Source organism: Cygnus atratus, chromosome 1 (assembly GCF_013377495.2).
Source record: "Cygnus atratus isolate AKBS03 ecotype Queensland, Australia chromosome 1, CAtr_DNAZoo_HiC_assembly, whole genome shotgun sequence".
Taxonomy (NCBI): Eukaryota; Metazoa; Chordata; class Aves; order Anseriformes; family Anatidae; genus Cygnus; species Cygnus atratus.
This window is the reverse complement of record NC_066362.1, coordinates 85,764,617-85,905,020: the sequence shown is the minus strand read 5'-3', so window position 1 is coordinate 85,905,020 and position 140,404 is coordinate 85,764,617. Positions and strand designations below refer to the sequence as shown.

The 140,404-nt window shown below is 50.7% G+C and overlaps 2 protein-coding genes across 3 annotated transcripts; one reads left to right on the top strand and one right to left on the bottom strand.

Moving 5' to 3' along the window:
- The first annotated feature begins 32,746 nt into the window (after nucleotides 1-32,746).
- On the top strand, nucleotides 32,747-119,156 carry IGSF3 (immunoglobulin superfamily member 3). 2 transcript variants are annotated; one of them, XM_035540626.2, is made up of 10 exons: nucleotides 32,747-32,958; nucleotides 57,794-58,171; nucleotides 86,603-87,013; nucleotides 88,089-88,478; nucleotides 90,183-90,584; nucleotides 95,180-95,584; nucleotides 110,042-110,452; nucleotides 112,034-112,441; nucleotides 115,032-115,457; nucleotides 116,181-119,156. In XM_035540626.2, the coding sequence occupies exons 1-10, from the start codon at nucleotides 32,904-32,906 to the stop codon at nucleotides 116,429-116,431; spliced, it is 3,537 nt and encodes a 1,178-aa protein (XP_035396519.1). In that variant the 5' UTR covers nucleotides 32,747-32,903; the 3' UTR covers nucleotides 116,432-119,156. The 2 variants fall into 2 exon arrangements, with proteins under 2 accessions (XP_035396519.1, XP_035396520.1); XM_035540627.2 differs by lacking the exon at nucleotides 90,183-90,584 and having other exon boundaries at nucleotides 32,829-32,958.
- Nucleotides 119,157-119,509: 353 nt separating this feature from the next.
- On the bottom strand, nucleotides 119,510-129,501 carry ADPRH (ADP-ribosylarginine hydrolase). The gene is made up of 4 exons (XM_035540351.2): nucleotides 129,033-129,501; nucleotides 127,836-128,182; nucleotides 121,500-121,860; nucleotides 119,510-120,788 (listed from the first exon to the last, which is right to left on the bottom strand). The coding sequence occupies exons 1-4, from the start codon at nucleotides 129,086-129,088 to the stop codon at nucleotides 120,401-120,403; spliced, it is 1,152 nt and encodes a 383-aa protein (XP_035396244.1). The 5' UTR covers nucleotides 129,089-129,501; the 3' UTR covers nucleotides 119,510-120,400.
- Nucleotides 129,502-140,404: the final 10,903 nt, after the last annotated feature.

Below are 140,404 nucleotides of genomic sequence, written 5' to 3'. Positions count from 1 at the left end.
ATGGTATGGAATAAGGCGTGGATATCTGTCCTGGTTTCAGGTAGGACAGAGTTAATTTTCCTCCTAGTAGCTGGCAGGGTGCTATGTTTTGGATTAGGATGAGAAGAGCGCTGATAACATGCTGATGTTTTAATTGTTGTAGAGCAGTGCTTACACCAAGCCAAGGACTTTTCAGCTTCTCGCTCTGTCCTGCTAGCGAGCAGGCTAGGGATGCAGCAGGAGCTGGGAGGGGACAGACCCAGGACAGCTGACCCAAACTGGCCAAAGGGGTATTCCATACCATCTGACGTCATGCTGAACAATATATAGGGGTGGCTAGCCGGGGTGGGGGGGCCGGCTGCTCGGGGATAGGCTGGGCATCGGTCAACGGGTGGTGAGCAATTGCATTGTGCATCACTTATTTCGTACACAGTATTACTATTAATACTATTATTATTATTATTATTATTGTTGTTGTTGTTATTCTTTTCCCTGTCTTAATAAACTGTCTTTATCTCAACTCACAGACTTCACTTTCCCGTTTCTCTCCCCCATCCCGGAGAGGGAGGGGGGAGGGTGAGCGAACGGCTGTGTGGTGTTTGGCTGCCAGCCGGGCTAAACCACAACAGACTGTCTTCAGCCAGGGAGTGTACCTGATACTTGATCCTGGGCAGCCCCCACGGAGAACTGGACACATGGCAGATTGTCCTCAACATCCTCCATCTCCAAAGGTAGTTGAACGTGTAACCAGCTCTCTAATACCCCTACTCCTGCTGGTGCATGCAAGCATGAACCTGGGCTCTGGAGAGCACTCAGTGCTATCAGGAGGCGTTTGCTCATCCCCAGACCAAACCTCAGGCTGCAGCCTGATGCACCCAACCAACTATCTCTTCTCTGAGAAGATCAGCAACACCACGCGCTTCCCTGGCCCAGAATGGGACTAGGTGAGAGCTTGCTTTGGGGGGCTCCTGGGGTGCAGATGGGCTCCTGGCTACTGGCTGTGGGACAGGTGATGCTCTGGGGTCTGTGCCCTCTTCTCTGCATCGCCATCAGCCTCACTGCAACTACACAACTTACTCAGCATAAGTCAGCTGGTAATCACTTCCAGTGATAAATAGTAAGAGACAGGAGTTCGTCACAAACAAATGAGCCTCAACTAACCTCATTTCCTTTTTTTGACAGAATAACAAGCTTAGAGGATAAATTCTCCCCTGCCAGAATTTTTCTCCGCTGCCAGCCACCTCAGCAATTAGCAAAGCCCCATCCTTCCTCATTGCTAACTTCCAGGCTGCTTGAGGCAGAGGTGGGTTCAGACCACCCTGCTTGAGTTTTGGATTCAGTCCCACAAGCTTTTTTCCCTGCGGCCTGGTGTAGACATTCCCTATCCTCCCACTGTATTCTCTGGAGATGCTCGAGATGCATCCAGATGCCTCTCCTGGCTGGTCAGCACCCCACTGGGCTCCCACACTATGCATCAGTTTCTCTTGTACCTGTTGCTGGGCTGGCTGGGCAAACTCAACCCAAAGCGTGAAATCTCTTGGATGTCTTTCCAGGCACGGTAGGATAAGGTGTGGATGCTGAGCTGCGTGGCCATGCTTGGGAGGGGACTGCCTGACCCTCGCTTGGGGCAGGCTGCAGCAAAGGAGGAGGCCAGGCATGTGTGCCCCTTGTGTGGGTGGCAATGAGCTGCTGTCTTCCTTGTGGCACCTCAGTGATGCTTCTGCAAGGATGCTCCATCCACAGCTGTGGCCCCAGCTTTTGGCCACGTCTCCTTCCAAGGAAGCAGCCCAAAGTCCTTCCAACCCTCCCTAGGAGCAGTGTCTTCTGAGGGCCTCCCAAACAGCCAGGGCTGCCTGGGCAGGCTTAAGGCCAAAAAAGCTGGTGAGAATAGAGCCCAGCTCACTGATGGCACAAGGAGCTCTGCACCCTCAGTCACGGTTTTGTGCCTGATGTCCTCAGCTGCAGCCAGACCGAAGCAGAGCAGCAGCCAAGGTGGGTTTTGGCAGGGCAGGGGTAGGCAGTTTGCGCTACAGGTTCACGTTTCCATTCCTGGGAGCAGACTGAAGCAAGAACAAGCACAGGAAAGTCCCTTGTAGCCAGCTAAAACTGCAAAATGCTGTCTCAGCAGGGGAAGCTGCTTGTGTTCCAATGAGAAGCCTGGGAGAGCTCTGAGGCAACACAGGGACAGGACAGCATGGAGCTTGTGTCCATCCAAAACCCTACAGCAGACCTGGCACCTGCCAAGCCATCAGGCCCAGCTGGTAAGTCAGCAGGAAGGAGGCTTTTTCTTCTGAAACCTTCCAGGGTATCCGAAGCAACTGCTCCTGGGGATCCCGGCAGTTCTCGTAAGTAAATTAGCAAGAAACAATGTGCCTCAGGATCTTCATTACCCCCCAACCTAAAAACACCCAAACCCTAAAGTCCCTTTACACAGTATGTTTGCTCAAACTGGAGCAGCTCCTTTTAGGTGAAAGCACTATATAAGAGGACATGTTTCAATAATTTTAAAGTACTTTTCTTCACTCGGTGTTGCATAGTGTTCTCCCTGATCACAGCGGCGTGCAGCGTTAAATTGATCCCTTTCCCAATTTCTTCCAATTGGTTAAGGGTTCAGAGAGTGAAATAACAGCACTTGAGACGGAGCAAAACTCTGCTGCCGTTAGGTTTTGTTACAAAGCCGGATTTGCCCAGGGCCTGTTCTGAGGCTTTGTTAGGGTGCGCAGCCTGGGCCTCAGTCCAAGTAGTGCTGGCAGGCCCCAAATCCTCCCTGCCCTACAAAGGCATGCATTTCTGAGGAATCACTTGCCATGAAGTAGTCCCTGCGTGCAAAGAAAATCGCTTGCCGTTTTGATGTAGGCTGACCGACTGCCTGCTTTGGGACTTGCACGGTCTGTCTGTCTTTTTTCCAGAAGTGCTGAACATGTATAATTCCCACTGACTCCTTTGTGGGCAAGCTGTGGCTTTGACAGGTTTGTTCTACAGTTTGGGGGATTTTTATCACATGTAATGACATCTGAAAAAAATGGCAGAATAAAATACAGCTCAGCCTTGCCCCTGCCTGCAGATTAGCATTTTCATCGCGATCCCGACGTGCTGGCTGAGCGGTGTCAGTGTCTTTCCTGGCAAGAAACAACCGATTGAGTGCAGCTCTGATGCAGGACCGGATCAATCTGCCCCTGTAGTTTGTGGTCGCTCTGAAGTTTTGGACTTGTCCTGAATACAGAATTCAAAACAAAGCCTGAGAGACTGAAAACCTGCACGGACTGAGAATAAGGCTTGCATTGAGCCCTGCCAAGCGATAAGGCAGCTCCCCCTGGCTCTGAGAAGTGAACTTTCCTCACCCAGTGGTGGGCAGGTGTGACAGGAGGATGCTGCCTTGTGAAAAGACTCAGTCCTGCAGGTCTGGGTTCAGGGAGGCTCTCACAAAGCACTGCATGGGCTTTATCCCGCAGTTTACCAGTGGGAGGGGAGGCAAATCAACAGCTTGCTCAAGAAAATGTTGCAGTTCAGCACGTTGGTTATCGAATGTGTAAGGAAAAGATGTCAGGTCCACTGCTTGGTTGTGGGTATCAGCACTTTGCATATCTCAGCACAGATTCTGGTTCCACAGGCACAATCTGGTTTTCCTAAAGCTTCTTCCTGCTGTGTGTTTGCCTCAGGCTTAGATGGCTCACCAGGGCTTTGGATTGCAAAAATCAGATCGGATGCTCCTATCTTTGTTTTCAACAACAGGGACAAACTTTGCCCTTCGCAGTGCCTGCAGGGCAGCAAGTAATGAATGTTTATGGGAATATGGGTTATCTCTGATACTAACCTGCCTGACCTTGCTGGGGAGAATCCCTTCTGCCCTTGCTCGACAGGAGGGAGCCTCCATCTCTGCTGCTGTGAGTCACCTGCCTTCAAGGCCTTCCATGTAAGAGGGCATGGGAAGGTGGTGCAGGTGGGGGTGGCTCTTCCCTGCCTGCCTGCTCTCAGATGTGCTCCTTGTGTTGCTCAAATGAATGCTGCCCCTCTCCCAGCTCCTGCCATGCTGTCCCTTCTCCAGCAAAGACCCTCTTTTCACCCCTGCAAGCAGGGATCTCGAGGCTTCTGGGCACGGGCTCTTCTCCTTGGGTCTGAGGGACTGGTGACGGCCCAGCTTCTGCCTCCGTATTTACTGGGTGTGCCAAGAGCTGTTCCTGCAGGAGGAGCAGGAAAAGCCACAGGTGACGGGCATGGGAAGGATCAAAGCACTTGCTGGGAAAAGAGGAATCCGGGGGGTACTTCCTATTCATCTCTCAAGGCAGGGCTGCTAACCCAGCACCTTTGCTATCTCTTTCTCTTCCATCTTCTGTGCTGATCGATACCTTTATGTTCACAGGAGGGGTCCTTCAAAGTATCTCCACATCTTCAGAGTCACTCAGGAGATTCCCACGGATGGAGAGGGGACTGCACCTGAAGCCTGGTTTCTTGTTCTGAGCTGCTCAAGATCTCCCTGCTGGCAGAGAAGGTAGGGACTGGTTTCACAGACTGCATGTGGTCAATTAAATCCCGGGATGCAGTGGGAAACGTAGGATTCCCTTCACGTGCATTGCTTTCCCTGCCCACCTCCACAGGATAACGTCACACTGCACCAGTAGCTCTGGCAAGATCCGTGACAGTGGGCAACAGAGCTGGTGACCTCTCCCATGAAGTCTCATCCACTGGGCTATCACAAAGAAGTTAATCAGATAATCAGAGCTGACACATGAACAAAATATTACCCTCCAAAAATCCTTCTCTTGTCATCTTCCTGCATATCTCAGTGCTGCCTGTGCACGGCAGCCTGTGTGGCTGAGTACACTTCTGGTGTGGTTCGTCCTCCTCTATTCTTCTTGTTTAGCCTTTCCTTATTGAATCTGATTGACTCTGAGGCCATTGATTATAAATAAGATCTTGGGGGTAGGTCTGATGGGTTTTGCTCAGTTTTTTTACACAGCAGGTTTTGAGTTCTGGTTGGGAGCCATTGAGCACTGCTGTTATATTAAATGATGGTCAGTGATAGGAATGCAGTGGCCACTTAATACCCCAAATTACTCCTTGTAAGTGGGCAGGGTCTGGCTTTTGTCCAAATCTCCATGCTCCTGGCAGAATGATTCATTGCCTTGCTCTGGCAAATGTATTTTCATCTGTTAGTTTAAATCTGACTTCAAGTATTCTGTGTATTTCTTACAGCTGAGGAATTTCCTGCCCTTTATCTGCCTGTTTTCTTCCAATCTAGGCTAAAATCAATACACTTAAATAAATAAAACCACCGGGCTTGTGAGTACCTCCTGCTGTGTCAGTGGCAGAAGTTAAACTGAGTGACCAAAGATTAGTTAAGCCATTTTCTTCTCCTTTAAGTAAACTTACTGTTGTTGAGGCACGCCAGACTTGCCTGGGAGATGGCATTTCTCTGCTTGACCACGACAGGGACAGTTTGCCAGGCAGCAGATCTGAGGCAGTGGCAGCTGCCTCTGTGGAGCAGGGTCCCTGTGCCACCCCTAGCCCTTAGGGTTTGGTTTGGGCAAGGCTTTCTGGTGCAGATGCCTTCCCCTGCTTACATGACTGGGACCACTGCTCTGGGATGACTTTGGCAGTGGCACAGACAGGGCTGGAAGTGGTGTCTGAGAGGTGGACAGCCTGAATCTTGTTAGAGTTCTCCCATTCCTCTGACCTCTACCTCCCCCAGCTCAAGGCATTTAGTAACCTACGTGAAATTACTCTCAGAGGAAGGAGTTGCTATAGTTTTTTCTGGGAGTAGAACAAACTGAGTTTCTGAATTCCGGTTACTTGGAAAAAGGGAAGACTTTTTGTGCCAACTTTCTCTTCCCTTAACAGGATGCTGAAATTGAGCTGGTTGGCAGGACATCCCCATCATGGAGCTCAAGAGGATGGAGGCCATGAGGGCAGTCTCAGCCTTAAAGCACTTCCCAGGTGCTGCTTTTGCTTCTGCTCTTCCCTGGTAGGCATGCTTCTCGGGTCTGCTTCTTCTGAGAGGGTTATACAGTGCACGGCAGAGGCTGCTTCCCACGGCTGCTGTCTGTGCTGCAGTGCGGGAAGAGGGCAGGAGCATCCTCTGAGAGGATTTGTGCATAGCCCTTTCTTCTGGGGCTGGGAAAATGGTGAGGGTGGTGTGACCTTGAGGTCTTCTACTGCCTCCCACATGCCAGGAGTTACCTCCCCCCACATTGCACTCATTTTGAGAAGGCAAGAAATGAGGGAGCTTAGTCTTGTGAGGGAAGAGCTGTTCCGTGACACCATATCCCCCTTTCCCTCCCTTGTTGCCCAGCCGGCTCTGGTTGCAATCCCTTCAGCAGGATCAAGTGGGATGTGTTACAAGCCAGTGGTTCAGTACCGTCAGGGGAATGAAAGCACAACGCCTTGCCTCTCTCTTCTTGCCAATAACTGCAGGGTCCCAGAGATGGAAGTGACACAGTGCAGGAGCAAGAAGGAAGCCACATGGCAGTTGTGGTCTTGCAGTTCCATGCCTGGAGGTGACCGTGATCTCCAGAGCTGCTGTCCCGCTGAGCTGGGGTGCCCTTAGCTGCCCAGGATGCTGACAGCACCGTGTAGGCAGTCCTGTTGTTTTTGGCAGGCCTGTTCCGGGAGCTCCCCTGAAGGTGAGTAAGGATATCACGAGCTGTGCCCCGAGCTGGGGATGCAGCCGAGTGGAAAGGAAACCGGCTCTGTTTACACACAGATACCTGTGCAGCCAGCAGTGTTAGTGAGAGAAAACAGAAAAGGACATGACAGTTACATTGGGTTTTCATTAAATATTAAATGGACTGAAGTTTTTCTGGAGTGTGCCCAGGCTGCTGTCTGTCTGGCAGCAAGGAGAAGCCAAGTGGGTGAACCTGGGTCCAGAGGTGCAACACTGCCTGCTCAGGAGCCGCGGCACCAGGGACCTTCCACGAGCTGTCCCATCACTGCTTTGGCCAGAAGAGAAGAGTTAACCCTCATAAGCATCTCAGAGGGAGAGGGAGGAGGGAGAGAGCTGATTAATCCAACCAGAGTCTGGCTGGCCCTGATTGCAGGAAGCAGGCACCTCCCTGCTTGCTGCTCGTGCACCCCTTTCTGCCAGCTTTAGCCCAGAGGACATCCTCCACCCACCTCTGGCCACACAGATGCTGGTGGGATGGCAGGGTGAGGGCAGGAGCTGCTTCCTCCATAAGCTTAGCGAGGCAGTGAGAGGAATCTTCAAACGGGGCTGGAGTTAATAAGTTAAAATACTGAGCCTTAATCCCCTGCCGCTAAATCGGAATGTAATTCATCTTATAACCGCGGCCCAATCCATGTGAATTACAATCACTTTAAATACAGCTGGGGCCAGCCTGGGTTTAACATCCTCCCGAGACATCCTGGAAGCAGAAAGTGGGGCAAGCAGTGCAGTGGGTGCCCCTGCCACCCAAGGGAGCCACGGCACGGCAGGCAGGGGTCCCGCTGCCTCTCCGGGACCCCTGGGGACAGGCACCCCTAGGTGAAACCCTGGGTAAGGGCAGGAGGATGTGAGTGTGCCTCGGGTGCAAGCTTATCTGCCAGGGAAAGGGGGGTGGAGGCTGCTGGCAAACCCACGGTGCTTTTATCTTTAATTTAGGATGTTTATCTCAAGAGATTCTTCGAGCTTTAAAACAAACGTAAGGAGATCTGTGTGTGTCTGGTGGCATCTGGCCTCTGAAAGCAGGCATGCACGGTCCTGGTGGCAGGGTTGGTGATGAGGGCTCTGCCTCTGCCTCCTTCCTCCCAGTTTAACCCATGTCGGGACGAACCTTGCTCTCCTTCTGCCTGCCCCAAGGAACCAGTAGAGCAAAGGGCTCTTCTCCCAGCTTCAACCAGCAGCGGGCACCTGCAAGCGGTCCCGGGGTGCCCAGGAAGATCTCTTACTGCAGCTAGCTGTCACTGTTACATTATTCAGTCCCGGCTTTCGCAGCTTTATTGCTCAGCCCCAGTGGGGAAGGAACAAATGCTCATTGTCTCCTCATGCCACCCCAGACTGGGAAAGCGGAGGTCTGGGAGCCTGCATGGGAGTAGCTGAGGTCTTCTGCCACCACTGAGCCACAAACCTTCCTGGGAAGCCTTGGGCAGTGTCAAATGCTCCACAGAAATTGAGGGTCTTGCTGGCTGCTTTTCCAAGTGTTGAGCTGGAAAGTCCCTGTGGGAATGAAGCTTTACTTTTGTGGGCTGCTAGGCGTAGACAGAGTTCAAGGAGTCCGAGTTACTAGATTGGTGGGGAGAGGTCAGAAAATAAGATCCTATTCCCAGACCTGTGCCTATTCTTGGACATTGTTAGGAAGATGCTGACAGTTATTTCATGTCACTCTATTTTTTGTGGTTTCCTTGAATTTCATCTTCCTATGGTGAATGGCTAGTGCTGTTGTGTTAATACAAAGCCAAAAAGAGAAATCAGTAATTTCTCAAAGCCTGGCATGCAAAGTGCCTGGTGTACTGGGCTGGACAGCTCGTGAGTTTTCTGTGGGTGTGATGGGGGAATGGAAGTGAGCTGGGTTCTCAGGTGCTTTCCCAAACCCCTGATAGCCAGTTTTCTACATTTAAATACAGTTTACTTTGCAGCACTGGTAGAGCTGAGAGGAGGACAGATGTAGGGAAATGCAGGTCTAAGACAAGCTGCCTCCCAGGCTCTGGGATTCTGGGCTCTGGGGCAGAAACACTAGTGAGATCAGCCCCAGCCCTGGGCTAGAAGGTCATCTTCCCAGCTCCTCAGACAAGCTGTCTGTATGGTCTATGACCATGCTGCTCTTGGCTCCTTACAGGAACATATGATCAGCGGGTGGACCTCTCGCCAGGCAGCTGGGTTGGTGTGGCCCCACAGCTGTTCCTCTGACACCCTCCCTGTGTCCACCGAGACTTCCATGCGCATCACAGCTTTGTCCCCTCTCAGCGGCAGGACGGGCGTTCACCAGACCTAGACCTTCCCAGCTAAAGTCATCGAAATGTTTTGAATTTTTTTGTGGTTTACAAACACACTGTTTGTTTCCCTGGTGCTTGCAGAGTGCTGTGAGCAGTGCTCCTCCCTTTTGCTGGTCTGACTGCTCTCATGTGCCATGCAAGAAAGGGTGTCAGAGGGAAGGAGATGCTCACCTGAGCAAGGCCAGGATGGTGCTGCCTTGTGTCACACCGCTTGCCACCAGGGCTGCCCACCCCTGAGCACTGCATGCCTGCAGGGTCTCATCTCTCTAGGGGTGAGCTGCCAAACGTGCTTTGAAACAGGGGTGGTCCCAGTACCTCATGCTGTGTGAAGAAACCTTGCTGCTGCTTGAACTGGTTGTGTTTCTTGGCTTTGGCTCGTGCCGTTCCCGTTTTTACACCAGTCCCATGGGCAGGGCAGGGGGCAGGACACAGCCCCAGATGGCAGGCTGATCTGTGCAGCCATCTGCTGTCATCGTGCTGTGTGACAGCTGAGGGCAGGGGGATGCCACCTCCGTGCTGGTACAACTGGCTGCTGTGCCGGGGTCCACAGCAAGTAGATGGAGCATCCCCCACCTCGGGCACAGAAACCTACCCCTACTGACAGTGGCCAAAGGGCAGGCGTCTCGTTGGTTTGTTTTTTAATATATTGCTTTGCTCTATTGCTTGCTTTAAAGTCTCTCCTTGCATGTTTCCTCTCTGGATGAATGTTAAAGGATGGTCTCCACCACGAGCCCCACCAGCAGCAGGGCTCACAGGCAGACACCAGGCAGGCTCGTGTTAGAGAGCTCCTGGTAGGGCATCCCCACTGGAAAGTGGGAAATTATCCCATGTGCTGCAATGCACAAGTGGGTAATGACAAAATGAGGCTTTCAAGTGGTTCTCACGGAATTACAACATCTGTTCCGTCCTTCGTGCAGGCTGCGATATGGGGAAGACTGAGGAATGTCATGGGAGATGCTGACCCCAGCTGCGGTTTCCTGTGTGCTGGCAGAGCCACAGAAGCCACCACAAATGCTCCAGGAGGTCATCCTATGAGAGCATTAGGTCAGAGACAGCAGGACCTCTGCTTGCTCATCCCCTCCCCCTCCAGCGGAGTGACTGGAGCGGAGGGCAATGCCAGGGCAGGCTGAACTCCTGCTCTTGCCTTCCCCACAGGCGACCTCAGGACCAGAGCACCAGCCATCCCACTGGTCCCTGCTGACACCAAGACATAGGTAGCTGGCTTAGCTCTCCTCGGCTCCGGACGTACCTCTCCTAGCTCTGTCACTGCTCAGCGGCGAGATGCCGTTTGAGAATAACAAATAACCAAAATGCTTTGTCAGCATGAAAGCCCATCATGCCAGCATCGGCTGTGTTTGAAATACAGAAGCAGGGCTGTTTTTGCTGAGGAACTCCCCCAGAGACAAGCAGCTCCTGCATTATTAACAGCGGTGCTGATGAATCCCTGGTAATGAGACGCGCTCGCTCAGCCAGCCAGCGAAGTGGCCGTGGCCCTGCCTCTCGCAGCCCACGTTGCAGTGCTATGTTTGAGAGCAAGAGATGACTGCTCTGGGGAGCAATTGGCAATGCTTTGCTGTAAGATTTGGCTACTTTCCATAAAATTTGCTAACGCCCTGCCAGGCTTGAGCTAGGTAGGCATGGAAATCCCGCTTTTGTTCTCTGATGGATGTGAAAAGGGAAATACAAGGCTGCTTTCCCAATGATACAGACTTGTGATTAAAGAAAAAGACCTGTTCCTTGGCTTGTGCTCTGCTCTGCTCCAGAGAGCAATGTGGGCTGTGCCCTCTAGTCTGCTTCGTAATGGCTCAACAGATTTTGCTGTTAGGAAAATCTTTGTCCAATTTCTTTAACTCAATTTCATCTCGCTCCATTTATCAATTCTCCTTTTGGTTTCTGGATGCAATTACTTTCCCACTGTGGCCATTATACCTCCTAGGATACTTGTAGAATAGGATCTTATGTACCCTCAGCTGACATTGGGCCAGGAAAGACATCTCAAACTCTTTCAGCTTTTGCTAAGTCAAACCTCCTCTGAGCTTTCCCAGCAGGATAATACTTTTATGACAATATAGTGCAAGGGATTAGCAGCATATGTGGTTGCAGAAAGACTGGTCTTCCTCTAGTGCATAATATCATGCCTCTGTAGTGCGACACATCATTGCTTGTTGTGCTAATGCATTTTCAAGCAGTGTAATTCCCCCAGCAGTTCTGCAGAGCTACTTTGTGCTGCAGACGCCCTGGTGCTTTGCAGATGTCACATATGATGTCAGACTTCTGATGTCATTGCTGCATGCAGAATGACTGTTAACCTCAGACATGTTCATGCTACAGATTTCCATCTGTTGTGGAGTTTCCCTGGTATGAACAGCATCGATCTCAAGTACTCCTCTGTGCAAGCAGAGGAAAAAGCAAATGTTGCAAGAGCTAAGAGGGCTGGTTAACATGATATAGGAATAATTGGAGTAATTTTTTTCTTTTAAAGCAGAACTTCTTGTGGATCTTGTGAGTAATCTGTGTAGTGAATGCATAGTCAGGGCAAAGGAGAGAGGGCACAAAAGCTCCCGATAAGGAACTTGCTCCTGAAAATGGCTGACAGTGAAAAGGCTGAAGTTACCTCTCCTGTACTTTCAATTTTTAGGTGTGTGACAAGCAATTCAGGAACAAGGGATTCCAAGATGCCTTTGGGCTCTGATTTTGGCAGTAGAGTTCTACAGATGTCCCTCCGAGCTCACATAAAAGACCAAGAAACCCTGACAAGACATTGGAGCAGATCTTGGAGATGCCTACAGCACTGGGAATCAAACCCAGTGGCACTTAGGACTGAAACAGTGAGAGGCGAGAGGGTTTGCTTTGGCATCAAGGAAGGCAGAGCTGAATCTTCAGAAGGGGTCGCAGAAAAAGCAATGCACCAAGCGGGCCACAGCAAAAGTCTTATCTGCGTGTAAAGTGGTGCAGCCTCAGGTAAAACATTACTAGTGTAGGGCTTGAATAGATCAGAAGTGTAATAACTTAAAGCAAAGACTGAGTCACTCTTGCTCAGACTGCAAGAACAGCACGAAGCTCTGCCTGCTCCCACCATACCAAGCACCTGCTGCCTGTGCATGTCCCCAGAGCCCCCATGCCAGGCAGAGACAGCATCCTTGCTGTGCTGGGGGCACAGGGACCAGTCTGTGATGCACTGAGAAGGAGCTGGGAGCTTTCTGAGCTAGCATGGGAAGGGTGGGAGAGCGTTCCCTCTCCAGCACAGACCACCTCTCCTCATTGCTTGCAGGCTTCATGCCTGCAGTGTCAGTCAAGGCTACAAGTTGAAAATCCTCTGCGGAACAGAAATATCCTTGCTAATTGGTGGCAGCAAGTTACGCTATCTAAATTTTGCAAAACCTGCCGCTTACGCATTAATCATCCTGAAAGAGGGATAGGTTAAAGCAGGATGAGACCTGCCACTGATCCCTCTAGCACCTCGCCAGATGCCTCCTCCAGCACCCTGGCTCTCTAATCGCTGTTCCCCTCGTGCTGTGGTCATCTTGCCAGTTTTTTGTCCGTGTGACACGGCTTCCTGAAAAGCCCCACTAAACTCCTCCTAAAAGGAGAGTTTCACCGTGGGCACAGGGCGGGAGGAGATCTGCCATCTCTTCCCAGCTCAGCTGCTGACCACCTGGGGCACGGCCTTCCCCTCCAACATGCAGTTTTGTTCAACTGCACCTCCTGCAAAACTCCCCCAGAGCTGGGCCGCGGCCTGGTCCCTCCGTCGTCTCCCCTTGCGTTGGCCATGTCCCCGCCGCGGCCGAGGACGGCCAGCCTGCCAAAGCGAGCCTCGGAGTGACGGCGCCGGGCCCCTGTTTTCAATTAACGTTACTATTTCTGAAGGGAATATCTGCGGCGCAGGGAGGTAACCCATGGCAACCATCTGCTAAACTGCAATTCACGCTGCCTGGGCTTATCGGGGAGGTGGGGCGCGGGCGAGATGGGGGCTGGGGGCGACGCGGGGGGGAACCTCCCAGATCTTGGCAAAACGGCCTCCTGTCCTTGTCCCCCTCCAGCACGGTGCTCTCTCTCCCCTCCGAGTCCCACACCACTGGATAATTTATGGGCGAGCAGCTCACCGTCATCGCTTTGTTTGCAGCTTGCCTCTAAATATAGCCCTGCTCCGGGGGATGCAGGCGAGCACCCGCCCGACTGTCTGCCCGCAGCTCCGGCTGGCCAGAGAGGGGTCTGTCCTGTGTGGAGAGGGGCTGGCGGGCAGAAGAGGCCACGAGGGGTTTCACATGCTAAAACGAAGTGCCCTCGTCCTTAGCCCCTGCTGCAGATGCCCTTGGGCCGGGTGTCGCCGGCTGTGACTTTGGCCGGGGCTAACGCATCACACGTGGAGCCCAGCTTGGGTGCTGAAGTGCTGACGGGGCAGTATAATAAGTAGCGAGCAGAAATAAGAAGCTACTTATGTTTTAAACATAACATTAATTAATAAAGAAAAGGGTATGGTGTAGATACTAAAAGCCCTCATACACCGAGGAGAAAAATCTCTTTCCCTTATGATTTAGAAGCTGCCAGAGCGTGGTTCCCTGGCCCTGAATGACAGCATCCCTGTGTCGGATTTGGGGAGAAGACTGCTCTGCAGTCACGCAGAGACCAGCCCTGCCCCACTGCAGGAGGAGAGCTCTCAGAAAATAGATAGCGTAAGGATAAAAGGAAAAGGTCGTTTTCAGACCACACCACTCCATCACATCAACGTTAATTCATGTTAGTCTGTTACTTTGGATGTAACTGAATGCCATGAAAAATGACTGAGATTCCCTGGCCCAACCTGGCAGTGCACTTCAGCAAAGCTATCTAATAGGTTTATTATAGTTTATTGAGCAGCCGTTAGCAAGGAGTAGATCAGAACAACTGCCCAGATGCTAAATGGCCTTAGGAGTGATGGCATTTTTGGAAGAATTATTGTGGCAGGGTGGGTAACTCGGTGTCTAGGGCCCCATGCTACCTCCATCCCTGTCAGAAGAAATAATGGCCAAATTTCCTTCTGAGCCTCATGGCCCATTGGACTAATGCGTAGGGGCCAGTCTGTACGGCACGTAGAGTACCTTCAGCTCCCCCCGTGTGGACGATCCCTTGCAGTTACTTTTTATGAGCAAGGCATTCTCAGCACCAGAAGCCATGCTCCTGCCTCTCCTGCTGCACCCCAAAGGAAATTCCCTTCTCCCCATGTAGAAAGGAACGCTCCCAGGCACCAGCCCTTGCAGGGATATGCAAAGTTGTGTCCCGGCTGTCAGGAATGCCACAATTAGCACTAGTGGGGAGAGACTTGGAAAACATTTTGCTTTCCCTGAAGAATGACCTCTGTTCCCTGCAACAGAAAAAGTGACTTGCAAATCTGTTTTGCAGAGCGACCACACTTTATTACTAGGCAGAGTTAATAGCAAGGTTATTTTACTATTAAAGAAAAAAAAAAAAAAAGAAAAAAAGTTAAGCATCAGATTGCAATGTTTGGAAACAAGGTTAAGGAGAGAGAAGACAGCAGAAGGCTCCATCAACATCTGCCTGCAAGCTTAACTCCATCCTGCCCACCAGATCCAGCTTTCATCTATTCAGCACACAAGCTGGGGGTGGATTCTAGCATACCCTCTCCCTGAGAGAGCGAGTTTTCAAGTACCTACCCCTCCTTTCCTTACAGTCCATTATTTATGTTCCTATCTTTTCAGGAGAGCTGTAGAGTGAACGGTATCACTGGGGATTTCACAGGTACTCATTTATTTTATGCTAATTTAGGGGCTCTCCTTACAGAGTGGTGTTGCTTTCAGCCACCCAGCATTTGTGAGACTACTTGTGGAGTACTTTCAAGCTTACTTGAAAATAGACAGTTCTGATGAGAAAGGGGACTGTGCACTGCTGTTCTCCAGCCTTTGCTTCCATCCTTCTTCAAAGTCAGTCAGGTGAATGGCACTTAGAAGCTTCCATTGCATCATTTTCCACATTACTCAGTGTATGAGTTCTTCAGCATCCTACAGCCGTCTTTCTGTTGGATTTGCTATTCCTCAGCAGAATTACTTGCAATGTGCTCTCTTACCTGATTTCATACATAAGGACCCCGTGCTTTTTTCTTGTTACAGCCCCACTTCCCATTCCCCATAATTTATGCACTGCTTCTGACACCCACAACTCAAGTTACCCTACAGAGCTCCCACAGAGACTGCACAGGACATACTAATGATGACTCTGGCTGACTCAAACCCTGGCACAGGACCATCTCCCCCTCTTGTAAGGTTATAAGAAACAGAGATTTCCTTCACCTTCCAGTGAAGAGCTAGCCTTCAGTACCAGCCTGGAGTGAGCTTTAAACTCATGGTCCCCCTCTGCAGCTGCCTCCGCAGAAGCTCTCTCTAGCGTTGTCCCACCTTTCCCTCCCCTCTCAGGTCCCATTTGTCTCCCAGCCTTTTTACAATTCACAGCCCACACACCACAGCTCCCAGACACCCCACATTATATCTGATATATCAGATATAAAGGTGGCCCCTAACAATGTGCAATGCCACTGTGATGTTCAATAGGACCACATAATGTTCAACTTCAATGGGAGAAAGACTCATGTTGATTCAGAGGGAGGAAATAATGTTGGCACAACACCAACCTGGATCATTCACCAGCTGAACACTTGCGCAATTGGGAGATTGCTCCCTACCTCTCCCAGTAGCAAGGATGCAGTGTGCATGTGCTATGCAGGAGGCTCCCCTTCTGCCTCAAAAAATTTCCACTTGAAATACTCCAAGGTATGCACTAGGACAAACTCAGAGGATGGTAGCAGCATATACAGAGCTGTATAAAAATCCCAGGTAATGAACTGGCAGCGCAAACTCAAATGAGATTTGTGCTCAGCGATGTTTCTAGGGAGTGCTGCTTCTGCTCTTTGCGGAACCAGGGGTGCCAGTGAGGGGTGTGACTGAAGTAGGAATTGTTGTTTGGTGGGCTCAGTCTTTGTGAGTTATTTTGGGGAAGTAAGAGAAGAAATCAAATATGACCATACTCTTTCCTTATATAATAATTAATGTCACTCGAGTGATCTGTTGATAGCACAGGGCCTGATGACTTCTGGTGCAACTCTGTGGTAACGATTAAATTCAAGGCCTTCCAGCCCTCATGTTTGCAGCAAATGGCCTCTTTTCCCTCATTCCAATCCTTTTTTTTTTTTCCTCTTGGTAAGCAGAGGAATCCCCTTTTCACCCTGTTTTAATTACAGGAGCCACGTGACCCTCTCCTGGAGCAGCTGCCATACAACCGAAATACATACACCAGGCCAGTGGGCTCACAGAAAATATGTAAGTAGGTTACACGGGGCCGGGGGTTACACGGGGGTGGGGGAGACCATTAAACACAGCAGGACCCACTTAACTGAGTACCTGTTAGAGGAGCAGAAAGTGGTGGAGGATGAATGATGGGGCGGCTCTCCTCCCTCCAGCAAGCCCCAGTGAGACTCAAGGCGGGTGGAGAGGGAGGCTGGAAGAGGAGTTTGATGTGTGCTGAAGCTGGTGCTACTATTGATTGCTTCCCAAATAAATAAATCAGAGAACTCAAATATGCCCCTGCAGCCATCGCTCTGGGCTGGTAGCTGGAAGGCGCATGCAGCTATTGTGTTCTCCGCTGCTGGTGGAAAGCCTTCGTTCTGCTCTGGGAAAGCACGGAGCAGCTCGGCCCTAGCCCCGTCCCTTCTGCCTGCAGAGGGATGCCAAGCCTGGATGGCTCCCCCAGCCCTCAAAATGGTGGGGGAGGACACCCGTCCACATGCTGCTCCTGCAGGAGTGTCCTCAGAACAGGGGACAGCAGCAGCAAGGTAGGAACAACGTGTGGGTTTGGGATCTACTCTCCTCTGTGAAGGCTTTCAGGGAGCGCAGGCAGATTGAGTCTTTCCTCCCAAAATACATTTAAATTCTAAGTTATTAAGGGTGGTGTTCTGACATGGCCCTAGATAAATTAAGGACTGCCTTATCTTTTGGAGAGAAGTCCCTCTAGCCATCTGGAGAGCACCTCTGGCATTTGATTAGCCAGGGAGTCATTTCTTGCCTCAACCAGGGGTAAAACTGCACTTGGTTATGTTACAGTATGAGGGCTTTTCACCAACCCCTGTATTTATATAATCTTTCTGCTGACAAATACACCCAAATCAAACATCTAAATAGGATTAAAGTAGGCAGTTTATTACCGGCTCTTGAGGAGGAGCAGGAATTATGGTAATCAGCCATAACAGTGAAGTTGGGGTGTATGACCCCTACAACTTATCCTTGAAAAATACTATACAAATAGCTTCTGAATCAGTAAAGAGTGATTTCATATTCACTGAATAATAGAGAAAAGCGCAAACGAAAATAGCCAGATCTGAATATCAATGTATTTTGGGTTCTTTCTTGGTGAGAGGAAGACGAGCATAATCACAAGCGAAATAAGTGCCAGGCCATATTTAACCCTCTCAGCAGTCCATCAAGTAGAAACATAAATTGTTCAAGTTTTCCAAAAATAGAAAATCGTCTTGCCACAGTAAACAATGCCTGCTGTTCAGTTTGGGGTCCACCTCCCCTTTTGCAAGAGAAATATTCAGTGATGTTTCTTGCCCTTTGACGGGATTTAGCTGCAAATCCCAGTTAACCCTGTGCAAAAGCTGCCTACACTGCTCCTGATTTCCAGAAAGGAAAGTCGGACGATGCACGCCCCACACCTGGGTTGCGTCTGAATGTGATGATCCTGTAAAATTTTGTTCTGGGGAATGCAGTGCACAAGGGCATGGTAACAGGCATAATTTTTCCTCTCCAGGTGGCTAATTTAAATTAATCCTATGGAGTTAGTGACTAAAAACAGTCCTTACCTCCTGGTGGCTACCAGCAGCCTGTTTGAAAAGGGTTGATGAGTCCCAGTGGTGTTCTTGATGGGCAGTGTCTCCATCTTTTAAAATCATCCTTACAGGCAGGTGATTACTTCCCTTATTGGCACTTTCACCTATGGAAATGAGAACTGAACGGGCTGGTTGATCATTTTGCACAGTAATTTATGCTTGTAGTCCAATATAGCTCATATTGAGGATCTATTCCTCTCTTATAATTGGAGCAAATTCCATCTCTAGAAGCTCTTCTTCCAAGAGAGGATGAATTATCTAAGCCGTCACCTGTCTGGCACCATTCAGCTGCTATTTTTCTGACATGTTCATGTCAGTAGAAGGCTTTCCAACCTCACAGAGATACTGGGAGATTTCATTTATACAATACTGTGAGATTGTCTGATCAAAGGCATACAAGTGGAAATCATTACTGTTATTTTCAGGCGTGTCTTTAATCATAGATTCTCCCTATTCATCGCAATCATTGCAATTGTAACTTGGAAGTAGGTTCCCTCACCACCTGGCCACTCGGTGCTCTTCTAATCTCTGACTCTTGCCTATACACTGAGATCCCTCCTGCATCCCTCTTCCACCTCTCCGCAATGCAGACACGTTCACTAAAATTTGCTACAATAGCTTCAACTTACATGGATTTGTTTCTGTAAACCAACATGATATTGAACTTTCTGCATCCTGAATCTCTCCCGCTAGGAAATGAGAATAATACGTGGTGCTGTCTGTGCAGGGACCATTCACGATGCTTGACAACCTTGCTGAAATGACTGAATTACATTCCTATCAGCAAAAAATCTGAAATGAGTTACAGCTATTTATGAAAGGAAAGGGAGGAATTTGCACATCTTACTACAGAAAGGAATAAGCTTATTAATGCCCCGTCTTTTTGACAATTTACATCTATTTTGTCTAATCACGCACAGAATCCCAGTGCTGTGGAAGCCTCAGGCCAGAAAAATTGAGGTGTCCGCTTTCTGTTTGTTTCTATGGGACTTGGGCACCTAACACTGTGATAGAGATGGTCTGTAGCATCTCCCCAAACCAACGCACATGAACTTTTTTCCTCCTGTCTTTTACCTGTAAAGACTTTGGGAAGTGTGGTGGGGGAGAGTGGTGGGAAGAAGGGTGGAACACCTCCAGAAAGGCCTACGTGATGGAGGACATCTAATCTACTCTGTAAGGTTTCTTCTGAGGGTCCTAGATCCACTAGGGCCACGGAAGTTCATCTTCTGCACTCCTGGGTTGTGTTTCAGAGGCTGGGTCTTTCATTGCCAAAAGGTTAAAAGCTGGATGGGGTGGTTTTGCTCAGTAACTCAGGTCAATCCAGCTTGAAGATGGCAGTGGAAATCTGGTTTGGTTCTGACCGTAGTGATCTGGGGTGCTGGAAACCATGAGAGTGCCAAAAAACTTTGGTATTAGAGACTGCCTCCAGTGACAGAAAACCTCATGCAGGCATTGACTCTGTTTCCATGTGTTCGTCCCTTTTCTTAAGCATCCTGTGTAGCAGCTGTTGCTACTTTTATAAAGGCTGAGGTGTTTCTCAAGTCCCATGCCAGGGAATAAACGTCTTGGAAGGACAGGAATGGGATGTGGAGCCTTCCCATCTTAAATCACAAATTCTAGTCTGGACCCAGGTCATCTGAAAGTTGTCATCACCTAGAATTTCAATCTGCTTATATTTGCCCTGCATGATTAAATATTCATGCCAGGATATTCTGCCATGCATGATGAGAATATGCAATGTAACCTCACTGGAAGGACTGTGCTGCAGATGTACCAATGTGCTGCCGCTTGCTGAAATGAATTCTGCTTTTGTCAGTTCTCTAGCTTTCCCTTGATGGACTTCAGTCTTGTCTCAGATCATCCCATGTGATCATCCCATTCCAGAGACTGATTTTTTTTTTTTTTTTTTTTTTACATATACAAACACAGAAAACCATCCTCATCTTGCCCAATGAGGCCAAGGGCACAACAGACCACGGTAAATAGCCTCCTCACTCCTAGAGATGTGTGATCTATCTGAGCACCAAGAGACTGCTGGGCAGCAAGCCCTTTGCTACAGATCATAGTAGAGCAACAACTAGCTGATGGCTAATTTCCTTGGGGCTGGCATCCTGGTGCTTTGAACAGCCTGAACTTCACTTAAAAAAAAAATTATAGTGATTAAGTAAACACAGCTATAATGGAAATCTTTACTCTGCATATTACAAACCAAAATGGCCATGAAGGGAGCAATTATGAAATCTCAGGACTGTGGTGAGGGGAGGAATCATTTGAGCTGTGCTGTTGTTTGTTTTTGTTCATCATTTATTTCCCCTGGGAAACTTGACTCTGAAGCAGTCTCTGCTGCGTTGAAAGATTCTTTACGTTTTCGTTAACCCAGTTTTCCATTCAGTCTTGAGCAAGATGGGAGGAAAGATACGGGTTTTACAGGAAGTCACAAGGCATGATAGATTACCTTGGGGAAGGATTCCTAGATCCAGTTTCCAATTCCCATTATAAGCCCACAACACGAGTTGTGCATTGATCGCGCTCTCTCTCTGTTAGTCTTCAGCGACATGACTGATTTTACAAAGATTTGAGAGAGTGGTGAAGATAATGCAGGAGTGGCAATGTTTAAGCTGCACTAATGGGAACTGTAATGATGGTTCAGAGACAGTGGACTTCTTCCCTTTCTGGAGATATATGATTGCTCCTAGTGGGTCTTTGGGACTTGCTCGATTCAGGCAAATGATAGCGTAAAGCAGCACCAGGCTTTCAGCTTCAGCTGATTTTTGCTGATGTTTGTTCAGGACCAGAGGGAAATTAGCTGGTAGACTGGCTCTTAGTAGAAAATTGACTGAGAAATGGAGAACACAGCAGAGAAACAGTTGGTGAATGATGGGATGAATGGTAATTCCCAGGTAGTCATAACAAAAAGATTGATGCGGTCCAAAAACCTAATATACTTCCTAAATGTATATAATAATGCAAGTTCAGGAGCTGCTTCGAGGGCAGGAGCCAACTTGGAGGCCTTTTCCTTGACTGAACAGGCTTAACCAAAGAAAGAGGATCTAGCATTTCCTTGTGAGCCCTGCTAAAGCTACAGAGCTTGGTGCTAGAACCAAGTGGTGTGCAGACGTGATAGCAAAGCAAAGCAACAGGCCAACAAGTCATGATTGTTCAAGACCTTCAGATGAGGACAAACGTTTCTGTTAGAGGCTTAGTGTGCTCCATGAGTGGAGAGCAACCCAGAGAGATGTGAAAGAAGGGAACAGAAATGTTAGCAGTTCTTATTACATGGCTATGAATTAGGTAAGGAAGAAAACTGCCCTGTTAACCACCAAAATGTTCCCCCAGCTCCATGGTGAGCCGGGCCTAGAGAGATGCTGTGTGAAAGAGAGGGCAGATTTTCTCCTTCCCAGGTGGAACACAGTCAGTTCAGGTACAAGGTGTCAGAGCTGAGCTACTGGCTGCCAAGGTGGTCTGAAACAGTGTCAGAGCAGGCAGTGTATGGGGAAGAAGGGACCTAATTTGGAGGAAAAGGGACTGAGGGCTGAAGGAAGGGACTGAGTTTGGAGGGATAGGAATAACTATGGCAGGGATTTGACAGTGGGCTGTTGCTGTTGCTGGGGCAAACCAAACCAACACAGGGGACCCTCAGCACATCCACACAAAAGGAATTGTTATTCCTCCTATTCCAGGGTGATTATCAAACACATACCCGCAGGTTGGTCTGAAACCACCTTCCTTGTTCATCCTCACTTCTTCCAGAAGCCAATTAAGTCCTTCCTGAAGAGATACTCCATGAAACAGAGGCTTTTCTGAGACTCGTAATGGTTGTCACCCCAGCGCTAATCGTAATGAATCACGCTCGGGCTCCTGTTGTGCTCATATTTTCAAAGAGATGTTGGTTCTTGATCCGTTCATTAATATTAATTAGCAAGGAGTCATGTTTCATTTCCCACTTATGTGTCCAAGCTGCATCATTCTTGTGCACCCTGTACTAAAGGACCAGATGCCGTTTATGGCTGGCACAAAATAATTAGCTAATAGTTAAAGAATACGTATCTCAAGTTAGTTAAATATTTATGCCAGACTTTTTCCATTTTGGCTTCCAGCCCTCATCTGGGGGTTGCAATGCAATTTAGGGAGGATATGAAAAAGTTTTCACAGTTGTATGCAGCAAGCTTTAATTATACATTCTCCATATGGATGCAAATGTTTGATGTTATACAGATGTTGGCAATGAATTGACCACCAGGTATCAGGGTAGAAATAGCAGACTTCAGCAAGCATATCAAAATCTAATTCCCTTGTTGTCACTGGATGCTGCATAATGCATCAGTCACTCTTTTGCTTCTGATCCAGCCTCTTTTGCTCAGTCAGAGATCTCTGCTGCAAAATATTTTTAGGCAAATGAATAAAAAAAGTGGCCAGGGCTGGAGAGAGGGCATGTGTGGCTTGGATGTAACTTGACGTCACATCCTGCATCTTCCCTGGAGCTGAGTTCTAGCAGTGGGAGAGGTGTCTGCCTTTGAGTCCTCAGATTTTGCCTGTAATAGCCACGCAGGGTGCCCTAGATCATTTGCTTCATCTCCTGGGAGCCCTCTCGTGCAGCCCTGCACTGTACCATGCAGGATGTGGGGCTGTGAGCCTCCAGCACCCTGTACCGTGAAGGTGCTACCAGGAGGAGCAAGGACATCCAGTGCTCCTCCGACCTGCACAGGAGCTGGGGCTCCCTGCGCTGTGCCAAGCAGGGGAGAATATTTCCCCTCCTGATGCTCAGCATCACATGGAGATGTGCCTGTGTGCGCAGCTCCCGGCGCGCATCCTGCCCAAGGGGTGCAGAAGGAAGCTGAGGGTAGGGGCGGTGGAGGGCTGTCAGCTGGATTTCTGCTCGAGGGTACGCACAGAATGTCTGCTCTGCTTAATACCTTACAGGTGAACAGTAATCCTTTAAGGGGTCCTGCTAAAGGCTGATTTTTGCTGACCTTCCACTCCTACCTGTGTCGAGAGAGTTTGCTTTCTCCTGCTCAGAAGCTCAGAACACCCAAATTATCCACAATGTCTTGAGCAGATAATTACACTGAGCCAATCAGCGTTGATAACCTGGGCGCTTTCACCTTACTGTGCTCTTTGATAGTCCCTCATCCAGCCTCGATGGGGACACAGTTCTGCTGAGCCTTCATTTTCTGGAGCAGGTTTGGGCAGGGAAATGGTGGTGGTGGTGGAGAGAAGGGGTAGTGTTGGCTAATGTCTATGTTAGAAATAATACCAGGTGAAAAAGTGCTTGTGATCAGCTCTCACGGGAGTATCACACCCTCTAAGCAGGTAAGATGGGATGGCTGTCTTGTGAACTGCATCTGGGGCATGGGAAGGAGCAGCGACCCACACCTTTTCTAGTTAGCCTGCAAGCTCCTCCCTTCGAGCTTGCCCGGTTTCACAAGTAAGCAGAAATGGGCTTACTCACTTGGGAGATGAAAAAAACTTCTAAGAAATATGTGGGTGCTATAGTAGATAGTGTTATGCTTCACTAAACAGAGCCCTTCCCTTTGAGTCAGCCTGTGCTTTGGCGATCCAGCCTTTACAGGCAGATTTTTTTTTTCTTTGGACTAAATTATGAAAACCGTGAAGGATTTCTCAAGGTTCCAGTTAAATTGCAGTTTTTGCCATTCCAATCTGCTGTTCTATCTCTGCAGGCAAAAACAACTGCATTTTCCCTGCCACCCCTTCTGTGCTGTGAAATAGCTGTCATGTTCTACCCCAGAGTCAGCTGCATTGTTGCGGGGGAAGAAATGTTTTTTCTGTCCATGCACGAAAGTGAATAGATAAATCTCTTGAGATGAAGAGGCAGTTATTTTGTCCTGTAGAGTGGGAAGTGGATGGAGGAAACAGAAGCCTACAGTGAGCTACAGCTCAAGAATCAGTGCAAGATATTTATTCCTTGCAGAGGCAAAGGAGAGCAGTCCCACCGTTTTTCTTCTCCTAGGTCGGGAGCACAGGAGTGACACTGGAGTAACACGGTTCTTCCCTCCTGAGAGATGGCTGTAATGACAGAGGTTTTAACTTATTGTATTTAATAAGGAGGGGAGAGACAATAAAGCAACAAAATGAAACTTCTGCCCACAACATAGCAGGAAGGGGAAAGAGGTTAAAGTCCAAGTGCCAAGTCTGAAAAGTGGAAATCGGTAGTGCACTGGTTACAAAGCACTTCTGCATGGGGCTGGCTCTAGACATGAAGGATGCTTTCTTTCTGTGGTTACCTATACTTACTCCTATTAAAGTTTGTTGTGGTTTTTTGTTTGATTTTTTTAAAGAGCTCTGCCCTCCACATTCCAATGCAGAACTGCTGGCACTAGGACAGAGGACACTGAAGTAATCGTGGGCTCAGGAGCTTAACACCCTGCAGGGCTGAGTTCTTCAGGGCTTTGAATATGTCCAAGAAAGGGTTCTTGTGCACTCAGCGGGGTTAGCCACGCTGCCCATGGCACAGGGGTCCTGGTTCTCACCTTGCTGGAGGCCTGTGCAAGTTTCTGCTTTCTGTGATCCATGCTCAAGGGCAGAAGCGTTGGTTTGCAGCCCCGGGATAATAATGAAAAGTTAGCAGGAGGGTTTCATGAGGGTTCGTGCTTTCCCTTCTCTTCCAGGGATTGTCTTCTCCTTTCTTTCTTAAGCTGGAAAGAAGAAAGCATGGAGGGCCAAAGAAAAGGAGGTGATTGAGCGGCTCTGTAGAAAAAGTTCCTCAGTAAAAGAAAAATCCTCTCTCGCAGTCTGGTGAGAATAACACGTGGCGCTCTAGTTACGGGGGGCACGGGTGAAGGGAGCTAGTGAGGATGCCAGAAAAAGAGTGCAGCAGGCGTCACTGCATGGTGGTGATCTACTTTTAAGTGATACCAGAAAAACCTATTAAATATATAACCTCAGCGCCCAGAAAAATGTGTTAAGAGGTTTATTCGTGTAGGAAAAGCTTCATCTTATAAATATAGATAAGGGCTTCTTTTTTTCCTCCTTCTTCTTTTGGATTTCCTATACAGAAAATGCATTTGGACTGTAATTTCCCTTCTGGGAAGCTCTACCTAGTTATGCTGCTTGCTGTCTGGCAGGACTGCTAGGTCTGTGCTGCAAATGGGATAGCTTGGCGTGATGAGTCCTTCTTAACGCTGATCCCACTGCGCCCTGCCCCAAGCCCCATCCTGCAAAACCTTGTGTTTGTGCTGCCCTGTGAGAGGGATGGTGGTTTCCCTAAGCAGTTTAGGACCATTGTGTGCTGAAGGTGAGGCATCGCTGCTGATCCTTTCGGGCCATACCTCCTGTGGGGCTGCTGCTGACCGACCTGCGAGGGAGGGGAAGATGCAGAAAATAGAGAGGTTGGTCCTGCTTTATTTATTTTTCCTTCTCTCTCTCAGCACAGACGCTTTCTTTTCAGGCCCTGCGGGGCACCTTAGGTGGAAATGCTGCCATGGAGATTAAATAAACCTGCGGTCCTTCAGGTTACCCCCTTCCTTGCTCAACAGCTGTCTTGCCTCTGAGTGGGTAGAACAGGAGCTGCCTCCGCTCCCCAGCCTCATCTACCAACCAAAGTCCAACCACTGTCTTTATGCTGATCACAAATCAGACTCATTTTTGCATACATCCTCTTCAGTCCAAACTAAAACATAATTCTGTTTCTTTGTTTCGTTACAGATGGCTGTCAGAAGCTCACGCTCAGCAGTACTAACACCAGCCTGTTCTTGCTCCCAGTCCTCCCCACCAGTGCCTCTCATGGTATCTATCCCTGCCCCACATCACCTGGCCTGCACTCGGGGCCTTGCTGTCTTCCCACCCGCACCATCTTGTCTTGTGTCACGCTGCTGATGTGCAGTCTTCCCTAGCCATCCACACATTCATACGGATGCTAGACCATCTCATAACAGCCAGCGCCCTATCCGTGGGCCTCGGAAGGGAATTAATGCTCTGAAGGCACTCTTCATAACCATGCTGGGCTCGGTTATCCCCCTCTGCTTGGCTTTTTGGCTCTTCCTTTGCTTCTCCCTCGTTTGCCTTGTGTTTTCACACCCTCAGAGCTCCTCAGCTGTTCTTGTGCTGCCCTTTCACAAACAACTTAGAAAGCATGGAGGCCTGTGCTGACCTTCCCTTCCTAGTTCTTCATACAAACATTGTTGTTTTGTACTTGCACAACCATTCCTGCCAGCGAGGAGACTTCCGTGGATACCCACGGTACTCTGTTGTCATCCCTTTTCACATTTCTCCGAAGTTCTTGTCATGTGTGGCCACGAGGAAGTAAACAAAATAACTGCAAACGTAGAACTCCAGTGGCTTAATCACAATGACTGACATTGCCTCGTGGCTTCTTTATGCTCCTCTACATGCAGCTGCTATTGCTCTCCTTGCCACTCAGTAACTGTGAATCAGGGCACTTCCTCTTCCCTTCTCCACCCCACCTACATGGGGGCCCTCGTCCATGCTTGTCGCTCCTAGGGACTATGACAGCTTCCAAAATCACCCCACTGCCCAGAGACACAGTGACTCACGTCCTGCTGGTACGGGTAGGCTTCCTACAATGAATGTGAAGGACCGTCCTATCCGTGTGAGTTGTGAAATAGCCTGGTGATGGCATGTTTGCGTTATAACACCGTTGTGCTTGACTGCTGAAGTGGGAATGGAGTTATCTTCTGATTGCATTGCAAAACTCCTGCCTTGCTCCTTCCCAGGCTCTGTTTCTGGTCTGTGACACATTTGCAAATGTCCCATTTTGGTGTGACTCTTCCAGAGTGCTTTGAGTATTTTTTTCCTGATTGCTTTCTGCCTCAGAAGTAAAATGATGATACCAGACTTGACCTCCGAAGTGAGGTCTGTCTCTGCGCTCATGCAGCCCGGTCCGAGTGCTAGTGCAGTGACTGGCAGCTCCTCCTCTGTTGGCAGGGACACTTGCCAAAAAGCTGTGACGTGCTCCAGTGAGCACTACTTTTTCCTGTTGGGGTTGAAAACAAGGCAAAGAGGGGTGTACTAGTTAACTTTTTATCCTAAGACAAGTCTGCAGGAAAGACACTTGCTGTGGACAGCAAATCCACCTGGCAGTATGCATCCTGTAGATCTGCTGCCACTTCTCCCAGCTTCACTGGGACAGGTGGTGACAGTAAAGAGGAGGGGGAGAGAAGTATTCCTGCCTCTTCAGAAAGGGCTCTTGACTCCATTTGGTTCTGGGGTGTAGGCTTGCTTTTTTACCCACAGGCTTGCCCGCTGAGGGAGAAGGATTGAACCACAAAGCTTTGTGACCCTGAGGTAAGCTGAGACCAAAGCTAAAGTAGAGGTCCTCCCCACCTCCAAAAGCAATCACTGACCTGTGAACCTACATACCTCCTGTTCGATCTCCACAGCCACTACACCCACAGCAGTCTGCTCAGGCCCATGTCCTGGCGGCCTGTGAAGATCTCCAAGGAGGAAGACCCCACAACCTCTCTGGGCAGCCAGTGCCAGTGCTCAGTTACCTGCAGGGTAAGGAGTTGCTTCTGATGTTCAGCTGGCACCTCACGTTCCAGTTTGTAACTGGCCCCGGTGCTCTAGGTGTGGCCTCACCAGTGCTGGTCGGAGGGGAAGCTTCACCTCCCTCCACCTGCTGGCAGCGCTGCTCCAAATGCAGCCAGGATGCCATCAGAGCCTCCTTTGCAGCAAGGGCACGCTGCTGGCTCCTGTTCACCTCGGTGTCTGCCAGGACACCCAGGACCTTTTATTTTTAAAGAGAACGATCTGGTGGAGGGGATGAACTGGGGAGCAAGTCTTGAAATTTAACATTCAGGGTCCAGGCAGAAGGTGACTCCTGGGCTTTCATTCCTGTTCTCATGAATATTTTAGGTTTTATATAGTGATTCTTGTATGTAAAGTGCAAAACAATCTTGTGAGTAAGGGAATGGTGTCCTGGACTTCTCCCTCCTAGATGATTCCCAAATCATTTGGTTATGACATAAAGGTGACCAACGCCCACAGCAAAATGCAAACAGAGTCGCTGCTATCTTCCAAAATCTGCTGTCAGGCCAATATTGAGAGAGGTATGAATTATGTATTGGCCTCAATCACAGAAATGAAGGTGTGGACTCTGAAGTCTAATGATTACATACTTCATCCAGAGTAACAATCAAAGTGCTTATCATAGCTAACTGGATGAAAGAAATGTTTCAGGATAAATGACAGTAGCAGAGAGACTGCTTTTTTTTTTTTCTGTACAGTTGCCCAGGACCGTTTAGAAAGAATTCAGACACACCCAAAGAGTCCCACAGTGTTAGATCCAGCCAGGAAATTGATTTTCTTTCTTCAAAATGATTCTGTGGAAAAACGTGAAGTGCAACCAGGAGTTCAAAGTCTTGTGGGATAAGAGGCTAAAAGTCTGTTTGGCAAAGGAGATTTTTTTTTTTTTACTAATGAAAAATCCATTTTTTTCTGGTTACTGCTGAGAAAAGTTGATGATGGAAATGCCTATTTGCCCATTTCTCTCTGTTGCTTTTCTTCCCAGTGAAAATAAGAAAACAAAGAGGAACTGCTGCTCCACCAGTTACCACAAGGCTTGAATCCAACCTTTTACTCACCTGTCTCATCGTGGCACACACGCAAATCATGGGGAAATCTGAATTAACCAGCAAAACATCACAAACCCGGGACTTGAGCTTGGCTTTAGGAGGTAGGATTAGAAAGCTGTTGGGCAGTCACCTTGCCCGTGGACTTCATCTTCAGCAAACATCTTTTAGTCTGCACGTGTTCCAAGCCAGTAGTGTCATATTTTTCTTCCCAGACAGATCCTAACCTCAGGCAGAGCACAACTTCATATGTGGGGACATTTAGGAAAGAATTGGCATACTCTTCTGTCAAGCAACAGTTAAAATCTGCGAAGGGATTAGCTGCCATACACTCTGGTGCTTGCTGACAGATGTCTTGAAAATCTGGAAACACGTCGATCTATCTTTGCATAGTGTTTTTGTTTTTGCTTCCCTCTCTTTCTCTCTCTCCTCATCCCTCTGCCCAGGGTACAAGTGGGAATTCCCTTCACCAGCAGCCTGGGAACTGCCTCAGTGCCATCCACGGAGCAGTATGCTGGTCCCAGGGGGCAATCTCAGCTGCGCTAGACCCAGATACTCAGCCTGGCTGCAGTTGCCAGCTTTCCTGCGATGGCATCACTGCTGCTTTGTACCAGGGCAGTTAGGGTTTTATCTCTGTTCCAACTACAACCTCTCAGATCGTTTTAAAGGAGCTTAAATGTTGGCCATTAAATATAAATATCTTCTTTTCCTCTGGGTGAAACCAGTGTTCAAATCTTTGCAGTGTAAATAAGGGCTGGAGAAAATGTTTTCGGAATTGTTTCGGCTCAACTAAGTGGCCATGGCCACTCGTCCCCTCCATGCCCCTGAGCTGTAGGTGTGTCTCCTCTCCCCTTCAGCAATGTGGCAGAGGAGGTTTGACTGGATCATGACATCCCCCATGCACATCTTCAGGCCGGAGGACCCTGATTTCTGTGGATTTTCTTGCATGGTCTTGGACAAATCACATAGGATGTTGTTAAAAAGTGTTTGTTTTTTTTTTTTTTTCTGGATGGTTTGATTTCTGATTGCTCAATCTGCAGCTCTGAGGTAGCTTCTAAGAGGAGACAGATGTGTGTGCAGGCACGACCTTCTCTGAGTGATGCTCTTTTAAACCATCCATCTCTGCTCGGAGGCAGTCCTTCACAGTGGGTCAATCCTGCAGCTGTAGTTTAACCTCCACTTCCTCTCTTTCCCTACATCTGCTTTCTTTCTGTGCAGGCAGGAGATCACTCCTCCTGACTTGAGGAGGAATGGGGAGCCTCCTGCCACACCAAAAGCAAGTCTGGGGCCTGGCTTGAGCCCAGTCCCCTGACTGCTGTGCTCTGTTGCCACTACCCATGAGGGCTGCCGCACACTGGGCGAGCAGAGCACGCGGAGTCAGGGTGTGGATGTCCCTTTGCTTCCCCAGGGCAAAAGATACAACTCCCCGTCACAGCTGCTGCATTACGACAGCTCCTGGCAGTTCAGAGGAAATCCACCCTCATTTCCCTGTCCGCACAGCAGCCACCCATCTCACTAGGGCTGCGGACGCCTGCTGCTGGTGCTAGAAGAGGCAGGGTGGGTGAGCACGCTGCCTGTGCTCGCCCTGCTCAGGCAAGGGAAGGGGAAGTAGGCCCGAGCAGCCGGCCGGCAGTGCCGAGTAAGAAGAAAGCCGTCAGTGTGGGTAATAGCCTAACACTGTGGTAGCAGCCTAACGCCTGCATCAGCAGCAGTGCCCGAGTCACACCCGCCTGCCCGCGGCTATTGCAGCACCCCTCTGCCAGAGAGCAAGCACATGGCGAGGCCTCAACGCCCGGCCGCTTCGGGGGACGGCGCTCCTCAATGGCCCGATTGTGCTGGGAGCACGAGGCAGCCCAGGCCTGCCTTCCCGAGAGCTTCCCCGTGGCCACCACGTGGTTGAAAGGCACGTCTGTCAGACAACCGTCTCGTTCCTCCTCCTTCGGGCACAGGAACAAACCCAGGGACGGATGGACGGATGTCCCCAGGGAGTAGGATCCCCACCAGCAGCCAGAAATGCCTGGCCAAACCTGAGCGCTGACTCGGTTTTCCCACTGACACAGGCTTGGGGAGGATGTTTTCCTCCAAAGTCAGGGAGTGTTTGTAAAGTCCTCTGAGGAGGAGTGCTCTGGCGAGCGCTAAGTTATTTTTATTATTGGGGTCAGGCGGGAGAACAAGCACAAAGGTGATGAGGCTTTTGAAACACAGGTTCCCATTAATAGTCTTTAGCACACGCAGTTCTTGTTATAATCTAATTTGACTGGAATTGGATTAATCTTATAATGCTATAATGTCATTTCCATGGTCTTTTTATATTTTTATTGTTACTGTGCATTAATGCAATACTCTGCAAGAGCTCTTTGAAGAGGATGTGAATGTTCAGTGAATCTCCGATAACATTTTTGCAGGGCATTTCTGTGCTCCTGCTAGGCTCGTATGTTGTGCAGTCACATGTACTGTAAAAAGTAAGAACGCACCCAAATTCACCTCAAATTGTCTTGCAACAGGCTCTGCTGGTGAAAGCAATGCATTCAGAGCCAGGAAAGCAGGGCTCTGCTCCCGGCTTTTCCCTGAACTGCTCTGGGAGCTCACCTGAATCGTGCTAGTGTTTCCAGCCTGAGATGGAAATAATTTGTCCAGACAGGAACAGAGTGGGTCCCTGATCTATATCCCTTGCCATCTAGAAAACCTTTGTGGTATCAGCAAGCTTTAATGTTTCCTTTTCATTCAGTGTATCCTGAGCAAATGTTTTTTTCCCGTCCTGTGCCCTGTATTTCTTAGTTCGCTTCTTTTTTTCTTTTTTTTTTCCTTGTTGCTATTATTTATTTCTCTAGTTATACATCATTTGAAGCATTAAAGATCTTTACCCTGCATTCAGTTAGAAATGCTGAAGGTTTTCTTCAAATTAGCCCCCCAGCGCTTGCTCTAAATACTCGTGGGCTTGTTCATGGGGCCTTGTAATAGGAGACTGCACGCGAACAATGTTAAGCAAGCTCAGTGATATCACACTGCGTGACGTTTCAGCCCCAAAATCACCTAAGAGAGAAGGCAAATAGACTGGTGTTTTCCATCAACTCTTATCATCACCTCTGTTCTTTTTCCAAGTCTCACTTGAAGGCAGTCTAGATGTAATTAAAGCTTAAGGGCCAATGCGTGAGCTTCATTTTCAGCGCAAAGACATCGCTAACCCTTTCTCTTCCACTCTTCCCCAGTCATTCTGCTCTCCGGCTCCTCCGTTCTCAGAGCATGATAAAGCTGCAAATTAAACCTCCCACTCCGAAAATGTCACAGCTTAACGTTATTAGCCTGCAGAAACAGAATTTGCTGGGTCACTAGGTGGTAGCTACCACTGGATCTGCCACAGCCACCGCTCCGGGAAACGAGTCCGTATGGCAGTACAGACAGCTTCTGAGTCCTGCATGCGCAGCTTCTTGGGACTTGGCAGGTCTTACCAGGAGGCTTGGGGCTGCCTTGGCGTGGCACAGGCGGGTTGGGTTCCTGCATTTGCAGCACCCAGGCCTGATCTGGGACCCTGTGCATAGGCAGAAGGGTCTCCTGCACAGGGTCTGTGTGGGATCAGAGCGCCAGGAGGGTACCTGCTGTGCTATTCGTGTCACTCTTTATCTCTCGTCTTACTTCTACGAGCAACTGAGCAAACAGGGGCTTCGCTCATAAGGATGTTCGAGCATCTGTGCCCTTGAGAAGGGCGTCCTTCATCTCCAGTTCACAAACAAGACCCCTGGTCCCTCGTGTTGCCGTACTGAGCATTTCAGCGCTCCCTGGGTGCACTTTCCGTGCTCTCCGGGCGCTGACGTCCGGCGGCAGTATCCCACCGCCGGCGGGAGCAGCCCTCCCGGAGCGCCGGCACCCGGGGGGGGCGTTGGGGACCCTTCCCAGCTCGCAGCCCCCGAGGACCCCCTTCCCCTAAAAACAAAGAAACCCGCTTTACCCTTTACAACCTCGGCTTCACCCCCGCCCCACACCGGGGCGGGTTAACCCTTCCCGAGCGCCTACCCCTACCCGCACCCCGACCCCGCGTGCCCCCTGCCCGCCCCTCGGGGGGCTGCCCCGGCCCGGGGGGGGGGTCCCGCCGCCCTCGCCCTCCGCCGGGGGGAGCGGGGCGGGCCGGGGCGGGCCGGGGGAGGAGTTTGGCGGCGGGGAGGAAGCGCCGGGCACCCCGCGGCGGCGGCGGCAGCGCCGGGCGGGCGGGCAGGTGAGGGCGGCCCCGCTGGTTTTTGGAACTTTGCGGCCGCGGGGCTGTCCTTTCACCCCCTCATCTCCCGGTATTATCGTTATTATTTTTATATATTTGTATTTTTTTTAAGCTCTGCGCTGCCGAGGCGATCTCCCCCCATCCTCCTGCCTCCTTCCCCGGGGAGAGGAGGGGAGAAAAAGGAGGAGGAGGAGGAGGAGGAGGAGGAGAGGGGGGAGGCTCGGCGGCCGCCCCGCTGCGGGGGCGATGCCCCCGCCCGCCTTGGCGCCTCCCCGTGCCGGCCCCGCCGCCTTCCCTTTGTGCCGCCGGGCCCGGCCCGACGCCCGCCCCGGCAGCGGCGGGACCTAGAGGCACCCGGAGCCCCGCAGCCATGCCGACCCCGCCGCCGCACCTGGCCCCGCCGCTGCTGCTCCTCCTCTGCCTCGGTAAGTGCCGGCGGGACCCCCGGGGGTCCCCCCCTACCCCGCCCCGGGGCTGGGGACGCGGCTCCGGCGAGGCGGAGGGAGGAGGGGAGGAAGATGTCTGCGGGGGGGGGGCGAGGGTTTCGCCTCCCCTGGCAGCCCCAGGGGCGGCCGGAGCCGGGTGCCCCCTTTTGGGGCGAGGGGCAGGGCTGGGGGACACGGGGGGCAGCATGGGGCGCAGGGGCCGAGCCCTTCTCCCGGCTCTGGTGGGGTAAGGGGGAGACCCTTGGAGAAGGCGGCCCCCGCGGTCTGAAACGCGGCTGGGCTGCTCTGTGCCGCCTCTCCAAACTCCTCCGGTAGTTCCTCCGTCCCTGCCTGCCCGCGTCGGGTGCCCTGTGCCGATACATCTTGTGCCCCAAACCCCGTAAGCGCCGGGGTTTGTCCCATCCCGCGAGTGCCCGCACGCCGCTCTGCGAAGTCCTTTGGGATCCCGCTGCTGGAGGAGAGGCGCCGTAGCGGTGCGAGATCCCCTCCTGCAAATTTGGGAACGGCAGAACAGGAGACAATTAAAAGGCTGCTTTTTTGCAGCAGCCTGCGAGCCTGGCTTAGCCCTGATGAGTCAATAGGAGCGGTTGTAGAAAATACAGCACAGCACCCTCACGCTGTTGTTGCCTATGTATATACGGAGCCACCTTGGAGTTGTTGTGGTTTGCCTTTTCGTTGGTAAGATTTTCTGCTCGCACTAATGCTGTGGAAGCAGTGGCGAGGCTGGCGGTCTTCCTGCCTTAGGAATTGTCACGTACCTGCTCTGCCGATTTGGAAACTACATCTTAAGTCACAGCCATGCTCCCATGTCTCTAATCTGTTTGTGCACGCTTGCATGTGGCTTTTCATGCCGCCTGCCTTTCTTTAGGAAAGAGAAAGAGAGACAACTCTTTGAAATGGTTTTGGAGAGGGTTCAAACTTCCCCTAACCAGTAGCTTTCTCCTTTGGGTTCCCTGACAGAAACCATCTTAAAGCTAAGTTTATCCAGGGTGCCTCTGCCCCGCTGCTACGGGCAGCCTGCTGTAGCCCACAAGATGGGTGTAGATGAGCAGCGTTCGCTTGCTGCCTTGCCTTTGCACGCCGGATCTCCCCAGCTGAGGAGCAATAACACCCTTCTTCTGGGTTAAGTGCTCCTAATATGGAGCGAGCAGCCCGTCGCCCTGAAGTGCGCCCGGCCGATGCGGCCGCGTAGCAGCAGAGGGCATTGCCTTGCCGAAGGCTTCCTGAGGAGGTGCACAAGTGGGACCAAGGCGCCTGTGTAAGGCACCCCATGGTGGTTCTGAGCCATCTCTGGGTGCTTTTCACTGGTTTTAACAAGGCCAGGGATGCGCGACTCAAAGCCTGGAGTTGCATTGAAGTGGTTTGAGGTTGCTGTGTGTGAAGCTGAGACGTTGTTGACTTACTGGGGGAGAGGCTGGGAGTAAAAAGCCTTGCTTCGTAGCATGAATCTCGGAGTGGGTAGAAAAGGACTAGCTTTCCAAACAAGTACAGTTAATGCTAGAATGTAAGGATAAGACACTGTGGGCTGAGTGTACAGGAGAAGAAATACAACTCGATTTTTCCTTACCGTTTTGCAAACTCATCAGAATTACCGAAGGAGGAGTCGCGGTTATGCAAAGAACCGGCGGATGATTTAATGCAACGTATCAAGCATTAACTAGCTAACGGAATCCAAGTAACTGGAAACCTGGGGTTTGAAAACCCACATCTGGCATGTGGGTGTAACATTTGTAGATCTCCGCTGTTTTTTCCCCCTCTCGCTGCAGTGTTTGTTACAGGGTTCTTTAAACAAGTGGCACTTCATCACAGCAAGTACAAAATGGGAAAATAGAGCAAGTGCTGTAAATAATCCTCATGCAGCGAGAAGACCATTAATACTTGTGCCAGCCAGTGCTAATCCTATGTGTAGTTGCAAGATTTACCTTTTTTTTTTTTTTTTGTGGGGATGCGAAGTCTGATACTACTCATATTTATGGTGTAATATATAGGAAACACAATAGGCTTCTGGGGAATGCTGAATTCATTCACGTTGGTGACTGGTTTATGAATAGTTCTGTCTTTGAGTCTCCTGCAGTATCCAGAATGCCACCTGTGAATGCAATTTACAGCTCTTTGTGTTCAAACATTGCATATGTATATATGTACATAGACTCATTACCCTCTTCCTCTCTCTATTCATGCATAGTAATTGGTGATTTATTTGCAATTCCTGGAGGGGAGTACAGCCTACGGAAGGTCTTGAAACTGCGGATCACTTGTAAATGGCATGTTGGAGTGAAATAATGATGCAGGGGCGACTCCCGGAGAGACGGGGGATGATCTTACAGGCCTGGCTGCCAGCGGAGCTTGCCTGGTGGGGAAGGGGTGCTGGCTGGGGAGCTGCCGAGTGCTGCCAAAGCGCTCTGTTATTGCTCTCTCCTGCGTTGCTGCTGCTGATGGAGAAAACGGCAGAGTGGGTGTTTGCACACGCGGGCTTTGGGGTTGTTTGTTTACCAAAGCTAGCAGCCCAGGAGCGTCGCGGGAGCCTCATCTGCTCCAGGATGCATTGTTAGCATCGGTGGCCAAGATCGTGCTTGCTCCATCTGTGTCTGCCCAAAGTGCTCTGCTGTGAGCTTCCTTTTGCAAGCCGATTGCAGCGCTGTCACCCCGTGTTCACTGCCCCTAGGTCACTGGGTGCGTGCTGCAGGACCCAGACCGTGTTTCTTTTGGGGATGAGCTGCGGGATGTCACGCAGTCAGGCTGAGGCTGTGCGGCGGAGGCTGCCTTGCCATGCCCGCCCCAGCCGTCTCTGCTGGGCTGGCAGGCTCCACTCATGCACATCCCCAAGTGTAATTCTTCCCGTCCCCAAATGGGATTCCGCGGGGGGAGGCTCCCTCCCTTCAGTCTTGGTCGGGCTGCGTGACATCCTGAGGCTCCAGCAAACCCTGTTTATTTACACAGGAGGTTTTGGTTTATGCGAATTGTTGTCTTCTAGTTGACCTTCCGTCAAGTTAGATTACTTTATTAAAGCGGTTTTTATTGTAAATCGAATGTGTACTTGGAACCAGACCCATTATGTAAAGTGAAAGGCAGAATAAACAGACACGCAGACTTTGCAGGGGGAGAGCTCGCATTAGGTTTGGGAAGGAGAGTGCTTCACTGTTGGAGACTTAACAAATATTTAGGACCAGGAAAGTGGTTTTTCTGGTGTGTTTTTTCTTGTTCTCTCTTCCATCCTTCCTGTTGTCTCAGTCTTCTTTTGTACCCCTACAAAGTCAATCACACTCCAGCCGTTGTCGCAAAGGTTATACAGACTATTATGAAGCCAGAGGTGTTTTAGGTGGTTTAACTCAGATGAATCAGAGTGCTGTAAGCTGGAAGCATGCTCCTCACTGTGTGACAGATAGCAATCTTCAGACCCTGCCCAGAAACTTACTAGGCTGGGAAAACTGCCTGAAAGAAAGGGGAAAGCTTTTAAAGCACAATTGAGTTTTCTTCTTGTTGCTAGGGTTCTTCTGCTCGTGATGCGACTTGTCCGCTCGTACCAAGGATGTTCAGGCCCTCCAGCCAGTGTCTGGAAAACTGCAGCATTATGATTTGCCTCTGGCTTTTGAGTTACTAAATACTCCTTAATGATAACCTGCTAAATTTGTCTCAACACCATTTTTGTATTGCCGTCTATTTTCTATTCCTATGAAATACTCTTAAGGAATGGTTCTCTGGTTAAATGTCTGGTGACATTCAGCATCTGTTTCCTATCAGCTATGCAGAGGCTCAAGTCGATGCCTCTCTAGACAATGTGGGGTTTGAGTAAATTGCAGGGCAAAGAAGTTAAGTCTGCAGCTGCCTGCTATGGGCCTAGGGCAGCTGCCCTGCATTTATGTCGTTGCCAGCTCTAACCTGTTGCTCACCCTGTCTCCATCAGTGTATTGAGAGCATGTTTCCAGTGATGCATGTTAGCAAGCTTTTTGTCATTAGGAGGTTTAAGTAGAAAATGGCAAGGAGACAAGAGGAAATCTTGCCTTTCTAGCTGCTGCTAAAGTCGCATTTCAATAATCTGAGAGTAATTGAACACGAGCACAAAACCAAGCCATCTCAGTTAAAGGATGGGAAGCTTTTCTCGAAAAGGGAGAGGCTTTGCCACTCAGGACTTCAGTTTCTGCTGCACAGCGCTTGCACAAGTGCTTAAAAGCAGCACTGCTCCTGTGGCTCTGTCTTTCTGATTTCTGTCTGTTGCTGGTGCCTGGTTGGTGTTTGCAGGTCCAGCTCCTGCTCTTGCTGGGTGTCAGGTCTGCAGGGAAGGAAGAGACAGCTCTCAGTTATGCACGGGAGCGGGGAAAAGATGGGCAGTGGGAAAGCATTGGGAGGGGAAGTGAGGTGATGAACCCAGCTGCTTAGGTAGATGAGAGAAGGCTCTGGAGGCAGGATCTTGCTGAGTGCTGGGCCTTTAACCACCACGCCCACAGCTTTCAAAGCCTGAAAGACTCCTGAGTGCAAGAGAACTGTATGTAGATAGTGAGGTCTGTCTGCACCCTCTTGTCCCAGGGCAGTACTTAACTCCACCCTCAGCCAGCTTCTCTCCTGCCAAGCTATTGCTTCCATTTGGGACTTGAAAATATTCATAGCATTTCACCTCTCTCTCCTAGTCCTGGCAGCAGCTTGACTTCACTGGTCAGGAAGCACTGTGGCTGCTGCTGAGGAGGTTCCTGTGCAGCTTCTGGCCACGAAGCTGGCCCTGTCAAGACAGCAGAAACCGGCCAGATCTGGAGTGTGTGTTGCAGAGCACCATGCAGGGCAGCTGTGCAACCATGAGCAACATCAGCATTACTCTAAAACCGCCTGTTTGGTCGGTTTGGCGCCCTGGGTTTTGTTTTTCTGGCCCTTGCAAAATGGCTTGTCAGGGGCTGACGTGGTTGGAGGTGATTTTGATGCATGGCTGTGGCGGCGCTGCCAAGTGGTGTATTCTGTGGTTTGTTTGGTTTTTGTTTTTGACTAGTTCAAAAGTGGAGATAAGCAGATAGCTTCCCTTCCCAGCAAACACGTTCCCGTCTTTGTGATTAAAGGGGAGTCGTGGGGAGTGGGTGCTGCATCTGGCTGTTCTGGGGAGTTTGTTTCCTTGTTGGTTGGTTCAACCCCACCTGCGTCCCTGATCTCTCTGCCTACGGCACACTGTCACTTTTATGGGTTTTGGCCTTTGTATGGAGGCTGATAAGCTCGTTAGAGGCAGCAGGAACAGAGGTGAGGTAGACGCGTTGTTCTGTGGACTCTGCAGAGCTGAATGTCTGGTGTGTGAGCGTGAGGAGCTCGGCATTGAGGAGGGTGCTGAGCAAAATGGGCGGTTTTTGAGGCCTGTAGAGAAATGGATACTGCAGAGTGTGATGCTGAGACCCCCAAAAGCAAAAGGTTTTCTGTTTGCCTCTCAGGGAAAGAAGGGCTCTGATCTCTCATGAGATTGTGAGTATGGAGATTTGGCTGCTTGGGTAAAGTGAGGCCTTACTTCTTGGATAACTCCTGTTGCCTCCATTCGGCATCGTCAGTAGTGACGTAGGAACCTGCCCAGGCTGCTCCAAATTTCTCTGAAGGTGGAGCTGGACTATGAATAAGAGCCACAGGAGAAGGCAGAAGGCTGTTGCCAGAAGTCATCCAGAAGCTCTTTACTCGAGAAAGCTGTGCTGCTGGAGTCTGGCACTTATTAACTCAAGTTACCCAGTACCTACGATCTTGCCAACGGGCTGTGGCTGGCTGTGAGCCCGAAATTACCAACCCGGGTGTCAGGCCTTGTTGGTTCTTTCTTGCGAGCTTGAAATAGGAGCTCCCAACAAGCCTGTGTGCCAGCCCTTCTCCTAGTCATGTTTCTTCGTACGGCTTTGTAAAGTGTTCGTGGTAATTATAGTACTTACTAATATTTATTCCCTTCTAAGCAATTATCTGAATGCGTTTATCTCCGGTGTGCTTTCAGAGTGCTCTGCCTCCTCTTGCCATATCATTTCATCTCCCCAGCTCAGCGTGTGCTGCTCCCTCCCTTCTCCTCCTGTCAGGTCCTCAGCCCCCTCCGCCTCCTGAGCTTTTGCCTCGGCTCCTGCCAGCCTCCTTCCTCTGCTGTCTGATCCCGCTGCACAGGAGGGACAGAGATTGCTGCTGAGCCACCTGCTTGGGTGATAAATCTCTTTGTGATGAGGGCACGGGCACCGTGAGGCGCCATACTGTGCCACCACCCAGCTTTCTGCTGGCTGCTTGTGGCCTGCAGACGGTGCCTGGAGGGTTTCACCCTTACGGTGCCAGGCTGCTTGTGATCTGCAGTGCAACCAGAGGAAAGGCACTCCGCCTCTGTGCCCCGCTCCTTGAAATAGAGAGGGTGACTGAAAAGGTGTCCTAGGGGTTGTGGGGGGAAAGCACAGTGTTACGGCCAAGGCCTTGCTTGCTGCTGTTAACCAAGCAGGCCACCTTTTGCTAATGCTCCACACATTGTGAGCAATGCGTGGAAGAGATTGTTATTCCCCGATGGATTTTACCATCGGTGTTAGGGGCAGAGGAGAATGGATGTTTACCCTGAGCTCTACGCTCGCCTTGCGCAGAGGGGACTGGTGTACCCCAGGTGTACCCTGCATCTGCACCAGCTGTCGCAGCACCGCGGTTGATCTGTGGGTCACCGGCACGTGTAGAGCTGCTATGTCTAATCAGTCCCGTGCCACGAGCTAGTCAGTACTTAAATCTAATCCAGAGTGTGTAGCTTTCAAATGCTTTAAGTCAACAAGCCCTCGCTCCTCTTTGCTGTGAGGCCATGGGTTTGCATTGGCTTGGGTGCTCTCAGGGAGCTTGGTAGGGGACCTTGCTGCACTGTACCCACATGGGAAGGACAGGGCTTCCAGGAGCAATTACTCAGATTTGTGCCTGTCTGAAAGCGGAGGTGTGGTGGGAGGGAGGCTGCTTTCCTCCTGGGGGAAGTTAATGTGCGGCCATGCCATCTGAGGCCACGCTGAGCTACAGCAGGCGAGGACTGGGGGAGCCGTGCCTCGGAGAGGTGTGTGGCCTCTCAGAGGCCTGCGCGTACCGTCCTGCATCTCCTGGCTCTCATCTGGATGGAAAAAAAAAACGGGTGGTCCAGGCTGTCCCCATCTTTTGGCTGGCTTGTTTTGAGGGAGGATGTAGGGAAGAGAGGGGTGAGTGTGAGGGAAGATTCATTGTGCCTCAAACACCTAATAGCTGTGCTAGCAGGCCCACTGGGATACGTCACTAAAAGCATCCTAATGATCTTGATGTAATGGGTTGGAGCCTTAGAAACCCTCATGCTGGGAACGGCAGCCCAGGGTTTGGCATGTGGCTGCTGGAGGAGGAGAGCTGGGTTCCTAGCAGGCTCTTCAGAGCACCAGGAGGTACCTGTCCATGAGAAGGAGCTGGAGGAGAGCCATGTACGGGGCTTTGCCATGACATGGGGATGACCTGGGAGATGCAGCCAAGCACCAGCTACTACTGTTACCTCAGAGGTGCTGACTACCAGTGAGTGCAGCTGTGTGGAGGCCAGCAAAGTCCCTGAAGAGACTTAATCTGAGGGAAGGATAATTGTCTTTAGGGAGACATCTGGGTGTTGATGGAAGAGAGGGGCAGAAGAGCACTGCCTGTGAGCTTGGATGCTGCAGAGCGTGTGGAGGGAGAGGTGCTGGGAGCTGCAGCTCCTACCCCAGCAGCAGGAGCTCTGCTGCTCATGCTTCCTCCAACCACAGCTGTTCCTCAGGTGGCAAAATCTCATCTCCTGCTCTGGGCACTGGCCTGGAAAAGAGGTAGACTGTTTCTTGACTGTAAGAATGCTGGAAGTGAGACTTCACTAATGAAAAGAGTCTGTTGGTCCTGGAAGCCATCAGCAGAGCCATGAAGGCCCACTGGATCTGCAGGGATGGTGAGGAAGGGGTAGAAGCTAAGCTGGGAGACAGCAGCACTCAAGTTTTCCAATGGATGGTCTTGTGTAAAAGAAATGCATGTATGTGACCGTAGAAGTGCTGTGTTAGGTGCTCTATAGTTACAGGAGTGATGAGCACTGGTTTCTACATTGTTCTCGGTACATGGATGTGAGTCTTGAGTGTGGGTAGGGTGCAGAGAGGCTTCTGGGGGAGCATGCTGGCGCGTTAAACAGCGAGAGGCCAAAAATAAATTATCAAAAGAAAGAATTGAGAAATTAACAAACCTAAACGGATGTCTGTAGCTCTAAGAAAAGGGTGTTGTATTTGAAAGTATATTTTTGAAAATCCATTTGCTTAGTCATCTTACAGATAACTTCGCTATTTTTACCTTCTTTGCTTTGATGACACTTCTGTCTATATAATGTATTTAGCATCTGCATTCTCTTCTCATGTACAGGCAAAATTATTTGCTAATTTTGAGTTGGCTTTGTACAATTGCTGTATCTCCTGGCTGTGAAGTAAGTGAAAAAATGTTCTTAAACCTATTTTAAAGGAGCATAGTTGGTATTATTTGTAGAATTATAGCACCATAGATTGGTTTGGGTTGGAAGGGACCTTAAAGACCATGTAATTCCATCCCTACTGCCACGGGCAGGGATGCCTCCCACTAGACTGGGTTGCACAAAGCCCCATCCAACCTGGCTTTAAACATTCCCAGGGATGGGGCATCCACAACTTCTCTGGGCAAGATTTCCCTTTATTTAACCCATCTCCTTTGTCTGCAATCAGATTTGAATAGTGTATGTATTTCTGTGCCATGTTACATATAATAAAGACAGTGCACTCAGCTCCCCCAACAGAAAAATAGGGATGTTTGGGTTAAGCACAGTAATCTACTGGGGAATGAATGCAAGATCAAGGGCATTTGCAGATTTTTTTCTGTCTTTTGCAGGGGCTGTGGCATTGCTAGCAGGTTGCTCGCAAATGGTGGCTTAGATTACTGCTCTTGCAGGCAGCAACGTTTGCATCTTGCCATTCCTATTTGATCTGCAAGCAATGCTGAGAGCTGTATACTTGAATTCAGATTTTCAGAGTAGCAGTCTGCAGTCATTAGGGCAGTGCTTAGACCCCAGAGGCTTGTTCTGTGTTTTCATCCTGTTTCAGTAACTGTGTCTCTTGTTATCTTGTTCCTGAATATTTTCTCTTGTAAGAGAAGACTGTTTGTTGCAGCTGTTAAACCTCAAATGTCTTGAATTTCCCTTAGGGAAGAGGAGGAAGAGTTCCTGAGGTTTCTGCATAAGAAGACTGCAGAAACACCTACGTGTGTTATCCTAAGTATACAGCCAGGAGGTGTTATTGGTGCTGTCCTAAGCAACGGATGAATTCTGGCTAGTTCAGCCTGTGATTCTTCTCTCTTGCTGTGCTGAAGAGGTTTAGGGAGGTAGTTAAAGTTTCTTTTTCTCTTTGGCATGTAGTAGCACTGGATGCCTCTGGTTGCTGTTGTCAGAGCAGTGCAGCTAGGAGGTGTCAAAGGAAATTATGGATGTTTGTTTGGTCTCCTGGCTGGATATAATAATGAGTATTTTAGTGAAATGTGCATTGAATAAACATTGGGTAAATCTCCTAGGACAAGCGCTGCTGGTGTCTGGAACTGTGCTTGTCTCTTATGGCAGAATTTTACGAAAAATCATCTGTTAAGAAGAGCTTTGTGCCATGCGTTTGGTTTCCGTTGATTCAGTGATTTGTAATGTTCCTTCTTATGTTTCCTCTTAAACCAACCGACTTTAGCAGAGGGTTATCTGGGTAAAAATTTTGTATGCCTATACTGCTGTCAGTGTTGGTTCTTTCTCCCCCGTCGATGGTACCAGCAGTTCATCTGGGCTCAGGCATGACCCGTTGCTGTGCTGATGCATTCGTGTCATCCTGGCCTGATGGAGCCTGTCAGCCCAGCCTGTTGTGGCTGGAGATGGTTTGGGTCTCGTTTACACCGCTTTGCTGGGCAGAAGCATGGGAGTGGGTCCTTCCTCAGCAGAGGGGGTCAGCAGACCTGGAGCAGGTGGAAATCTCCATTCATGTGATCACTGCTTTGTGCAGTCACTGATAATTTTTTTTTGAACTTCTTGCAGTCCTTCTCGCCTTTTCAGTGCTTCTCTTCATGCTCGGATATGCTCAGTAGCACTGCATAACTGGTGGCATTGTCTTTGCTTCACTGCACAGCTCACTCCAGCTTCCCTCCTGCCTGCTCTGGTGGCTTCTGGTCTTCCTCCAGGTGGGAAGGAAGGAGTGTTTTAATGGTATGGTAAAAGTTAGTGTGTTAAAACAAATAAAAACACAATAAACCAAGCTCCCACCCCCCATCTCCATGGTAGTGGAGGTCTCTGTGTCACCTTCTCCCCACCTTTGTGCTGGTGTCCACCAGGTTCTTCAGTCCCCGACTGGTTTGGAGTGTGTGGCATTCTGGTGCAGTGTCTGTGTCTCATCAGCTGGTTTCACTGATTCGCTATCAGGGTAAAATCTCTGGGGTGTAGCTATTTACAGGAGGGAGAAAAAGCCCTTCCTGACTTGCATCAAACAAGAGTTTTATTCTCATTAATTGAATTCCTCTAGAGTCAGATAACTTGGGCATGTTGAAATCAGATAAATAAAAAACGTCTCTCCCTGGTAGCTATGTAAGCCGTTCCTTAACTCCCTGATCAGAAGGGACCAGGCTCTGCTAAATACGTAGCTGAAGATCAAAACTTCTGCGTGCATCTGCTCTTCGGGGAGTTCAGGCGGGAGGACGATCAGTGCTGCGTATCAGCAGAGGGAGAGTTTGCCTCTCCCCTCGCCATCCCTTATCGCAGATCATCGGGAAAGATTTTGTGTTTGAAGTGACACACGCTCTTCAGTCACCATGAGACTTGTGGTCTGTGCCCAGAAACTGGGGCTGTGCTTCCTTACAGATCTGCAGACGTGGGAAGGGGCAAGCCTGCTCTTGTTGCGTTGGGGTGTGCTGCCTTTGGAGCATCTCTCGGCCACGCTGGCCCCTCTCCTCTCACCACATGGGTGCCGAGAAGTGTTGTGGCAGGAGGACCTCTGGACTTGCGCCCAAGCTGTGGTGTGCCTGAGCTGATGCTGTCACCCTGAAAAAATCCGGCTTGCAGCTTTTGCCAGACTCCATCCATCAAGTCAGGCTGTGGTGCCCGTGGTCACAAGGGCATGCCCCTTTCTTCGTTGTGTGTGTGCTGGCTCTTGGCATGGTGCTGGAGGCTGGGGCCCCTCTGGCGCAGCAGGGGCTGTTGCTTAGTCTGGGGACCTCCCTCCCTGTACCCACATGCAGCAGCGGGGTACCTGGCTTCTCAGCGCTCCCCATTTGCCAGCACGGCTTCCGCTTGTCTTGGTTTTCAGCCAACACCCTTTGGGGTCTTTCTGCTTTCCTCCTCCTGTGCCTGGACTTAGACGTTTCCTCCCCCTTTCTTTCATTGGTATTTGTCCCATAGCTGTTCACAGCACCAAGGCAGTGGAGTGTGCCCCCATCCTCAGGATGCTTTCCGCCTTCTCTCCTGTGCACACCACCTGCTGCCTCTGCTGTCACGCAGCGGCATGCTGCTGGTGCGAGCCTCCTGAGTGTGCCGACCTCCCCGTCACGGCGTTCCTCGTAAATGCTTTTACTTCTGCCTTACTGGGTGACACTAGCGATGCTTCTCCTGGATAGCCCCTTTTTTTTTTTTTACCTCCAGCTTGTTCCCCAAACCTTACCAACCTGTACAAACAAAGAGGACTGGCACACAGATAAAAGCCTGCCTTGACCTGGTGATTCTCCCTGTGCTCCTCTTCTCCACCCCTATCACAAATGTAGGTTTTCTAACCCTTTTGGTTTCCTTAAGGGTCCCAGCTTGTTTTCCCTTGTCTTTGCTGTTCACGACTCGTAGCTTCTCTCTCTCTCTCAGTGCAAAGCTGCTTTATCCCCTCCTCCAGCAGCTGCTCTGTCTCTGCAAGCCCCAAGGAGTGCTCTGGCTGGAGCTGTACCTCCCAGCCCAGACCTCTGCCAATTTATTCTGTCTCCATGACTTACTTTGCAAGGGTTTTCTTGATGTTCAATGCTGATGTATGTCTCGGTGGTGCTCCAGCACTACCTTCCTTGACTCAGCAACTGCCTTTCTTTCTGGAGTTTTTCTCCACGTCCTGTTGTCTTTGCCTTCTCCTGCCTCTCTAGCAGAGCCTTGCTTAGGTCCTCATGAGTATCCTCTACCCAGCTTCAGGACTTTTTTTTTTTTTTGAAGGCTTTTAGGGGCTCTTTCTGTGGCTCTTTCCACCTCTTCCTGTAATCCCTGTGTCAAGGTAATGTTACCCATTAATAAAATGGGACTGGCCTGTCTCCGGTGTTACAAGTTCACGTTTCCATTTAAGTCAAAATCTTGGCCTCTGCCTCTAGCACTTAAATGTGTGCACGTGCCCACCCAAGTCTTTCTGCTCAAGCTGCAGCACTTCCTATCTGTCTCTGCCTCTGAAATTTGTTCAGCTTTTTGTGCTTTCTGCTCATTCCTGTGAACTTAAATTAGTTCCTCCTCTTCTGCCTTGCCAAATGGAAGAGCCCTTCCTCGCCTCATTCCACCTTGTCTTTTCCAGTGCCGAAGCCTTGGCTCTCCCCTCTGCATGGTTTGTGATTCCCAGCCTCTGTCTCTGGTTTGGTTTCCTCAGGCTGGTTTCTCAGAGAAACGTGGCTTATCTGATCGTGCTGCCTCCGTCTGCCTCCCCTTCCCTGGTAACCTGGGAGCCCTTTGGCCAATTTCACGCAAATCTGATGGGAGCAGAGAGCTCGCAGATAAGCGAGTTCCTACAAGTTTTGTGAAGAGGCTGAGTGCGAGCGGGTGGCGGGGACTGCAGAGACCCTTTTCTTCAAGGACTCTTGCTGTGTCTCCAAATTACTGTGCCAGCCACAGGAAAAGCTTCAGCTGAAGCTTCCAGTCAAATCATTAGCCTTGGAGACAGCCTCCCTCCTGATGGCAGAGGAAGCTAGGCTTCATTAAGTCCCTCGCTCTTAGGGCTGTTTGCTGAAAGTAGTGGCTCGGAGCCCTTCTATTTTCTCCCGTGTGCTTGGGAGCAGCCCGCGGCAAGCAGCTGCAGCACTGCTTCACCTGGTGCTTTGCCATGAGGCCTGCCAGAAACGCGCTGTGGTGGCCTCCGGCGGGCTGCCGGCATGGCCTCGCGTGGCCTCCTGCTCCCTGGAGGTGCTCCTCGGCGGCACGGCCGAGTTGGTGAAGTCCCCTGGCTGCTGATGAGATGCGTTGTTGGCCCCCGTCCCTTTACCCCAAAGGAAAAAAAAAGGTGTTCTTGATGTCTTTCTCAGTGGGTTATTTTTTGGTTTTGGCTCGCTATGGGGATCAAGCACAGGGAGAGAGGAGTGCGTGTGCTGCTAAGAACAAAGTAACCAGAAAAGCAAGATGGCTTTTCTCTGTGGCAGCTGATGCCTAGGTCAGGTTAACTGCGTACTGAAACCACATTTCTAAGCTGAACTTCTCAGGCTGAGTGTGTGTCTGCTGCTGTTTGCTCTCGAGAGGAGCTGGCACAGCAAGGTTGATCTGAGTAGGTGCCTGGTGCTGAGGTAAGGCAAATAAGAGCCCACAGCAGCAGTGAATGTAACCCCATCTGATTGTCTGTCACACCGACTGAGGTTGGCAGGGACCTCTGGAGCACATCTGGTCCAACCCCCTGCTTGAGCACGGCCACCCAGAGCATATCGCGCAGGCCAATGTCCTGGTGGCTTGTGAAGGTCTCCAAGGAGGGAGACCCCACAGCCTCTCTGGGCAGCCTGTGCCAGTGCTCAGCTACCTGCGCGGTAAGGAGGTGCTTCTGATGTTCAGCTGGCACCTCATGTGTTCCAGTTTGTGCCCAGTGCCTCTTGTCCTGGCACTGGGCGCCTCTGAAAGGAGCCTAGTGCCATGCTCATTGCCCCATCCCTTTAGGTGTTTATCCACGCTAACAAGATCCCCCTGAGCCACCTCCTCTCCAGGCTGAGCAGTCCCAGCTCTCCCGGCCTCTCCTCACAGGAGAGATGCACCTTCTCATCTTTGTGGCCCTGTGACTCTCTCCAGTCCATCCCTGTCTCTCCTGTACTGGGGCGCCCAGAACTGGACCTAGCGCCGCAGGCATGCCCTCACCAGTGCTGAGCAGAGGGGAAGCTTCACCTCCCTCCACCTGCTGGCAGCGCTGCTCCTGATGCAGCCAGGATGCCATCAGAGCCTCCTTTGCAGCAAGGGCACGCTGCTGGCTCGTGTTCACCTCGGTGTCTGCCAGGACTCCTGGGGCCTTTTCTGCAGAGCTGCTTTCCAGCTGGGTGGCCCCCAGCATGTGCTGGTGCATGGCGTGGATCCTCACAGGGAGGAGAATCCCGTCTGACTCTCCGTCTCGTTCCTCGGTGATAGCATCATGTTATGAATGGTTGTCGGGGGAAGGAGTGTGCCTTTCTCCCAGACGGGAAACAATAGTAACGTAAATACTTCTACGTCTCCTTTTTTTTTTTTTTTTCTGATTTCCCAAATACCAGAAAGCACCTGTTCTCCCTTTTGAAATGGGAGCCTTGGTAATTTGGCGACAACTGCTGAAAGTCTCTGTAGCATGTCAAACTAATAAATTACAGTGTAAGGAGCTGAAGAGTTCTGACATCTTAATTAGCAATAAGAGGCAGTAGGTAGCTGAAGAATCTTCCCGGATCTGTATCTGTCTTTCAGGGATGGTCTCTAACCGAATCACGGAGATTTTGAGAGGCAGCATCTTGCCGATAGTGCACTGGGAGAATCTTGGGGAAAATGGAAACTGCTGTTGTGCAGCCACGTTTTTGCATTCTTGTGATCCTTTATGGTGGGGTGGGAAAACCATTTTAAAGAAATGGATGCTTTTAGGCAGTACACTTGACTCCAGGGATAACTTAATTTACTGTTTACCTGAAAGCTGTTTCTGCTGAAGAAGAGGTACATGGTGGCAGCTTTGCCTTGCAAATTGGATGTTCTCTCATGATAATGGCCATGGCTGAGGGGTACAAATGCTTCTTCAGTGTGCCAGGAGGAAACAGGAGAGATTGCTCTTGGCTGCATTCATTTCTAGTTATTACACTTTATAACTTTTTGCTGTGCTGCTTCTACAGAACTATGTGCTCAAAAGGAGGTGTGGACCAGGTGCAGAGCCCATGCTGAAGGACGCAGCTGAAGTGCTGGAGAAGTGTGCTTTGGAAGGCGATAGGAGGGATGGAGGGGTGTGCAGCCATGCAGCTTGCCATTAGCGCTTCCAGACTTTCTGTATCTAAGAGATTACATCTCTCATCTTAGACAACAAATGATTTGGGGATGAGCAACTGCTAGATGGCTGGTTTTTAGTGTGAAGAGGCTGCAGTCCTAGCCCAGAAGCAGCATGCAAGTGAAGGTCCTAGAGAGAGTCAGAGTGCTGACCTCCTAAATGTCATCCTTACCAAAATAAGAGGAAGCATGGAGTCAGAGCAAGGAGGGGGGAAAGAAGCCAAATAAGCAAATTCCACAAGCACAGAAAGATGGGCCAGAACCACCGGAGTTTCTCTTGGAAACCTCTTTTACCTCTTGGAGGTAAAAGGAGAGTGCTGCACTTGTGTGTGCTCCCTCCCTCCACTTGCTTCAAATGAAAAGAGCAAGGAGCTTCCTTTTTCTTCAGGAAAAGGAAGTTCAAAGGAAGATAAGGGACCAAGCTCTTCATGGATCAGAAGTATTTTGGAAGACTTCTTCATGAAAGAGAGGGAATTCCCTTAATGAAAGGCTGGGTAGTACATAGCATTTCCTTTTGACAAGGATATTGTGAAGGTGAGATTTGGGACTCCACACTTCCTCTCCTTAGAGAGTATTTTAAACATTTGGGATGTTATGAGGTGAATTACAGCAATAATAGGGGCATTCTGTTGTTTAATATTGGGAAGGATTGCAGAGCGTGCAGGAAAATGAAAAAAGAAGTGATACTAAAACATTATTGACTGTGAAACAAAATGAGGTTTCTTATTGTCTGAGAGTGAGTGATCACGCAGGGAATAGTGTTTGACAATCCCAGGACTGACCCCGGCTGTTGAACATGTAGGACCTGAAGACTGAAGAAGGATAATAAAAAGAAATTCAGAGGCTGCAGGGCATAATGAACTATGTCAGAAACTTCCTGCCTAGCTTTGTCGTTCTAACAATGTCATTTTTCCTTCCCCTCCGGATAGGTTGGGAACGCAGACCATCTAAGAGTTCAGCAGCCTGAGACGTGTGTTGATACTGCATAGCTTTGATACTGGCATGACAATGCTGAATCTATTAGAGGTCTGGGACCACTACAAGAGATGCCAGAGTAAATGGTGTGTCCTTACGTGTATTTTAAGAGCTAAAGGAACAGAAGGAAAAAACACACGTATCAGTCTCGGCAGACTGCGCTTTTTGTGTGGGTCTACATTAAATCTTACAGTGCGTACCTGTGGTTGTGGCTTCAAAGCTTACGCTGGGAAGGCAGTAATGAAACCGGGAAGGCATTAATGAAACCATCAGTACTTTTCACTGGAAAATACAAAAGTAGGCAGTACCTTGGATGTTCCAGCCAGGCGTCTGTAAATGCTGCTGTGTCGGTACAGTAGTGCTTAACCAGACCTGGAAGAAGTGGTCGTGATAAAAGTCAGCAGGGTGTGTGTTCAACGTGCTGTTGGAAAGAAGAAGCTCCTATGGATAAGACACAAGGAGCTGTGCAAGTTTGAAGTAATGCGTGGGCAAATCAACACTTCCTGCCTGCATATTCCCAATATAAATATAATCTGCTAGGGAGCTTCTGCTTGCGTATTTTTCCCATAATGATAAGGGTAGTGATGGAATGGTATATGAAGAACATGCTGATCCAAGAGCTGGGAAAGTCCTGTTCTGACCTTGGAGGAAGAGAAATGCTTGATTAAATAGGTTCTGTGCTTAGGGTAGAGCCCATCCTGCAAAACGAGCCTGTAGTGCTGCTTGAGCACTCTGCTGTCCTCTGGGGTTAGTCAAAACTGGAAGGAAACAAAATTCCTTTGGGGAACATGAGGATTTCAGATTACAAGGGACTCTTCTCAGCAGCTTTGCGGGAAAATAGCCAAACCATAATAAGTAGTGGGTATGTTGCACAAAGATATTTGAGCCCCCAACAGTTGCTTACCATTACAAATCCTAGCCAGCAGGACAAGTCGGCTCAGTCTTTCCCTCATACCTCAGCATGTAATGTTATCACCCACCTTTTACATCAGGTACACCTTGATCCACCAACTTCCTCAGGCCCATGTGAACTAAGGAGGCTGAGCACCACAGGCTGTTGGGCTTGGGGACCGACGCACAGAGCGGATGTCCTGCCATCCTCTGTCCTTTTGTTAAAATGGGGTGTCACCCTTTTCTCTTTATGCAGGCCTGGTTGGCTGGCTTCTGGATGTTTGGGTCCCCGACTTTTCGAGTTACGGTAGATTAAAGAATAGTTTCAGAATTTAGCACAGCCAAATAGGTTTAAATCTACTTTCTGATGGGATGGTTAAGAATGACAGAACTGTAAGAGCAGGAGATCTTGTCTCGTGCATCCCCCGGGACAGGCTCATCTCCACCTGTGGTATTCCTGAAGAAGTTAAATGTCTGTTAGAAGAAGCTCTGTTGTGAGACGCTTCATGGTCTCACAGAGCAGTCTCTCTGGTGCCTCAGTTTCCTTGCTGCTGGCAAGTTCGAAATATACCTATCCCCCATGTCCAGCTCCGGAGTCTCTCCTCTTCAAGTCCAAGTTTGTTTCCTGTCTTCTCCATGTCCGATACTGTGAATTACTCCTCCTTCTTTCCAGCATTTGTAGAAGTTGAAAAGTTGTAGCAATAGAAATGATCTGTGGTTCAAGAATAAGCCATTCTAAGGCAGTGTTTAAAACTAGCGTATTTTAATGTGCCTAATTATAGACACAGAGAAAAAACAGTTAGAGGAATGTGACATTCATATAATATGAGGTTTGCTTTAAAAAAAAAAATCACAAGGGCAGATCACATTTAACACTGTGCAGCTGTAGAATACCAATGCTGTGCTGTGGAAAGTAAGGAAGTCATCTGTCAATATAAGGACCAGATCTGAGAAGAACCAAGGGATGAAAAATGGCTCTGATCTTGGCAAGGGGGTTGGATGTCTGACTGGCTGCATAATTATACCAGAGGTACAAGACCTCTTTTGCAGTCAGAACTTGGGAAGCTAGTCACAGGCCAGAGCAATCTACGGTGACTAAAAGAAATGTCACCTCTTTCATATTTATTGAAAGCATTTTTCTTAAAAGACAGTAAACATCTGCTGTGGAAGTGAGTGGATGTGAAACAGAGCAGCAAGCAGAGATGAGTGAAAGCAGTTTTGTTGGAAGAACAAAGCTTCGTTGGCTGCTCCTGTCTCGTTTGCCTGTGCTTTGGTATTTCCCTGCTGATTGTGATATTTCCATACCAATTATTGTATAAATTGTTCCTGGCTGACCTCTCCACTTAGCCATCCTTAGTTGGCTCAGCAGTGGGAGGAATTTGAATGAGGAGTGAATAGCTGCTTGACTCGGTTCAGGAAGGACAGTCCACGTGGCGGGATGGTGGCAGGAGTGGAGGAGGAGGATACGGGATCAGGCACCCTTGGTAGCACTATTTAAACTTCAAAACAAGAGGGTGGAGGGTAGGGAAAGGGCTGTTCTGCAGGTGGCTCCAGCCAGCCTTTCAGTACAGTCAACCGTCTTGGCATGACAAGAAATACATCAAGCAAAAGACTGAATTTTCCCAGAATGAAGCTTCACAGTAATAATGGTGTTTTGGGGGGGAGGGCAGAGGGGTTTACCACGTGTTTTCTTCTGATAGCATTGTTTTTTCCATCTGGCAGCAGGTTGCGGCGCACAGAGATTGTCCCTGCTGTGACTCATTTATGCAAAAATTAAGCCTGAACCTAATTTTTACTTGTGCACGTTAAGAGGAGACTTCACAGAATAGCAGGTGCACGTTGCTAGAAGATTGCCTGGTTTTGGTGTCACCTGTAGTAGCGGGGTCTCCTGTAGAGACCACAACAGTCTTCAGCCGATGCAAATTAAGATAGCCGCTTGGGGATGTGTTATCAGTGGCTGGACAACTGTGAGCTTGGAAGAGCCTTCTTGAAACAAAACAGGGTTCTGTGGGTTTGGGTTTTGCAGGGTTTGGGTCAGGGTTTGCGGGAACGGCCAATGCACGGACTGCTGCAGCTTGAGGATGCTCCTGCCCACGCCACCGTTTCCCATTGTGTCCTGCCCAGGAGCTGCAGGTGTGGCCTCACCGGTGGTGCTGCCTGCCTTCTTTGTGGTGCAAGGTGATTGTACAGGAGACGGGGCGGGGGGAAGTGATAAATTAAAACTACCATTAATAAAGTGATGTTCTTGAACAGTTTGAAAACACTGCTTGGTGTTTCCCTGCCCTTGGCGTGGCATCCTTTCTCCTCTGGCATCGGAGCGGGGAACGGGTACACCCACTGCGTCCTGCAGCTCTGGGCTGGGGCTGGTGGTGCTGAGCACAGACAGAGGAGCCGTCTGCTGGCACCAGCCTCGAGCTGAGCCCCGTGTCCTGCAGCGAGGGTCAGCTGCTCCCCCCCCAAGCAAGCCCCTAACCCGCAGGAGGCGGTGGTGTGCTTGGCGCTTGCACCTGCTCGTGGGTGCATGCCCAGAGCCTCTCTCACACTAGGAAGGAGACGTTTTAGCATAACTGCTCTTTAGCACTTGTGTCTGAATTGTCTTCATTTCTGGGGACTTCCTGCCAGCTCCTGTGGTCTAGTGCAGATGCTTGTTTTTCATAGCCAAGGAGGGTTTGTGCACGCTTCCCTTCGCTGCCCTGTGCATGGGCAGAAGTTCCTGCTGCGGTACAGGGGGTGTTTGGGGGAGCCAGTTCAGTTGGCTGTGCTTCTAGACAAAAAGCTGAAAGAGGGCATTACTTGCTCCTGTTGTCATACAGCCAATGCAGTCTGCAGACCAGGTGCGGCTGTATTGCTGATGGGCACAGCTTGCGATTACACAGGTTGCGAAGGGGCATGAGGGCAGCTCTGCCAGGTCAGACTAAGAGGCCACCTAGCTCAGTATCATGTGTCAAAAAGTGTCTGTAGGCCTTTTGCAGATATGCAGTTGCAGCTTGTTTTTGGAGCCTCCTGGACCTGATGTGACCTACCTATTTAGTAGTCCTTTTTCAAGCACTCTTTCCATCCCTGTTTGGAGCTGTGCAGGCTTTCCAGGTGCACAGCATACCTTGGCGAGGAGGTCCCCAGGTCAGCTGTGAGTTGCAAGAATGTCTCCTCTGGTATGCAACTGGATCTGACCAGTCCTGGTTGGCAGGCCTTAGTTTCGAAACAGTAAGATGTGGTAAACGGTCACTTCTTGACCACTGTCTCCATGGCATCTGCAATTGTATGGACTTCTACAAGATCCTCTCAAAGGCATCTCTCTTTCCCAGGCCAGAGTCCTTTCCTGCCCCATCATTTCTTATGTAGAAGCTGTTTCCCACCATTTATTGTCCTTGTTCTCTTCTGAAACCCTTCCTGTAAAACCTATAAATTGAACAAATGATAGCAGCAACAAAAGAAACCACAAATGCGCTCCGTGTGTTTGTGCAGGGGACAGTGAGAGGAGAAAGAGGAATCTCTTTGGAAATGCTTTTGTCTAGTAACTGTAGTCTACAGCACAAAGTAATTCTTAAGGAGAGTTTAAGATTAGCATGCAGTTCAGTTATTGACAAATACTGCCTTCAAGCCTCTGAGCGAAGGAAAACTGCTGTGAAGCTGCAGGAGTAGAAAAAGCCCCTCAAGCTACAGAATCCATTTGGTGTTCAGAGCTGTCAGCCCTGTACGTCTGGAAGATATGGAAAACATAAAGACTTTTAAATTCCTCTCTAATGATTAGGGACCTAGGATAATACTCCTTCTAAGAGCATGAGTTTCCCTTTTAGATTAAAGGTATGGTGGCGGTGACTATTGCTATCTAAGATAGCTTGATGGAGCATGGTGTGGTGCAGGCGTGGCCCACACTTTCAGCAACGTGGAGAGTGTTTGTGCAAGAGGTTCCTGGTCATGCGGTCCCTAATTTTTGTTTATGTTGGTGTGTCGATGCTGTGGTAGAGTTTCTGTGTGCATAGCCGCCTGCTCTTTCATTGTACCCACTAATCCATTGTAGTAACTCTTGGATCAGTGTTCTCAGATACAGTTTTGCATGCCTGTTCTTCCAAAAGGGACCTGAAAGCCCACCTTCCTCCCAAAGAATAAACATTTGGCCCTTCCTGAAATGGGGCATTTTCAGGGTATTTCAATCTGGGCACCTGACGTGACGAGTTGTGTCTGAAAAACCCGAGCTCTGAGCTCTTCGTGTCTCCGTGTGGAAAAGTTAGCTTTTGCTGTAGTCAGTTGGCATTACTGGGAGGGTGTTGATTTTGAAAAGACAAAATAAGTGATGATTTGCAGCACTACTGGGTGAAATGCCTCCGCTGACAGGGATGCTCAGCACACGCCCTTCTTGTCCGCGGGTTGAGCAGAGAGGCGTTGAAGCCTTGGCTGTGAGTCGGCACACGAACGGCCGGGTGACTCAGGTACTGTGCTTCTCCCCTGCCCTGCTGCTGAAGCTCTTCCTTTTCACCTGCCTTTCCAAAATGCTCAGGGTGAAACCATGGCCCCTGGAGCCCTCTGAGCGGGCTGTGCTGGGGGCGGGCATCTGTCGGTGCCTCGGTGCCAGCCGGTCTGCTTGTAGCATTGCCCGGTGCCACATAGCCACGTGTCCCTGCCTGCCTCCTCCTCCTTGCCCCACACACCTCTTTCCTCCAAATCGGGGCTTGGGAATGCCAGTGGAGCTGCAAAGAGCTGCCCGGCTCTTGTTTCTCTTGTGCTTAGCTCAAAAGGCCTGGACAACAGCCCTCATCTGGAGGGCATGAGGATGAGGGAACACTTCCTCTGGAGCATGTGGGATTTGCTGCCTTTTGGAAAAAAAGCAGATGCAAAACCTCATCATTTGTTATTAATTTTGAAGTAGCTCTTGGCTCGCTACCTCCTCCATATCAGCCCTCACATTGTCAGTAAATTATATTGGATTTGCAATTAAAAGCCAGCTGTGCCAGTGAAGTACCAGCCAAATGCCAAACTTAACCGTCTCCTAGGCTTCCTAAGGGAGGTGTGGAGCACAAAACTCTTCCTTCAGTGAGCTCTTCTCTTGCTTCAAGAGGATAAGATAAGAGTTTAAAATGGGATCTCAGGCATATTATTTTTGCTAATCAAAACGCTTGCTCACTAAGAAATGCAATTTGATATTGTATGTGCCTGGATAGAGCAATTCCCAGAGCTTGAGAACTGCCAAACGTGCTTTACCATGCAAGAAGTTAACCCTTCGGGAAGAGACCTTCTAGTGCTGCACATCTGTCTCAGGCTGATCGTTTTTCTCCTTCCTTTTCTCAGTTGCATTATTTATTTGAGAAGTGTTTTTTCTTTCTGTGGTGTGTGCTTTTTCTAAGCGTTGAAAAGCTCTTGTGCCCCTCTGTGCTGGAGCAGGGACTTGCAGCTTGGCTAGGGGAAGAGCACCGTAGATATGCTGCATCTTGCCCCTCTGGAGATGCACCCAGCTCAACCCAATGCTGAGCCTATGCCTCTCAATCCGAGAGGCTGAACAGAAACTTGCTGCAAGTTGCAGCAAAACACCATCTCTTTTGTCTCCCTTCCAGGCTGAAGCTCTCCTTCCAGGCAGGGCTTTTCCCACACGAGCTTCTCCCGTCCTTCAGTTTCGCAGGTTTCTAGAGCCAGGACGGGAAGCATGATGCTTACCGCCTCTTACATCTCTCCTGTTCCTCAGATCCACCAAGTGGGGCTGGGAGGTGAGGTACTGTGTGCGGGTGTGAGAGGGGAACGGAAGAGGAGGAATGTAAAAAGCAGGTCTCATCCAAACCTGGAGCAGCATGACGGGTTGTAGGATGACCATCAGGTTCCTGAAAGCCACTGGCAAAGGAAGGAGGAGGCCCACCTTCATGCTGGCCACGAGGCTGGTGAGAACCTACCTGTGTGCATCAGGGTGTGGAGATCCATGCTGTGGATCCCTGAGGTTGTGATCTTGCCAGTGAGCTTTGGAAGGCCTGGTACGTGTTCCTGATAGTGTTGTTTTTCAGCGGGATGGTTGGGGAACTCCGCAAAGTGTTTTCTAGGTAAAAACAACAGTAGTGCATTAAAAGTCCACAAAACAAGGTCGTGCACTCAGCAGCTAAGATATACCCAAATGAGTGTTGTTTTGGCAACTTTCAGATCCTGCCGCTGCATGTTTGCATGGTGGTGCAATTTTAATTGTCGTTGCAGTGTACAGATACCCTGTTTGCAGCAAGGCTACATGTGCGTACAGAAATTGTATTATGAGCTGTCTTTGTGTGTGCAGTAAAGATCTTGTCCTTCCTGCTTTAAAAACAGTTCTTCACTTCAAAGGCTGTGGTGTTTGCTTCGTCCTTTGGCCTTTATGGGGAGAGAAGAGGCTGTCTGCACCGTAGATGTTAGTTGTCTCTAGCAGTATCTATCCCCAGGATAAAGAGATTGTATGAAGAGCAAACAGTGTGGGAGCATTTGCCTCTGCTGTTCATCTCCCTGTTTGTTTCAGATGTGCTAGCTTTCCCCGTCCGTCTCTTAAATCACGTTATTTCATAAAGAGTAAAAAGAAACGTAATTCGGACCAGCAGCAAGCTGAGCCCGAGTTAATAGTTTGAATTGCACTCCATCTGTTCAGCCGCACGGCCTGATGGACGTACTGAACCCTTTTTTCACCATTTGCTTTAAGCTGGTAAGAACCATCTCTCCTGGCTCCCATCCAAGGTGTCTGTCGAGAAAAACTTTGTCTGGACACCGATGTCCAGAGGGCGGGATGGAGCCAGTAATCCTCCCGATGCCTTCGCTTGCAAGTTGCTGGGTTTTGAAGAATAAAATTCTTCTCTGGACTTGAGCATTGTTGTCGAAAATTAGAGAGGAAAAAAAAAACCCCGATGTGTGCGCGCACAAACACACGGAGGATGAAATTTGCAAACGTGATTATGCAGGACCTGCTTTAAATCGGCTTATTGCTGTTTTATGATGGCAAGCAAGCAGTCACAGAAGCCAGGGTGATTGGCCTCACCATGTGCACATGCTGCTGGTAACTCAATAACCGATGAACACCCACCGTGGTCTCCAGACCTCCAGCCTTTGATGTAGCAACAAACAAGATAGATTGCTGTAATTTATCCTGCCCCTGGAGGGCTGTGCTGGTAATGTGCCATGAGCCCAAGGGCCAGCCATCCATAATCTGTGTAAAAATACAGCAGATTGCAGCCGCCCCGTCTTTGTTCGGAGCTGCAAGAGTTTGCATGCGCACAGCGCACGTTGCTGGGTCTCGATTTCCAGCAGCCAGGGGCGGTGAGCCTGAGAGTGTGATGTGCCCACTCCCTCCATTAGCTTTAATTGTTTTTGTTGTGTACTAAATATACTCCTTTCGAATAGACTTGGAAAGGCAGTGCTGGAAACGTGGTATTCCCCGCTACGCCTTCACAAGCGTGACTGAGAGGCTGCAGAAGGAAGGCACGCTGGGTTTAAGGGGAAAACAATGGGATTTGTACCAGCTGGAGGTCTTGCCGAGGGAGGAGGGGTGCTTGTGGCCTTGCTTCACGTGGCCCGAAACCCAAGGAGGGTGAGAGCGGGGTAAAGCAAATCGGGAGCTGTATGGCAGAGGGGCAGAGCGGCGCACGGGGGTGGCTGCTGGGGTGCGTGGCCCTGCTCAGGGCAGGGTCCCCCCTGCGAAGCCCTCTCCTGTGGGCCTGCTGTGCCAATTTGGTGCCTTGCTGGCCAAACACCGGCTCTGTGGTGGCCTTCTGGTACCTGGCCCTTATGTATTTGGGGAGAAGGTGCATGGGCCACCTGCTGAGCAGTAACGCTGGTCTCTCTCCCCTCTTCTCTCCTCTCCTCCTGCAGGCCTGGCCTCGGCCCAGCGGCACGTGGCGGTGCAGGAGGGGCCCCTGTACCGCACGGAGGGGTCCCACGTCACGCTGTGGTGCAAGGTGAGCGGCTACCAGGGCCCGGCCGAGCAGAACTTCCAGTGGTCCATCTACCTGCCCTCGGCCCCCGAGCGCGAGGTGCAGATCGTCAGCACGGCCGACCCCTCCTTCCCCTACGCCATCTACACGCAGCGGGTGCACAGCCGGGAGATCTACGTGGAGCGGGTGCAGGGGGACGCCGTCCTGCTGCACATCAAGGAGCTGCAGGACCGGGACGCCGGCGAGTACGAGTGCCACACGCCCAACACCGACGAGAGGTACTTCGGGAGCTACAGCGCCAAGATGAACCTCGTGGGTAAGCTCTCCTGGTAGCGGCGTGGCCGAGGGCAGCGGGGTGTTTTACCCAGCCACGGTGCAGCAGACCCCATGGGTGACGTAGTCCATGCAAGATGTTTTAATACGCATCGTTGAGGGAGAATGGGAGCAGAGAGCAGGCAGCACGGTGGTGTAAATTACAGGAAGTCATTGTACAGAGACATGGGAGAATTCAGGACTTCTCTAACAAGGCATCTACAAAGCAGAGAAACCAGGCAGTGTAGCCAGGGGAGAGGAAGGCATAAAGCCGTGGCTGAAAGCAGGAGGGGCGAGGGCTGACTGATGCAGAGAGAGAGAGGCTGCTCCAGATGGCACAGGAGAGAGCTTTGTGCCAAAGGTGGCAAAATAGCAGGGCAGGGAAGAGAGGAGCGGGAATGAGCAGCGTATAAAGGGAGCAGCAGAGACCGTCGTGTTCGAGCTCTTTGATGGGGCGCTGCTGAACGAGTCCTGAAGCCTGCACACCAATCAAATTGAGCTGTCTGTAGATGAATGTGGGGGAGTTGGGTGGCTTTTTTTTTTCGTGTGTGTTAGAAAAATCGAAAACAAGTTCTATAAGATCCCGAGTAATTCCATAGCACCTCTCTGACTAGCTTCTTTGACCTTTTCAAGCTGCAGCTTGCTTTTTGTGTCTCAAGATGGAATTGGATTTGAAGTCTCTATTTCAGCTAACAGCGGTCAAATAGCTTCCATCAAACTTCTTGGCTGAAGGACTCCTAAAGGAGTTGCACTGTAGGAGATGATAAATTCAAACACACAGACAGCAGGCTTGCTTTCTTTAGGAGACGTTCACGAGTCTCCAGGTGTCCGCAGGCCTCCCATTTAGAAACCAGGTTGGCATTATCCAGACTGATCTGGGTGTTGCCGATGAGGACAACAGTGTTAACGCAGGAAAATCCTTGTGAAAGGAGCTGAGGTGTGGGGTTTAAATCCCAGTAGCCCTCCTTTGGGTTGTGCTGTTGCATGCAGCTCAGCACCTTGCATGCCTTGGCTGCTTCCTTTCCGAGATGCCAGCAAAATCACTCTCCCACCTGGTGTCCCAAAGTGGAGAAGCCCCAAGGGCTGGGGTTATTTTGGTGGCTGCCTTCCCACTTACTGTCAGCGAGCAGCTTCCTAAGTCAGGAGGCCGACGCCTAAATACTCTTTTACTGTAGTTAGGTGACTTGCTTCGGGTATCTGGGTTTGTGGTTCCCCATTCAAATAAATCTGAGTCAGTGATAGCTCATGAGAGATGGCAGAGTGGTCTGGGAGCGGTTGGTCTGCTCCAAACAGGGCTGTCCCTCAGCCTGCTCAGCTTTTTGGTGCCCATGGGAGCAGGCACCCTGTCCATCCCAGTACCAGATGCCTGCCCCCCGACCGGGGCATCTCTGTGGGGCCAGGCAGAGCATGCTGCAGGTGTTTCTGGTGGTTTGGGTCTCAGCTACAGGTCGTGGGTTTTCAGGATGACTTCACTGCTGCAGACAGTATTCAAGAAGAGCTACACGAGTGCTAAATGAGAGTTATTGTTCTCATTTTCTCAGAAACAGAACCAAACTTTTTTTTTCTTTCATCCAGTTATGAATTTTTAATTGACTCATTAGATTGAGTGTCTCTTTTTTGGCAGCAGAAAAGCCTGGAGGGAGACAGGTTTGTTAGCATCTTTATTCTCTCCATTTATGTGTGAAATGGATGGCTTTGGAGCAGTGTTGATTTTAGGCTTGCTGCTCTGGGAGCTTTGAGTTGCGGTGCCCCTTGGTTTGAGGGAAGAGCTGAAGGAGGAGTTTTCCTCCTTTTCACCCAGGCGGTACAGCCCTGTGGTGGGGGAGGTTTGTCGGGGCTGTATGGGGCACCGGTGCAGATTTACATGTGGGGCTGCTCTCAGCACCGGGACATCTCACCTTGCAGCGAGTGGCTGGGATGTGTCTTTGCTCTTCTCATCTGAGCAGCATCAAGGGCTCTGCAGTTGCTAAAAAATAGACTTGGTAGGTGATTGGGTTTGAAAATATGTTTCTACCCACCTTAAGAACAGCAAGCATGGCAGGTTCTCCCTCTCCCATTTTTGGTGTGTCCTCATGAGGTTCGTTTTTGTTCACTGGGGATCTTGGCCGGAATCTAGTGCTGCTCTGGAAGCCTAATGTCCCTGATGGTCTGGAGTGAGGAGTGCTCCCCAGGCACTTTGTGGGACTCTCATCTTCACTGATCTGAATTGAGGCATGCAGCACAGGCACTAATCTCAACTAAGGTAGGAGTGAGGACAGTAATGTGGTTCAAGGGCCTTCTGTCATAGGGGAGTATATACCAACGCTTAATGCTTTTTACCAGTCTTCATTTCCATTGCTTCAAAAACAAGTTTCTGCCTCTGTCTTCCTGCCCCTCTTATCATCTCCTCCTGGGTGGTGTCACTAAGAAGAAGGGGTTTATGCCCAGGCTGTGAGATGTGCTGGAAGGAGGAATTTAAGACATCTCACATGAATTGCAGGTGCTGAGGGAGGCAGCATAAAAACAGGTGCAGCTCTGCAGGATGTTGTGGAACCGAAGCCTTGTGATTGATTTATGAGAAAGGATTAGCCCACGTACAAAGTCTGCAGCTCCATTGTTTGCCTTCTGAGTAGAGCTGATAGACTTCAGTTCCCCAAGGCTGATAGGAAATTGCTGAAGCTAGTTCATGCTTTTTGACTTCGGGTGAGGGGAAAAGGTTTTTAGAAGATCAGATGAATGTTGTCCCACTCAACTAACCTAAACACGTTGCCTAAGCAAGATGTTGAGGCAATATCTGCTGTCAGAGGACAGAGGGACAAATCTGGAGAGCAAACCATCTTTGTGTAGGTTCGGAGCATCTTTCTCTGGGTTGACTAAAGAGAGAGCCTAGATGTTTACCTTAGGGTAGGCAGCTAGCGTTGAATGAAGTGACTTCTTCTTGTAGTGGCTGAAGACCTGGCTGCTTGCAGAAACTTCACCTGTGGGTCTCCTACGTAACTGATGGAAATTCTGGCTTGCAGTTGATTTTGGAAGACACTTCGGCATATTGAAGAGGGTTTTTTCAAAACTGCATCTATTAAATGGAAGAGTATAACGACCTGACTGGCAATTACGTGATGGTCCTGGCCTGCTGCTTGTGCTGGCAGTGAGAAGTACTTGGGCTGCTCCTTCACTCTTTGCAGAAGTTAAGGCTGACAAGGAATTTGCAGGTGGTGGAAAGAAACATCCCAGTAACACAGCATCATCACTGGCAGGACAGAAGTATTTTCCAGGTTGCCATGACCCTATCCTTGTCTTAATACCTTCTGAAATGTGGGCAGAAGAGGCTTCTGTGCAGTAACTTAGGTGGTGAAGCCACAGGGGTGCTGTGCAATCTGAGATTCTGGTCCCTGCTTCTCATCTTATGTTGATGGGTAAATAAACTTGCGTTTTGCTGTGGGGTAGAAGTGAGCACATGGCAGTTACTTCAGAGTGCGTGAGTCACTGCAAATTTGTACTCCACTCTGTATCTGCAATGAGTTATTTGTGTGCCTGTACTCTTACTTAGATAACAGCACAGAGGCCCAGGTCTAACCTCTTCAGAAGTTTTAGACTTTTATCTCGGTGTGTTTTTTATCTGTGCTCCAAAAAACATTGAGCTCTTTTTCAGAAAGTGATTTGAGGGAAGAAATCACGCTTTGAGGTTTTTCTTAAGCAGGTAGTAGCAGAGTGGTTGAAAAGCTTTCAAAGCACTTGAGGAGGTGGCAGCTCTTGTACTCCTTATTTCTGGGGAATCAGCCGTGCGGCATCAATCTTAAAACAAGGTAAAGTAAAAAAATGAAAGGGCTTGGGACAGGGAGAGACAGAGCAACCTCCAAGGTACTGCAGAGTGAGGAGGAGCAATCTCGGTGCAGACCTGAGAGCCGAGCAGCACTTGGTCTCAGAGGTGGGCAGGAGCTGCTGTGCAGCTAGCTATCTGGTGCTTGCAGGGTTGGTCACTGGTGTCCCTTGCCTGCCAGGCTTGGGTGAAATGGGGCAGAGAGGGTTACCACTAGCTAGGAGCTGAAGATGGCTCCTCCGTCCAGCCTCAGACGGGACATGCTTCTGCTATGTGCCATTTCTCTCTAGGCCCACCCAGCCCAAGCAGGCTGGTGCACTGGTCTCAGCACTGTTCCTCATGGCCCTGCCTGGCTGTGGCTGCCCTCAGGGGCTGTGTGTGTGTGTTTGGCAGGCAGCCTTGGTCAGGTCTCATCTCCAAATGTGGAGCCGCCTCCATTGCTCAAAACTCTCCACAGACCAGAGCTCAGTCTGTGGGGACTTGGTGCCCTTAGGAGTGTCTTGTAGGGTTCTTCCCTGCACTTGAGCTGTGGCATATGGCTGTGGGCCCAGCTCCAAGTCCATGCCTGCAGTGGGAAGGGTGCATCTGAGAGGCTTTCACAGAATCGCAGCGTGTTTGGGGGTGGCAGGGATCTCTGGAGCACATCTGGTCCAACCCCCTGCACAAGCAGGGCCACCTGGAGCACGTTGCATGGGCCTGTGTTCAGGTGGCTTGTGATGAGCTCCAAGGAGGGAGACCCCACAACCTCGCTGGGCAACCTGTGCCAGTGCTTAGTCACCCACACGGTAAGGAGGTGCTTCTGATGTTCAGCTGGCACCTCCTGTGTTCCAGTTTGTGCCCAGTGCCTCTTGCCCTGGCACTGGGCACAACAAGCTTTGATGGAAAAGAAAGATTTATACAGGCCTGACACTTTGTTGGAAGGGAAGGAGCTGAGTGTGTCTTGGATCTGGTTTTCTGAGAGAAGAAGGCTGTTCTCTGTTGTTGAACTTGCAACCAAAACTCTCCAGAACTTATCTGTGGAGAGCCAAAGGGGATGTAACAGGCAAGAAGAAAAAAATGAACTTTTATTGCCCGTAACAGCTGTGGCTGCTTGTTGCCAGCAGCTTCCCCTCTTCGTTGTGAAGTGCTGCCATACGTGATGTGTCTGCGCACAGAGCAGAGGGAGGATGTCATCTCACGGCTTTGCTGCGCTGGGGAGAGCAGCAGCTGCTCCTGGGGACCCAGAGGGCTCACCGTGAGAGCAGTTACTGTCACTCACAGGGGGCTTGCAGAACTTGCTGGCTGCGAGTTTATTCCAGTTGTCAACTTGGCTGAAGGTGGCTTTCCCTGAGGGAAGTTTTGAAGAGAGAGAAGGCGATCATGCAGACAAGGATCTACAGGTTTTGGTAGAAGCGTTTGCAGCCTCTTCCTTCTATGCTGCCTTTTTTTTAACCTCTTCTGAGAGACAGGGGAAAGTGTTTGTCACACATGCTAGCAGTTTGTGCCATGGGGAGGACAGAGACCAGGCTCTTCGCAGCACTGCACGGTGGAAGGACAAGCAACAAGAGACAAAAATTGAAATTAGAGGTTCAGACAGCCCTGAGAAGTTGCACGGCCCCCACCTCTAGGAGTTTTCAAACCCTGACAGGATCAGGCCCAGAGCAACCTGGTGTGACCTTATAGCTGACCCTGCAGGAGCACAAGGTTTGGACTACAGACCTCAAAGGTCACTTCCACGCAGCACTGTCCCATGGTCCTGTGGAGCTTCGCTTGGCTGTGGGGTAGTAGAAACCAGTGTTACGCACTGGTTTGGATGGAAAGGTGAAGAATGGAATATAGTGGTGATGTCAGTGCTAAAAAATGTCATAATGTGGGTGATCGTAGAATAGCAAAGACCTATTGTACACACACACACAGAGGACAGTTTTTTCCAGGATAGTTCTTGTATTTCATGTTTCTTATTTCTTTTGAGAGGTTGCAGGAGTTTATTGCTCCACTTCGGTGTATGAAGGTAGAATTTGGGGATTCTAAGCACAGGTTTCCCAGTTTCTCTGAGGCCACCTCAATGGCTTTGCTACCTCCACAAAGTATGTGTATGTTTTATTTGGCCAAGCAGTCAGTTAAGCAATGTAAGTTCGAGGATTGGTTATCGTTGAAATTCCTGCTTTGTGAGTTATATTCATCTTTGCCTGTTCGGGCTTTGCTTGTTGCAGTAATTAGTTCCCCAGAGGAGTAAAATGTCCTTTGCTTTCAAATTCCCCTTTAGCTGACATTAAAAAAAAAATTCAAATACCTTCTCCTAGGTGGTCCTTTGCAGCTAGACACGGCGTATTTTGTTCTTACCATCCTCCTTCACATGACTAAATCTCTCTGTAGTAGTCTTGGGAAAAAAAAAAAAAAGACCTATACTGCTCTGCTTTTTGTTTTTTCTATTCCTGCTATGTATGGAGATGGAGTGTTTGTTAATGGGGGAGGGATGAGGATGGGTAAACACATTTACCCCTAGCGATTCCTATGGGCACAGCCTGGGCAAAGGCAGCAGCAAACCAGAGCACCCAGTTTCTGATGCTGGGGGGCTGCAGGGCTCCAGGTTTCGGGTTCTGTCCTGCACCATGCTGCCAGCTTGCTGCATCTTCCTGAGTATGCCCCCCCGCCGTCTCCCTCACCACTTCCCAGCTGGTAAAATTAGGGATAATAGTGTACAAGCCTTTCACAAAGTCTAAGCTAAATAATTGTAAAGTGCTTTGAGCTCCTCAGATAACGGGAGTTAGAAACAAAGGCTTATATTCCTGCTCTGCCTGGTAATGATCCTGAACAGGATTCATTTCCAGCCCTGCTTAGTCTTTCCTGACACCCTGGAAACATGCCAAGCAAAACCAAACTCGCCCGGTTTTGCCCCTGGGGATGCTGTGGGGGTAGCAGGAGCTGCCGTGCCAGGGGGCACGTGCCCCTGCCAGCTGTAAAACTGCTGGCGGGAGGAGGGCACTAAGACCCATTTACATTTCCAGGCTCTCTCTGTCTCTTTTAATCTTGGCTTTAGCTGTGGACAATCTGGCAATGAATTGCATGGGCTAGTTCTTCCTTGTGCTTTTTAAAACACCTTTTTGTAAATACCTTCCAGGCTATAACTGAAATCTTATAACAACATCTTTAAGTGTCCTTGCATTGCTAGAGAAGGCTCGCTTATTATGGTGTGTATCTTTATCTTGTCCCCTATTGTTATTTTTTCCTGCTAAACACTTCCAATTACTCCTATTTTGTTGCAGCATGCAGTCTCCTATTCTTTCACATTGGAATTGCTTGCCTGATTTTTACTTCTTTATTATCATATTACGCGATATTCCTTCTCTACTTCTATATGTGCAGGCAAAATGGAAACAAATTTTAGGTGGACCATACCTGAAAAAAATGGATAACCCATTGTATCTACTCTCCACCTTCTTTGTGTTCTCCCCCCTTCCTTATCTTCCTGCCCTGTCCCTCAAAACCACAGGCAACTCGGTGGCATGACATGTTGAGCTTTCAGCTGTGGACCTAATTCTTTCTTTGTTTTCTCATCCACCTACCCATTTCTGGGAAACCTGGCGTTAGACACATTTGGGGCACATCACTGTATATGTTTCTCCTACACTGTCCCTTTTGAGGTAGGGGCACCTCCTAAAATTTAGCTAGGAAAAGGTTTACAGTGAGAACGTGTGTCCTTTTTTATGCATGTCTGTATGCTTGTGCATAGGCATTGTAAGAGAAAATGTATTTTAAAATGCATTTCTAAAAATGGAAATGAACACAGACTCAGGCAATTGCACAGTCCTCTGCTCTCAAATCTAGCCTGGTCTTTAAAATGCGCCCTCTCACTTTGAGACTTATGATGTCTTTTACTTGTCATAAAGGGAAGCGCAGAAGCCCAAATGCTAACGTGCCTTCAGACTGTAAAGAATTGCAGCGTTTTGCTCGGGTAGGTTTCTGTGCGGTACTGAGCCTGAATAGTAAAGTCGAGTCAGTCGGTTAAAATGAGCTTTGAAAGCTAAAAGAGCCTGCAGAAGCCTGTTTTCAGGAGGCTTGGGGTTTTCACCTCCAGCCTGGTCTCTCACTGGCTCTGGTTGTGCATCGCTCGATGGGACCATGGATCTCATCCTTCCTCTGAGCATCCTGGGTGCCAGCTGCCATGAGATAAGCTGCTGCTAAAGCAACGCTCATTGTTAGCCCGTGTTGCCTGTATTGCTTGTCCTGCCAGCTCTTCTCCCGCGTGCTTTGCCAGTTCCTAGTAAAATGGGGTATTTGGTAGTCCTGAATGTCCTACTTTATTTATAGGATGCCTCATTGCCTCGTTGTGAGAGGAGCAATGGGTTATATAGGCTGCTTTTGTAGATTGCTGTAACATCTAGGTGTTAAGTGCTGATAGGAGGTAAAGAATGTTTTTAAGGTGTGATAGAAGAATCTTTAGCCAGGGATTTTGGTGCATTTGAAGGCCAGCTCTAGCACAGCTGGATTACTTGGGATTTTAGGCATCCTTTCCAAGCGGGTGAACTCGGTGTGCGAGGGAGCTCCTTCAGGTCAGCATCTGCTTGCTAATCACGGGAAGCAAAAGACCGTCTGGTGTCAGAAGCAGTCTGATGCCACCTCCCGTCCTGAAACTAGTTTACCTTCTGTGTGCTCTGGGCTGCCCCCAGTCTCCTTTCCCCAAATGAGGGAGGGCATTGGAGGCTCTCACACTTCCCCTGGCCGTAACAACAGCCAGGATGGAGGGCAGCCAGGGGACACCATCTCTTCTGCTTGTGCACCCCTGCGTGTGACAGGTACGGGGCCATCCTGGCAGCTCTCTGCTCTGGCGACCCATGCCGTGCCTCGCTGATGGACCCTGCTGGCAGCTCTGCCGGGCTGACGTGTGCAGGATGCTGTGCTCCCGCGCCTCTGGACGGGCTCTTGGCGCTACATGGGGAAAGCGGTAATGGCGAGCGCAGCTGGCAGCATATGGCAGCCGTCCCCGCTCGTAGCAATTGCTCGGTGAACTCTGAAAGTGGAGGACGGAGCCTGCAGCTCCAGCCAGCTGCAGCGCTGAGAAATCCCATAACAGAGCCGGCCTCTCTTCCGTTACCAGCAAGAATTTTACATTCCGCTTTGCCCGATTTTTTTTCCCTGCTGCCTCCCTGGGGAGGTTTTGCTATGCTTGCTCCTTCCTCCCACTCCTCTTTTTTCATCCGTTTTCCCTCGGGGATTGCTTTGTTTGCTCTCTGGTGCCAGTCCCCTCGATTGGGTTGCTCTGCATTTCTGCCGGTCTGCTGCCCCGAGGGGCGAGGGCAGCTGCTCCTGCTGTCAGTGCCGATGCTTTTCTCAGGTGGCATTGAAGGTAGGTCTGGTGGCGAACGGCAAAGCCCCAGGTGCACTTGGACACTTGCAGGGCTGTGCAGAGGCCGGCTTCCTGGCCTAAATATCCTTTTAAGTCTCAGTCCAGTGTGACTGTCAGAAGGTGGTGTGTGCTTGTTTGCTTTCGGCCCCCAAAGCCATTTAAGAAACACCCAACCTCTGCCTGCCTCCACACTTCCAGCTTTGGTCTGAATGGGAGAGCAATGCTCCAGAGGGAGGCTGTGAGTCCCGGGGCTCCCTGCCCTTTCCTCTAGCCCCTCCAAAGCCTGGCAGGACCAGCTGTTCCCCCTCCTCTGTCTCCTTCCGTGCGGCATGGGTCCGATGCTCCTTCACAGGACAAAATTCTTGAGGTGCTGAGAAGGATGCCTGACCTGGATTGGGACGGGGCTGCCTCTCAGTACGGAGAAGCCGGGAGGAGAAATTTCCCGTCTTGACTCTGTGGCTGCCCTGCCAGTTTAGCCCTATAACAGTTTTACAATCTTTATCTGATATAGGTTTAAGAGGATTTCCCTGGGTGCAGTGGGATTATTATAAGTCAGAGAGCAGTCTCCAGCTGATATTCCTTCAGCAAGTATTTATTTTAAGTGGGTTTAACTGTATTTAATTTTTTTTTGCATGGGTTATAAGTAAATTGTTTACATTATTAGAAAAGTAGAGCCTGGATAAAGCGAAGGAATGTATTATTGCTTTCCAGTGTGGGGGTGGTGGAAGGAAAGTAGCAGCTGGAGGTGGGGAAAGAAAGAAGATAACAGAGTAGTGCTGGGGGAAATGTAACATTATTCCACGCGGCACTGATTAGTAATGCTGCCAAACAGCTGCTTGTAAGTAGGAGATGTAATGGGGAGGAGAGCTGTGGGCTACGCACATCCCTTGAGGAGGGGGTGGCATCTCCCCACCTCCGGCCCCAGAGCCAGCCACATGTCCGGGGTTTGGTGCAGCTGGCTGCCTGCCTCGGCCCCACGTCACGGTTACGTGGACATGTTCCCCCCACTTTGGGGTTTCCCTGCCACCTCTAGAAGAGAAGAGCAGTGGGGAACCATGGTGTGCACGTGGGCAGCATCCCTAGCCCTTGGAGTGCTCCAGAGGATGCTGATGGGGATGGAGGGATCAACCACCCCACTTGCCATCAGCAAGAGATGTTTCTAGAGACCCTGTAAAGGGGAGCAGAGCCCGAGCTAGAGGGCTGAGCCTGAACAAAGGTGCTTTTGAGTGCTGAGAGGACGGTGGTTTTGCCTGCCCTTTGCTCTCCTCCCCGTCTGAGCGCTGAGTGAGCCTCTGCCGCAAGCGATAGACGTTGGCTGAGCTGGCACTAATGGGACAGATGCCTTTCAGTGTCTGCTCCATCCCGCTCCGGTTCCTTGACTCTTTCAACAGATTGAGCCCTGTAGGGCTTTATTCCTTACTGCTTAAAATGACAACTCAGGGCTCCGCAAAGAGATGTTGTAGTAGGGATCGCTGCCTAGGGGAGGTGCGGCACAGTGGGCAGGATTTTCTGATCGGAGATGGCTCTGTCCTGGGTATGGTGTGAGAAAAGCACTTGTTTTCTTCATTTTTACCTGCCTCTTTGAGAGAGTGAGGTGTTTATAAAACTGTTCCTTACCCATATGTCACGATTATAACTTGTAATGCCAAACGTCTTCTCCCTGCAGGTCAGAAGGTGTAGAGTCTGGGTTGTGTACTGCTTCGTGCTGCTGCATGAAAACCCAGCGCAGGTCCCAAAGCAGCAGGCTACTGTGCTTTAGAGGTTTAATTAAGAGGGTTAATGTGAGACTCTCATTAAATTAGAGGGTTAATGTGAGGCGCTTGAGCCTTGTTATCCACTGAAGAATTGCATCAGCGTGCTGCAGATGACCACAGGCCCTCTGGCACTGCGTTGTCACCTTTTGAGCTCCTTCAGGTGTACAAATGCCACCTGTCCACTGATACAACGCCTTGCAGAATGGCAGGTGACATTTGTGTGTTACGGATGGCCCACCTGGCAGTGCTACGCTTGAATACAAGGAAGAGAAAGCTGGAACAGAGCTCAAACCTGTGCAGAGCTCAGCTATCGAGTAAGCAGTCAGGAGCAATGCCAGCCACCCAAAAAGCCCTGCTTGAGCTGTTTGGCAGCCGAAGGAAGCCAAAGCCGCTGAGTGGCTGTGGCCCTGGGGGATAAGGGGATGTTCCTGTGCGTGAGGGACTTCTGCCTGCAGGCTGGTTCCTGGGGTGCAGGGTTAGCTGCCCCAGAGATGGAGCTCTTTGGCTGTGGTGGGTCTGAGGTGAATTGAGGAGATTCTGCCCCTGCTGGGACGAGGAAGGTGGTGATCATCCAAGTGCCGGACTGGGAACACGAAGTGGAGCACAAGGTGGGCCGAGATTGGAGGTGTGGGAGTTAAAAATCTAGCAAAAATGTGGGGGAAAATAGAGAGACAAAGGGATGGGAAGGAAAGAGGAGGAGGGAACGTGGAAGTGACAGATGGGAAGAAGACCTTGGGCAGGGATTTTTGGGTGGTGAAGAGCAGCGGGGTGTGTAGGAGGGTGGCATCCTGGAGGTGCTGGAGCAGGGAGGGATGCATATAGGGATGACTGCTGAGGGACCATGGCTAGGGTACGGTGGAAGGGGTGTGCTTGCTCCTTCCCACAGTGGGAGGAGGGCCCAGGCCTGCTGGAGGCATGGGCACCAACATCTCCAGCTGGCCTCTTGCTGCAGGGACCCCATGGGGGCTCTTTCCCCACCCTTTTGATGTGTCCTTTAGCAGTGCCCTAGTGGCTGATTCAGGCTCTTGACCCCAGAGTAGGCAAGCAGGGTTTCAGTGCTGTCTTCTGTCAGGGCCATCAGGATGTGGTAATTACCTTTGCACTGCCGCCCACCCTTTCTTCCTCTCCCCTTGCGACTGGGAAGTAGGAGGCAGCGCCAACATGCTTTGAGGAGCTCCTTTTGAAGTGACTTTATGAGTAACGCGGGTTGGCGAGTGGTGGGTAATGAGATGCCGGCACTCTTTGCTCTCAGATCGTTTCCACTCCCCTCTATCTGTGGCCAGAGCAGCGTCTGCTGCCTGCCTGTCCTCAGAGATATGAAGCTCGTCAGATCTCATCTGCTTCAAGAGGCATCTGACAAGGGCCTGATGTCGACAGAGAGAAGGGGAGAGGAGGAATTGGGAGACTGCAGACACGGTGGGCTGGGTGGCAGTGCTGTGGCTTGAGTTCATATCTGTGGGGTCCCGCTTAGCCCGGGCCTGTTCCTTTAGAGAAGTGCTGTGCTGGTTCAGAGTGCTGAGCTGCCCCGTGTACCCGTGGCAGGGCTGCAGTGAGTTTCTGCAGGTTTTGCAGACCGTCCGTGCAGGAAGATGGACTTGTCCCCTCCTGCGGTGTGCTCAGGCTCTGACAGGGATAAGTCAAGCTGGGTAGTAGCCACCGGTTTGTACTAACAAGATGTTTTTGATGACGTGCCCTAGGCCACACCAGAATCCTCCACTTGTCTTGGTCCCCTCCCCGAGTGTCCAGAAGGCATTTTCCATCTCTGCCCAAGCGCAATGGGTCCAAGCCAGCTGCCACAGGGTCCCTGTGGGCCACCTAGCCCATCCCTTGTTATCTGCTGGTTAAAGTTGTCAGGAGGGAAATGCAGATCCTCTTGGTGACGGCCAGGACACAGCGCTGCTGCTCAGGGTGGCCTCCTGGAGCAGCAAGGACAGCCAGCCTGCAGGTGGATGCCATCGGGAGCCCAGCCTGGTTAAGTTCATGAGACATGACAGGATCACAGCCCAGGGTTGCTGCAGGCCTCTTGATGGGCAACCGTGCTCCCGTGACAGGGACATGTCACTCGAAGCCTGTCATGACACACCTGCCTGTCGAGGAGGCAGCACGTGGACATCTGTCACGGTCATTAGCCGTCAGTCTGTGGGGAGAGCCTCTTCCCAAAATGTGCAGTGGCCACATCTGCCTGTGCGCGAGGGGCAGCCTCTGGTGCTGCTCACAGTCATGTCCTGTCACAGCTTTGGGCGGGCAACCAGCACTGGGTCACCACCACAATAGCTGTTGTGAGCGTCTTTGTATTGCTTGCTGTGGATCCACGTAAAATCGGAGGCTTGTATTTATTTGGCAGCAGTCAGCGTTTCTCGTGCAGGTGCCTTCGTCCTGGCTAGTGAGATTTGTGTTCATTTGGGAGAAGAAGCAGCAGCTTCGTAAGCAGGCCGGCTCCTGCGCCTTTGTTTCCTTTGGTCCGCAGGGTTAATCTCCTCCTTGGCACCCGATTATTTGCTGCTGTGGGGAATGCACATGGGTTTGCCCGATGCGTGCTTGAAATTCTCATCTCCCTGCCTTTAATCCCCGTCTGCGAATGGTGCCCAGGGCTGGGGTAGCTCAGACTGGAGCTCCTCGGGGACCTGCTCCTGCTGTCTCGGCCCAGCCCCAGGCGGGTGGCTCTCAGCTATCTCGGAAGGAGGTGTTGCACTGAGCAGAGGACACCTTCCCCCAAAGTGTTACCAAGTGTTACACGTCCCCACGAAGTAGCTGAGCATCGGCATTGCCAGCTTTGGGGTGCCCCTTGTCCCTCAGTGTGCTCGCAACTCTGTGGGGCAGGGGACGATGTGCTGGTTTAGGGTGTGCTTCTTGCATCCCGCGTGTCACCCCTTCTCCTGGCCCTGTGGGAAGCAAGTCCGGGCTCCCCGCTCCCATCTCCAGTCCGTTTTCTGCTCTTTAGGATGCTCGGTTTCCTTTCTTTCTCATTTCCCCCCTCCCGGGTGCTTTTGTCAGTGTGTAATTAGCTGGCGCTGCACCGAAGCGTTGCTCCCAGGAGTGCTCTCTCGCTGACATTAGCTGCAGACAGTGACTAAAACAAAGAGACAGCTCGGTACGCGCGACGTGTTCGCTTTGTGCGTCTCATGCTCCTCGCTGCTGTTGGGAGCTCAGAAGGGATCGCAGATGTGGAATAAATGGGAGCGCTTTGAACAAGTGGCACCGTAATCCCTCCCTCCCCCCCGCCCCTCGATCCCCCCTTTTTGCAGACATTAGTTTGATTAAAATTGCATGAGCCCACACACGGGCATGTTTTATTTCATTTATTTATTTCCTCCTGGCAAGAGACCGTTCTGAGGTCCCAGCAAACAGCTCCGCCCTCTGGGAAAGCATCTGGGGAGCACTGGGAGGGGGGTGTAAGGGCTTGGGGGCATTTTTTTGCAAAACTTGCTCTCACCAGCGCTTGCAGCCTGCTGCTGTGAGGCTCGTTGCACTGGTGGGACCTGCTTTTCCTGTGGAATGACAAAAATGAGCGTGTGCTCCCTTGTGGAGAGAGGGTGGGAGCTGGAGATGGGGCTGGAGGGGCACAGCGGATACGGGGCTAGCTCTGGAGCAGAACAGCAAGTTTTCACTGGAGGTTTTCCAGGTGACCCATGGCATCCCTGTGGCTGGGGCAGGCGTAAGCAGCTAGCTTAAAGCCCAGGAAGCCATGCAGAAATTGGGTCAAAACATTGAAAATAAGATAAATATCCTTTTCGAGCCAGGTTTGGGCACCTGGCTGGCAAGGAGTGAAGTTTTTGCTACTATTTATTTGCCGCAGCCTCCTGTCTCCTCTAGGAACGGGAGACTATAAGAGAGGACTTTGTGCTCTGGTCCTAATCCACCCCTTGCAAACACAGTACTTTTGAGGATGCTGTGGCAGTGCTGTGTAAAACCTGCCATGTTCCTTGATGGGCATTCACAGGACAGTGACTTCACCTGATGTCCCCCCGGCACTGACGCTGGCATTGCGTGACACCCCCGTACCTCCCTGCCCTGAGGAGGGGTGGCTGCAAGCTGCTGGCCGTGGCATGGACGTGCCCTGAAAGAGGCCCTGCTGGGCTGCATCCAGCAAGCCTGGACCTTGCAAGGTGAAGTTCCCCAGGTTTGGTGGCAGCGTGGACAGGAACTTTTCGGCCAGCCAGGAGAGGTTAGCATAACAAAGCGGCAAGTGAGAGGAAGGCATTGAATTTCAATCAAGCAGAAGCAGGGGAATGAAATCTCCTTGCTTATAATTCAGGCTCCTGGCTCAGGCATCCCTCTCTTTTACCTTGGAGCAAATCTCCTGTAATGCATAGAAACAGCTCAGCAACTGCAGTCCTGGCTGCCATTGAGGCAGAAGCTGGGGTTTATTAAAGACCTGCACAGCTCTGTAAAAAAAATATTTATGATCTTCTTACACTTAATTATACGTCAAATATTTGAATAGGTAGGGGTAAGCGTTTTGCTAGAATTTGATGATCCCTTTCATAATTATGTTTGGTTACACTTGCTCCACATGTATTTGGATGCTTGGCTGAGGGCAAGAGGGAGGTGAGGGATGAAAAGGACTTACTTCAGAAGGGGAAGATGGGAGCAAGGAGAGATTAGAGGGGAGAAGAAAGCAAAGGAAGGTTAGAAATGATAACAATTAGGCTAGGGGGGACCAAGAAGAGGCAGAAAAATAAAGCTGGGCCTTTGAAGAGACAGGGGATAGACAGTGAAGCCTCTTATTAAAAATTAAATGGTTGAGTCTGAAGGTAAATGAGGAGCCTGTAAAGAAACAATAAATAAAAAGTGGAAGACAGGAAGGAGAGAAATACTTAAAAGGGAAATAAGAGATTTTCACAGGTGTATGCCATTGAGCATGTCAGCAGAGAAGCTCCATAATCACCTTTAATAAGTGACGGGTACTGGGGGCTTTGTAAAAAAACAAACAAAAGCCAAACCTTGCAATTATTTGCTCCGGAGGGCTGTTCGCCGTGCTGTGGTCTGTTGGGCTGTGTCCCAGTGGGATGGCTGGGGGCTCTTCAGGAAGGAGGCAGTGTGCAGTTTGCTGGGAAGTCCTGTCCTAGAATCTATACGAACAGTGTATTAACCAAAGCCCAGGGTCAGCAGTCGTGAACTGTAGGGGTGGAAAGCAGATGTATGACTCTGTTCCTTCAAGGAACAAGGTGGAGTCACGAGGACTTGACTGACCATAGCTTAAAAGAAGGAAGTAGAAGACTTGTGGAGGAGACCAGGCTTCGGTGGTGCATTTTTGTTCATGCTCCACGTGAGGATGTGTCACATCTAACTGAAGCCAGTGCAGGGCCATGCTCAGTGTGGTGTTGGGCACCTGAGCAGCTCTTACAGGGAAAGGACAAGCTTTTGTAGCGACAGGACAAAGGGTGATGGTTTTAAACTAAAAGAAGGTTGGTTTAGATTGTATACAAGGAAGAAATTCTTCACTCAGAGGGCGGTGAGGCCCTGGCACAGGCTGCCCAGAGAAGCTGTGGATGCCCCGTCCCTGGAGGTGTTCAAGGCCAGGCTGGATGGGGCTTTGGGCAGCCTGGTCTGGTGGGAGGTGTCCCTGCCCACGGCAGGGGGCTGGAACTGGGTGGGCTTTAAGGTCCCTTCCAACCCAAGCCGTTCTCTGATTGTCAGCCTCCTAGGAATTTTATCTTCCAATCCTTTCTGTATTGTTTTGGGGCACTCTCAGCGGTTGGATTTGCATTGGTGACATGAAAGGAATTGGCCTTTCTCTCGCACCATGTGAGGCAGTGAGTTTTGGATTTGGCCCGGGTATCCTTTCCACAGCCTTAATACCCCCTCCCCCATGTGGGCACCTTTAAACTCTTTAAGTTCTCAAAGTAAACTGCATGGATTGAAGTCTGCAGTAAAAACTATTTTAACATGCAAGTATCAGAGGCTGCATTAGTTTAACTGAAATCACTTTGCATGGATTTTTCTGGCATAAACCAGTCCTTAATAGATCCAGGATGTCTGGGGATGATCGAGTACTCAAATAAACTTGCAATGAATTCTAAGGGGAAATGGCTTTCTGTCTCTTTTACGTTGCGTTTTGTTTTTTTAGTGATGGTTAGAAGAATGAACATTTTTCTTAAACAAGGGTCATTTTTTGTCTTTTCTGATCATTTCCCAGCTTGTTTATTTTAGGGGAAGTAGGGTGCAGCAGTGCTGCGTAATTCATTTTGCTGTAGGATGGTGGCATTTGGAAGCACCAGCCTGGCCGAGCTGCCTGCAGTCTCAGGTGTGAGCCCTTTTCTCATCTATGCAAACTGGCTGCAGATGGAAAGTATTTTCCAAGGATTTTTTCTCCCAGCTGTGTTGTAAATAGGAAAAAGGCAGGATTAGGGAGCTTTGAGAGTCCAACAGAAACTTCCTTCCCTCGTTGATTTCCCCGCTCTTCCTGCTGCGCTGTCATGGTACCACCAGCTCTTTGGTCACCCTGGAGTCTGCCAGGGCACAGGAGACCTGAATACCTAATGTGCTCAAGCAAGGGTTTTGGAAAAAGTACAGAATAACTAAGAAAAAATAAATCTTTCTCATTATTTTAGTGTAGCAGAAAAAGAGGCAGGCAAAAGCTATTTTGTTCTTCCTTTCTGAAGGTCGTGTTTACAGGAATTTAGCCATGATTTGAAATATGATAGCCTTTAAAACTACCCCACTTTATAAGTCTACCTTACAGGGAACAAAACTTCGATAGGCAAGGCAGGAGGACGTGTCCTAGCTGTGCCACAAAACAGTGCTCTCGAGTATACGTTTGGTGTAGGGTGTTTTTTTTTGTTTGTTTGTTTGTTTGTTTTTAAGTGGATTAATGGTTCCCCCAGATCTAGACGGGATAGTGTGCTGAGTTTTGGTAAGAGTAAGAGTGGCTGATAGTGGGCTGAGTTTTGGTAAGAGTTATTTTATAAAAGAAAGAAGAAAAACGTGAGTAGAGGCACTAGTGAAGCTTGATTTCCTGTGTGCTTTTTTTTTCTCTGTGGCTGAATTCCTAGGTATCTAATAAAGTGCAATCATTGCTTTTCCTTGATTGGGATATTCCCATGCTTGTCTTCCAGCTTACTTCTTTGGTATCTGAGGTTTGAACAACCACTGCATTCTCCTCCTCAGAGAAATAGTTGTGTGTGGTGGGTATCTACTATGCTTCTCCAGCTATTTCATGAAACCTGTGAGAATTTATTCTGAGACTGCTATCCATCTCTCAGTGTTTGTTGGAGAGCTTTAGCCACTCTCGAAGCAGTTGCCACTTTCCAAAGTTAGGTGAGAGGCAGGCAGGCATGCTTACACTGTCATTTCATGCTCTCATTTTGTTCAGCCGGGGCAGAATGGTGACGCTCCTGTAGAGCATGCACTGCAAACAGCAAACCTCACCTCCCAGGTACTAAGCTCTGCTCAGAGACTGTGCTCTAGCTGGCTCCTGTGCCTCCGAGTGGTACTAACTGCGAGATCAGCCAAGCTCCCATTGTGTGGCAGGAGAAAACCTATTTAAATGGGTTGTGGGTCCATGCACCTGCCATGAGTTAAATAATTAATCTGCTCTGACCATTTGCCATTGGTGTCCTCTGCTTTCAGCAATGCGATGATCGCTCGCATCGACTAATCAATCATAATTCTCCATATTGACCTGTGTTGATTTCCAGTTCTCCTTGCTTGCAAAAAGGCCACTTGGATCAGGCAGTTGTGAGTTCTTCCCCCCCAGACAGTACAGAGCAAGGGTGATGCAAGACCGTGTATCTTATCAGGCTCCTAATATGTTCTTTATTTGCATGCCATAGCGCATCTGCACGAGAGATCTTGGGCTTTCAAACTTTACGGGTGCTTGTAGGACAAGCTGTTATCTCGGAGCTGGAGAGGGTGAACAGGCACTGAGCAGGCTCAGCTTCAGGCGGAGATCAGGCAGCGCTGGTGGATGGGAAACATCGGTGGCTGAAGCTTTAAAGGAAAACCTTTCCTGTTACTGTCTCCTTGAAGCTTGCGTATCTGTAGGAAGATGTTAACCCGAGGATATCTACCAGCAAGAGAAAGTTATAAAAGGTAGTGATACAAGAAGACACTGTCCAAGGGCACTGCTGCGGTGAGGTCTGCAGTCTCCTGTCTTTTCCCTATTCCTGTTCAAGAGTCTCTTCAGGCTGATGTGAGCTGGCGATGTTTCCATTGCCCTGTGCCATCCCCAGCCCGCTGAGCACGCAGCAGCCAGCGGAGCATCTGCTGCTCTTCCTGGGCTGGTGTCTCAGCTGGTGAAACTCCACAGCCTGCCTCCGCTGAGGGTACGCACGGAAGCAGCCACGCAAGTGAAATGCTTCGTGCTGGTCATTTTGCCATTTACCTACAGGGTAGTGAATAGCAGCTGGGAAGCTGACAGCTTTCAGCGCCTTTTGCACTCTGATGCGGTGGTGAAACAAGCACTGATGGGGAAAAATGGAGCTGTCTGGAGACCTGGGGACAGCAGTGTGTCAGCTGTGTTTGGCTCTCGCTCAGTAGCTTCACCAGCAGAAGGCTGGAAACACTATAAATAAAATCCTGGATTCTGCAGGAGTCAGTGGTATTGATCCTGTGCTGGAGACATCGTGGAAACTTCCTATTTACTAGTTTATTCTTGACTTATTTTCATTGCTGCTTTTTTCGTTTGTTTGTTTGCTGCAATGCATTACTTTGATACAGTCTGTGCCTTTGGTTTAATAATAGGTGCGCCAAAAACGTATTTTCTTTATTTTGATGCGCAGTCTATTTCCTGACTGCTTATTTTAAAACGCCTTCTGGATCTGTACTGGAAAGGATTTGGGATATCCTAGAAAATCTGGGGTACTGACCTCTAGAAGACCTACACGTCCAGACTTTTGCCTTCTGTCCATAATCATCAGTTGTGTGTCTGTGCTGCTGGCTGTGAGCAAGCCATCTTTCTGTGGTGCTCCTCGCCTCATGGGGATCTCTTGTTGAGCAGGGCTCTGTGGTTGGCATGGGGTTGAGAAGCAGACAGTGACTGTAAAACCGGAGGAAGTGACCACCTCTTTCTGCAATGGGTGCTACATTTCAGCATTTAGCATTTGTTGTGGAAGACCACCCCGTGGCTGCTCTGTGGCTAAGTCTGCTGTCAGTGCGAGTTCATTGGGGTTGCACGAAGCTTTTACTCTTCCCCAGCAGTGAAATTTCCCCCAGACAGTTGTCCGCATAAGAGTGGCCCAAGGGCCAAGGCAGGATGCAGCTGCAAGGACGGCTTTGCTGCTGGCTTGTGCCCCAAGCTGGGAGGAAGCTCACTAAGGGCAGAATTCAGGACCTTCGATCTTTGTGAAATGAGACACCAACAAGCCACAAAAATAGTTGGAATATATAATTTGTACAGCAGGAACTATTGAGTTTCTGCCTGCCTGGTTTAGGAGCCACTGCCTGAGACATGGTGAGCAAAAGGATTTCTTTGTGTGCCTTGCCAGGGCGATGCAGAACTTCATGACAGAGAGACTTTGTTGTTTATGTCAACTGATTCTAGCTCGCAACTTTCCCACTGCCTGTCATCTTCATCTCCTTCAAGCATAGCACAGGTTGTAGGGAAAAGTGGTGTCCCCTTCTGTAGCTGTGAGGGGTGCTGCTCAAATCTTGCAGACAGTGCTCTTCTACAGGGAGAGCAACTCGGTGGTGGCCAGCTGTCTTCATGGTGATAACCAGAGAGGTGAACAGAAATCTGGGAGAAGGGAAGGGCACTGGGTGCTTTGAAATGCCCAGATCAATGAATATAAAAACAAATACATTTTAAAAAATTTTCAATATAAAGATGCCAAGCACACTCATGCATAAAGTCAACTGGCTGTGTGTGCCAGAGTAGCTTTTCCAGAGTAGTTGATTGCTACGCTGGAGCAGGAGAACACTTTACACGGTCTGAAAATGCGCTTCCAAGCACAGCACTTTGGGTCCTGTCTTCCTGTCCTTATCCCTGTTCCCCAGATCACCACCACCTAAACTAGAAGAAGCTTGGAGCATGAAGAGCTTAAAGAGGAGAGCTTGCTATTGCCCCATGTGTAAGAGGCAAAATTATAGAAGGACAGTAGAAAGAAAGTCTTTGGGAAAAGGGATTTGCAGTAGTGGACGTTACCTGGATTTATCTGTGCAGCCTGTTTTTGATGGCAGAAGTCTGACACTATTAGGCTGAATTTGCATTGCTTGTCTCAGTTCTGTTTTCTGCAGTCTTTAGTGCAGGAAGAGAGCAGGTGTTCCTCGTGGTTGGAGAGCTTGGACTCCATCCTGCAAGAGCCAGACCGTGCCTTTCATTCATCATGGGGGTGCTAGCTTCAAAATAACAGTTCGGGGCTGCCAAAACCTCATTGGAAGAAGGTAGCTTGGAAATATCCAGAAGAACCAACGTCCTTCATTCCAGCTCCCAGAAATCCCCCAGCTCATGCTGACCTATGGCTCAGTAGATGGCCTGCTGTCTGGTGAAGATGTATGTTTGTGCAAAGTGTTATAAACAATTCCCATACTTGGAACAGGACCGTTAGAAAAGATTTCTTCCGTTAGTTTGTACAGGGTTTTTTTTGTTCTTAGATTTCAAAACTTTCTCTGTTCTATTTATGTGCCACCCTGTGTCTCTCGGCAATCTGCTTAGAGACAAGCATGAAGAAGACGCGATTCTGATGTCTTCTTCCCCGTCCATGTGGCAGAAAGCCAGCATTTTTACTTCATCTTCCCTTGGGAACTTAAGACCCAGACCAGGGCTGAACGGAAATTAGGGCTGTAAAACAGAATAAAACCTAATTCCATCCTTCCTTCGGTGCTTTGTTTGCAGGGACTGAAATGCTCTGCTTGTGTGTTCAGTAGGAAGGCTGTTTTAGAGGGGATGGATAGGTCAGGGCAGGAGATCCAGGGCCAGCATTTTGGAAGCAAGCACTGCTTGCCCACCTGCGTTGCTGACTTGTGCATGATGCAAAGTGCTCTCCTCCACCGATCAGTGCCGCTTTGATGGGTAACATGTTGGATTGTAGGAGTCATTCAGGTCTGCACTAGATACGTGGCACAGGGATCCATACTCTCAGTTTGGAGCCCCGAGAGTCCTTAATTTAAAAAATGCTCACAGGAATCTTCTCCCAAGTACATCTTGGCCTGGGTTATCTTCCACCAAAGGGAAAAATAAATCGCTGCTGCCGACCTCAGAGAGCGGCTGGCCAGAGGGGCATGAGAAACTCTGATCCCGTGCTTTGCAGCACGTGGGACGGGCTGGGTCCCAGGAGGCAGGTGGGAGAAAGGAACCTGGTAGGACTCAGACCCTTCGTGATTGCCTAAATGAAGGAACCGCAGCTCTTAACAAGCTCCCCTTGACCTTCTGTGTGATCTCTGCCGGGCTCCTGAAAGGCAGACACTAATCTCTGCAAGCAGCTCCGCGCTCTTATCTCCAGTGCTGCTCCTTCTCTTACACGTGCAGCTGGGGGAGAGAGAGAGGAGAATCCTCCTTGAAAATTGATTGTGGGGAGGGACGGCCCACCTGCCTGAAACACCGCAAACATGATTACAGCCCCCGGGGAATATGGCCTGAGATGTGCTGTGATTGTTTTGAAATGATACCGCACGGCTCCCTCCCTGCGCGGCTGTTTGTATTGCCTGCCCGCCTGCCCCAAGTATGCTGGGCTGAACAAAATAAGGCTTTTAAAAAAATTGCTGAAAAGAGGATTTTCTAAGCTTTCCACTTCTATCATTTCTTACCTGCGGCTTCTGAGGTGTAAAACATTAAGACAGCATTGCCTACACAGCTTCAGAGGAGCCCAGGCTGTGTCAGCTCCTCGGCTCCATGCGTGCTGGGTATTTGTTGTTCTCCCCGTCTGTTCTGTGGGTCGGGGAGGCTGGGGCTTAGCAGGTTACCCTGTGCCAGCTGAGCCACAGAAAATTCCCATGTCCCTGCTCTTAGCTCTCAAGTGTTGTTAAGTAAAACACATCAGCTTAACCCTGGGTGAAAGAGGTACGTGCTGATGTGCTCTGCCCTCGTATTTGCGGTGGCTTAGGCTTGCATTAAGCTGCGGGAGCTAACCGGTGGCTCTCGGGCTTGGGATCAGAGGGAGTGCTAAGCCCTCAAAAAGGTGAGTTTCTAAAAGAGGGAGGCAGGTGGAGAGAGAGGGATCTGGGAGCTGATTCACCTTGACTCACTGCCGGAGCTAACTGCCTCTGCCGGCTGTCACCCAGCTGCCTGCAGGGCTGGGTCTCGCAGGGGGACAGGGGGCACAGGCAAAGCCACGAAGCAAGATTGCAGAAAAATTTTAATAGAATAAGTGTGCGTGTGTGAGGGATTAGAGGTTTCCCTCCCTCACTGCTGTGGCTGGGAAGTGAAGGCAGGCCTTGTGCTCTCTGTACCCCTCGACATGCCCAGCTCTTGGGATCTTTGGTTGTGTGTATTTTGTGATTTTTTTTTTCTTTTAATGAGGCCACTTGAACTTCTCCACTTAAATTAGCTGTCCTAATAACCAGATGCTCCTCAGGGTGCTTCGGGACTGGGTGGGTGTAGAGAGGCGAAGCAGTTCGCTGACAGGAGCCTCCCCTGCTCCCCACCTCAGCTTCAGCAGGAGCAGAGGGGCTGCGTGGCACGTGGGGCGTGCGGATGGGGTGACTCGGGCACGGAGGCACGTCCTAGAGCAGGACCAGGTTGTGCAACGGGATCCTGCTCCCGCGGCACAGGAGGAGGGCGAGTGACGGATAGCATGGACGGGCGCGTGGGGCAGGGCGGGTGTGACTAACGGGCCCAGCGGCAACAAAGGAGAAGTTCAGGCCCTGAGAGGGGAAGCTGACCTAATTTCGAGTTTACATGTCCTCTATCTGATTCTCTCTCCCCCTTTCTTCTACTTCTTGTTGTTTCTTTTGTTTTTTTTCTCTGCCCTTTCCCACTGGCTGTCTGAACTCGTCCAGTTGCTTTGAGAGATGCATTTCTGTCGGTGTAATCACTCCAGCCAGTCATTAACGTACAAACAAGGCTACTATTGTAATCTGAGGATTTATTGCTGCTGCTGTGAAACAACTGCCATGCCATCTTACTTAACTCTTCAGTTCCCTCACTGCCTGCTGGCAGCAGCTGGGTCGGGAACAAGCTGCCCTCTTAAAGAGCTGCCTGCCTGCAGGCCGAGGATGTGCTGCTTGGCTTTGTTGCCCCGCAGAGTGCCGTGGTGGTGTAACTGCAAGTGGTGCAGCGCTTCGCCATGGATTTCTCGATTGTGAAGCAACCAGAAGTGACTTCAGAGTTCGACTTCGCGTTTGAAACAAGGCTTAAATGTTTACGCTGGGGTTAAAAATGTGTTCCGGTTGCTTTTCTTTGGACCGCAGCTCAAGCTCTGTTCACCCAGTCGGGAGACTGAAGTGAATTCATTGACAAATTTAGAGAAGTGTATGACTTCTTTTCAAAAATGGTTAAAACGTCAGTACTTCTCAGCTGCCTTTCCTTTAAAGCCGTCTTTAACGATCCCTGTGTCTCAGACAAGACAGTGCAGGTTGGGCTTTACCGAAGGAAAGTAATCCCCTACCCAACCAGATTTTTAACACTTCTTAGCGTTTTCCCTGTGGTACCAGAAACCCGTCGTTATGTGCAGGTCGGTGAGGAAGAGGGGAAGTTCGGAGAGCATTTCCCTCCCTGGGCTGCAGGATCCGGAGCAGTTACTGGGAAGTCTTGCTGCTTTCTCTCTGCTGACCTTTTGGGTTGGCTGTTGTAGGAGCTCTGTTCTCCAAATCGTGGGGCATTGCCTTGTCCCCACGCCTCTCTCCGGCGTGATGCAGGAGTTGAGGTACACCCCAGGCCCCTGCCCGTTTCTCTTCGGGATTTAAAACTAAGGCAAGTCAGGGACATTATCAGCGGCATGATGTGCTCGGTTTTGTCCCCTTGTGGAGGTGACATTTGGGGGTCTTTGTTGCTTTTGCAGCATAGCCCAGCATGTGTTTTTCTTCGTGCTGAAGGCATTTCAGGTGGGAGGTGTCCGGAGTGCTGCAGCAGGTAGGGATCGGCATGTGCAGCTAATTGCCAGGAATGAGGGCTGGAGAGGATTCCGCTGCTCATCTAGGTATCTTTTCAGCCTTATCACCATCTCCTGCCACACGTATGCACACGTATTTGGATCCCGTAAGGAATGGAAATCAGCAGCAGCACGGCGGAGGGGTGGGGATGGGGGCTCCCCGGGCACTTGCTGCAGCTGGGCGCGGGCAGGTCCCTTCCAACTGCTCCTCTTGCCTCGGGGCAGCTCTGGTGGCGGACCCCCATCCTTCCTTACGCTGTTGGCAGCAGCAGCATCGTGCCTGATGCGGGGCTGATCACAAAGCACTGCTCACATTCCCGTTAGTGTTGTCGTTTGGTGCCCGCCAGTGCTTTCCTCCAAAGTGGTGGCGTTGGCACCGCGCTTCATCTTGAGCAGCTTGCTTCTGTCTTGCAAGCACAACCAGAGGCATCGGGGAAGGAGGTTGGTGGCACTGAGCTGGGATCCCTGCGGGGCAGCAAGATGTCACGGGGCAGATGGAAACATAACTCTTGCACTAATTCTTTTTAAAATCCAGAGCAGTATTTCTCAGCCAAAAGCAGCTCCCTAGGAGTAGGGAGTGCATGTATTTGTTCTTCCTAAATAGTTCACACTTGACACTTGGCAAGCGTAGCTCTATCCAGACGGTAGGAAGTGGGCAGTTGGGGACACAAGGTAGCACCACGCAGTGCCTCTAAAGCGTATTGGAGGGTAAAAGCAATAATGAAACCCAAGGGAAGAAGAGGCTGGCGGGTTTTTGCTTGGCCCTCGAGATGGCCCTGTGCATAGCTGTGCTGACTACCCTATGTAAGTTGTTTTGCTCCTGAAGAGCCTGCAGGGTGAGGCTACTGTGGTGGTAAGTGACTTTTACCAGCTCGGGGCTCTGGCTCCCAGCCTGTTGCTCCTCGTGCATCACCTAACAAGGAAATGGTATCCCAGGCAGGTTTGCTGCCTTGCCTGGGAGTACACAAAACGTTGGTAGCTTTCTGATTTGTGTCCAGCATGTAACGGCTTTGCAGTCCTACTCCTCGGGGGTGATTGGCGTTTTGGATACCTAAGAATAAACCAGAGCCAGCCTAGGGAAAGGGGACACCTGGGTCGTCTTTGTCCATGTGAGGTAGAGTTCATGTGGAAATGGGGCTGGTCCTGGGGGCTTGGAGGAAAGCGTGCTGGAGAGCTTGAGCTGCGTACCCAGTGCAGGCCAGGGAACTCCAGTCCCTGCTCCAGGTGAATGTAAGCCGGTTCCTTATCCTAAAGTTAACACCTTAGTTCCCAATCTGCAAATACTTCTGTGTAGCTCACCGGGTGCTCCTCGCGTGCACATTACTGAGGTGTCTGTATCTGAGGTGGGTTTGGCTGGAGCTGCGTGCACTAGGGGAGAGGGGAGCACCTCCTGCTCCTTCCTTCCTCCTCCTCCTCCTCCTCCTCGTGGCAGCAGGACACTTGGACTGTCCCTGGCTGGGCCCCTGACACCCTCTAGTGGCAGTACTGACGTTTAATATTTCAGAAGCTCTTAAAGCTTGGGGGCTGCGAGCACCCCTTCTGCAGCAGCTGGCGGCTCAGAGGCTAGTAGGCAATGCTGCCTTTCTCTCTCCGTCGACCTGCCAGCTGGGAGCAAGGGGGAGGCCAGGCTGGGTTTGGGGGGAAGCATGGTACAGGCTCCTGGGTGGCATGCTGGAGAGAGGGGAGAAGGGAGCAGGAGCTGGGCGAGACAGAGAGGGCAAGGGTGGGAGCGGGTCCTCCTGGCTGTGAAGGCAGCCTGCCGAGAGCATCCCCACACCAGGCTGATTCAAAATTACAGTCTCAAGGCTGTGTGAACCCCAAAGGCCGTACTGATTCATCTAACGGGGAGGATATGGTTGGATTTTTTTTTTTTTAACCGAAAGAGCACAAGGAGTGCAACACAGTGTGTTGGGCATTATCATAGTCAAATTACAGCCTTCAGCACGCCACCGCCTCCGGATTTTTCTCCAGGAATGCGTTTTGCAATAGCTGCGGTGTAGAAGATGCTAACCCTCCCTCCAGGTTATGACCTGGAAATACGAAGTCCAGTTGGCGAAACGGTGCCTGTGTCAGCCTGTAAGCAGCTCGGGGAATGGGGTGGCAAGCGAGACACGGCCGTGGCCCTACACTCTTCCTGTCCCACTGTGGGAGCCATGCTTTGCTTCCCCGGGCAGCCGCTGCCGCGGGCTGTGCATGGGGCCCGTGCTGGGACAGGCTTCCTCTTGTCGTCCCAGGGAGCGGGCGGCTCCGTGCCTTGCAGGGCTCTCAGACTGGCTGCGGGAAGGAGGATGGGCAGGCTTTCTTCCCAGAGTGCTGCTTTCACCCCGCGTACCGGCGTAGGGAGGCTGGTGTGTGTAGCAGGGAGCTCTGCCTTTGAAGCAGCTCAGTGGGAAAGTAACTCCAGCAAGATGGGGATCGGGTTTAATTTACATACCCAATGTAAAAATAAAGTTACGAGAGCCCATGACTGGAGGGCAAAGAGAAGGGGGCTGCACCGCTCTGGAAATCATTCGGAAAGGTTTGAAATGAGAAATTTAAATCTCCTCGTGCAGGCGTGGTGAGCTGGGGAGTTCGGCTGCCGGCTGTGATCACCGCTTTGCTTGGAGTCGGAGGGAAGAGGGGAGAGGAGAACCGAGGCAGCTCCTGGCTGGCACGAGATGGCATGGCCAGAGGCTATTGCTGCCCGTAGGCAGGGAATGGGGAGCTTGGGTGAGGAGGATGAGGGGATGGGAGGCAGCAGGAGACGTGGCTGCGGGGATGAGGGCAGTGGCCGTAAATGAGTCTTACCAGGTATTTTCCCTGCTGGGACAGTAAATTCCCTGGTTAGAGCACGCTTGGTCAAAGCAAATGCTCTGGGCTGAGCTGGACGAGAAAAAATTCCCTTTCATTTACTCCATCCTGTGGCTTTCTTCTTCTCTCTCTCCTGCTTTGGATTTCCTGCCGTAAATAATGCCAGCGGTTGTCCTCAGGGCAACTGATTGCTTTCTGTAGCAGTGCCTGAATGAAACAGATGCAGCTTTTGGCAACGTAACCAATTTTGTCAGATCCTCCAGTGTTGTCAATGAAACTGAGCTGAGATGTGTTAATTATATTCCGCTGGTGCATGGTGAAACCGTGGGCATTAACAGGTTCACTGGCGCTGCCTTGTCTGCAGACTTGGAAAGGAGGCTTGCCGTATCCTCTCCATATGATGTTTCTTGAGACAGCAAAATTTATAAATAGCTCTTTTTAAGAAAGCCTGCCTTCTAGTAGCGGGACCTCCTGCTACAATTGAGATACTTGCTAAAATTAAGCAAATCTGCGGTGCTGCAGGGTTTTTTTCATCCTAATTTTAGTGGCTGTTCGCTGTAAATCCAGCTGTGTGATCTTTTCCGCCGTCACTCATGCAGGTATTTGGGGTTGATTGTCTTTTTATTTGGGGCTAGGTATGAGCTGGCAGGCCTTTGCTAATCCTCGTGATTAATTACAACCATAAAAAGAGACCTCTCCCCCAGCTCTCCTTTAACGTATCCAGGCTGTGGCCCCTCTCCTGGGTCAGCATCTCGGCGTTCCTAACCCTAACGCTGTGCTTCTCCGTCCCCCTCCGCTGCAGTGATCCCCGACTCGCTGCGAGTGACCGCAGTCCCGCAGACGCTGCACAAGGTGGAGCGCGACTCCCTGGAGCTGAAGTGCGAGGTGTCCAAGAGCACGGCCCAGCACAGCCACGTCTCCATCGCCTGGTACCGGCAGCGAGGCGGCGAGGCGCCCGTGGAGGTCATCTCCCTCAGCCGCGATTTCGTCCTGCGGGCCGGGGGCACCTACGCCCAGCGGCAGGCCACGGGGGACGTCCGCTTGGACAAGGTGGGCGAGACCACCTCGAAGCTCACCATCTACAACCTCCACCCGTCAGATCAAGGCGAGTTCTACTGCGAGGCGGCTGAGTGGATCCAGGACCCGGACAAGTCGTGGTACGCCATGACCCGCAAGCGTTCTCAGGGCACCATCGTCAACGTGCAAGCCACCGGTCAGTGTCTTCTCTCTCTTTCCTTGCTTGTCCGGGTGGTGGGAAGAAGCAGAGGAGGTGGAAAACAGGGCTGTGCATTGTTCGGTGACTCAGTGCTGACCCAAGCAGGGAGCAATGCACACCACAGCTTTTTACCATCTAAACAAATGAGTCTGCAAGGCCAGCTGCAGAGCTCCCCTAGGTCCGATCACACCTAACGCTGGAGCAAGGCCTGCAAAGCCGTGCCTGGTCTGGGACTTGACTCTTTCACACTGTGGTTCTCTCTTGACTCCACGGTGGGGTTTGTGGTCTCCTCAGATAAGCCCAGTTGCCTCTTGGGGTGAACCCATGGAAAGCAGCTGTTCCTGGGAGGGTTGCGGAGGTCTCTCACTGCTGGTTACCCAAGTGGGGCCAGGCTAGGTCCTCTTGTCTTGGCACTGCTGAGACCTGGACCAGTGGTATCTTCTACCACACACTAGCAAGGGGGCTTGGTGGCAGCCCCTGCTGTCTGACATTGCCAGTGGTCTGGGCTGAAACGGGAGCTAAGGCATACATACAGCTTACACGGTTGGTGCTAGCACAGGCAATGAGAATTTGGGGAAGTGGGGAGGTAAGAGTGACACATCAGAAATTTAAACTAAAACTTTGAGCAAACACTTCTGTATTGCCTGAGGCCCATTTGCAAGTCAAAATCCTTCTCACAGCCAGCAGCACAGGTTCCCGCTAAGGATCTAAAAACCCAGATGAGCTCTTTTGTCCTCTCAGATATCCCTAAAAGCCCTGCCTTTCAGCCCCAGCAATCTGGGATGAGTAGGACTGGGCTCCAGCTCACATCCCGTGGTGCCACTGGATCCCAGTGTTACAGCAGAGATGCTCCCAGGTGGAAAGGCTGGGGAAAAGGTGATTTGGCTGGGGAGGCCTTGCAGCTTTTGCTTCTTACAGCCAAAGCAAGCCGCTCACCCCTCCACCTTGGAGGTGCATGTGTCCAAGGGGTGGTGACCAGGCAGTCTGGCAGGTTGCAGCCACCTCGCGTGAGGTGTGCTGCTCTCCAGGTGGGCTTTGCCACGCTGACATGAGCTGGTCTGTCTCTCCCTAGATAAGGAGTTCAGTGTCCGGCTGGAGACGGAGAAGCGGACGTACATTGTGGGTGAACCAGTGGAGTTTCGGTGCATCCTGGAGGCACAGAATGTCCCTGACCGCTACTTCTCCATCTCCTGGGCCTTCAATAGCTCCCTCATCGCCAGCCTGGGGCCCAACGCCGTGCCAGTGCTCAACAACGAGTTTGCCCAGCGCGAGGCCCTGGGCCAGCTCAAGGTAGCCAAAGAAAGCGACAACGTTTTTGTGCTGAAGATCTACCGCCTCCGCCTCGAGGACAGTGGCAAGTACAACTGCCGGGTGACCGAGCGGGAGAAGACTGTGACGGGGGACTTCATCGACAAGGAGAGCAAGCGGCCCAAGAACATCCCCATCACTGTCCTGCCGCTCAGTAAGTAGAGACCTGCCTGCTCCATCCCGGGACGCTGCCAAGGGCCTTGCTCTGCTGGGCAGCTAGCTGGTGAGGCTGTGGTGTGTCCAGCCCAAATCAGACTTCAGAAGGGGAATGGGGAGGATAAGAGTTTGTGTGCTGTGGAGGCTTGAAATCCCAACTGGCAAGTCTTTTTGGAGGGCAAGGGGAACAGTAGAGCAAGGGGGATTGTGCTGCTCAGGTTCATGAGTGGGGAAACGTGTCCCCACCTTGGTGATCACTCCAACCTGGCAGTTGTGGTCTTGAGGTGAAGGTGTGTGTGACAGCCTCTGGCTTGCTCCTCGCACCTCTACCCTCTGCACGAAGCTGGGCGCCCTGAAGTATACAGCAGGCGTAACGGGGAGACTGGCTTGTCCCTGCTTTATCCTAAGAGCTGCTGGGTTCCTGCAGGCTGTGGCTGTTGTTCAGCTGTCGTGAAAGACACTGGGGTTGCACCCTGCACTGGGAAAAAACAAGGTTCACCTGCTCCTCAAGCCCCAGTTTGCTCTTCAGCATGGAGCCCTGTTGTGGTCACTGTGTGTCTGCCAACCCTGGTGAAAACAACCCTGCCAGAGGCTCGCCTGAGTGCCTTTTGTGTTTATCAGGCAAATGTGATAAATACATGAAAGGCAGGGTGAGAGAAGAGGGTCAACTGACTCATTCCTCCTTTGTTTTGCTCTCTCAAAATCAGGTAGCCGCAGCATGGCGAACCAGGCAAGTGTTGCCCAGGTTACCCTAGCTGCAGGGTTTGACCAAGCAGATGGGAAGCTGACAGGATTTTGTGCAGTGTTTGTCTCCTGTCTCTTAGGCTTGTAGGGAAATGCAGCCCTTTCCTCAAGCTTTTTTTTCCTCCTCGTTTCTCCAAAAGAAATTCTAATTCTTTTCTCTCTTACCAATATTTGGTCTCATTTGTTTGGCATTAAAAATTAGTTAGAAATCTTGCGCTGGACAATTGTCTAAAATGCAGTACTTCTAGGCAAAGCCACCTTTCAGGCAGATTTCATTCCTGAGATTTCATAAATCACCAACTCTAGGAACAAACGTGATTTTTCAAGGGTGCTAAGTGTCCATAACTCCAACGGAAGACAGCAGGAGTAACCAGCACTCAGTATCTCTGAAAAATGAGCCGTAAAGCCTAACATCTCTGGGAAGCTCAGGGTAACATTTTTTTTTGATGTTGCCAAACACTGATAGCTACCTCTAGTGTTGAGAGCGATGGGAGTTTGCGAAAGCTTCTCCCAAAAGGTGTTGCAGAAATGGACGTGGCAAGATGGTAATCAGATTGACACGAATTGAAAAGCCCAGGGAGCTGGAAGCTTTTTTTTTTTTGGCAGAGCCGGTTGCATGTGGTGCATGTTGTAGCAACACAAATTCCCTCAAGCTTTGCTGAGACCCCAGCCTGGACCTGCGAACTGAAGACGCGGCAGTGCCTCCTGAGCCCTAGGCAGAGATTTTTCCCAGCTTTGGCCAACACCTGCTTTGAGTGTGCAAGGCACCAGGAGCAGCTCGCTGCCCACAGACTGTTTTTGGATGTGGTCACGCATGAACTTAAGACGTGCCTGGACCCAAATGCGTGGGCAGTTTCCTGCACCTGGTAAAACACCGCTCTGGCCAGCAGCGTCCTTGCAGACTGAGAAGTGCCGAGTGTGTATCATCTCCCCTGTGTGTGTGCGTTTCTCTCCTTAGAGACCAGCATCTCCTTGGAGATTATCAACAACGCCAGCAGTGTCTTGGAGGGGGAGAGCCTGCGCTTTGGCTGCAACGTGCGCTCAGGCGTGGGGCCCCAAAGCCGCCTCTCTGTCGCCTGGCAGCTGGTGGACAAGCAGAACCGGCGCAGCGAAATCGTGCGTCTGGATCGGGACGGCACCCTGCAGCCCGGCCCGTCGTACGCCGAGCGCAGCAGCTACGGGGGCATCCAGATGGAGCAGGTCCGGCCCGGCTCCTTCACCCTGGAGATCTTCAACAGCATCAGGGCGGACGAGGGCCACTACGAGTGCCGGGTGGCCGAGTGGACGCGGACACTGGATGGGGAGTGGCAGATGGTTGGGGAGCGGCACGCTGGTACCCCAGTGTCCATCACTCCTCTGGGTGAGTACTCAAGGTGTGGGGGCTGTGGGGCCGTGCGCCCCACGAGCCTGGCTCGATCCAGGAGGTCATCTGCAAATACCTGGGGCTGCTGTCAGCACTCTGTGCTTGCCAGTGAAATGGAGGCACCAGCAGCCCTCCTGCAGCTCCTGCAAAGGTTGGTGCAAAACGTCTGCGTGCCCAGCTGCATTTGAGGGCAAAATCTGAGGGGTGGCTGTGGCAGGAGCAAAGCAGGGGATGGCTGATGGGAGCCAAGGAGAGAGACTGCCAGCGTCATGATGCCCACTGAAAGGGGGGAACCACATCCCAACAGCCCTGGAGCTGGGCTGTGGGGAGTGACTTGGTGGTGCTCCATCAATGGCCAGTGGGCATCAAAGCCTCCTTGCATGCTCTGGGCAAGCCTCGTCTCAGCTCACCAGACTGGGAGAGCGAAACACAGGGCACCTATTGGCCCAGCCACCAGAAATCATGAGCATCTCCAACAGCATCAGAAGTCCTCAGGACCTATGGATCAGGACCGGTCCTCACTGCCTCTGCCAAGAGGCCCTGAGCAGCTGACCTGGGACTGAGCCAAACTAGAGGCCGTGATCGTTGCGACTGGTACTCTGCTCTGCCAAATAGCTCCTCTGGTTCAAATACAGCATGTGACGTCAATTTAGGAGAGGGCAGGTAGGGCATTAGAGATTTTGCATAGATAGTGAATTACTTGGGTCTCGCTCAGGCCTTGCTGTATTAACCCCTGGACAGGTTCCCAAAGTTCTCTGCAGGAGACCGAAGAACTGATGATTATTCCTGCAAGATCCCTGATTTGCAGAATGCTAGAGCTATAAACAATTAGTGCGTGCTATTCAAATTTCAAGATAGATTTTTTTTTTCGATTCTCCACAGTGTTAACCTTAAGATTTGGCAAGATGTGTGAGAGACCAGACTTTAAAGTCATATTCTGATTAAAATCTTGCTTTTTTTTTCCTTTTCTCCCCTTCACTTTTGACCTTCTTTCAGAGGCTGTTCTGTCTAGAGCTAGAAACCATTGCTCTATAGGTTTCAAAAGCAGGTAGGGACGTTAGTTTGTAAAGAACTCAAGGCAGATTCTCAGCTGGTTTCAACAGCGTCTTTGTCTTGAGGTCAGGGGCATTTGGCCCCTCCTAAGTCCATGTGTTGGCCATTCTCTTTACTTTGCAACTTGTGGAGGTTTGTTGGGATGGAACAGGGAGTACAGTGGTAGATGAAGTGATGAGATTTTAAAATGCATCACTTTTACTCTTGCTAAAATTTAAGATACAGGAAATTGATCAGCAGTTCCAGAAGATGGGATTTGAAGGTAGTTGTCCCTCCACCTCTTTCCCTTGTCCCAGAGAAATTTGACTGTTACATTCTGTCAAGTCCTAAGAAGTAACAAGGTCCTCTTTCTGTAACTAACAAACCTGTAGTAGCTCAGAAACATTTAGTGATGAAAATATCAAATATTGTTTTCTTGCTGCTGAATCTGATATTTTTTGTTCAGATTAATGCTTTTGAAGTGTCTTGAGAAACTAGAATGGAAGGTGCTAAGAAAAAGCAAGAGAGGTTTATTGCTACAGAAAGTGCTAGTAAAAAAAATGCAGTAAATTTAGTGACACTCACATTTCAAGTTAAGGTCTAATCGTTTGCCAGTCTGCTAGGGTAAAAACTCTTTAGCTGAACCAGCACAGATAATGTTCAAACCCATAAATCTATCGCCACTGTGGTTGTGAAGCAACAGCCAGAAGAGAGATGTGCTGTCAGATGAGACCAGATGTCCCTGAACTTCTGAGGATCTCAAGTGCCCAGCAGGGATTTTAGTCCCTGGCAGATGGGAGGGAAGGGGCAGGCACTCTGAAATCTGTGGGTAGAGGAGGGCAGGCTGGGTGAGGGGGTTCTGCTATATTGTTACGGGGAGGTCTTGCACAAAATGTGCCTGCTTACATGTGTGGATGCTCTCCTTTTGTATGAATTCCCTGGTAAAATTATAGAGAAGATTATTCTGGGAATTACTGAAAAACACCTGAAAGACAATGCAGTCATTGGTCACAGCCAGCTTGGGTTCATTAAGGGAAAGTCATGTTTAATGAACTTAACTTCCTTTTATGACAAGGTTACCCACCTAGCTGACTGAGGGAAGCCAGCTGATGTAATCTTTTGGGATTTCAGCAAAGCTTTCCATGCTGTTTCTCACAGTATCCTTCTGGACAAAATATCCAGCATACAGCTAGACAAATACATGATGTGATGGGTGAACAATTGGCTGATGGGTTGGACTCAAAGGTTTATAGTAAATGGGGTTACATCAGGCTGGTGGCCAGTCACTAGTGGGATTCCCCAGAGCTCCATTCGAGGGCCAGTTCTCTTCAATGTTTTCATAAATGACTTGGATGTAGGACTTGAAGGTGTACTAAGTAAGTTTGTGGACAATGCTAAACTGGGAGAAGCTGCTGACTCCCTTGAGGGTAGAGAGGCCTTGCAGAGAGATCTTGACAAATTAGAGGGCTGGGCAACCACCAAGTGCATGAAGTTTAACAAGAGCATGTGCCAGATCCTGCACCTGGGTAGGGGCAACCCTGAATATACATACAGACGGGGGGATGAGAGGCTGGAGAGCAGCCCTGTGGAAAGGGATCTGGTCATTCTTGTTGACTGCAAGTTGAATAGGAGTCAGCAGTGTGCCCTGGCAGCCAGGAGGGTCAACCATACCCTGGGATACATCAGGCACGACATTGCTAGCTGGTCAAGGGAAGGGATTGTCCTGCTCTGCTCTGCGCTGGTGTGGCCTCACCTTGAGTGCAGCATGCAGTTTTTGGTGCCACAATGTAATAAGGACATAAAACCATTAGACGAGTGTCCAAAGGAGGGCTACAAAGATGGTGAAGGGTCTGGAGCAGAGGACGTATGAGGAGCAGCTGAGGTCCCTTGGTTTGTTCCTCCCACAGCAGAGCAGGCTGAGGGGAGGCCTCATGGCGGCCTGCAGCTCCCTCATGAGGGGAGCGGAGGGGCAGGCGCTGAGCTCTGCTCTCTGGGGACAGCGACAGGACCCGAGGGAACGGCATGGAGCTGGGACAGGGGAGGGTCAGGCTGGGTGTTAGGGAAGGGTTCTGCACCCAGAGGGTGGTCGGGCACTGGGACAGGCTCCCCAGGGAACTGGTCACAGCACCGAGCTTGACAGAGTTCAAGAAGGGTTTGGACAGTGCTCTCAGGCACAGGGTTTGATATTTGGGTAGTCCTGTGTGGAGCCAGGAGTTGGACTCAGTAATCCTTGTGGCTTCCTTCTAACTCGGGATATTCAGTGATTCTAAGAAGAGGGGATTTTGTATGTTAACCTTAATGTCATGAGCATGTTTGCTGAGGACTTGAGAAACAGATTTGGTTTTTACATGGCAGTTGAGAGGAGAGAACATCATTAAGTTTCCTTGCCTAGCCCAACTGGAGATTAAACTGTACAGAGTCAGCTGATCTTGGTAAAATTAAGGTGGCTTTCTAAGGCCGGAGCTGCTGCCGTGTCTGAAGGTAATGGCTTACGTGGGGATGAGATGTGGCAGTTCTGCCTTCTCAGCCTCTGTCTCCTCTCTGGCGTAATCACTAAACATGTTGCATGGGGCTTTAATCCCAAAGATTGACCTCCTTTCTCAGTAATTACACATCCATGAGCGATGCCATGAATGACTGGGGCTGCGGAGGCACTTACTGGAGGTGTACAGATATGGTGATGTCTACATTGTGGCTGGTCTGGCCCACGGCAGCAGCTCTGTGGGTTGCAGTGAGCTCTCAGCTCGTCGCCCAAGCTGTAATTTCAAGCCTGTGGCAGGCTGAAGCTCCATGCTGATCTAGAAGACATTCCTGTTTCTGGTGGGGTCTCCACCCATGGGGCTCCAGCAAAAGCTTTGTTGAATGCCTGGGTCATCAGCACAGCAGTGTGAGGGAAGAGAGCACCAAGCCCACCTGGACGCCCAGCAGAGACCTCCAGAAAGTAAACGCTTCTTGGAGATGGTGGTGGTGGAAAACAAGGTCCCTGCTATATCTACAGGCTTCACTGAAGTAATCATAACAGTAAAAAAATATTTTCTCTCTAGCTCAGAGTAAACGAGCAATGGAAATTCCTTGACCCAAAATGTAAGCCAGTCAACTAGGAATATGTTATTTGTTATTTTTAACTTGTTAATAGATTGGTGTTTTTAAACTCCCCTAAACCTACAAAGTCTTGGGGTTAGACAAGTAAAGATGTGTTGACTAGCTTGTGGAGTTGTGCAGATGTGAGGGTAATTGTATATAGCTAGGATCTGTAAGAGAACAAAAGAGATGCTGTGTGAAGAATAGAAGCAACCACCTTCTCTCTGTTATAAATTGCCTCCACTCTTGGATTACGTAACCTCTGCCAACTCTCCAAAGCACAGAAGAAAACTTTTTCTTCTCATTATCCTCATCGTTCCCTCACCTGCAGTGACCAGCTACAGACCTGGACAGGGAAACAGGGAGGGAGGATCCCTTGGCCAAGAGGTGGTTGTGAATCATGGCGTCTACAAGTGGTCGTGCTTGTTCATGCAGAATCAAGCCATGCTCTTTAAAGCCCTTCTCTCTCTTTTTTGCAGAGGCTGGTTTTGCTGTCACAGCTATTTCCCGCACCCCTGGGGTGACCTACAATGAGTCCTTCGACCTCCAGTGCATCATCAAGCCACACTACCCATCCTGGGTCCCAGTGTCAGTGACGTGGCGTTTCCAGCCGGCGGGCAGCACCGAGTTTCACAACCTGGTCACCTTCACGCGTGACGGCGGGGTCCAGTGGGGTGACAGGTATATGGGCTTCCGGACCCGCACTGCCATTGAGAAGGCCGAGTCCAGCAACAACGTGCGCCTGAGCATCAGCCGGGCGAGTGACACGGAGGCCGGCAAGTACCAGTGCGTGGCCGAGCTCTGGAGGAAGAACTACAACAGCAGTTGGACGCGGCTGGCAGACAGGACATCCAACCTGCTGGAGATCAGGGTCCTGCGGCCGGGTAAGTGTGGAGAGCAGACAAGAGGGTCTGGGAGGTGTGTCATGGGGATGGGCTGCATGTCCGTGTTGCGGTGGTCTCTCCAGAGGAAGGACTGCTCTTGTGGCTGCAACTGACATCTCACACTTGTGAAAGTCTTGGGTGGGACTTGAAACTGTTCACAGGGTTTTCTTCTGGGAGGTGAGGTGACTGAGGCTTGGTCCGGTTTCTGGGCTGTTCATGTGAAATGGAAATGGCTTTCAGGATGCTGCCTCCATTCATCAGAGCAGACTCTCTTTGAGAGTCTGCTCTAAGAGAGGAGAGGGGCAGGATCAAAGAGAAGAGTGGCGCTCCCACCATAGCCCCTACGTGCACACCCACCACAGGTGTTGTGGTACAGCTCTTATCGAGTGACTGGCTGCATCTCTTGCTCAGTTGGAGACATCTTCAAAAGCAGCTAGTGATTAAAGAGCCTGACTTTCATCCCCACTAGAAACTGAGCCCTTTCCAGCTGGGACTCCCCAGGTCCATGGGTGCCCATTCACAGCATGCAACATCTAGGCAACAGAGACCTGGTTTGGCAGGGAGAGTCAGAAAACCTACAAAGTGCTTATGTTCCCTGTAACAGCCAGTGGAGAGAGTTGGGCACCTTCTGTAGGTTTTGTTGATGATGACTTTTTGCTGGTGCCTCCTATTCCTCATGAAGGCTGCTAAGATGTGTGGTCAGGGCAGCTGTTGGCCACCACTGAGCTGAATGGTTTATTGCTATCTCAGGGCTAGAGTTCGTGTTTGAAGTGGGGCTTTTAGCACTTTCAGGGCTCTTGGCTCAGCTCCTTGCAGCATTGTCAGTCCTGCCCTCGTGTTCCTGTGCAGAGGGATGCCTCCCTAGGGTCTGCCTTCTTGCTTAGGGATTGTATTTTTCCCCTCAGTGGCCTTTTCCATACTCTCATCCGCCTTCCCCAACCCTCTGGGAAAGTCAGGGGATGCTGTTAGCTCCCTCATGAGCTTTCTGCCCTCTTTCTTCCCTCTCTTCCTCCTTCCTTGCTGTCATCTCCAGGTTAATCTTCTCCATTTGTCTTGATTACCCTGCTTTGTAATACATGTTTTACTGCTTGCAAGGTCACGTTGGTGATGTTCATCATTTTAGCTTATTTCCCTAGGAAACAGCAGTGACTGGAGATGGTCCCTGGAGTAATATGCTTCTTCATGGCATATTTCTGTGCATGCATTTGTGTGTGACACAGAGAGAAAGAGAAATCCTTGGTAATATCTTCCAGAAGAGAGCCTCTGTGCCACAGTTCAGTGTGGCCAGGAGGACATTTAAGCCATGTTCTGGCAGCCGGTTCTTCTTTACTGGAGCAGTGACCATCAAGGGATTCCTTAACAGAACAAGTGATCTAGGTCTCCATGGTTTTTACCTCTCCCTGTCTCCCGGCTGCTCAGCAAGCTACTTGCTACACAAATCTTAGCTGTCAGTCCAATGAGCCTTGCGTAATGTTTGTGGTTTTATGGCCCACAAGGGGATGGAAGAGAAGAGGGGGGCTCCTTCCTGACCCTCCTCCTCAGAGCGTCCCCAGCACTGCTGTTGCACTCTGTGTTTCGTTTCCATGCCCCAGGCAGCCTCTAAGAGCCGGTGGTTTAAGTTCTCCATGAATGTGGTGCTGGCAGTCGTGCCAGCATCTGCTGCAGTTCTCGCTGGTTTTGCAAGCTGCAGAGGGTTGTGTCATCACCGGGTCCTTGGCTAGATCATCTCCAAACAGGGTCCAGGATGATGTGGGAAACACCTTCCTCGGTCACCTCCGAATGGATGTCCTAACGTCCCCACGGTCAGACCTGTGCTGACGAAGCAGATGCTGGTTTTCAGATTACTACCCAGGGCTTCTTCAAAAGGGGTCATTTGGGACCTCTGAATAATTGAGCACCTGAGAGTGCTCAACAAGCACAAAACAGTCCAAGTCTGTGGCTCCATAAGTCACCTTAACCTGACATAACCTGAGGCTGATACTGGATGCCTTAGTCCTAGGGTCTGTTTTTCTTTGTCACTCGCCCCAGGTCCCTGCCTTGCCCCTTACACCAGTAGGTTTGAGGTGAGCTGTCTCCCCTACAGATCCACTAAGGGATATGCAATGAAGAAGGCAAGTCTGGAAGTCTTTTGGCAAATGGAGCTAGCACGTGTTTCCAGATTGTAAGTTAATGTTGGGATTCTAGTTTTCCCTTAAGACCCCTGCTCCCTATTTGTCAGAGTGACCTTTCTGTTTGACAGATTCCAGGTGCAGAAGTGGCAGTCGATGTATGTCAGCCTTTAAAGTGTGCTAAGGTGAGAAAGGTAAAATAGTGGCTGCCTGATTGCTTCATTAATCTCTTCACTTTGTGAAATCCTGCATCCTCGAGGGACTAGGTGCCAGAGCTTCCCTTGGTGTGTCAGTTTGCTGTTTCAACACTTCGCCTGTCTCTTCTTGGCACTCTTGTGGTGGGAAGGGTTTGCAGTTGTCATGCATGCTGAGTGGTAGCTGCAGAAGTGGCAGCGTTGGTTCTGAATTGCGTGTGTTAACATGGCTGCGACATAATTTCACTTGCTGCTTTTCAGCTGGCCAACAGGTAATGCTGAGGAAATGCCAGCAGCTTAAAACACGTCAGTCCTTATTCCCAGGAAGAAACTAGCAGGATTTGGGAAACATATCTCAGAAGGAGGAAGTGAATGGGGCAGGTAATTGCAGCACAAACCCAGCTCGGAACTGAAGGTCTGTAGGTGGAATGGCAGGAGTGTCCTGCATGACATCTGGAGCTAGATTTGACCTTTGAATGTGATGTTCCTAGTCCCTTGGGCATGAGGCCATTACACAGACTGGCAGCATGAGGAAAAGCCCTATTAAAGGATGCGGTCTGTATATGCGAGAGCTTGCAGAGAAATGGGGCAGCGGGAGGACACGGTGTTCATCCCTCGGTGGTGCGTGAAAACCCACCAGCAGCAGCAGCAGTACCTGGCACTCCGGTATTTCTCCCTTCCGCGGCCTGCTCCTGGGTGTCACGCAGCCTGGCGCACGCCGGGTTGCAGAGCAGAGGGAGGGCTGTGCACAGGCACGATGCCCCAGGCCGCTCCTGTGTGCTTCGGAGGGGCAGAGACCTGCACTGCTCGAGGGTGAGTGCTGGGTTGGAACTTCTTCACGCTGGAGTAGGCAGCCAGCTCTGGGGATCTGTCGGGCAGGATTAGGGACCGGGCTGGCGACTGGCTAGATTGCCTGTGGCTGTTTCGTGTCCTTCCAAGGCAGTGCTCTCCTTCCAGCTCTCGAGCTGCCTGTTGTTCCTTTCTCGGTGAGCTCATGTTGCAGCAGAGGGGAGGAACAATAAAAGGAGGCTGAATTCATGCCAGCTGCTTCCCTGAAGCCAAAGCTGGCAGGAGACCACGCATAGGAGCACGGGCTGAGCTTGGAGCGAGCCCCAAGTGCAGGGGTGAAGCCTGCATCCCACCTGCATCCTTCAGCCCCCAAAGCCGGGGCTTCCCCTGAGGGTTCACCACCCCTTTCCCCTTGGAGGGGACAGGCACGGTGCCTACCTGGCACTCTGCCACCCCTCTGGTGTTAGGGGAGGATGAAGTGCAGGCTGTTCCTTTTGAACCCCGGTAAGCCTGAAAGTGTTTGGATTTGTGCCCTGTGGAGCCCAGGAGAGGCAGGCAGTAGGTGTGCAGGGGACAAGGGGGACCCGAGGGCTGGCAGGCTGGCTTTGTTCGTGGCTGCTCCGTGGGTCTCAGTTCTCCCTGCCAAGTTTCCAGGGACGGAGCGGCTGAGACGGGGCGGGCTGTTTGCGAGCAGCGTGCGTCCCCGCGGTCTGCGGGACCCAGACAAGGGCAGCAGACAGTCTCTGGCGGCACAGTACGTGGCGGGGGGGCTGTGCTGCGGTCTGGGCAGGCTAGGACATTGGAATATGTCTCTCTTGGCAAGAAGGCTCGAGAAGATTTGTGCTGCTGTATCAAATTGACATTGTCCTCGCGCGCATTCCTGCACTTGTCTCTCCCCTGCGGGGCGATTTCGGCAGAGCTTCGAGGGGTCCGAGCGCTGCACCTTCGCAGGGAGTTGGCTCCGGGTTGGCATCACATTTGGGATCGCTCACGTCCCCCTTCCTCATTAGAGATCCCAGTACCGTCCTTTCGGTCCCCAAACTGCAAGCTGCGTGCAGACCATCAGCCTCCGATAAATGCGCGGCCACCCCTGTGCCCGCAAGTTGATGTCTTCTTCCCATCTTCTCCCGCCCTTTCCCTCCCTCCCTCCTGGCGTCATCCCTCTGCCGGTCCTGTCGTGACTAATCCTGCAGCGGGCACACGGGGAGAGGCTGCAATCACCTCCATAAATCTGCCCTCTTGCTCCTGGGTTTCTGACAGTAATGAACGTGGGAGGAGGGACGGGGAGGGGTGGAGGGGGATGATAACCAAGCAGACGCCAGGGGTGCCGGGCTCCTCGCTGCTTTTTCACAAGCCGGGCTACAGCAGATTGATTGACCTGGGAACCGTCAAGCAAACAAGACCGTCAGGCTCTTCATTAGAGCATTAATTAGCTTCCAGGGGCTCTCCAGGGGCTGCTCTGTAAAGTTTGGTTTATTAGGAGCTGTCAAGTTGGAACTGTTGTGGAGGGGGAGGGTGCAAGCTCCTCGGCTGGCCTTGGAGAAGGGGGACGCTTGTGCCTGAACTTTGAGAGTGGGGTGAGCCAGAGCTTTGCTGCCGCAGAAATTCTGTGCTTGGGTGGGTGCAGAGCTATCTCTCTCCTGGTCTCCTCGAGAAATCGCCCTGGCCACTGACAGCAGCCTGGCTGTGCTTGGGTGGTGAAGGCTGGAAAAGCTAAGGAGGTGAGGGAAGAGGAGGACCCTTATCTTGTGGTCTGAGCTGTCCCTGGCAGTTGTAAAGAGGCTGCTCGGTGTCCCGCTCCTCCTTCCCTCCGAAGACGTGGTGAGCAGCCAGGCAAGTGATGGTTGTGACTGTGGATACTGGGAATGCTGGGAGGACGAGGAGAGGAAGAGGCAGGGGAGAATTGGAAAAACAGGCTGCCTTATGGCATGCTTAATGCTAGGAGAGGACTGATTTTCAAACAGTTGCCAAGGCGCTTGTGGAGCTTTCCCTAACAAATGAAAATCAGATATTGCTGTTAGTGCCTTTCTCCCTTCTCAGTTCTTAGTGATGTCTGTGTATGAGGAATCCTCTTCTGGTCGGGTGTGGAAGATACCCCTCCTACCACGGATGGTCAGGGATGTCCTGACCTCTCCCAGACTCTTCAGTGAGGGGCTCAAATGAGCCTTCGCAAGGGCTGCGAGGTGCGTACTTTAAAACCCGACACTTTTAGCTGCTTGGAGCAACTAACAATATAGTTAAACAAGGAAAGGTAATGAGCTGGAAACTTCCTTACACAAGTGAAGTCTGGAAACTTATCTCAAGTTTGCTGCTTGCGTGATCTCAGGGTAGCTTTGCTCTGTAGAATAGCACTGCTTCCCTGCTTTAAAGCCTTCTGCTCCATCTGGCATATAGCTGTGCTCTTGCTTGAGTGATGAAGGAGTTCAAGAAGCGCTCAGCAGGGACAGGAGGCTGCTCATCAGCAGCCACGACTGCTGCGCGGAGCAGTCTCCTCTCCCCTGGGTGCTCAGAGACTCGCTCCTTCCCCTCCATCACCCGCGGGTGAGACCTACTGTCCTGCCCCAGAGCTGCTGCTCTTCCCTGTCGGCTTCCAGTGGTGCGTGACCCGGCGCTGTGCCTTTGCACAGACCTGCATTAGCGACCCATCTGGTCCCCTTCTTCTTCCCCGGTTGGCACGCGTGGGTTTGCTTCCTCCACCTCTGACCCTAACCCTGCTCAGCCTGCTGCGTGTGTGCCCGTTGGTCTTACTGCTGGGGTTTTTGCTTCTCAGCCCCAACACTATGTCAGGAGACCCAGGCTGCATGCAGAATATGCAGTCTCTGTTTCTCTCTTTGATACCTTGTGAGTGGTCTTCTGCTCCCGCTTGCAGGATGCACATACAGAAGCAGAATGTCAGCCTGTTCGCAGTCTGTGCACACGGCTTCTTCGATGTTGTTTTGAATGTCTTCTCCCCACACTCTTTAGCTTCTCCTTGATTCCCTCTTCGGGAACTCCTTGGACTAAAGTAGTCTTCAGTGAGCAGTACTTGGACATTGCCTGCCTCTAAAGCTGAGAGGACACTGCTGAGCAGCCAGAGATGGCCCAGCCCCAATTACTATAAATCCCCTGCCTTTAGCCTTCCTGAGTGTTGGTTCAACCGATGGACTGGGGGTGTCTTCTGCTGTTGGTACACAGCTAGAGGCTTCCCAGCAGCTTTTCTCTTTGACATGGCAGCCACCTGCGTAGCCAAGTGGTGCAGCAATCCCTGTGTAAAGGAAGCAACTTCAGTAAAATAATGCTATCCATTTTTTCTAGTGGCAATTTTACCTCGTGAAGCTAATGTCAGCAGAACATTTAAGGACAATTTCTATACGAGTGTTTTTCCAGAACTTCCCCTGATGGGAAGATGGGTTCTCCAGTTAGCTTATGGAGGCAGCAGCATCATGAACCCATGAATCACGAGTTTGGGTCTCACAAGGCAGGTGGAGCTGATCTAGCACTTATTGTGCAGACAGAGGTGATCCTCAGCCCCGGCTGTTACTGCTGGCTGCATGGTCCTGTCCCATTCCTTGTGCCAGCATCGGCCCTGCTGTGATCGCCCCGCAGAGAATGAACACAGTGAAAAGAAACAGTTAAAGGTGAGTGAGCTCTTGGATGGATTAAGTTGGGCCCTCCCCAGGGGACTGTATTTTTGCACAGAGGGCAGCACTGACAGCTTGGAACTAGCAGCGCTGGCGCAGCATCCAAAAGACCTCACGAATCCTACAGGAGGTCTGCCTGGGAGGCTTGCTGTCTGGATAGCAAGAAAACAGCATTTCATACCACCCTCAGCACCTCATCTCACAGTGCATAGCAGCCAGCTTTTCAGCAGTGGCCTCTGAAACTACACAGGTAAATATAGTGAGCACCAAAAATACAAAATATAATCACAGTTAAAGGGAACAGCTCTACACTAGCATGCACCTCTGCAAACTTTTCAAGTATCTTTCTGACACCCTGTAAGGAAGTTAGGTCTTTAATAGCCAGACTCCAGAATGACAGGGGGAATTTGTGTGTGGTGCTGCCATATGTGTTGTAACTTGCTCTTTGGGTACATTTAATTACTTTTTTTCCTAATTGACGTAGCACTCTTTTGTTTGAAATCTTTCTGATGAAGGATTGATTAAATATCTCCATGTGTTATTTTCTTCTTTCCTTATCCTCGGCGGCTGTAGCTTGGTACTGAATTTATCTTCCAGTGATCCTATCTCCATATTTTAATTTACAAGTGATCAGTGAGCCGTATATTGTTCTCTGACAGCAGGCACAACTCATGCTGGGAGTCTTTTACTCCCTCCCCCTGCCTCTCCTGCAGAACTTTTACAATTATTTCAGGGTTTGACAGGAAGGTTTCTGATTCTAGGGTTGCGGGGTGTTTTCGTTTGGGGTGTCTTTGTGTTTGTTTCTATTTCTTCAAGGTAAGTTGTCCCTGAGTCCTTGCTGTCCTTCAGGGAGCCTTGGTTTCTCAGGGAAGCCGTTGTGGCGGGGTCTTGCCCCAGGCTCAGGCAGGCCAGTGGCCGTGTCCCAGCCCCTGGTCCCTGGGTTAGCCGTGGCCACACCTCAGAGCTGCTGGCTTCCCAGCCTTCTCCATCCCTGCATGGCCTGCTCCATTTATGCTTGCAGGTGTACAGCTCTTGGGCTTTAAAGAGACTTTCTAGGTCACACATGCATGCTGCATCAAGGCACCGACCGCTTTGTTACCTGGTAGTTTGTTAGCTGCTCCGGGCCAGCACAGCCACCTCCAGATGCGAAGGTAGGTGAGCTCCAGCTGTGGTTCTCCCTCTCTGTTGCAGACACACACAAAGCTGCTTTGGTTTGTATGTGCAGCCCACCTGAAATGAGAACCTGGGCCACCTGGGGGCTGCAAAAATTTCTGGCATTGCTCTGAAACTAGCGGAGCGCAAGAGGAAAATGGCAGTGTGGTGTTCGAAGTCCAAGCCTTGGCTTTTTTATCTGCCTGCCTGGGAGGGGGCAGCACCCAAATGTTCCTCCAGAAAGGGTTAACATTTCTCTCCTTTCCATAGAGCTGCTCTCCCAGTAATTCGATCACGTCAGCCTGTTTGCAGGCAATAATTCATTGTTATAGGAACACTACAGTAAAGTGACAAGTTAATAATGGCAGTAATAATGGCAGGCAAAGTCTAATGCTATTTCCCATTCTCCTGCTCCTGTTGCACCAGCAGCGGCCCATGTTGGCTAATGCAATTTGCAACCTCGCTAATCCAGTTTCAGTAGGGATTGTGTTCTATTAAAAGAGAATAACAGGAGTCGGGAGCTGTGTTGCCATGTTCCTGGCCTCCCTGGGGAGGCCGTGCTGGCGCTCCAAGTCTTTTGTCTTTGCTTTGCGGTGATTTCTGTGCAACGCTTAAGCCCGTTGAGCAAGCTCCTCCTCGGAGCCTCTCATCTTCCTCCCTCCTGTGAACGCCTTGCGGAGCAGAGAGGGACCAGAGGAGAGGGCCACCCCTTCCGGTTCCCACGTCTCTCCCTTTTGTTTGCTCCTTTTCCAAGGAAACTCAAGGCACCCGTCCCTCATCGCGCTGAGTCAGGAGGCCGGCTTGTGCTTGCTCCGCTCCCATCGCCGCAGTTCCCGACCATCATCAGCGCGCGTGTCCTTGCAACACTTGCAGAGGCGGAGGAGGCTCTTGATCCGTGTTTTATGGAGGAGGTAGCAGAGGTGCCGAGCGTTCACACATGTCTCAGCCTGCGGCAGAGCAGTGACCTGCATACAGGTCTCTTGAAGCCGAGGCAAACAGGAATTAGGTCACTGGGTGCTTTCGGGGAAATGACGAGGCACCTGAGGGTGCGCGGCCGTTGTGACTGCAGGGTTGGGGCATCAGCTGAGGCTGTGCCAAAAGCCTGGCCGGTGCCCTCAGAGGTGAGGGGTGTCTGAAGCCGAGGGCGCCGGGCAGAGATGCAGGTCCTGTGCATAAGCATCGTCTCGGGTCGTGGAAATGGGTCTCTCCTGATGGACCTGGTAGGCACCATCCCTGGTGTCAAACCGTGCGTGGGCTCGCGCTGCGGTGTCCCCGTTTCTCCTGTCCCCACCTCCCTCACCTCAAGACAGCGAGATCCCAGCGGAGGTTTTTACAAGTAGGGCAGTCCCTGGGAAAGCTGTGTAATACTTCACCAGGTCTCTCCAGGAGAGCACATCTTCTGGAGGAGTGCTCCCCAGGGGGTGTCGGTCTCCAAAGTAGGACACGGCAGCAGCCCTCGCCGCCTCCCTGTACTCGTGATGGGGCTCCCTGGGGGCTCTGTGGTCTGCTTCTGGCTGTCTTTGTGCCCACCCCTTCTGCCCCATGGCAGCTTCCCAGGGGCGTACAGAGCTCGGTCATCCCCTAGCTGGCAGCCCCCTCCTCCTACGCAGCAGAGGGGCACATTGGATTTCGTATGGGTTTTTTACTGATGAAGCTATCTTCAGCTACAACTGAGTAGAGCCGTTCCCATAACTTGGTAATTGTGCTTCCCATGTGGGAAGTGAACCCTTATCGAAGAGCTGCTCTTACATTTTCTTGACACCTACAAGGAAAGATGATGTAAAAAGTCTGAGAGCACCTTTTTATCAGAGCATCTTAAGCCATAGATTGCGAAGTGCTTTAATAAAGGTGAGTGTTGTAACCCCAGCCTGATGATTAGGGAACAGAGACGAGGGAGCCAAGCGGCTTTACCGCTGCAGGGAGTCAGCAGAAGAGCTGCGAATCGTGCCGCTGCTTCTGCCCTCCTTCGCTGCTGACTCGTGTCCCTTCCCCCCTAATATTTGTGTAACCGTGCTTATCAAATACCTGGCTTGAGGAGACTGCCTGCCTGCTTCGTGGTGTGTAGAAATCCCCTTCCATACATACCGGCCTGCGGAGTACCTGGCCATGTCGTGGCCTGCTGTGGTTCTCAGGTGGGCCAGATCCGGCCCCCCAGCCCACAGGTGTGAGCTTTCAGGACCAGGTATCCCGAGGCGATGTCTGTCCCTGCAAATTAACAGGGACGTGTTTCTCAGCCTGGGAGTTAATGCAGGGGAGACTGTGATGCTGGAGGATGCTGCATGAAGTGAGATGTCTGGTGAGCGTACAGACGTGCTGTGGACACCTCGCACCTTCGCCAGCCTCTCCACGCAAGCAGGGAAGTAATGTCCCTGCGTCCTGGCCCGGCTCCAGCATGAGGCATCGCCCGTTTAGCCTCCCGTTGCTCCTCCAGCAGACACAGTGGGATGCTTGCACTGGTGTAGGAGAGCGTTTATGTCTCCGTGCCATCAGAGAGCTGATGTCTTCAGTCCCGGTGCTGCCGGCAGGGTGCCAGCCCTGTTGCAGAACTCAACACGCGCCCGCTCTTCAGCCAGGTCATATGGCTGGGCAAGGAGATGGGGCTGGTTTAAGAAAAATACGAGGGTTGTAACTGTGACCTGTTGCCAGTGTAAATTGAGAGCCTTAACAGCATATGTAGGGCCAATTACAGCACGTCACGGTATGATATCCTCTTTACTGGCACCCTCCGGGGAGCCGGGAGACATCGTGGCAAAGGATTATGGCTTGCAGACGATAGGCACGGTAACTTCACCTCGACACATGCACCTGTTTTCCTCCCCAAGCAGATGTTTGGGAAGCTGTTAAGAGAGAACATCAGCCTCCTGCCAGCGCAGCAGAAGACGCCGTGTAACCCTGCCTGCTCCTGTGGCTGCACCCACCGCCTCTGCTGCTCGGCAGCGCTGGAGCAGCCCTGCCCTGGCGCACCACAGCCGCGGGGCAGGCTGCATCAGCTCCACGTGTGGAGGCCCAGACACGTCCCCGAGCCAGGAAAGGGAGTTTCCCTGTGTCAGGAGGGCAAGTTTTGGCTGGCTGGGTGCCTGGGATGTCAGTCTTCTTGCAGTCCCACTCATGCACCAGCAACTGCAGTAATTTCCCTGTCATGCAGGCGTCTTTAAACATGACCTGGCAAGTCACACGGAGTGTGGTGGGACACGCTTTACCTTGGAGAGGTCTTAACCATTGGGATGAAAGAAAGAGCTGGACTTTGCGGTGTTGTATTGTACTGTAGCCCTGGTCCACTAACTTCAGAATTATTTTTTTTCTTTTAAATCTCCATTCCTGAGTGCCAATTGAGCCTTTTGGATCAGTTGCATACCTGTGAATGGTGGCTGGTGGTCCCACCTCCTCCGCTCCCGTGGGATAGCAGAAGTGTCAGCAGCCCCGTGGAGCTTCCTGCATCCTAACTGCATTAGCGAGCACGCCAACCTGCAGCCCAACGGAGCGGCTGCTCCAAGGCAACCCGCGTGCCATGGCGGTTCTGAGCCAGCGGTTTGCAGCCTGTGGTCTGTGAAAGCAGTGAGTTGTTCCTCGGGGATCTGCGGAAGGGAACGAGGAAGAGGCAGGCTGGCACTGGGAGGTGCACGTTCGCTGTGTAGGATGTGGTGGCACCTGGGCGGGAAAGCTTTTGGTGTTCGCAGATAGGAAAAGGCTGGGGATGTCCTGTCTGATGCTGGGAGGGTACAAAACCTGCACTTGCATCTCCCGTGGAATGTCTCAATTAGGCAAATGAGTCACGTTAGATGAGAGGCACGTTGGCAGGGGTGTCGTTATACACAACTGATAACTCTAATCTAGGCAAAGCTCCACGCGGTGTTACGAATCTGTGCAAGCGCGTGCAGTCTGGCAAAGGGAAGACCTGTAGTCCCCTGCAGGGCCTGCCGTCCCGACGGGAGCAGCTGCAGAAGCAATCATCTCGTGGGGGTTTGGGGGACTCCGGGCGTGCGGGGACGTTGTGGTACCACAAATTCCCAAACGCTGCCTGCAGGAAGACTTTGGGGGCTGGGGTGCGAGCGTGGAATTTAGGATCTCACTGTTGACAGAGTTGGGAAGAATTCTTCCCCATCACACTCATCCCCACGTAAAAAAATCCTCCTTTCCCTCTGCTGGTGGTGCTGCGAGGTGGGAAGAGCGCGGTCCCAGCAGCTCCCGTCCGTGCACGCCCCGACAGCGCGCGCGCGTGGATGTGGAGCGACCCCGCCGCACGCAGCGTGTGTATATGCTGCATTTTAATAGATATAGGGCTACTGACTTAACATACACAGTTGCTATAGTAACAGAGGTTTCCTTAGGAACGGTTGCAGAAAATAATCCAGTGCCAATTAAAAATAAACTGTTTGGAAAGGGGGCTGGGGGGAGAAAGGGAACTGCTGAGAATCACCTTCCCCTTTATTGGCTCATCTCTCGGGGACTCAGAAGATTGATTAATGCTTGAAATAACCTTTCTCAGCCGACAGCGAGCCAAGGAGGTGGGATGAGCGTGCGTGCAGAAGCTGAGGCTGCTGTCCTGGGGTGAAACAAAAGGGATGGAGTGTGCCTGGGGGGCAGGGGTGCAGCAGACATATGACAGCATGATGCTAAATCTCCCCATTAAGTTGAAGTCCCCCAGAGAGGAAGAGCAAGGGACTGTTTCCCTCTTTCCCTCCCTCCGCTGTCTGCGTGCCATACCCGTAACGCAGCCATCCAGGCTTTATTAGCATACTGATTAAAGTCACGGGCAACGTGGGCTCCAGGGGAACTTCTAATGCATTACCGGGATGCCTATCTCAGATGCTGTGCTGGAGCAGAAAGTGTCACCGTCGGGGGAGTTTCTCCCTTCCATTTGATGTCGTTTGCGTGTACCCATTAGCTCCCTCACGCATCGCTTGTGCCGGCAGGCATCCGAGACCCTGGCGCCCAAGGGACACTGGAAGTGAGGCGCGACACAAAGCGAGGAGCCCTCGCCGTGGTGGAGAGAGGAGGCAGCGCCGCTTCCTCGCGAGCAGAGGATGCGTGGGCTGGGTTTCCAGGGTGCGGATCTGCACGGCTCCCCTGGCAGGTTTCAGTCTTTCACGCCTGTAGCACCGCGCTTCTGCCGTGCCTCTGGTGCCCAGGGTGCTCGGTAGGTTTCCTTAAGAGATTTGCAAATTGTACACAGAAGACCTTCGCCCGGCAGCTCCCTTTCAGGGGGAAGCAGTTGTGTGAGGCACCAGGGGAGCTTGGAGAGGTCGGGACAGGAGGGGCTAGAGCAGCACCGGCACACACCTTCTGCCTCTCGGCTGTTGAAGACCATCACAAAGTGTTGTCAGGACGCTCTTTATAAGCCGTGCCTGAGTGTTGGTGCCACAGGGTGCAGCAGGAAGGGGTTGGAGCAGCGTGCAGGTCCCCCACATGCATTGCCCCCATTCAGGGAAGCCCGCTTTCCTGCCTGTGCTCAGGTGTCCTGGGTAATGTAGCATCCTTCACGCTCACACCTCCGGCTCATCCCTTCTAGATCTGCACTTCCCACAGCCTCACGTTCAGGAGGAGCTGCTGGTCTCTGTAGGAGTGGTGAAGGTGGTGGCAGGGCTGCTCAAAGGGAAAGTGTTTCTGGCCAGATGCAGCTCCTCTCTTCTGGTCTTTAGCTGCCAGGCTTCCCTCCAGTGCAAGTGTCACACGAGGGCGCTTCACATCCTCCTCTGCAAGTGTCAGTGCCGTGGGTCAGGGCTCGCCGCATCAGGCACAGCCTGAAGACATGCAGGGGAAGGCTCTACCTCCTGCTCCTGCAGGGAGGGAGAAATTGGGGGCCAGTGTCTGCCTCTCCCCGCAGGAACAAGAGCTAATGTCATCCTCAACACTGCGTGACCGCTCAGCTGCCCATGCGGGAGCTGCAGTCACGCTTGGGAAGCCGAGAGCGGTGGCATGGCTGTGGCCTCTCCCAGGTAATGCCGTCCTTGGTGGCCCTAGAGCCAGAGCTCCTGGCTGCTGGAGCGGAGCTTGTTCCCTGCTGGTCCTCTCCAGGGGGATTCTTCTTTTCCAGTCGTGCCCTGGACTGCTCCCCTAACTATTGGCATGTCTGTGTGTTGCGTGTCACACCGGGGTGTGACAGCAGTAGGGTCTCATTTAATTCCACTCTGTCTGGAAACGGTTTTCTGTGGAACTAGTCGAAAACCCACTGGAATACGCTGCAAGCTGTATGATTTCACTATGGAAAAAAGCACTCGTGTCTAAAGGACGATTGCAGCTGAAGAGAGAGGGAAACTGAGTTTGGGTGTAGCCTTCACGCTAGGTTTGGTGTTCTAGACCACAGTGAATTAAGAAAGGGAGGCTTTTAAAGGAGAGACTATGGAAAAGAAGGTGCCTCACTGAGGGACCTGGTGGGAAAATTCAGGAGTAGAGGGGAAATGAAAAAGGAGAGCAGGTTTGGTAGGAGAACATCTAAATGCTTTTGTCCTGAAGGTTTGTTGTAAGTGGGACCCAGGCAGGAGCAGCCACGTGTGCAGCTGGGGGAGAGCTCTCTGGTCCTCCCCCAAACAGGTGAGTTTCTTCTCCATGGCCGTGATCCACCTCTTCTCACCTTCCTCCGTTCCTCCCTGGCAGTGACCAAGCTGCAGGTGAGCAAGTCGAAGCGGAGCATCACCCTGGTGGAGAACCGCCCCATCCCGCTCAACTGCTCTGTGAAATCCCAGACCAGCCCCGACTCGCACTTCGCCGTGCTGTGGTACGTCCACAAGCCCTCCGACGCGGACGGCAAGCTCATCCTGAAGACCACCCACAGCTCGGCCTTCGAGTACGGCACCTACGCGGAGGAGGAGGGGCTGCGGGGCCGGCTGCAGTTCGAGCGCTCGGCGTCGGGAGGGCTCTTCAGCCTGACGGTCCAGCGGGCTGAGGTCCGCGACAGCGGCAGCTACTACTGCCACGTGGAGGAGTGGCTGCTCAGCCCCAACCACGCCTGGTACAAGCTGGCAGAGGAGGTGTCGGGGCGGACCGAGGTCACCGTCAAGCAGCCAGGTAGCGCACGCCGCGCTGGTGGGGTCCTCTGGGGCCTTTTGGCGCTGGCTCTTGTGCACGTCTCCTGCTGAGCTTTGCTGGGGCGGCAGGGATCCTCCACTCTTCTTTCCACTACAGCCTTGTCGCCCCCTCCTTGCATCCTCATGCCTGCACATCCCTGCACAGGGGGACGTTTCCCCTCCTTCAGTGTGACCCTCCTACACCTACGCTGGGTTGGTGTCCATCTTAGGGTCCCTGCCTGTGCCCCTCTATCTGGAGGGCCGCTGTAATGAGCCAGGTTTCTTTATCCTCAAGAGCATCACCTAGAAAGTGTGTCAACCAGCAACCTAATGAGGGAGAACTGGTGTATGCCTGCCTGGGAAAGCATTTTTATGTTTTGCACGTGGCTTAATTTTACTCTGCATCTGTATCCTGGCAGGCGTGGGGAGCCTTGCCTCTTTTCCCTTTGCACTGTGCACATGAGATGTGAGTAATCAGTTTAATGAGGTGGGGAGCTGGCTGCCAGGAAAGGAGAAATCTGCTCTGGTGGTGGTTTCCGTGGCAGAGGACAACTCTGGTAAAGATGGGCTGCTGGGGAAGCTGAAGGTGGCCACCAGAAGCTGGGGGCACAGCCCTCATTCCATGCAAAGAGGCAGAGAGGCAAGGACCGTCCCTGAGAGCAGCCCGCAGCCCATGCATGCTGCTGATGCAGAACATCAGTACTTCACAAGTAAGCCCCTGCTTGCTCCAGGTGCCTAATTCTGGAGAATAAATTCACCTGGTTGTGCGGGGAGTGCAGCAGGCCAGAGCGTATTGCTCATGGCCAGTCCCAGCTGCTTGTTTCTGTCCGCAGATCCCTGAGATGGCTGTAGGGCAGTCAGGGAGGGGGGAGCTGCAATTTGCCCCCTCCTTTGCATCGCCCACCTCTCACCGGGAAGTACGGTGCCTGTCGCTTACTCGTGTGGCCGTACCAGGGAAGTCCACGCTGTGCCCCTTGAAAGAGGTTGTGAAGGAATTAGGAGTGTACCACACGTCATTTCGCTTAAAAGCGCTGATTGCAATCACCCCCAGAGTATCAATGAAATTATTGAGCAAAAACCAGGGACATTCCCAATGCAGCAAAACACCGTGTGTGACTTTGCCCTTGTGCCACTTCTCGTTTTGCAGTAGTGGTTCCCTATAACCAGCTGTCCCTTCTCTGCCTTGTTTTTTTTCCCCTTTTCCCACTGCAGGAGAGCTTACTGGCTGGGGTGTGACCAGGCTCATGCTCTGCCCCAAGGGGAGAATGAGAAAAGCTTCACATGTGACCTCCCTTCACGAGATGTTTGTGCACTTAGGATCCCCCGGGTCCTATGAAGAAACATGGGGTTCCCAGTTTTCCGTGCCAAATGCAACCTTATTGGTTGCTAGCCTGAGATTTTCAGAAGGCCCTCAACGGGCCCACCAGTCCCGTTTTCTTTTCCTTGCTTTTTTTTCCTTCCCCCCCTTCCTCTTTTCTTTCATCACACCCCAGGACAGTATCTACGAGGGAGGTGCACGTGGGGGGACACGGCCCCTGGCATCCCTCAGTCACCCTGCATTTCTCCCGGCCTTCCCCCGCAGATAACCGCCTGCAGGTGAACCAGACCCACAGGAACATCACGGTGCTGGAGAACCAGTGGGTGACCCTGGAGTGCCAGGTGAGCAGCCGGACCAGCCCCTCGTCGCAGCTCTCGGTGGAGTGGTACGTCTGGCGGCCAGGACACCCGGAGAAGGAGGCCGTGGCGCGGCTGAGCCGGCAAAGCACGCTGCGCTACGGGGACCCGGCGGCGCTGGGGGACCTGCGGGGCCGCATCCACATGGAGAGCCCGTCCCTGGGCCTCTACCTGCTCTCCATCCAGAACGCCACCGTGCGGGACAGCGGGGTATACGACTGCCGCGTGGAGGAGTGGCTCCTCGACCCCAGCGACCGCTGGTACAAGCGGGCAGAGGACCTCTCCGGGCTCACCACCCTCACCGTGAAGCAGCCAGGTGAGGAGGACCTCGTGCTACCGTCCTGGAGCAGCTCTCTGCCCTCCTGGGTCACCGTCCGTCTGTCAGCGACGGAGGGTCTAGGCAGAGGGCATGGCTATTGCTCTACGGGCCATGCTGAGGGTCTTCATGGGTGTCTTCATTGGCCCCTTGCTTTTCTGGAAGGAGCATGCAGCAAGCTCTGTAAGCACAGCTAGACAGGCTTGGGATTTCGTCACCACTGCATTTGCAAATTTATTTTTTTACAGCAGTTTTGGCAGATTCAGTGGAGCAGGCTTCAGATTTTATTCACATTTGGATTGAGAATGAGATGGCGGAAGCTCTCTCTGCTTTCCAGGCAGGGTCTTTGCGTGGGAAGAGGGCAGCAGAGAGGGGTTGAGACCCCCCACTGGTATCCAGGCAGTTTTACACGATGCTGCTCCCTGCTCCACAGGTAAAGAAGAAGATGTGGGGCACGCCAGCTCCAAGGCTTCATCTGTGGATTAGGACCAGGGCTGGGGCTTCTCCATGGGGCAGGAGCTGGCTAGAAAAAGCCAGCCAGAGAGAGCCAGCCAAAAGAGCCAGGCTAGAAAAAGCCTGCCTCTGTATGGACAAGGGGATACTTAGGGGCCTCCCATGCCTTCTGGCTACCTTATTCCCCATGATAGCGGTTCAGGTGGCTCCCACTGTGTAACAGCACTGTTTTGGCTATGCCCAGACACAGGGAGATGGGGATCGGGATGCTTCTCGCTCTTTCCAAGATCTAGGGTGGTGAAAAATTCTGAAGAAGTTCAAAGCGGGGAGGAAACTCCAGTTCGGTGAGTTTTACCAATAGATGACAATCTGCAAGGACAATTTACCTTGGGAAATATGGATTCTTTAGTTTTTGAGCCAAGTGACTTCAGATTAAATGCCTGTCTTAAAGGAAGGCTGTAGGTCAAACAAAAGTTATGGTCTTCAGTTGCTGGATACCTTCCAGCTTTCAAAAAAAACACACACTCTGCAAGTACTTTTTGGTGCTTTATGCCTGCCCATTTCAGCAAGGTGTCAGCCTCGTAACTCTGCGATGGAGCTGGCAAAATTATAAGATTCTGGGTAGTTTTTATTGGTAATTACTTGCAGAGAAAGATTTGTGCTGCAAAAAGCAGGAGCTGTCTCAGGGGACAGCCCAGCTCTTGTCCATGAGGCCCTTGCTCAGGAAGCTTCTCTGGCTGAGATGGCTTCAGCAGAGGTCCCCCAAAGCCCCCAGGCAGTCCCTGCACCCTGTGTGTCTGCACAGCTCTACGTGCAACTCCTCATTCAGGATGGAAATTGCCAGCCCTGAAGGACAGGGGACTGAACGTGAGGGGAAATCCTCTAGGCTCCATTCGAATTGTGGAAGGATGGGGAATGGGAAGAAGAGGGGGAGTTGGGAGTGCAATAATTCAATATACTTATTTATTTTTTCATTACAAGTGCTTTGTTGGTGTTTGGTTTTCTTTCATGACAGGCATTACCTAACAAAATGACTGAATTTAAAAATAGTACAGCTTGTGACTCATGTCTCATTAGTGAGGATCTCCATACTCATCTTCCAGTACCGTAATCATGAGCAAAGAAAAAAAAACACCTCAGTATCTTCAGACTTTAGTTCTCTTTCTGTTTAACCTGCTGAGGTGGGGGAGGCTCTGTGTTTATTTTGACAAGCCATTTCCTTCCCTTCCTCCTTTTTACCCCAGAAGTCCCCAAAATCTCAGGGCTTACCTCATTCCTGTAGGAATCCCTGTGGGGAAGATGAGAACTGAAAACACTCGTGTTGCCTCCAGCCCTAACAGCTCTGGCCTTAATGAAGGTTTTCCACAGGGGACCATTTAAGAATTGTAGGACAGGTGCTGTAATGTGAAACCCAGCCGCCTCCTATCTGGGGAAGGGACCTGCAGCCCGCGGTGAGGTCTGGGGGACAGCAGCACCCTGTGCCCTCTCCTGCAGGGACCCCCAGTATCTGCAAGGGGCAGGGCTTGCCCTCTGCTGCTGCTGGAGGAGAAAGGGCCCCTCTCTTCAAGCTGCTGGCTTGCCCTTCATGCTGAACTCCTGCATTAGGAAGGGCTTTTTAATCTTTAAATGAAAGCTTAGATCTGGGCTGATTGTGATCCCCAGAGTATGTGTTCCCTGGCAGGATGACTAAATCAAATGTTAATTGCTCTTGAAGTCAGCCTTTAATCAACTCATCTGAGGTTCTGGCCACTGTATATCAGTTAGCTAAAAACATCTCTGTAGCCTTGCAGCAAGTAATAGAGAAGAAAAGAGAGAGAGACTTTGGGAAGCGTCCTTGCTGTTTCTGTGCTGCGGTCATCTCTGTGGAGGAGTCTGTTACCTAATTAACTTCCCAAATTGCTGGAAAAAATTCTGTCCTCCTGTGCCTCAGGCATCACTGATTTTCAAGTCCTTTGAGCGCTCTCAGGCAGGTTAGAAAGCCAAGGTACACAGGTACACAGCCTGCCAAGCCCCACGCAGGTACCTGTGGGGCTTGGCAGGCCACGTCAAGCCTTCACGTTTCACCTGGATCACACCCAGTGTAGCAGCCTTGATGGCAGTCTGATCTGCACTCACCGCTCCCATTTTGTTATCCCAGACCCCACCTTGCAGGTGGACACGGCCACTGCCAACCTCACGGTGCAGGAGAAGGAGTCCTTCCCGCTGGACTGCAGCATCCTGTCCCGCTCCAGCCCGGAGTCCCACTTCGCGGTGACGTGGTACAACCTGCGGGCCAAAGAGGCGGGTGGCCGCGCGGAGGAAGAAGAGGAAGAGGAGAGGGAAGCGGTGCTGAGCGTGGGCCCCGACGCCGTCTTCAGCCCCGAGACGGGTCGCTGGGAGGGCCGCCTGCGCTTCCAGCGGCTGTCGGCGGTGCTCTTCCGCCTGACGGTGCTGCAGGCTGGCGGTGCCGACAGCGGCAACTACTCGTGCCGCGTGGAGGAGTGGCTGGCGGACCCCAACGGCGTGTGGTACCGGCTGGCGGAGGAGGAGTCGGGCATGGTGGCCGTTCACGTGCAGGATGCAGGTGAGAAGAGCTGAGGACCTCAAGCATCCCGTGCGTCTTGGTTTGTGTGGGCATGACCGGCCTCCTGCCCTTTCCCTCTGCAGCTGGGGACTTGGAGCCTGGATCTGGTCTGCAACGGGGCTTATCTGTGGTACCAGTGCTGTTCCAGTCGAGCTCCAGGCTCATAGCCCAGCTCTGCGGGCTGGGTTGTCCCCATGCTCACCATACAGTCACTCGGCTGTGAGCCTTCCTGCTGATGTGCGTCAGCTGCAGACCAAGCCCAGTGTCGTGAGGTCATGTGTGAGCCCAGTGCTGTGACACTAGGGTCTCCTCCCCGTAACTCTCAAAGACATCAGGTGGTTTAGAGGCCTCAGAGATAGCTGAGGTCATGAGAGTTTTGTGGTCCATTAAGGGAGACGTGTTAAGATGCTGCCTCTGTACCACCACTGAGGGAAACAACACTTTGCGATAAGGCTCCCTGCTTTATAAGATATCAGAAAATCTGCACCAGGGAGGAAGATCTCTAGCACTCATGAAACTCTTAGAGGGAGATAAAGCCGAATCATGCCCTGTAATAGCTTTTTTCTGCTGCTCTGTTTTCCAGTATCGGTGGTTTTTCTCAGAGCCCTGCCTCCTGTGCTGATACAGATTGATGAGCATCTGTTTTTTATGTTTCTGAAGAAGGCTGTAAGCTATGTGTTGTGTAGAAACTGTAAAACGTGACTGTCCCGTGTCTCTTTCCAGGCTCCACCCTGCAGTCTGTCATCTGCTCCAATGACGCCCTCTTCTACTTCGTGTTCTTCTACCCCTTCCCCATCTTCGGCATCTTGATCATCACCATCCTCCTGGTGCGGTTCAAGAGCCGAAACTCCAGCAAGAACTCGGAGGGCAAGAACGGGGTCCCCTTGCTGTGGATCAAAGAGCCGCACCTCAACTACTCGCCCACTTGCCTAGAGCCACCAGTCCTCAGCATCCACCCGGGAACCATAGACTAAAGAGGCAGAGAGGAGCCCAGGAGGACGCGCAGAGAGAAAGAAGCAGAGACACACCAGGAACCCTAAGGAACAGAGTGGTTTTCGTTGTTCTTGTTTCATTTGTTTCAGTGTCTGTGCTCCAACGCGGCGGCTGAGCTCTGCAGAGCGCCCAGCCGGTGGGGACAGGAAGGTCCGAGGTTTCTTCCAGCACCTGTGGGAATGCATCCAGCCACCAAGACAGCACCGAGCCTGTGCATTTGCTGTACATAGCGGATATTCCTCTCATTAATTTTGATCCCATCCGTTGTTGTCCTTTGGGCCGTTACTTTTTCGTTGTCGTTTCTTTTTCGTCTCCCAAAGAACTGTAGGCTTCCCCCTCTCTCCATACAGCGAGGAGTTCCCAGGGGGCTTGTGGTCCTGGGACGATCTCTGGAGGTAAATGTGTACGTGTACCAAAACAGACTTTTTTTTTCCTCCTGAGATTCTGTGCCATGGTGAAGAAGGTCTTTTCCCAAGGTGCACTGAGCTAGCTGCTCCCTCTTCCAAAGCAGGCAAAGCTAGGACCACCTCTGAGGGTTTAGGTGGGGTATTGGGAGGTCCATCTCAAAAACTGGCTGTAGCCTCAGGATCTTCTTGCCTCTGTCTTACTGTTCTCGCAGGAGGAGGCAATTCACCTTTTGGGAGCGTTCCCCAGTCTTGGAGAAACTGAATGTTCAACGCGCTTGCAATCAGGACAAAAGCAATTTAGCTCGTCTCCAGGAACTGAGTGGGGGAACAGAAGGAAGGTACCTGAAAGCCCTGACTTTGTTTTAATCAAAGAAGGTCCTCATGCGGTCCAGCATGCCAGAGAGATGCTGCCACCGATGAGGCAGCTCCTCTCCGTGCCCCACTTGCCTGGGGACGGGTGGCTGGATCCAGTCTCTGAAGGCTTCAACTTGACCAAAGTAATGACTCTAGAAAGGGGGAAAGAGAAAGCTCCGTGGGTTGGATTCACGGTCCCTGGATGGTTCAGCCGAGGAGCCCAGTCACAGCCACGCCATGCAGCAGGGACATGCCCTTAACCACCTCGTGTCACCAGGGTTCCCAGCAACTCACGCTGCTTCCCAGCACGAGCTTGGACAGGGCAAGGAGCCTGCATCGCACCTGCACCCTGGGGGCTTCCACATCTCTTTGGGTTGAGAGAAATCTTCCCATACATGTGTGTGCGTGTGCCGTTTTCCATCTCTGGGGCTTTAGGAGGAGAAACCATTTCACCATAAGCCCTCTCTCCTGGCAAAGTCACCTGCTCTTGTTGTACGCAACTGCCGTGACAGGAAATGCTGTTCTTTCTGTGAAAGATATGGCTCTCACGAAGCAAACCAGGGCTCTCTCCATGTGGGGCACCTACGCTCGAGTACCCCGTACTGCCAAGTACCCCTGCTGTGTCCTGTGGAGGAAACCGCCTCCTCCCCAATACACGCTAAGCATTTTGTCTGGCGGAAGAAAATGTTTGCCAAAAACGGCCTTTTGTTGTCTTCCTTGATGTCTTCCTGGCAAATCTGGCCATTTGTTTTTTGCAGCATGGCTGAAGCCAACGGGGGCGGACGGGTGCAGCCGCAAGACACCCCCCCGCCTCACGTAAGAGAGGTGCCATACCTACAGCTGCCGACCCCTTTGGGAGGGTTGGACCCCTCTTTGTGAAGAGAAGGGGACCTCAGCAGATGCTCTCTAGCACTAGAAGGTTAAACCCTGATGCCTTGACGTTTCAGAGGTGGTGAAGCCTCAGGTGGGAGATCTGCATGGCACATCCTCTCTCCTGGCTAGAAGAGGAGCTTGCATCTAACCTGCGTGGATGCAGATGGTCCCACTCCAGTGGCAGGAGAGTCCGCTGCCACCTCTACTCCTCCACCAGAATGTCACTCATTTCTTCTGCTGAGAAGCCCAAATTGCACTCATCCCTCTGCAAAGTCTCCCTCCTTGAGACGTAATTGCTTACTGGCCCCAGCATACGCATAATATCACACTCCTATATATATATGTATCTCACACACCCACACACTTGTCTTCCCTTTCTGGATAAGGAGTCTGCAAAGAGAGGAGTGGGATGAAAAGTGAATGGAACTGAAGAACCAAGACATGAACAACAGCAGCTGCAGCCAGTGGGTACTGTTTCATAAATGTAGTATCTCTTGTACATACTGCTTCAGGGCAGGAACTGCAATTCTTTTCGGTTTAAAGGAAAAAGAGAAAGTCAGCAGGAACTGTTCTTCCTTGGAGAGCATGTGCTGCATCTGAACCATGCCTGCCCCAGCAACGCTGCCCCGGACCAGGGCTCTTGTGGAGGGCTTTCCCACAGCCGCCTCCCCCTGGCCCAAACTGGTCCCTGCCCAGCCGGCAGTTCTTGCACCAAGCCCAGGCTTTCCCAGGAAGCGGCTCCTGTGATGGTCCCGGAATGTACCTTGCCACTGACATTTCTCCGTTGTTCTGGCAGTCTGTTGCCCAGTCTCAAAGTTCTCTTTGTTTTTATAAGGCAGACTCTTCCTGTAATGAGTTTCGACATGAAGCTTTTCAAACCACTCTCTCTGCTGTAACTTTCTGTACTGAACCTGAGATGAAAGAGAGATAGCCTATCCATGCATGATGTGGAAAATTGTTTGGGATTTTGTAAAAAAACAAAACAAAAAAAAACTTTGTACTATGTTGCACTAAAACATGTTTTATACAACACACCTGAGAGCTGTAGTAAACTGTGTTGAAATTGTGATTCATACTGCTGCTGGTTTTTGTCTGATTTGGGCTTTTGTTGTACCTTTATGCACAATCCCTACGTAAAGGTGTGCTGAACTCCCAAGCCAGCTCCCCCTTTTAGGCAGCCTGTCCTTCCACCCATGCTTCCTGATGCACCAGCTCTCCTCCCTCCCCAGCAGTACATCTCCACTCAAGTACGCTGGAGCTTGCAGCCACCTTGCACCCTCTGGCTCTTCAGACATACTGTCTCTTCCCATCCCTTCATTCATCCCATAGTAGCATATAGTATTTAACAGAGACATGCCAGGGCTATTTTCTGAACACTGGTTTTGAAATTGCTCTTAAAATAGTAAGCGCTTTGCAGTGAAGTAGTCTGGATTTGAAGAAGCATTTTTTAATGGAATAATCCATGGTAAATAGTAAGCAAATATTAATATCCTTGATGGAAGCAGAAGACTGTAGTTCACTACAGAATCTACTTAAGCTGATGTAAAATGCAACATCTTAATTCTCTCTTTACCCACCTTTACCTTCCACAAGGGTTTTGTCTGTAGGGTTGAACTCCCCAGTTAACTGAAATAGGGAATCGTGATATATTCTTACACGTATAGCAAAATCAGTGTGAAATTGTGCAAAATGCATTTGCAATGCAGAAGCCAGTAGGGTTTTTTTTATTATTTTTTTTCCAATATTCATAGAATCATAAAATATCCCGAGTTGGAAGGGACCCTCAAGGATCATTGAGTTCAACTCCTCACAGGTCTACCCAAAAATTCAGACCATATGACTAAGAGCACAGTCCAAACGCTGCTTAAACTCCAACAGGCTTGATGCAGTGACTACATCCCTGGGGAGCCTGTTCCAGCGCATGACCATCCTCTCAGTGAAGAACTTCTACCTGATAGCCAGCCTTAACCTCCCTTGTCGCAGCTTGACTCCATTCCCTCGGGTCCTATTGCTGGTGACTAAGGAGAATAGATCGGCGCCTGCCCCTCCACTCCCCCTCGTGAGGAAGCTGTAGGCCACAATGAAGTAGTTGTCTCAGGCTGTATATGTTCTAATCACTGTGCAAAGGAGAGCTTTTAATGCTACAGATGCTCCCTCCCCCAATGCTCCCAAACCCCACTGTGGCCTCCCTGCCACACCAGCACATGCAAGCAGAAAACACGAGCCTCCCACAGGTTTACATTCAAGTACGTTAAGTAAAAGGCAGCAGGTGGCGTAAGCATGCTTCCCGGGGGGGGTGGGTCCTGCCACCCCCACCTAGGTGAGGCGGTACAAGTCCTTGCCCACCTTCTCCAGGCGTTCCCTGTACTCCAGGGGGGCATAAAGGGAGGCAGCGACCCCCCGAAAGCCGTGCATGGCCCCCCACCAGCAGGCCGCAATGGCGGCAGTGGAGTCGCTGTCTCCCGCGTGGAAGAAGGCCCGGTGAGCCAGCTCTGTCCAGGAGTCCCCCGCGCCCAGCAGCGCGTCGTAGGCGATCATGGGGGCGTCATGCCCGCTGCTGCCCCCCCAGCCGTCGTAGCTGAGGGAGGTGTAGAAGGAGTCTCTCTCTTCCACGCTGTACTTGGAGGGGAAGGTGGGCAGCGAGACCCCGTCCAAGATGCCTCTCTCCGCCAGGTATTTTTTCCATTGCTCTTCAAAGTAATACCTGCAGAACAGGGCACGGGACAGAGGGGGTGTGAGAGAAGTCCTGCAGGAGCATACACCCAGCTACCAGAAAATGCGCCGCCGAGAGCTCGGAGCAGCAGCTCAGCAAAATGGTAGGCGTCCCCCGTTTGTCAAACAAGGGACAGGATTTACAGTAAGAGGCACAAGGACATGTTTCAGTGAGTTAGATTTCCCCTTCCTCCAGCCACATGGGAGAAGGCAGCCCACCACCTGCCGCTGTTGCGCTGCAAAGGATTCGAAGGCTCAGACCGAGAACTGAGTCATCCTCACAAACTCAGCGTACCTCTACCCGTGTCTGTGCACAGAGCCACGCTGAATACACATCCAGATTTGGTTACGACTTTCAGACTGAGCTCAGCCCTAGACCTGGTGCTCTTCCCCAGCTCTGGTTCCCATCTTTCATCAGGTCATGGTTGAGATGACAAGTCTAGCTGCCTCATATTGGATCCAAAAAATGTCAAAGCTACATGGCACTAAAACAACCTGCCAATTTTTTGTGATGTTAGGTGTATTTTTCTCCTGGGGGACATCAGAAACTTTCTGAACCGACTGGATCCCGTGGCAGACATGAGCTGCTCTCGGAGTTAACCATAATGTGATTACTCAAGCTTAGGTATAAACAGCGCTCACCCTCCCGTACGTGAGGTTTATTTTAATTTTAACAAAGCCTGGCACCAGCAGTGCGGCTCACCATTGCCCCATGTTCTCCTCCACGAAGAAGCCGGTGTCCCGCACGTAGGCCTTGGCACGCGGCAGCACCTCCAGCAGCCCCTTCCCCCAGGCCGGGGGGGGCACGCCGTTCACCGCGAAAGCTGTGAAGAGGGCCGAGGCCAGGGACCCCAGGTAGCCGGTGGGATGGTGGTGGGTCATCCGGCCGCTCTCGATGCTGACTTGCACCAGGGTGTCCAGCTCGTCGGTGCGGCGGAAGCGCAGGCCGATGCACATGGAGCGCATGGCAGCCCCGCAGCCTCCGCCTTTGGGGCTGAAGGGGATCCTCCAGCCGTCCGGCTTCCCCGGTTCCAGCTTCAGAGCATTTTTCTGACACATGGCACCTGGGCAGGGAGGAAGAACTAAGCGTCACGCGGAGATAGCGTCCTGTAGCATGGGAACCGAGGGAAGACAGGCAGGGTAGGAGGGCATTGCCCTGTGGAAGCGATTCAGGCTTCCCTATAAATACAGAAGTTGTCTGCTCAGGTATGGCTCTTGCCTTAAATTGGCACTGCACCCTGCATATTCCCAAGCAGACCAGATAATTCCAGTTTGTGAAAATAATTATAAAGCCCAGGGGGGGTAAAAAACACTCCACTGCTGATTTTTTATTTATGCAATTTATATTGTCACTATTTACATTTCATGTTGCTTGCTTAATAGCATCTATAAAACATTTATACTATCTAAACAAGGTATATTATGCACAACTTTATCTAGATATCTAGATGTCCATAAATAGAAGGGAGATTTGGAGGGCCAGCAGATCACGTTGATCCAGACCCAAAGCAAGACTAAGTACCTCTGCTGTTTTCCTGGCAGACATTTAAACTTCTCTGCCTCAATGCTAGGAAATATTCCCTGCAATAAACCCAGATCTCCCTTGCTGCAGTTTAAGTTTGTCAGAAAGTAAGGAACGCTGTACTTTCCTCACTGCAACAGGGTTTTGCATGAGTAGCTTTGCTGTATTTCTCCTAAATAAGCTGAAGAATAACTGTATTATCTCAATTGAAAGGTTTGCCCAGCCCACTAGCTGCTCTCCAAACATAGCCACTAGCAGGTTATCTATGGAAAGACTACAAAAAATGTGGCAACTACAGTGTTTTCCCGAGAACACCCACATGGCTTTCAGCAGACAGAGGAGTTGTCCTGAGTCTCAAGTTGGGTCCAAAGGGTAACGTTCAGTAACACCCAGTGGACCTAGCTACCCTGAGCTGCCCTCGTTATCTTGAATCCACGCATGATTTCAGCCTCCTCTAACATCCTATGGTAATCTGAGCCACGATTTTGTTATGCAAAGTGTTTCCTTTTATTTTAAACTGCCATTTGACAATTTCCTTAAATTCCCCTCTGTTTTTTTAATTGCAAGAAATAATAACTATCCATTCACCACGCTATTCAAGTCTGTATACACTTCGGCTCTCCTCTTCAGTCTTCTGCTCTAAGTGGACACCCCAATCCAACTTTTTCCCTCTTCAGGTGGGAAGCCACACATTAACTCCTCACTGCCCACCTCCATCCCTCTCCTAGTTCTGCTATTTATTTTTCAAAGTGACTCTGCTTCTTCCAGTGCTGCTGATTTGATAATACTCATGTTAGTGCAGCCCTTTCATAGGTTAAAGTCACTTGCACAAATACATCCAAATTTCAGAGCCCGGCAACCTTCCCTGGCAAAGACCAAGAAAAATTTTTAAGTGCTAAGCCTGAATGCTTGTGTGCAAGGAAGAGGAAATAGGTTTCAAGTATTACATTATCGTTGATTCTCTTCTGCCTTGCTTGGCAGTAGGATATGGTGTACGTCAGTCTATTTTACCAGCACATGACATTTACAGCACCCTTGTAACCAAAATACCTCCAAACCCAAGCACGGTTTTAAGATTGGCTCCTGGCCACATGCTAGCAGTCCTAGCACTGGTTGGCTGCTGTCAGTAATAATGTCACATGGATCCTTTTACAGTTCTGGTCTACGCTTCTTTAGCATCCTTCTCTTCTGACAGTGTTGGTACATTATATGCATATTAAATCAGCACAGGGTACAGCCCTCTGTGCTCTGGTGGACCAGCTCACTGTGTCTCAAACTGAAAAAGCAGCTCTGTCCTGTTGCTCTCACACTATTTGGGCAGCCAGCCTGTCATCGGAAATAAATTTTGAGAATGGGAACAGCATATGCAAGGCTTCCCCACAGGAAAAAGAAGGGTTGCCGACCACTGCAGCCCACACTGGCAGGCTACTTTCATTCTCATGAATTCCCCACAGCGTGACCCTGGCACAAAGCAGAGCTGCCGTCTCACCAGCCTCAGCCCTGCCTGGTGTGCCTGCGTGCTGGCCTCTGCTAAGATGCTGGCATCACACTGGTAGATGAGGCTTTCTGGTTTTGCTGTCCCACACAGCCCCTGGATCAGTCCAGATGTTCTTTACACATCCTTCCTCCAGGTGATTTAGAGTGAGAACTGCAGGGCCGTGTCTCTCCGCTGGAAGCAGCAGCAGGCACAGTGTTTGATAGGGGTGGCACCGTGCTCCGCCAGCACTGATCATCACCAACCTCTAACAGAACTGCCAAGCAGGTTATTTCTGTGGTGTCTCAAAGTGGGCATGCACTCAAGCCTCTAAATATGCTTTCTGTGTAGTTTATTAATTCAGTGCTGGCTGCTATGTATCAAAATCATTAAGAGTGCTATCAGTATAATTTCTAACTTTGTTATGATTAACACAAAATTGAAGCAGTTTACAAATCTAAATATACTAAGCATTGCGCTTATGACCTATGTAGGACCTAAAAAGATCCCATCAAACAAAACCAAGTTTTTAAAAAGCTGAGCCAATTATTGTATTTGTATGTCCTTGCTAAGACAGACTTTCTGGCAGAAAGACAAGGGGAAAGGGAAAGAGCAAAAGGACTAGGATAGCTCAAAATCAAAATATGCACAACAAATGGAAAATAAACTCTGTAATCTTCTTGGAACTGCAAGAAGGGCATTTCGTCAGGACGTGTTTTGACAAGTTGGGACCAGGCAACTCAGTGCTTGATAAGCAGCGGGATTGTTCGTTAACTATTATCAAAGAAAAATGAGGAAGATGACAAGGCTTAAACTGTAAAGAAAGACTCATTATTTTGCAATAGCAAGCAGACACTTGATTGCAGCTTTAAGCCTGTACATATTACTTTAGGAGATTACTACTCACAACATGCAAATGAAAAAAAATTGTAAATCATACCAGTATACAACAGGTAGGACTCTGGTGATTTATGAAGTGATGTATTACAAGTATGATCCTCATGCTTTTAAACAATTAAAATATTAAAACATTCAAAATCTGATTAAGGAAGACTAAGTTGAAAACATGCTGTTAGGCCTTTTTTTAAACTGGACTAAAAAAAAAAAAAAACAGCAAAAAAAAATCCTGTGGGAGTTTCTGAATCCAGAAATTCCGTCTTGGACACTTACCAAATCCTGGTCAGGAACTCCATGCAAACTAAACTAAATGTAATACTGTTTTAAGGAAAAAAGAAATGCAAGCAAAAAGCACTGTGAAAAAAGCCAATCTGGAAAAGTTTCATGTACAACTGGATGCTATTTCTGGAATAGGCTTCTATGCCATTTATTTTGACTTTTCATGAGTACAGACGTGCTGGTAACAGTAACAGCACAGTAACAGCTAGTTAGGGTCTGTCAGTGCGCATAATAAAGGTGAGTTCAAACAATCGCATATTCACAAATAATTCCATAGGTAGAGGACTTAGACCAAAAGGAACAGAGCAACAGGCAACAGCTTTGAAGCAGAAGGTTTCCTGGAGAGCTTTGCAGGCAAGTGTAACATCACAGAAAAGAAATATGGCCATTCTTGTGTCACTTAATTCATTGGATTCGCTATCTGCAACGAATAATAAATTTGGGCCTGTGGCACATCACAAAGAGCAATAATAGAGGTAGGGATTAACTTGCCATTGAATTAAGACAGTGAGATATACTGCCCTTCTCTCTTGGGGCTGCTTATTTGAGGGACCCTACTGTGGCCTTCTGGTGACTAATAAAGGTGTGGGAATCCCTTTGTTACTGTGGGTTTTGGTTTTCAGGTCTGGCTTTCCTTGTGTGGGTGAACAATGTGACTTTCCCCCACTATTCTAGGGGAATCTCCTCTCTATTGGGTGAAAGTTGCAGCAGCAACTTTCCATTCTCAGCCTTAAAGGCTGCAATTCCCCAGTGAGTATTTAATCTGTTCAGAAGAGCATCATCTCAGGTTATGTTTTCAGTTATCATCTATTTACTCTGAACTGCCTTAAGAAGTTACTGACACGCAACTTCTATCATTACTATTTACAAATACAACCTGGAGACCCTGGAATGCAGACAGCTTCTAAGGATATGGATTAGGTGTTCCCTTTAGTAGTAAGGCAGTGAACATTAGACAGCTAAGTGTCAAATTTAAGCTCTCAGAGGCTAAGACCTGTTCAACTCATTTCCTGTGGTTGCAGCAGGAGAACTCCTGAATGCTGTTGCAAGAGCATTTTCAGAAGACTTCCATTTTTTCCACACTACTTTCCCTCCATCACAGAATTTTATGAGGCAAGCATTTGTGGAACCAGTGCTCACTGAAGAATTTGCATCTCTTTGTTCAGCCAGATAACCTGACCTTTCCTTGTCACTCCAATTAGTCACCATAGCAAATTTACTTTGAGATCCCTTACTTCCAAATGGGAACTGCTTGTGAGCATGCTGCAGCCCAGTTACTCACATATGGACTGCAGCAGGTGTGCTATTATACTTAGCTATTAATTACTAACATTCCAATTTTAGGCTCTTCTCCTTTTCGTCTCAGATTGTAGTCACCAAGCTTAGATAGCAGAGACAAAAATAGCTTCCAGGTGCTGTCTCACTGACAGCTGTGGTTGGTCCACCTTGGCAGACCCCATCAGCTAGGGGACCTATAAGTTGCTCCTTTGCCAAAACAGCAATAATTCTGTCAAAATTTTAACCTGCTGGCTGCTGCTATCCTAGCAAGCATCATTACCTCTTCTTAAATATTTTATTAATTAATCTACTCTGACAACTGAAATTATCTGTCTTACTGAATGTTGATATTTCAGCCCTTGACATGAGGGTAAGCAGTGGCTGTGGAAAGGTACACAGAATTCCTGCTCAAGTTTCTTACCTATTTTACCTTTTAATTGCACACCTCTGTCACACTATGTTTAGTGACCCTAAGAGAACAATGCAGGATTTGGTCTTTCCCAGGAAAACGTCTTTTAATGTCAAGCCAGAACATTCGTGATATATTTTGGCCAATCCAGATAGGCATGAGTCCAGCCAAACTTTTTTCATTTTTTAAACTTTGCATAGCATTGCAGCATTTGAGTGTTTCCTAGACACTTATCCTGCCTGCACTAGCCAAATTAGAGGCCCAGCCTCTGAAGCTCCTATTTAAGTTTATTTCAAGCATCCACAGGAGGCTGGGCCATCTGCAGAGAGAGAGATGGGGGCCTCAGGGAAGTGCTGGGTAAGCAGGCCTGGGTGAACCAGGATCTGCAGGAATACATTGCATGCAGCTTGGATATCGCAGCCTGTGAATGTATCCTTCCCAAACGCTGCCATGCACTGCCAGTCCCTGCAGCTTGTGCCCCAAACTTGGCAGCATTGTGGTCATGCTGAAAAAAGAGAGAGGCTGGACCTACAAGGTTCAGAGATCTTAATTGTGGCCTGACTGTCCAGTTGCAGAAAGTAGCCACTCAGAGCTAGCCAAAGGTAGAATTTGGGTTTAATGAACTTAATTACTCCAAGCAGGGATTTCCCTGCCTTTAAATATTTTTATGTGTAATTTATTGCATTTGTCAAAGGAAGTTCTCTATTAATGCTCTGTTTAGAGGTGTTATCTTAACACAGCATTTCAAGATGCACATTATACATGGCTGAATTTGTATTTTTCCTCCAAGAGTGTAGGAAAAGGCACTTCCCCAGTGCAAAACCCAGCATTCCTCCCCTGAGTTCAAGGCCAGGCCTCAAACACACCTGTAAGAATGTCTTATAAATGTGGGCAAAACAGTATTTTTTCTCATCTAGTTCTGAGACGGCCCAAACACTTCAGCCTGCCTTTTTCTATTCTCTTCAATTCATCTGGAAACAGGTACTAAGTGTAGAAAACTTTTGGCTTTACATGAAATATAATTAATGCTATAAACAGCCGAAAGCAGAGCCTTAAGGTGAGAAGCTGGGCAGAAGCAGGGCCAGCCTTGGCTCCAAGCTGCATGAAAGCGAGAGTCAGTAGCCACAAGGAGAGAGGGGCAGAGGACAGCTCTGCCAAGGCAACATAACGGAGAGGTTACCTGGAGCTCTGCCTTTCATGTCATTCATGCACTCCTTGTAGTTCTTTGCAATCAGGGAATAGAGATGCTCTAAACGTGGATTTTTCCCAGCAGCTACCAGCGCTTCGGCTGTGGCCAGGTGCATCACCGTGTCATCGCTGACTTTCCAGCCTTTGATGCTGACGTTGCTGAGTCCCCCCATCTCCGCCAGCTCCTTGTGGATTGTGGGGCCGTGCTGCAGGAACTCCCATTTCCCATTGTAATAGCCCAGCGTATCTCCAAGTGCACTCAGCACCATAGATGCCACGTAGTTTTCCATCTCCTTAGGACACAATTTTTGCCCCAGGATTGCTTCAATGCAGAAAGTACTATGAAGAAAAGGAAAAAAAAAAAAAGAGGAGGATAGTAAAGAAAATCTTTCTCAGTTTAGTACAAGCCTTTACTGCTAACCTCCAGTAGCCTTGATATGTGACCTAGCACCTGCATCTCCCTCAGAGAGTATGTTCCTTCAAAGCACACGCATCCCCCTGGCCCTTCGGTAGGTAGTAGGTGTGCTGCATCACCCGGGCAGCCCAGCCCTGAGGCAGGGAGAGCAGGGCACATCCTGTCAGGGCAGCAGCCAGCCAGGACAGTGCTGTGTGTTCAGAGACCAAAATGCAACGGCAGTACTGCAGAAATGTGTAGGGAAGTAAAGGCAACCCACATTTTCACCAGACATAGCCCACGGGAGTAAGGAGATTGGATCAAGCTCCCAGTGACTTTCATACCACGAGGATAACTTGAGAGTGAAGCCCGCTTTTACACACTCAGTGCCAGTCCATTCACTCTTAAGCAGCGTAAGGCAGAGCCTGGTAAAAGTGGCAGAGAGGGGCTCTGACCAACAGCTGGCCCATCTCCAGAGGCTGGCTACAGAAACGCGTGCTCTTACAACCAAAACCAGGTACTCCAGCGGGTATTTTAAGCAACACTTCCCCCCATCAGCCAAAGCACTTCAGGATCTGCTGCTTTTTGCTTCCGTGCCTTGATACGCGCTAAGGAGCCTGTAAGTCTCCCTTCGTCACATGACCCAGGAAAAATGCAGAAAGAAAACCAGAGGCGCAGCGAAGAAATTAAGTTACTAAAAAACTGCTTTGAGGTTAAGCATGTGATTTGCCTGGCCGGGGGGGAGAGGAGGCTGCTTCCCGCTGCACAGCGCCGTTGCAGCCCCTCACAACTTACACGGCCAGGATGCCGAAGGCAGGGTGCCGGCTCCTCACACCCCCTCGCCCAACCATCCAGCAGGACACCGCACCGAGCCAAGGACACCGGGCCCTGGCGAGGTCCTGCCACCAGCGCCTCTCCCAAGGCTACCCTGCTGAGGCCTCCAGGATGGCGGCGGTGGCGGCGCAGTACGTCCTCTTTGCGTCACCACCGCCGCGACAGGCCCGGCCTGAGAAGGGAAGAGGGGGAGGAAGGCGGAAGGCTTGCTCTGTCAGCACAGCCCTGAGATCCCCCTCCAGACACAGAGCAGCTGCAGCACGGCCACCGAGCAAACCCTGCAGCTGCTCTCAGGCATGAGACACCACGGTGGCCATGGCCCCTGCCACCGCTTGGGGTGGGGGGAAGGCCAAGGCCACCCACCAGCAGGGTGGCAGCAGAGGGGAGCACCAGCCCTCACCGACCCCACTGCCCCGGCACTGCCGGGCTTCGCTCCCAGGGTGTCCCCTGCCTTGTGGTTTTGCTGCTCAGCCCCCTGGCATGCTCCTCTGCCAGCCCCCGCTTCCCCTCCCACGCCTCCCTCCTTTCATTTTCAGGGTTCTGCTCTGTCTTCGTGCCCTTAGGAGCCATACAGTCAATTTGGAAATGAAGTCACCATGTGGAAATGATTATTTTCTTTAAAAAAAAAGAAAATGTAAAAATGACAGATGTTTTTGGCATCCCCCCCTTACTTTCCTTTTGAAGCTATGCACTATTTTCCTGAGCACACACGTACCCCTTTTAGCCGGACCGCCAGCCTCCTCCTGCGTGCCAGCACAAGTTATCCTCTGGGCCCTCCTAGCCTCCAGCATTTACCTGGAGCTCTGTATGATTCAGCACAAACCCCTCGCAGACCCAGGCCTCCTCTGGGCTGATTCCTGCTTTGTCTTGTGTTGGTGGTCCTGCTTCTTTGCATCTCAAAGTGCTTGATGACACCATTGCCTCCTACAAGTTTTAAACTTTTTTTTTTTTTTTATGCTGGTTGTGGCTATGTAGCTCAGGGCGTCTACTGAATGGGCAAAGAAGGAAAAGAAAAAGGAAGCAGGAGCAAGAAATAAGAAAAAGCATGGCTTGGACCACCATCTGCAGAGGCTGAACCTTCTCACCAACTCTCGGTCCCTTGACAGGCGCACGCCACATCTCCAGAGCCCTGATTCATGCAAGGAGGTACCAACAGCTCTTACATATGAAAAAAAAAATCAAAATAAAAAATCCCCCCATGCCTATGAGAGAAAGCAGTGGTAGTTTTAGAGCTGCAGCCCTGGGGGATTTCAGGGCAATCAAGACTGCAGTGCTGGGCCAGAGCAGAGTCCCTGGGGAATTTGGGGGCAAGTAAGAGAGCCGGCTGGAGCTGGGCCCTGGGGGATTTCAGGTAGCTGAGAACGCTGAGCTGTGCTGGAGCATCCACCCCAGGGGCCTCGGCTGTTCGGTATTCAGTGTCCATTCAGACATTTACTGCTTCTCTGCCACCCTGCTGTAGACGTGGAGTTTGAGAAGCATCTGCTACACAAAATAGTAACAGAAAAGAAAGTGGGAAAAGAAGTTTCTGGTGTATCAGCAGAGCCAGCGGTGCCTGCTGACCTTTTCTGCTTGGGTCTGTTTTATACAGAACGGCTCAGAATTTACTCAGGTTGCTCCTATGCTTAAAAGGAAAACAGGGTTTTTGTCTCCTAAGGTTTGGGCCTGCGAGAGGGAAAACCCCGCCTGCTTTTGGCTGGTTCTCTGTGAGGAAGAGCTTCTGCTGCAGCAGTAAGGGCAGAAGAAAAGAAAGTCGCAGGGTTCCCCAAATGGCCATGAAAATGAGAGAACTCCTCTGCATTAGCACAAAATGCCTGTGGCACTGAAATCTTTGGATCGTGCCACTGTTTTCTGGTTCCGGATCTCTTCCAGCTTCCTAAAAAAATGAAACCAAAACATGCCTTGGAGCTAAGCAACGTCTTAGATGTGTCACCAAAAAACAGCGAGACCTACTCACTGACAGGCAGCAGCCAACCAGCCAACAGCCGGAGCCATCGTCAGAAGCCCGCAAGCGTGGGGTGAGGAGAGGGGCAATTTTCAGGCTTGAATGAATGTGTTAATCCCAAAGGGATCCTGTGGGATGCATGAAGAGAGCGCTGTCCATCAGGCACACCACCAGCCTGGGGTCGGTGCAGGGCAGCATTGCCCTGACTCATCCAACAGCATGGGAAGGTGGGGACCCATTTGGCAAGGGTGACCTTCTGTTTATAAGCCATGCAAAAAGTTAAAGACTCATGATATTGCACCTTTCTGGGGTTTTTGTCTTTTTTTTTTTTTATATGAAAATTTAGGTTGCGGTGGACCTATGGCCAGGATATGCCTTCTGGAAAGTACCACCTTGGAGCAGCTCACTGACATGCCCCTGCCATGTGTTGGACACTGTGGTTAGTACTTGCTTAGACTCAGAATTTTCCTTCATGTTCATCTGGAAAAAAAGGGTAATTCTCTCTGACTAAAAAAAAACGTGCCTTTCTAGATGAGCCCAGGGTTAAGAGCCTGATTCTGGGGGGCTGTGAAAGGTAGACTGCAGTGTTGGGACCATGTGTGGGTTTAGACCTGTGGGACATTTCCAGAGAACTACTTGAGGCCTTCAGGCCAAGATCTAGAATAATGTGTAAATTAAAAACACATGATAGCAGCTCAAACTTGTGCTCTCTTTAACCTGGCAGTGCCTCTATTCTAAACCCTACAGCTGTCCTTGAAATGGGGCTGCAAGGAGACATCTGGGATTTTCATTCTTCACCTCTAGTGTGAACCTTTCCCTTGCCCCTTATATTAAAAGGTGACTTTCCAAAGAGTCTTTTGGGCCCTCACACATGTTCATTTTGGACCAGGGCCAATCTCTAGCAGTCTCTCCTTCTTTTAATAGCTCTTTTTTCTCTGTAATGACAGCTGGCATTTTTTTTCTGAGTGGGGAAATACTTCTGGGCTTACCCTAGCTCTCAGTCCCCAGGTGTGCGTCTTTCTTTGTCACTGGCCAGTAAATAACAACACACTGTAACACGCGGTGACTGACATTCAAAATGGGAGCTGCCAGGGCCACGTGAGGGCTGCTGGGGACCTGGAGAGCTCACTGCAGCCCTCCACGGGCTGAGTGGAGGTGAGGTGGCAGTGCGTGACCCTGTGCATGATGCTCGCCGTCGTGGGGCAGCTGGGGCTGCTGCACTCAGTCTGGCTCGGTGGCTGCAGCCAGCATCAGCAGGTGCTTCTGGCCCTGCGCTTCCTTCACCTGAGGCATGGCAAGGAGCTTTCTGCCGCGGCTTTTCCATCTGGTGGGGCAAAGACTCTTGCTTGCTGCCTGCCTTCCCGTGGTCCTGACAGCGGGGGGCTCCCACCTTGCTTGGTGCTGTCCAGGGAAACACGACTGAGTAAGCAGGCAAGTGCCTTGACTCCAAACACAGCCTGTGTCTGAGGGGAAGCCAGCGCAGAGGTGTTTTTGCCTGGAAATGGGATCCTGCGTGGGTGTTTTTGGGGAGTGACAAGAGAAGTCTTGAAGGACTTGGCTGAAGCGGCTTTTAGAGAGCGCAGCAGAGGAAGTCCCTCCGTGTGACCGACTTGGCTTCAGGGAATACTGCTCTTCAGCCTCTCATTCAGGAAATCAAACTTCATTGCAGAAGTATCTGCCTCTTTCTTTCCAGGCTCATTCTACAAACTGTCTGAGAGAGCTTCTGGCCAGGGCAAAGAGGAAACTGAAAAAGTAGTGTGGTCTGTGCATTGTGTTACCTGCACCTCTCTTCAGGGTGCTTCCAAAAATGCTCTTAACATGCATTTAAAAAATTAGGGGAAAAAAAATCTGTTTCAAGTAACTGCAGTTCTTCAGGGTAGAAGATAAATGGGAAAAAAAAAAAACAAACAAACAATTTCTTCACCAGGGAGAGAGGTGTTGTGATGGCCATCAGGGATATCCAGCAATGTCAATCCCAGGGAACGTCTCCTGGATGAGCTGAGGGCTGCAATCACCTCTCCCTCATCCACATCTGGTAAAAGGAACTGCAAATTCATCTTTATCACCCCTCCACTAGGTTTATAGCTGTTTTATTTGGTAAATTGGAGCGTAAGGGGACAGGGAGCACCCCAGCAGACTGCAGGTCCTGCTTATGAGCCCAGGGAAGTCAGTGAAGCAATCCTGGTCAGCTGCTGCGGATGTGGGATTTGGCTCAAGCGGCGGATATGAGGCTGCGGGGCTGGCAGGCTAGTTGCTCCTTGATGTAAATAAAGTGACATTTTCATTTTCAGTCGTGTGCCAGTGCTGGCACTGTGCTCCCCACCTGCAGTACGAAGGCATTTGTGGGCTGCTTTCTTTCCATGAACTGCTGGCAGTTGCACCTGTCCTTTCGGAGCATGTAGGGGCTGGGGGACATGTTGGAGGGGTGTCGTGCCTGCGAGCACAGGGGCCCACCAAGCCTGCCTTATGGCCAACTCAATCCACAGCCACCGGCAGGATAATTTGAAGGCTTTTGGTGAGGGTCATCCGCCTGCAGCATAAAGCCCACTTGGGTCTCCATCCTACCAAACAGAGTCAGCTAACTTGAGGGGGGTAGAGATGGGGACGCTGGCTGAGGTCCGGGGGAGCAGATGTGTGGGAATGGTGTTGAGAAATTCCCGTTAGCTTATCAGGGAGCACTTACAGCACCAGGATCTGCCTGGCTGAAGGATGACTTTCCTCAGCTTGAATGACTTAAACTGAGACTGGGAAAAATCCTAGATATGATAGGTTAGGAAAAGCCCTGTGGTGTCTTTGAATTATTTGATTGGGTGGTTATTTTCCACCACTGGGATTTCTCTTATGCTGGGCTATGACCTGAGCCTCTTCTCTTGTCTTTCTCTTCTGGCTGTTTCTTCACCAGCACCCTCTAAAACTCTGCCATTCCTTGGAAAGACTCCCATCTGTGGCCGTATACCAAATAACAAAGGGGCATAGGATTAGTGGGAAAATGCTTAGTAGAAAGGACGGCAAGGCACGACATTTTAAAGTTTACTTCTGCATTTGATTCTTCATGAATTGGATTTCAGAGAATTGGGAAGTGCTGGTGTGTGACAGAAGAGGAACACATGAACAAGACCACTGAACACTGTTGTATCCATTAGTCTGACGAGGCTTAAAAATATCTGCCTGCTTCCTTTCTCTACTTACGCACTTTCTGTGATGCAATTCAATGGTGGCACTGCCTTGATGCGTGGAAGAGTGCTGCTGGAAGGAGGGGCGGGACGGTGGTGTAAGTTGCTCTCCCTGCTTCCGAACTCACATGCACCCCGTGCACGTACCCACGCTCGCAGGGGAGGAATGCCTTTGGAGGAGGCCACAAAAGACACCTCTGTGCTGCCCCCACAATGGCCCTGGTCTGGCAGAAAGGACGGGCGAGCTCTTGACAGCAATCACTAGGCAGAGGCTGCTGCTAACTACGAAACCTCTTGCTTTTAAAACAGATAGCATTTGAGATCTGGGAGGAGATGACCTGCCTGTCACTGATCTGCCAAGTAGATGGCTGCACAAACATGCAAGGTAGTGAAAGAGGATCTGGCTTGGGAAGAAAAACAAACATATTTGACTGGTGATGCCTGTTAGACCACATGTTGTCAAAAGTCAGTTGAAAGTTAAGAAAATCACAACCCCAGAAGACACAGGGAGGTGTGGAAACAAAGATGCTGCGCCTTTTGTAGGTCCAGTATTCCTGGGGTTCATACAACACAATGCTCTGCACCACCTCTGCGAAGTTAATTTTCTCCTACGAAGACAGGCTGAGGGAGTTGGGGTTGGTCAGCCTGGAGAAGGCTCCGGGGAGACCTTACAGCAGCCTGCCAGTACCTAAGGGGGTCTACAGGAAAGCTGGGGAGGGACTTCTTGTCAGGGAGTGCAGTCATAGGACAAGGGGGAATGGCTTTAATAAAAAAGAGTAGATTTAGATTAGATATTAGGAAGAAATTCTTCACTCAGAGGGCGGTGAGGCCCTGGCACAGGCTGCCCAGAGAAGCTGTGGATGCCCCATCCCTGGAGGTGCTCAAGGCCAGGCTGGATGGGGCCTTGGGCAGCCTGGTCTGGTGGGAGGTGTCCCTGCCCATGGCAGGGGGGTGTGGAACTGGGTGGTCGTTAAGGTCCTTTCCAACCCAAACCATTCTGTGGCTCTATGATTCTATGATTCCTTCAGTGTGGAGCAGACAGGAGAAAATACTCTTTATAGAAGACACCTCCCTTGTGCTCCAGCCCAAGCCCTCAGCAGTGAGAACACCAAACAGCTTCTTGTTTGACATGGATGTGACAAGAGCATGAGCTCAGGGATCAGGCTTTGTGTCAGGACAGGCGTGTGCTGGATGTGGGGAATGCATTGGTCTCTGCTCTGTCAAAGCAGCCACTCTGCCAGAGAGCTGGAGGGCAGTAAGAGCCAGCGCAGGGTGAGATCTTTTTGCATGCTGTTCAGTCATCTGCACGCGCTGGGACTGGTGTGCTGGAAATGAAATGTTCCTTATCCCATCCCCAGCCTCCAGAGCCTTCTCAGTTTTTCCACAGTATATCCCTGACATGCCAACCACTTTGATGTAACCCAGCCATGCATGTCTTGTTTTGCCTGCGATAGTGAAACCTGGGAGGCCGTGCTTGGACTGACACAAATGTGTCTAGCTATAAATGAGGTAGTATGAGGAACCCGTAGTGCCTGATGCCTTGGCCAGGAGGCAGCAAGCCAGAAGAACTGATTGCACACCAGCTGGAAAGCAGGCGGTTGTACACGTGGATGGTGGTAGGGGGAAATGAGGGGCTACATTGCCCCAAGTTCAGGAGATAGCATGTGAAAACATAGCCCAGTGGTAAGGATTTCTGCCACTGAGAGGAGCATAGCAAAGGTCGTTCCTATCATTACACAACCAAGGCTGGAGAGGTACGTGAGCCGGGGCCTCCAAGCAGCCAACTAGCCTGACCTCAGTACATGGAAAAAGAGTTAAAGTGCAAAACAAGTTTACCAAGGCTATCTATCTCATGCCAGGTTATCTTAGTAGGTTGGTGGGGTTGTTTGTTGTTTTTTTTGGTAAGATAATTGATTACGCAGACAGAGGACTTCGGAAAGGCAGCCCTTACAGGCAAAACCACTGAGCTGGAGAAACAGAGGATTAATGTGAGTATTGTAAGTATTTACCTAAAGAAAGGATGTCAGGAGGCTCTGTCTTAAGGGAAGCAAGCAGGGCGGAAAGAGGTTATTAACTGGGCTCCTCAACGGGCTGATCTTGTTTACCCAGAAAGAAAACAGGCATCAATCAGATTCGGTCAGATCTGAAGGGCTGGTCACTGCAGAGATCACTCAGCCTGCAGCAAGGAGAGCTGACGGCACCGAGGGCTGGAATAAGGGCAGCAGAATGAAAGTCGGCAGCAAAAAGTCACAGCTTGTGCATGCAGAGCCTGGCTGTAGGACATCTTGTTGCCAGCTTGTCCCTGCCGTCTGGAAAGTATAGGGGAAGGGCAGTTCTGGTTGATCATAAATGATGATGAATCTTCACCATTGTGCGGCTGAGAAGAAAACTGTGACCAGAGATGAGATCTCCTCAGGTTGAAGACATTTTTGGGTGTTTGTGAAGGCTCTTCTTATTTCCAAAGGTCATCCCGGGGTTGCCAGTGATACCTGCTTGTACTTCAGTAAACAAGAGCTCAGCTCTGCAACACCAGAGGGGGAATCTGTGAGTATATATGTGCCTTAGCATGCCTTCCGAATGGGCCAAGCACGGCACCTGTGCCATGAAATTGCCTTGTTTCCTCTCACGGCATTTCATGAGCATGGTGAGGTCTCATGCCTTGCCTCAGCCTGTGCCCTCTCCCGGTGCCGTAAGCAGAAGACAAGATTTATTGGTGGAGGAGCTGAATTCAACAGGCAGGCTCACCTGAACCTCACGGCAAGTGGATGGTGTCCCTGAAGTCACCAGAAAGACACAAAAAAGTATCCATGCCCCAGAGGTCTGAGGGTTTTGTCCAAAAAAAGTGTGATACCCATGTAAAGGGGGAAGTCCCATGGCTTGCACTTACAGAAAATCACTCTTTTTTAGGTTCGAAGGGAAAAGAAACAAACCAACACTGGACACCACATTTAGGTTTGAGGTTCAAATGTTTTCAGGTTTGGTTCTTGTTTTAGGTTGTGGGGGCTTTTGCTTTTGTTTGTTGTCTCCTGAACTCCCCCTCCCACCTTCAAATGTCAACCTGGCAGGTTTCTGGAATTGAGTCCTTTTGAGCTTTGCTTCCTGAAAACCTTGAGTCTGCACTTCCCATGTTGGTGCCTGATTTGTGTGCCCATTAGCACGATCTATGTCTGCGGACACATCGGCAAGGACAGATACAGAGCTGTCTCTAAATAAGTAAATCTGCCCAAAAACGTTGTGTTTGGCAAGAAAACTACTCTAACGTGAGGAGTAGCCATCCCACAGGGTGTCAGCATGCCTTTACTGCAGAGGGAGGTTTTGGAGGCCCTTTGCACTAGTCCCTCTACCAAGCACATACAGTTCTGCTCTTGGGGGTCTGACTCCCGTTGAAATCAGTGTTTCTGACACAGATCTGTGTCAGAGCAGTATTCACACTGTTGTATAGCACTGTTGGCGCTGATTTGATGCCCTCTGTTTGCAACCAGGAGCCATCCCTTCTCTCTAACCTCAACTCACCAGGTTCTGCTGCTGATGCTGGTTCTAGGGCTCGTCTGATATTCCAGTAAATTGATGCATCTCACAAAGATGGCGCAGAAAAGCAAGTCTGTTTTATTTAGTTAGCTTTTCACTGGGTTAGCACATTGAACCAGATGCCAAGGGAGCACGGAGGGGTGAATGTGCCAGGGTGAAGTTTGTCCCTCTCTCTGACCGATCATATTGAAATAATTCTCAGGATTCTTGCAAGCATGCAGCATAGAAACCAAGTACAACATGAATTAACTGGGGGTTACTAAAATCAAAACAAGATTTTGACAAGCAAAACTCACTTATAGGTAGTCAGCCCTTAGTCATACTTACCAATTCCCCAAGTTGGCAGGACAAATACCCAGCAGACCTCATGTAGAAGGCAGACCCAAAGAACTATTTTTCAAATGCTATTTTATACCTCAGCTCATTCATTTTACACATGCATTTTCATATCTGTGCATTGTTGTGTTGACACACATGCTTAAAGGCTTACTTGCTTACTGTGCAGTGTTTTAGTTTCTCATCGTCACTGTGGTTTTATGATTAGGACAGCTTGAACTTCCATGGACCTCTCCAAAACGTCTAGGACCAAAGCCCTCAGACACAGCAGAATCAGAGCCTTACACTTTTTTGCCTACTGAGCTCAAGGGCTGTCTCAGTTCCCCACGTAGCACAGAGCAATCCTGTCCTGTCGGGATAAGAACCAGACTGAAAATCACTTTCCCCATGACCCAGTCACTTGTGCCAAGTAGTACAATGCCTGATTAGGCAGGCTTTCCAGGGAGCCAGGTGTCCTCAGCTGCTCTCTGGCACTGCTCACACCCATGGCAGAGAGGGCAGGGCTCCAGCAGCCCCCTGAGGTCAGGCAGGTCCTTTCTTCATGCCTGAGCACTTCTGCATTCAAATCTCAGCTGTGTAATAACGCAAAAATGGAAAATACAGCCCAGCGTGCACCCCCAGGTGCTGCATTTCAGCAGCATCTCCCTGATCACTCAGCTGGTGCTGCTGCATGCAGTGCTGCCTTGTGCCTGCTTTCTGTGCCTGGGCCAGCATTAGTGCTGTCAGGATGAGGCCACTTCAGCCACAGCCGCGCTTCCCACCCCATAACTGCTGTGTCCTGGGAGCCTAAGCTGCTTGTGGAAACGGGACTGAGGCTCCCAGCCCTTTATGAGCCAGCAGAAGCCCAGGAAGCAACCAGCACAAAGCATAACTTGCCGCACAGTACAGCCAGCCACCAAGCTTAAGCCACTCCTCTGCTGAAATAGATGTTGAAAACATTAAACAAAAAATCAGCCCGTGTCGTCTTTACAGCCTGGTGCTGCTGAGGGCTGTGGCTGCCTGGCATAGCTGTTGCAGTCAGTGCAGCCTGCTTTATGAAGGAGAAACAGGGTGTTTTCTGCTCTCTCTTCATACACTGGGATGGAAACCACAGGAGATTGGGTTCTCCGTTTCAAGCCAATGAACCACTCCTGCTGCAAAGGAAGAGCCTGCAGGAACTAGATAGGGGGAGCAGCGAGGGCGGCTGTGGATGTTAGCTTGCTTGCATGCTGCGGGGCAGAAACCCACCTTCTCTTTCCTACATGAACCACATGAGCATGCTGGGCTCTTCTGCATGGTGGTAACACACAGTGATGCCTCATAACAGCAGAGCATGGTGACAGAGCCCACAGTTTGCTGTGCTGGTGACTGAAGAAGGTTAATCCCAGATTGTTAAGACAACTTTGTTTTTGGCAAGAAGCCCTGGTGCTTTCTGAGCAGTAAGCATCCGATATCCATACGGTATCAGGACTCAAGTTATATGTTCACAGAATCACCAAATGGTTGAGGTTGGAAGGGACCACTGGAGACCATGGTCATTGATGAGCAAGTTGAATGGGACCGGACCCAGTACTGACCCCCGGGAACATCGCTAGCTACAGGCCTCCAACTAGACCCTGTGCCACTGACCACAACTCTAAACAAAATTACACTGTGCCAAATAGGGTGGGTGCATTTTGAATTTGCCTAACTTTAATTAATTTCCCTGCTTCTGAGTCATAAGATTTTGTTTAAAACTTATTCACCACTTCTGACTTAATATGGCCCAGCAGACATACTACCCATGCTTTCTGATGCATGTCACCAAACCATGCTACCCATCTGTGCATGGCCAAGCTGGTGCCAAGCACTACTGCATGCCCTGGGCATTTCCACAGCTGGTTATTGCATATGCTGGACTTCGGTGAGGGTCAGGTGCTGTACTTCTGGTAATTCCCCTGTTCCCAGCACACTCTGATAGCCGCAACTCTCTGTCTTGGTCTTACTAGGGCACAGTTAGGACCTTCATATTACTGAGCTAAGCAATCTGTTTTTTCAGCTCAAGGTCCCTTGAGAACTTGGGTCCAGGGCAGTGGAGAAGCACAGTATCTACGAGATGATGTTAGGGAAGGGATCCCCAGCAAATGTTTGCAACTTTTGCTAAGCAATTTTAATTTATTAATACAATTTTTCCTCCTTCAGTTGGCCTGAGTGCCAGTGCACATCAAATGCCATCCCCCTTGAAGTGGGCCATAACCCAGCGGCATCTTTGGATGAGATGAGTTTGGAGACCTCTCAGCAAAGGGTCTAGGGCACGAGAGGTGTGGTTCCTTCCCATGCTCTGAGGGACCAGGGCCATCTCTCCTGCCTTGCATAAGGGGGGTTGCTTAAGTGAA

Excerpts from the sequence above, each read along its gene's own strand:
- IGSF3 (XM_035540626.2), top strand. The coding sequence starts at position 32,904 with ATGCCGACCCCGCCGCCGCACCTGGCCCCGCCGCTGCTGCTCCTCCTC. Across the intron at positions 110,453-112,033 it reads GGTCACCGTCAAGCAGCCAG|ATAACCGCCTGCAGGTGAAC; the intron begins GTAGCGCACGCC and ends CTTCCCCCGCAG. Across the intron at positions 112,442-115,031 it reads CCTCACCGTGAAGCAGCCAG|ACCCCACCTTGCAGGTGGAC; the intron begins GTGAGGAGGACC and ends TTGTTATCCCAG.
- ADPRH (XM_035540351.2), bottom strand. The coding sequence starts at position 129,088 with ATGGTTGGGCGAGGGGGTGTGAGGAGCCGGCACCCTGCCTTCGGCATC. Across the intron at positions 128,183-129,032 it reads GCCTTCGGCATCCTGGCCGT|TACTTTCTGCATTGAAGCAA; the intron begins GTAAGTTGTGAG and ends TTTTCTTCATAG. Across the intron at positions 120,789-121,499 it reads GAGGAGAACATGGGGCAATG|GTATTACTTTGAAGAGCAAT; the intron begins GTGAGCCGCACT and ends CCTGTTCTGCAG.